The sequence below is a fragment of the Peromyscus maniculatus genome, chromosome 2 (assembly GCF_049852395.1).
Source record: "Peromyscus maniculatus bairdii isolate BWxNUB_F1_BW_parent chromosome 2, HU_Pman_BW_mat_3.1, whole genome shotgun sequence".
Classification (NCBI taxonomy): domain Eukaryota; kingdom Metazoa; phylum Chordata; class Mammalia; order Rodentia; family Cricetidae; genus Peromyscus; species Peromyscus maniculatus.
The window spans coordinates 138757466-138901644 of NC_134853.1; the positions used below are offsets into that span (position 1 = coordinate 138757466).

Genomic DNA, 144179 nt, shown 5'->3' on the forward strand with positions numbered 1-144179 from the left:
AAAATTGGATGTTGGTATGGAGAAGAATGAAACTAGACCCTTATCACTCACCCTGCATATAACTCCACTCCAAATGGATCAAAAACTGCAATATAGGATGTGAAACTCTGATACTATTAGAGGAAAAAGCAGGAAATACAGCTCAAGATACAGGTATAAGCAGGGACTTCCCGAACAGGAATCACCCAGAAAATAATGCCGACAATTGACAAGTGGGATTATGTGAAACGAAGGCTTGTGTACATCAAAGGAAAGAGCTAATGGAGGCAGGGGCAGCCTACAGAGGGAGAAAAGTCTTTGCTAGCTGTACATCTGACAGAAGACTGCTATCTAGACTATAAAGGACAAAAAAAAAAAAACCTAACTAAAGAAATCGAATGACAGGGTTGATGAGCCAGCTAGTTGGGTGTGGTGGAATATGCCAGTAATCTGAGCAGTCAGGGGGTGGGGGCGGGAGGATCGGGAGTTCAAAGTCCTCTTCAGGGACATAGCTTGTACTAGGTTAGCCAGAGGTATTTGAGGCCTTGTCTTACAATAAATACATGAATGAATAAGTAAATAAATGTGCTTAAGAAATGAACAGACACTCTATAAAGATGAAGTACAAATGATAAATGTATGAAAAATGTTCAGATTCACTGGTGACCAGAGAAACACAAAACTACATTGAGATTCCATCTCTGTCCAATGAGAATGGCTGTTACTAAGAAACCAACAAATGCAGCAAGGACGTGATCAAAGGGAAGCTTCGTGAACTGCTATTGGGGATGCACACTAGCTAGGGCGCTAAGGAATTCAGAAGGAGGGGCCTCCAAAAACTGAAAATACATCTAGCCTGTGACCTGATTATGTCATTTCCGGGTATTTATCCAGAGAATTCCAGGTCAACATACCACACTTACAACAGTACTCACAGTAGCTAGTTGTGGGGACAATTGTAGATATCCATCAACAGAGGAAGGGTAAAGAAAATGTCGTGTACACGTACAGAATGGATTTTTTTTCAGCCATAAGGAAGAATGAAGTCATATTGTTTGTATGAAAATGGATGTGTCTAGAGGCAATCTCAGAATGTGCTTTCTCTCGTTGCAGTTTCTAGATTTTATGTGGACAAATAAAATCATGTGTGTGTTTATTGACATGGAGTGAAATTGTCGGGGGACAAAGGCAGTTAACAAAACAGAGGAGAGTTAAGCAGAGTAGAGAAATATGGGGGATACACTCAAAATACATTGTGTGTAAATGTCCTTATGTAACCAATACCATATAAATCCATATACACTGACAAAAATAAAAATATATTAAAAACGTTTAATAACAATAGCTTCATAAATGCATGTTAAGATTGTAGACATGATAATATTTTGTTGTAAAGAGAATTCATATCTTTTGTAGGTGTATTTGAAAAAAATGGGTGTATTAATTTGTTTGATATCTGGAGTTTGCTTCAACATAACTCAGAAGGTACAAAGTGAGGGGTGAGGGCAAGCTGTAGATGAATCTGGCTTGCCTGCCACTTAATAGCTGTTACAGTTGGGTGTTGAATATGAGGAGTTCCTGGCATTTCTTGTCATTTGCATATGTATTTGAAGTTTTCCAAGATGAATAGCTTGAAAAAGACAAGGAACTCTATATTTAGAATATGACAACATACCTGATGTGACTGACCTAAGGAGGAAAGACTTGTGTTGGCTTACAATTCCCATATTTTCTTGGCCTTTTGTACTTGGGCAGAATCTCATGGTGATGGGAGGTATGGAGGAGGAGGCTACTCATCTCATGGCAGACAGAAAGGAGAGAGAGAAGGAGTAGGGACAAAGTATATAACCTTTCAACATACAACCCCCAGTGACCTGCATCCTCCAACAAGGCCCCACATCTTAAAGTTTCCAGAGCCTCCCCGAAAGATGCCAACACATGGGGACCAAGCGTGTATTCACAGGAGCCTGTGAAGGATGTTTCACTTCCAAACCACAACAAACATTAAGCTTCTCCTTTCAAAACTATGCACACAGAGACCTAGATGTAAGAAAATAAAGACTATTGCCTAGTGTGGTGTTGGACACACTGTGAGGTTTTAGCGCCTATGTTAATGTTTCCTCCAGTAGTTTTTCACAGGGAGGTTTCTACCTTGTGAACAAAAAAGATACCTCATTGTCAGATGCCTTTATAAACAGACTCGGAGAGGAATTTTACAGGCAAGAGGTATGGTGGGGGAGGGGGGCTTCTGTGATCAACCTTGGTGGAGGAATAAAACAAGTAGAAATGGTCAGAGGAAGTTCAGCTGTGATGTAGCTAGCATACAAGCCTCACTCACTTCCTCACCGAAGCCTGGGGAATGTGAGAGAGGGAAGTGAGCCTCTTATGTTTCACCTTGAAGACTGGAACTGAGCCTTTTTTCTGGGAACCGCTCCCCTGTGTGTCTTGCTTCAAGCCCCAGTACACTTTTCAAGGCTAAGCTCAACTGTTCATGTATATGCAAACACTGTCTTAAGACCCTCATCTCCAGTCAGATTAAATTCTCTCCTCCGCTGTCCTTTCTCCATGAACCAAACAGGGAACTAGGAACAGTAACTACTCATAGCTCTTCTGGGTACTCTGAGTGTTTGTGCTTTCTGTTCTTCGACAGCATACCCATGAAGAGCTACTATCATTATTCCAACTTGCGGATGAGAAAACTGAGCTTCGAGACATTAAGAAATTTGCCCAACTAATGTTATTGAGCCCAGGGTGGATTTTAACAGCAGATGGGGAGCCCATGTTCTTGATCACAATTATGCTATACTGCCCCCTAGCTACTGCTTTTATCTTTGGAGTATCTTAACTTTTTAAGGGAATGGTAATAAGCAGGTTGAATCTCTCTCTGCTTTTGGAGGATTCATCCACAGGTTTGGACAGGCTTACTCTGCGGTGTTCTCCTCAATGTTGCATCAAGAATATCCCATGGAAGGTTTTTTTTTTTCTTCCTCTACCCACTGCCTCAGTACTGGGGATTGAACTAGGGGCCCCGTCCATGCTAGGCTACAGGTTAGTCTACCACGAAGGTCTTTAAATCACCATTCTTTACTCTTTGAAGAGGCTTAGAAAATGTTAAGCCTTGGGACTCTCTGGCCTGATGTTCATCTGAGGTTAGCGTTTACCTACATGTTTTCTTTGTCCAGTCCCATTATCAACTCAATCAAGCTAAATTTCCAATTGCTAAGCCCTCTGGAATCTTTAGCGCTTTTCATAGCTCTATAATGCCCCAGGAGAGTGTGTGTGTCTTTAATGAACTCCTACTCTGCTCTAAAACCCCCAGAGCCCATGTCCCATTCTTCATTTGTGTGGCTTTTAAATAAAATTAGAAGTATGACATAAAAATAAAAATAATCTCCTCACCCAAGTTGGTAACAAACTGTAGCACAGCAAGAGCCTTTGCGGTGAGTTAGGAGATCCAAGTGACAATTCTGGATCATTTCGCAACATTAGTTTGACAAAAATATGGACAGTACCTAGCAGGTGTCGGGTATGATGATGGTACCATGTTTAGAAACAAACGCGCATGGTCTGTTTGGAAAACAGGGACTGAATTCTAAGCACCTTCATAACTTCCCTAGGCCCTGCGGCACAACAAGGCTTAGAGAGGCCTGTTTATATCCACAGATCAAAATGGAATTTGATTTTTCTATGTCCCATTTCCTTTTTCTTTCATACTCCCCATGCAATCTCTTTACCTGGAAAAGATACCAGAGCTTTGAGAAACTCCAGAAAAAGTTTCGGAAAATGTCTGTATCAGTCAATATAAGCTCTGTTATGCTACAGGAATGATCCTCAAGTCTCAATGGCCCAATGGGTTGATGTTGTTTTTCTCATTTGTTGAGTCCTTCCCAGGTCAGCTGTGACTTTGCCATAGGTGGTTTCCATTCTGGGTCTGAGGCAGATGGAATAGCTTTCGCTTTGAGCAGTGATGGTCATCAGGACAGCAGGAATAAAGGACAGCATGATGCCGCACACTGCCTGAAGGCTTGGCTCATACTGCCACTCCCATTCTCCTAGGCAATATAAGTCATGTGGTCAATTCTGCTCTCAATGGGAAGGTCTAACCCAACCTTGGGAGGCATCATAAGCATTTGGGAATGGTAATATAGTCAACCATACTGTCTCTTTAATTTGGGAATGGTAATCTAGTCAACCATACTGTCTCTTTACGCCTTTACTCATGGTGCTTGGATGCTAAGACATCGTCTTGAAATGGCTAGGCCCAGGTAGTTGCTATTTTCATAATGTCAACATAAACAATGATTGGGGGTTTGGAGAATCTTTGAAAGTGAGCAAATCAAATAATAAGAATCAGATGGTTCTGGGTTCAAATCTTGACTCTGTTTGCTCTTCTTCAAAATTGAAAAAAAAAAGTCCCAGTTTTGTTGTAAAGATTAAATAAAAATACACAAAGGCTACATAAAGGATATCCAATAGGTGGTAACTACTCCTTATTACTATCTCCCAGCACGGGAGCTTCTCGAAGGTTCCTATCTAGTACATAAGGCACAAGATCAGACAATAATGTCATACCTTGAAGCTAACCATTTAATTTCCAAATTGGCACCCAGAGGGTCAAGTTATCTTGAGCTACAAACCTTGTTGACATGCTCTTGCTAACCAGGTTCCATTCATTGTAACATTCCCTAACTGTTACCACTAACTGGTGAAAAAGAGGCCTTCCTTTTGGTCACTCTATTTGAACACTGTTTGACTCACTCTTCCAAGTGCCATTTCATCTATACTATTGCTTACAACTAATGTAACTACTTCATTCAGTCATTCATGTCATGTACGCATTTGCTCATGTGTGCTCGGCTGTCTTGGTGTCTTTGTGCTTCTCATTATGTTTTTAACTAGCCTGGTTGATTCTGAGAGTGTAGGTAAGATAAGGTTTGAGGAAGATTATAAGGAACCGAGGACGTGTGTGTGTGTGTGTGTGTGTGTGTGTGTGTGTGTGGTATACTAGTACAAATTTGTTGTCAGATTAGCAAATAAATTATCTTGGCTTTTTACTGGTGCTGATGGACTTGAGTGTAAGCTGGACCTTTCTACAGAAAATGTGTGGCTCATACAGTTTGGGAAACTACCTTTTGTTTTACCTATACAGTCAGAAGCTAAAGCCAAGCTACTGGAGGGGAGAAATCAGTTTAAAAGTGGTTTACATAGAGAATGTGATCTAGCTCCGGGAGTTAGTTATTGCTATCAGCCATGAGTATTTAATGACATAATAAGACTCATTTTTGTGGCTTGGCTCTTGTATCCACCCAACCTTTCCCCGTTTATACAAGCTGTTCTGTTTTTTCTCCACACTTCAGCTTTTCTCTATTCCTAAGGCTGCCACCGTCTCAGGACAGCAAATTTCTTCTCATTTATTGACTTAACCCTATCCCTACCTGCTAAGGGGGAGGCTTTCTTTGCCCCTCCAGGTCTACAGCTTCCTACACCAAACTGAACAGTTCGCCTTGCCTCTTCTCCGTTTCCATGGCACAAACACAAATATCTGCTGAATTGCATTGAAATGAATTGTTTATCTATTCATGTTTAACTGCTTGATATTTAGCACAATGCCTGGAATGAGTAGGCACTTGATAAATGATTGTTGACCGCTCTTTAAGTATGTATAGTGACTCAAGTGTTGTGATTAAGTAGCTGTAAGCAGTGCTAAGAGCTTCCCAATGGCCTATGTGTACCTTTTAATAATTTTTTTTACATATAATACATGAAATTATGTATTATATAAAGATACCCAAGAAATCTGGAAGGCCCTACCTCATGCTTCTCTCTTCTTCCTCTTGCAAATCTTGGCTCATTTTAAATTCATTTCTCATTTTCCTTTTTTTCCATTGCAAAAAATACAGACAAAAGGATAAGAAGGAATCTCGTTTGTCTAAGTGGCTGTGGGGTCACACACTTGTCAAACATCCTGCCATTGAAGTACCTAATCTTTGGTTCGTAGGGTTCTTACAGCTCGGCACTGGACTATATCCTTTTCAGGGAATTTACAATCCACACAAAGCTGGGGAAAGACTGCAAACAATAAAGAACAATAACACCTTCATCTCTCTGCTTTGCACAATCTGTCTCTTAAGGTCCCCAGACTTACCATCTCCTTTTTGAGGGCTGGCCTGCTCCACCTTCCCTCCCAACCTATCAGCATCAGCATCCTGCTCCAACTTCCCTCCCAACCTATCAGCATCCTGCTCTAACCTTCCCTCCCAACCTATCTGTACCTCCTAAGACAGCACACTACATTTTCCTATGCTGACTCTCACCTGTGTATACAGTGAACAGTTGTCTTTGGGGGCTCTGACTTGGTGATAGCCTGTTCACAATCTCTTTGGCTAGGTCTCTGTGATTAGTTTCTACTTTGTAGATACAGGAATAGAGATGGAAAGAAACTGCATTTAATATAGGCAACACAGGAAGTTAAGGAAAATTAGATTTGTACCCAGGTCTGCCCTTCCAACCTCTGTTTTAGATGGTTCTTCCTTGCAAGGTCCCAGAACCTTTCTTGTTGCTATGGCCATTGCAATCTTTGTGTGTGTTTATGTGTGTGTACATACTTCTCTACATGTTAAATTTTTTAAAAATTAATTTTATTGTGTATGTTTAAGGTATGTGTGGGGGACCATCCCCCACCTTTTATCCCAGGGTACTCTTGAGGAGAGAGGGATAAGAGATTTAGACAGAAGGATAGAGAGGAGAGAAAAAGACAGAAACAGGACAGCCTCAGGAGGGCCTGGATCCTTATCCACCCGCCCAGAACTTTATTCGAAAGGCTTTTTAAAAAAAAAAAAAAAAAGATTTATTTATTTATTATGTACACAGAAGAGGGCACTAGATCTCATTACAGATGGTTGTGAGCCACCATGTGGGTGCTGGGAATTGAACTCAGGACCTCTGGAAGAACAGTCAGTGCTCTTAACCTCTGAGCCATCTCTCCAGCCCTCAAAAGGCTTTTTTAAAAAAAATTTATTTATTTATTTATTTATTTTTGGTTTTTCGAGACAGGGTTTCTCTGTGTAGCTTTGCGCCTTTCCTGGAACTCGCTTTGGAGACCAGGCTGGCCTCGAACTCATGGAGATCTGCCTGCCTCTGCCTCCCGAGTGCTGGGATTAAAGGCGTGCGCCACCACCGCCCTGCTAAAAGGCTTTTTATAATAATGCCAAGGGGCAAGGCAAAAGACCTCCCCCTTGCTAGATACGGCCAAATGTAGACCCTTCCAAACACCTGGTACCCAGGCCGGTGGTCCAACCATCCTCTTATGCAGCCCAGTTGATAAAGCAAGCTCAGATCTCACTAGGAAACCTCTGTGGGATACTACAGTGTAGTGATATATTGTGCACCCTATTAAATTTGCCTGGGGACCAGAGGACAGGGCCAGCCACTAGATTGGACATAGAGGTCAGGCAGGTTTGGCACATATCCTTAATCCTATCACTTGGGAGGCAGAGATCCATCTGGATCTCTGTGAATTCAAGGCCACACTGGAAACAGAGCCAGGCAGTGGTAGCACACACCTTTAATCCCAGTACTGGGAAGAAGACACGCCTTTAATCCCAGGAAGTGATGACAGAGTGGAGAAGGTATATAAGGCATGAGGAGAGGATTTCAGACAGAGGATTTGTGGAGTTGGTGAGGTGAAGTTGGCTGTGGCTTGCTTTGCTTCTCTGATCTTTCAGCTTTCACCCCAATATTTGGCTCTGGGTTTTTTATTATAAGAGCATTTAACATTTGAACAACACACAGGTGTACAGCACAATGTTATGGGATGAAAATCCATGGTTAACAGGTTACTATAACAAAGCAAATTGACACATCTATCCTCTTACCACTATTTATTTTTCCTTTAGTTTCTGTGGCCAGACCAGCTATATTCTACTCATGTAGTAGGAATCCCACATAAAGAACAATTTTATCAGTCTTCCACCTTATGAATCTCAGTGGCTTCTGGTTCTGTTCCTCAAAAGTAGTGGCTTCTCACCCCACCATAGCAGGTATGTAAATCTGTTCTTCCCCAAGTTCTGTGCCCCCTGTAAACCAGAATGCACATTCCTAGGCAGTGTCTCAGAAAGCCAAACCAGTGAGACATGTCCTGCCCATGGCTTGTGAGAGGAGGTAGTGAATGGGTTTGGAGCTAAGTCCATGTGTGTCTTGTACTTTTGACTCCGTCTTCTGGCTGACTCTCCTCAAGTGTCTCAGGGAGATTTCTGACTATGGTCTTTCATCATCCTGATCCCAGGTTAAACCCTGGTGACTCCTGGCTTCAGTTCACCCTGACAAATGGGAACAGTTGTATCCATCTCTTTAAATACGTGACCTAGGCTGTTCTTTAGTACATTTCTGTCTGTAGCTCAGGTCAAGGAAGATCGGTTTTGAGACCTGAAAGGCTGGGAAGGCTAGTTAGTGTTAATTATGTTCTATTGAGGATCCACCCAATAGACCAGCAAACAAGGAAATTTCAATTCCCTTGATGAACTGAAGTTCTCAGGAAGGCTGGAAAGGAAGGTGGGGGGCATCCTCTTTGGGACTATGTTTTTCTTATCACTGTGGTGTTATGTGATTGATTAATCTATTTATTTCCCACTAGACTGAATTCTTTGTTGGTGAGACAGGATCCATGTGAACTAGGATGACCTCAAACTCATGATCCTCCTCCATATCCTCTCCAGAGCTGAAGTTATATATAAACATGCATCTAGATATTTTTTTAAATTATTTATTGTGGGGTGTGTGTGTATGGGCACATGCCATAGCATGTGTGAGGAGGTCAGAGGGCAATTCTGTGGAGTTGGTTCTCTTCTACTTTTATGTGGGTTCCAGGGATTGAACTCTGGTCACCAGGCATGTGCAGCAAGCAATCTCTTTTATTGCAGCAGCAATCTTGCTGGCCCCTAGTCTGAATTCTTAAAAGTAGACAGCCTATATCTTATTTTCCTGCACAGTACAGCCCTAGTCTAGGCCATCTGTTGCAGAACATTTAACTATGTAAAGGTATGTTACATTTGTTTAACTCTGTAAAGATGTGTTGCTGTTTCACCTTGCCTGCCTAAGGCACCTGATTGGACTAACAAAAAGCTGAAGGGCCAATAGCTAGCCAGTAGTGGGATAGGCAGGGCCGAGGGGCAGAGAGAATAAGTAGGAGGAGGAATCCAGGCTAGAGAGAGAGAAGAGAACTGGGGAGAAAAAGAGAGGGAGACCCTTGGGGCCAGCCAGGCAGTTGCCAGCCAGTCAGAAGCAAGATGAGGACATAGAGAAGGAAAGGCAGACAAGAAGCCCTAAGGCAAAATGTAGACAAAGAGAAACAGGTTAAATCAAGTTATAAGGCTACTGGGACCAGCATAAAATACTGCCGAGCATCCATAACTGATTATGTCTCTGAGTCATAATTTGGGAGCTGGTTGGTGGCCCAAAAGAAAGCCTACCCCAGTTGTCACCTTGTCCCTGGATAATGTCAACTCTGACGTCCTACCCTGTACTCTAAGCAGAGCACTCAACTTCTGTTTAAAGCTCTGTAGAGACTGTTACAGCCCACAAGACCCCGCCCCCTCCTTGTTTTTCCCCTCTCCTGGCCTCACTACTTACTACCAACACCACAGGGATGCTTCACTTCTTTCAAGTCCCCGATCCAAGTTGCCTTATGAATGTGGCTCACCCAGGCAGCTCTCTTTAAAAGGACTATCCTTCTTCTTGTGTTCCACACTGCTCTGCCCTGACCTGGTTTTCCCCCTATATCATTCAACGTTTTCTAACACATTACATAATTCCTTTTTATTTTTATCCCCTTTCTCTCTGTCCAAGAGAGAATGATAGTCCCCCCTCCCTTTTGTTCACCCATTCATCTTAAGCACCTGGGGGGTATCATGGAGAAAAACGGATACTTTGAATTCCCATTGCTTCAGATAAAAGTGTTGAGTGTTTGATGATGGCATGGAGGGGAGGCTTCACGCTGTCTTAGCTCAGCAAAGTTGTCAGGGACAGTTCTCTCAGACCTCAGCTTTCTCATTCAACCAAACTCACTGACATCCATCTAACAAAATCGAATGTAGGAATACTGAGCACCTGCTGTGAGCTCACAGTTGTTCTCGGTGCTGCTGGGAGCGTACGACGTGACTTAACCCAACATCTGCAACAGCAAAGTACTACCTCCCAAGGTCATTAAGTGTAAAATGATAGGGCAGGTTGTCAATGCTAAGAGTTCAGAGGTAAGATCAGTGAAGACTGAAGGAAGTCCAAAGTTTACCACAAGTCTGAACAACCCTGCTAAACGCTCCACCTGTTGATAGCAAAGCCACAACCCGGCCAGCGAACTTGAGATGGAGAGGATGACGCGGCAGGGGCAATGACAAGATGACATGCCTTGGTAGGGAGGGGCCTCGAACCCCGCTCTTGACATCCCGAACGCAAGCAAGGTCCAAAGTGCCCCGGGGGCGGCCGGGAAAATCCAAGCTGTGTGCTAGTCGGGGCGGCGCAGTGGCAGAGGTGGGAAGGCGGAGGTCACGAGGTACATTTCTAAGGAGCTGGAATTCCGGGAGAGGGCCCGGGGCCGCCTCGGCCGCCCTTAAGCGTGAGGCGCAAACACGGCCAGGCGTTCCGCACCGGCCACTGTTGGCTCCCGCCGTCCGCCAGCGGGCGGAGCCGCGGGAGCCCAGGGGCACTACTTGTCCCCGCGGAGGAATCCCTCGCACATCGTGGTGGCCGCGACGGGGCGGACCGCCGCGCGGAGGACGCCGGGCCGGCAGCGCTGCGACGTCGCGGGAGGCGGGGGTGGGAGGGAGCGGGCCGGGAAGTAGTTCCGGGTGCGCGGCCCCGGATGTTGGCTGCTCCCGCCGCTGCCGCCGCCGCCGCCGCCGCCGCTCCGGGCCTGGGCCGCTCTCTAAGGGCGCCGTTGGGACCTTTCGCGGGGAACGGAGACGCACGCAGCGGCCGGAGGGCTCGGCCGGGCCGTTCCGGCCTGCGCAGCCTGAGGTGAGCAAGCGTCGCCAGGGTCTCGTCCGGGCTGGGGCGGCTGGCGGGGAGGCGGGGCTGGGGCATCTCCTGGGACGCGGGCGGGGGCTGCCCTGGGCGAGCGGCGCTCGCTCCCCTCCGCGCACGCTCCCCGTGGCCCGCGGTGGGCGCCGGGCCGGGCCGAGCCGAGCCGGGTCGGGTCGGGCCGGGCCGGGCGGGAGGTGCCTTCCGTCCCCCGCGGCGCAGCTCCTCAGCTGCCGCTGCCCCTCAGCCCAACGCCGCTGGCGCCTGCCCCTCCCCCAGGTGGGCCCGCGCCGCGGATGCCGGGGAGGCGGAGGACCGCGACAGTCGTGCTCTCGGTGACCGGCGCCTGGCCCGGGCTCGTCCGGTTCCCGGAGCGATGCGGCGCCCTCTCTTCGCGCTCCGGGCGTTTTTCTGCCCGGACGGCGGCCAGTGCTCTGCGGGGTCGGGGGTGCCCTGCGGGGGTGAGGAGGCTCGGGCGAGGGTCCCGCCTTCTCGCCCATCCTGTCGTCGCGTCCTTCTCTGGCATTGGGGCAAAGGCAGCCTTCGCATGCGGACGTGTTGCTGCTGTCCTGCGTGTGTTGCATCCTGCCCACGTGGTAGTGTCCCGTCCCTCCCACTCCCTCCATTTTTGCAGTTGGTCAAGAGGGAGTTAGCGGGATGGCTCCCCCCACCCCCCCATGCTTTACAGCCCCCACCATCCCGTGATTTCTTCCGGGCAGCGTGGAAGGTGTTAAGGTCAGTTTGTTTTGCTGAGAATGACTGTTTTATGGGAGAATCAAGAGTTGTACTCTTACGAAATTGAGACCAGTAGGGGACATACCAGACCTTAGTTCATTGACATCTTTTCCACCCCAGGAGCTCTTGTTCTTTTCTCTACCGCTTAATCCCCCGGAGAGCAAGCACTTGCTACTGATGTGTTGATGTGCACAGTTTCCCTTTCTCTATTCTACTTTACGTGTCTCTGTGGCCTAATGCTTTCCATTCTGTGTTGGTGCCGTGCTCTGGTGGTTGCCAGATTCCCTGAATGAGGAAGCTCGAGATTGGTGGGCTTCTTTTCGCTTTTCACTGTTTGTCTTTATTTTTTCCTTGTGTTTTATTCCCCAGTGAGAACGCGTGCATGCATGTTCTTTGGGCGTTAGTTGTATACATAGGTTTTCTTTGGCAGGTGGATTAGGTTCCACTTGGCTGTACTGAAAGTTCTTTTATTCCACTTTTCTAAAATGCACTAGGTACTATTGGGCTCTGTTTAACACTGGTTTTGAAACACGTGGGTATTGTTCGTTTTGTTTTATTTTCCCTTTAATAGCTGTCTCTTCCAGGTTAAGGTTTCCATCTTGGCTATGTTTTGCTCTTTGGAGACCACAGATTGCTCTCTTTCCAATAGCACTGACAGGCTGTTTATTCCTTTTAAACCATAGCATGTATTTATAGAGAAAACGATAACTGCTCCCCCCCCTTTTTTTTTCAGGCCAAGTGATCCCCATCTTTATGTTAGGAAGGGGTGTAGATGCGGTTGAATTTTTGAGTTTTTAGATGAGCTTGGAGGTTGCTGATTCCTGTTTGGTTTTGTTTGGAATTGAGATGAATCTTGTCCTGTGCTGCTGCCGAGCAGTTTCTCATGCCTTTATTAGATGTTTTGTGGACGAGGTCAAGATGTTTATTTTGGCTTTCAGTTTATTAGTTGGGGTAAAATGAAACTTAACTGTTTTGAAGTCATTCTTGTGAAAATTTCTAGTTTTTTTTTGTTTTTCACACTAAAGCTTTTCCTTTATTATTTAAATTTATTTTTCAATTTTAGACAGTTTTATATAGACCAAGCTGACTTCTAAGTCAGTGTGGTGAGGACTGGCTTTGAACTCTTGATCATGCCTTCACCTCCCAAGTACTGGGATCACATACCCTGTCACTATTATAACTGGCTACATTTAGTCTCAAAATGCATTTTTTTTTTTTTTTCTTTCGAGACAGGGTTTCTCTGTGTAGTTTTCGTGCCTGTCCTGGATCTTGCTGTGTAGACCAGGCTGGCCTCGAACTCACAGAGATCTTCCTGGCTCTGCCTCTCAATTGCTGGGATTAAAGGCATGCACCACCACCAACCACCACCCGGCTTTAAAATGTATTTTTAATAGTGCCTTTTTCCTTTTTTATCTGATACAAGTGTGAGCATATTCTTCCTTTTCCTTTTATGTAGAATAAAAGTATTTAAATACAGATTCTGCTTTCATTATGCTAACCTTGGGTGGGGCTGTGAAAATAGAATGTTGTTCTGATACATTCTGAGGCACATTTTTATAGTAAGGCTGTCAGCATTTGTATACTTGTGTCAAGTACCATGCTGTGAAGTAAGATACATAAGACACACAAGGACTAAAATAATGGGTGTCTGAAAAAGGAGTGGAAGTTGTCTCTACCTTTGGAGGAGCAGCCTTATACATCATGTGTACTAAACAGTCTTTCCATTTGAAATAACGCAACCAAGTAAGTAGTGTGAAAAAGGAATTTCCAATGGTGAAGAGGCTTATTCAGGAGATTAAAGGGACTTGTAAAGGCAGAAAAGTGGCATGATACCAAGTAGCTTGATGGTCACAGAGCATTTATTGGTGGATAAATATATGTACTTATATGTTTGGCTAGGGTACATTGGTTGAGGATCATCAAGGATAGAGGATTTGGTTTGGTAGGGTGCCATAGTACTTTCTCAAGACAGTGAAATGATGTATATTGTATCCAAGAAAGGTTTCTGTGTCAGCTGAGTGTGCAGGAAATGGGAAAACTGACTAGAATGTTCTTGGAAAGTTTTAGGAGTAAGATGGTGTTCTGATATAAGAAACTGGTTGTGAAAGTAAGTAACATTTATTGAATGCTTATAGCATTCCTGGAATTATTGTAAGTTTTTTTTTTTTTACATATTTTTAAGTTATTTTATTAAGTCTCTGTCTTATGTTTTGGAATCATCAAATGACTTAGCAGGCAGGGTCCTAACTGTGTGCATTGAATCATCATTTATGGTGGGTAGTCCTAAGAGACACACATTTGCAGTGATGGCCTGGAAGTGGTAGGAAAGCACGCGACACTTGTCAGGAGGGTTGTAGGACAGTGGGGACTCTGCAGAATTTGGGGTTTTACAGTAGGCTAAGGGGAAAACGAAGCATTCTGAGAGGAACCAGCAAGTAGTTTCTGCCTTAGAGGCCAAGAATAGGAAGATTTTCTAAAGGGTAGGATTGTTGACAATATTTAATTTAGTTTTAAAATTCATGGACAGCGACCTTAATGCAAAGACATTGAACCAGACCAGAAGGAACTTTGAAAGGAAAGTAACAGATTGGTAATATTTTAATATTTTCTCCTAAAGTTTCCTCTGGTATTATTATTGATCATATCAGAGTTACTCAATTGTCAAAAAATGAGTTTGTCTTCAAAAAAAGAAACTAGTGTTCCAAGCCGGGTGGTGTTATTGCATACCTTTAATCCCAGCACTTAGGAGGCAGAGGCAGGAGGATTTCTGAGTTGGAGACCAGCGTGGTCTACAGAGCAAGTTTCAGGACACCAGAGTTACACAGAGAAAACCTATCTGGAGAAACAAAAAACAAAACAAAAAAAGAAAAAGAAACTAGTGTTCTCAAGATAGTTACTTTTTACTTTTAACTATTCTTATAGGTTTCTTTATGCAGTCCTGATTGTTCTGAAACCCTCTGTGTAGATCAGGCTGGCTTCAAACTCCAAGACTCCCTTGCTTCCACCTCCTTCATCACCACCATGCACCGAAGGATCACACTGTTTCACACCGACAGTCTCTTGTGTCTGACTTCTTTCTTGTTTAAGGGTTGTTGATGTAGTAGGTCAGTGTTTCATTGCCAGATATTCTACAGTATGGATATATTTTTATCTAGTCTTCATCAATGTCATCTAGTCTTCATTCTACCAACTCTTTTTTTTTTTTCCCCCCGAGACAGGGTTTCTCTTGTGTAGCTTTGCGCCTTTCCTGGAACTCACTTGGTAGCCCAGGCTGGCCTCGAACTCACAGAGATCCGCCTGGCTCTGCCTCCCGAGTGCTGGGATTAAAGGTGTGCGCCACCACCACCGCCCGGCTAATTTTTAAGTTTATGTGCTCTACTAGGCATTAGGGATCCCAAGCTGAGTAAGCCATGGTTGGTCCTTGAACATGTGTAGAGCTTTTATGGTGTATGTATATTTTCTCATTCATTATCTCATTTGATCACACAGCAAACTTCAGTGTAGGGAAAACATCTTTGGGACGAACTGTCTTGTTAGATGACCTGCCCAGGATTGCACTTGAAGTGCTGGAGCAGATGTCATCTTTGTTAATTTTTTTCTTTTTTCTTTCCTTTTTTTTTTCTTCTTTCCATCTCTACTATTCTTTATCTCCTACATCAACAACCCTTAAACAAGAAAGAAGTCAGACACAAGAGACTGTCGGTGTGAAACAGTGTGATCCTTTGGTGCACGGTGGTGATGAAGGAGGCGGAAGCAAGGGAGTCTTGGAGTTTGAAGCCAGCCTGATCTACACAGAGGGTTTCAGAACAATCAGGACTGCATAAAGAAACCTATTTCCAAAAAAAAAAAAAAAAAGAGAGGAGAGAAAGAAAGAAAAACAAACAAAAGAATAGTTAAAAGATCCCTGTGTAAATTTCTGAAGAGTCAAGGGAACTTGGAAATCCATACCACTTGGAGAAATAATTTCATTTTTTTTGGTTACAAATGCTGTGTTGCTTTGAACTTGAAGCTATTTTCTGCCTCTCCCTCATTAGTATGGGATATAGTATAGGTATGAGCCACCACATCCAACCTGGGAATTACTGAATTTTCGTGAGGACTCTTGGGGACTCAAAGTGAAGACTTAGCAGAATTTTGTTGCTTGTTTGTGCTGTTTAGACAAGTCATTTTATATTTCTGCCCTTCCTCCTAGAACTTGAATGGTATTGAATATGATGACAGTAGGTAATGTTAGTAATAACTACACTAACATTTTGAGATCTTATTTTAGCAAAGAAGTATTCAGAATACATTCAATATACGATCCTTACTACAGTCCCTAAGTAATAGATTTTATTATCAGATTTTCACAGATGAGGAAATAGACACTTTAAGGTGAAATAACTTTCTTAAGGGTACATAGATAGGAATGGAAAGAACCAAGTTTTGAAGTTTTCATAGTTTAATTTCAGAACTCGGAATTAATCACTGTACTGTTTTGCTTACTGATTATGAATTAATAAAAGGTAACATTTCAAAGAAGAGCATGATTGGAATATAAAGATTGGATTTTGAATATAGTTGGAGAAGCAGTGAAAAGGACTTGACATTGCATGAACCTTTCTTTTAATGTGGACCTAAAATAAGGTAGATGCTTAGACATCAGTGTGTGTTGTTTTGTCTGTTCTAACAGCTTCTTACTAGAAACTACATACTGAGTACTCTTCACTGTTGGTGTTTTCTGCCCGGTAGCTTCCCTCTTTGTTGCTATGCAAAAACTTTGTCCCTCTGTCTGCAGTTTTCTCTGAACTCAGATTTTGCTTCCACTTTGAAGAGTCCAACAGGGAGGCACTCTACCTCTTTCTCCTCAAAACTCAGGAAAACATCACAGTGGCATTTCATAATAATTTTGAAAATTTTCGACTATCTTAATTGGCATAACTGTATTTCAGTGTACAAAAAGGAACCAAAGTACAATGTTTTGGCTATAGAGATTGACTTATACTGAAATTGGGAAAGGCATCCGTTGTACAGGATTTTTGATTTAATAGAATTTGTTATAACTAGATCAGCAAAACATTATTACTGTGGGCCATCTGTTGGGAAATGGAAATAGCTTTGTTGCGAGGAACCAGATGTTGTACTTATATTTATAACAATGGCACTCACTCTACTTATTTTAAGTAACCTTTTGCTGGTAGGTACCTTTGGTTGCTATTCTATTTGACATATGAGAACTCGATGTTTTTCAAACTGATGAATACTCGTGTACAATCAGGTCAAAACAAATGACTTATGGTGCCAAACTTTAATACTACAATAAGATAAAAATTTTTACTCTGACACCCTTCGTAGACCCAGTTTCTAATACTTTCTAGGCTACTTGGGTTGCTTTAAGAATTTTACCATAAATCTAACATGATTCTGTTTTGGTGTGATTGGATCTATACTAATACCACATTGTCTTTATTTTCCATCTTTACTGAATGAAATACTTTATGACAGATTCAGACTTATGAAGTACAATTAGAGGAACTATTAGAATATAGTCTTAGCTAGCAAATAGCTCAGAGATTAGGAATGCTTGCTGTGTAGTTATGAGGACTGGAGTTTGGATTCCAGCACCTATATAACAAGCCAGATATTCTGCAAATGCTTTTACTCCCAACTCCAAGGAATTCAACACTCTCTTCTGGCAAGTCACAAACCTGTGTACACATGTTTCCATACACTCACACAGATGCATACATGAATAAAATCTTGAAAAAAAAAAAAAAAGACTGGTGAGGTAGCTTGGTTGGTAAAGGTGCTTGTTGCCAAGCTTGATGACCTGAATTTGGTTCTCGGAACCCACATGGTAGAAGGAGAGAACTGACTTCCACAACTTTCAGTCAAAATTTTCACCCGGAGTGCAAAGCAAAGAGCTGTCAACTGAATTTCTAGTCAGTAAAAGTACTGTTAGTGGGATAGGATTAAATTCAGATGGGTATTCTGATTGATTAGAAGAGTTTAGTGCTAATGTATGTATTAAAAACCCCAGAAATTGGAATCAGCTCTTGCCTAAGGTTGAGACCTGACCTGACCTTTTAAACCATCAATAGACCTTAGTTTCTAATCGTTACTGTGAGATTTCTGAGAGGAATGTAGTAGTAGGTAAAACTTCTGGCTTTCAGTAGTGGTTTCACATTTTGTTTGCTTACAGAGAACAAGTTTGGGAAGAGGTTATAGTATGATAGAACTAGGTTATTGTTTACATTCTAGATTTTGGGGTATTATTGAATTATTAAAAATAATTCTTGTCGGTAGACTTCATGGGTTACCCTATTGTTACCTATGGTGAGTCCAGAATGTACCTAATTCACTTTCTGTCCTATCTTGTATTACAAACAGAAAACTATCTTATGATGGGCTTCAAATTTATATACTTTGCACCTTTTAGTGACTTACTTTTCTTTCTTTCTTCCTTTCTTCCTTCCTTTCTTCCTTCCTTCCTTCCTTCCTTCCTTCCTTCCTTCCTTCCTTCCTTCCTTCCTCTTTTCTTCCTTCCTCCCTTCCTCCCTTCCTCTCTCCCTCTCTCCCTTTCTTCCTTTCTTCCTTTTTAAGGAATACAAAGCACACATGCACACAGGCCTAAGGATTCAAACACTAAGGAAATTATCATCGAGAAGATAACTTTTTTTTAAAGATTTATTTATTTATTATGTATACAGCATGTATGACTGCAGGCCAAAAGAGGGCATCAGATCTCATTTCAGGTTGTGAGTCACCATGTGGTTGCTGGGAATTGAACTCAGGACCTCCGGAAGAGCAGTCAGTGCTCTTAACCTCTGAGACATCTCTCCAGCCCTTTTCTGAATTTCTTAACAAAGAAAACTATCTAATCTTCAACTCCCTCAGAGACCTGAGAAGGAAATAATACCTTAAAAATAATTACCTAGTAAAACAGGAAGTGCAAACAAGCGACTTCCAAAAAATGTGAATTATGACAGAAACAGCCAGCTGCCTGGACAGTCATCCGAGGTTACTCTGCAATGTTGGGGCATCATTTTTGGCCTACAGGCTTAGCATATCCACTGACAGACTCATTTGTGAAGCAGGATATATGCAAGGCCTACAGTTCGGCCCCACATTTGGTGCGAGTATTCCATTTATCAGGTAAACTTGAATTCCGCCAGTGTCATGTCATGATTCAGGATTTTAAATTCTGGAAATTGCTGGTGTTTTTGGAATTTGGCTTTCCATTCTTCTTGGCTTGCAGGTGACTTTATCTCCTTTATTAAATGCCAGTCTACTATTGAGAGACCAGACTGTCAGGCTAGTTACTCTTCCAAGAATAACTGTTTCAGCTACTGTTCCACTGCACACCAGGAGCCATCAGTTCACTGCCTGTTCAGCTGCTTTCGAAGGAAGAGGCACTGTACCATTTCTGGATTGCAAAGACACTTTGGCGATGGTGCCATATTGCCCTGGCCTCAGAGGGTGCTTGTTGCCAAAGCTGCAACCACACTTGTCTTGGCAAGGATCGGCAGTCTGTGTGTGTGTGTGTGTGTGTGTGTGTGTGTGTGTGTGTCCGTGTGTGTCCGTCCGCCCGCCCGTCCGCCCGTCCGTCCGTCTGTTCTGCTTGTCCATTTTGGACAGCATACTGTCAGCAGTTGATGTGAGGGCACTTTCTTGCCCAGTGGCTAACTTTTGCCACAGTGAAAGTAAACTCCATGTGGAGGTTCTTCAATGCTTATATCTTCTGTACTTACTGTGCAGAACATGTAGGCATTCTTACATATTCAGTCAAATAGTACTTAAGAAGGCATTTTGTGTTTCATCTTAATTTTAAGAATTTTAGTATTGTTTTAAATAGTGTGTATCAAGTTACCCTTTTAGCTGGTATGATGAATAAATAAATTGTAGTTCCTAGAATATTGAATTTATCATTCAGGCCAGTGAAGTTTCCTATTAAAAGACTTAGGATATGGCCATAAATTTAGCTTCTCTTCCCAAGCCTGCATTCAGTGGTAGTCTAATAAATAAGGCATGGTACACTCCTGTATTCCCAGCACTCAGGAAGGGAGGCAGAGGCAAAAGGTTTGCTATAGATTTGAGGTCAGCCTGTTGTACATAGTGATTGAATGCTAGCAGGAAAAAAAGGTAGCTTGTTTGTTTTATGTAGGCTTTAACTGAAGCAAAATGTACTTCTAACTAATTTCTTTTTCCTCTGTGGAACAGTGGAGCCTGTAGTCTGCCTTCTTTCACAAGAGAACCCTTCAAGTATTTAAAAATTATTATTTCAACAGATATTTTGATACAGTGTATGTAAGGCATGGTCAAATGGCAGCTCAGAGGCATTGTTCTCAATGACAGGTGTGGATAAAGATCTATGGGTTTACCAGAAAGTAGTGGTTTTGTTTCTACTGATGAAGAAAGTTTCTTAGAATAGGTAGTATTTGAAATGAGATGAGATACGGGCATTTTAGGCTGAGAGAATAACCAGAAACGTAAAAGATGAGGCACAGTGGAAATTAGAGGAAAAGAAGCTTCCCAAACTGTGTATCAGGATATTAAAAATGTTCACTGTTGTTTCCTCAGTACTTGAAGCGTGGCAAATAATTGTTAGAAATCAATAAATTGTCACATTTGGAAAAATACTAAATACCTTTTCATGCACATTCCAAAGTAGTTAAGGTTACTGAAATTTTTGATGTCTTTTGGAGTAGAAAAAATGTAATGTTTTTCTCACTTTTTTGAATACTCACTAACAGTTGCAAAGCCTCAGGAAAATAATATGCTCAGTCTGTATATTAGAAGTGAGTTGCAAACCTGGAAAATATTTTCTTCTCCAAGCTTAATAGACCTAGCTTCTTAGCTTCTTCGGTGATTTACCACTTGGCATGGTTTCCTTTTTTTGTTTTAAATGAAGACAGTCTTACTACACAGCCTTGACTGCCCTAAAACTTGGATTGTAGGCTAGGCTGACCTCAAATCATAAAGATCCACTTCCCTCTTCCCTCTAGTTCTGGAATCAAAGGTGTGTGCCACCACAGACCATGGATTTTTGGTTTCTAATCTTCTCACTTGTATTATGAATCTTTCCCTGTGAACACTCAGCTCAAAACAACCTGCTCAAAACAACATAGTATTCGATGTGAACTAAGTGAAGAGTTTATGAAGCTGTTAACTTTCTTGGTCTGGATTCTAGCTTTCTAATGAAGCCTGAGACTATTTACTTCTTTCTAGTAGCTGAGGCACTACCCTGGCTCATATTTAGTTCCCATATTGATTTACAAGAACTTCTTTGAGTAAATTCATAGAGAATTCTTTTTAGTAGAGCTATCAAATGAGTACCTATTTTCTTTTGAATGAATATATATATATATACTATTTTCTTAGGAATAATAGTCATTCATTTTTGCTTCCTGAAATTTAGGAAAAGAAAAATAATTAATTGTGCAAATGCTGGAGTTGAATAAATAATACCCAAAGAGTCTACCTGCTTTATTGATTCTATTTAGAAGTATATAAAATATAAGTTGGGTCTGTAATTACAGCTGCTTGAGAGGCTAAGGCAATAGGATCATACATTTAAGGGCTACAGAATGAGTTCAAGGCCAGCTTGGGCAATTTAATGAGCTCCTGTCTCAACATAAAAGGTAATAAGAGGTCTTAGGGTATAGCTTAGTGAAAGAATGCCCATCAAACATGTGGGGTCTTGAGTTTAATCTTCCATTCTCTCGCCCAACCTCAGTATATAAAATAAAATGATTCCTCATCTATTGAGGTTCAAAAATTGAGGGTTTTTTTTTTTGTTATATACCTCAAGTGTCTTGTTTTCTTTTGTACTGATGTTATTTTTTATTTTTATTTTCTTATTACTAATATTTTTTTTGAGTCAGGGTCTCACTATATAGCCCTGGCTGTCCTGGAACTTGATATATAGACCAGGCTGGCCTCAAATTAAGGAGATCCATCTGCCTCTGCTGGGATTAAAGGCATGTGTAGTCATGCTAGACTCATATATTATTATATGAGCCATTATTGTCTTTAACAAAATTGATGGTATTTTCTTTTTTCTCCTTGTGTATGTATGTGGGGTGCCTGTGTGTGTATATGAATTTGTGTGTGTGTGTTGTATGCACATATGTATATGTGTATGAATAGACGACCAAGGTTGACATTGAGTATTCCTTAATCATTCTCCTTATTCATTAAGGCAGAGTCTTTCATTGGAATCCAGCGCTGTCCCATAGTTTTGCCTGAGGGAAATCCTGTTGTCTCGTATGAACTGGAATTATAGATGGGGTGCCTGTTAGGCCTGCCTGAGTTTTATGTGGGTTCTGTGGATTCAAACTCTGGTCTTCATGGTTGCACAGAATTGCTTTAATTAACTACTTAGTCATTTCTCTGGGTGGGAGAGAGTTCCCCTCTAACTTAAATTGACAGCATGTTGTGGATATCTTTTGATTTCCAGTGCATAACCAAATTCCTGATTACTTTAAAATGCCCTTTATGACTGGCTTTTTTTTTTTTTTTTTTGGTTTTTCGAGACAGGGTTTCTCTGTGTAGCTTTGCGCCTTTCCTGGAACTCGCTTTGGAGACCAGGCTGGCCTCGAACTCACAGAGATCCACCTGCCTCTGCCTCCTGAGTGCTGGGATTAAAGGCGTGCGCCACCACCGCCCGGCTATGACTGGCTTTTAGTTGAATTAACATCTAGGCAAAGTCCATACATTGCATTTAGTTGTGTGTGTGTGTGTGTGTGTGTGTGTGTGTGTGTGTGTGTGTGTTTCCTTTTTAAAAAAATTTATCTCAACCATAGCTCACTTCCTTTTTGATTTTTGAGACAGGGTTCTCACTCTATGTAGCCCAGGCAGTCTGTGGTGGTTATAGCATTAATTGTCAACCTAACCATCTAGAATTTGCTGATGAGGAAATGGGCCTCTGTGCATGCCTTTGTGTGTGAGTTTATCTTGATGCTGTTATTTGGGTGACACTGGAACCCTGGGACTGAGTAAGAAGTAGTTAGTACTCATTCATGCTCTCTGCTTTCTGATTGTGAATGCCATGTAACCAGCTGCTTTAGGCTCTGTCACCCTGACTTTCCCACTATGCGGGACTGTGTCTTGAACCATAAGACTTCTCTCTTAAGTTGCTTTTGTCTGGGTGTTATCACACCTTCAGGGAAAGAAACACATATACTGAGCTAGTACTTGCTGTGTAGCCCAGGCTAGCCTTGAAGTATCCTTTTGCTTCAGCCTCCAAATGACATCATTTTAGGTATGAGTCAATATGCCTGAGCTTCCTCCGTTTTACTTTTTGTCAGACTTTGACTCCTTTGGTTCTTTTATCTGTCTTTTATACAAAAATTCTTTTATATTGCTTTTGGAACATACAACTTTTTTTTTCATCAGTTCAAGTGTTTTGGGACATTAAGTATAAAACATATGCCAGGCATTGGAGGTAGATGGACGTTATTTGACATGGATTAACCCACTAGGAACTAGCATTCTGGTAGCAGAGACACATGCATAGTGAAACAAGGAGTACAGGGTAGATTTTTTTGCCCTCAGTTTCATGTAGTCCAGGATAACTTTGAACTCAGTATAGAGCCCGGGACCACCATGAACTTCTGATCCTCCTACCTCTACCTCCCAAGTGATAGGATAACAGGCCTGTGCCATCATCATGCCCTGTTTTAGAATCATCTGAAAACATCCCTTTAATCATGTCCTGAATCAGAAACCCATGATTGATTGTCTCTTGAATGAATCCAAATTATACCCTTTTTGGTCTGGTCTGTCACTTATGGGTCTACTGGCTGTTTTTAAAACCACTTTAATTTAGTTTTATTGTTACTGTAGTGCTGAGGGATTGGACCCTTAGCCTCATACATAGCTAAGCATATACTCTTCCACTGCACTGTCATCCAGTTCTCAGTGAATTGTACTACCTTTTTTTGAATGGAACTAAAACCAAGTGTATACTATGCATTTTATTAACTTTCTTCAACGAGTTCACAAACATCTTTGAGAAGAAAAAAATATATTTGTGTGTGATTCTAGAACTAATTATGAGTACTCAGAGAATCACTGTTGATGCACCCAGCCTGTTTCTACCCAGACTGTTTCTACCTTCCCTGAATCCAGAGTTTCTGCCACTTCAAAGAGAATGTCCTGATCTGGATCTCTTGTTCATTCAGTGGTTCAGATCAGGGATGACAGGTATATAGTTTTTATGTCAACTGCTTTTCCATCACTTTAGCTGTGGGTATCTATTACCTTTTGGTTCTGTTCAGAATTGACCTCAGGCAGCCACTGTTGGTTGAGCAGAATTTCTTGAAAATGATGTGAAACCTTTCTGATAACTTTGCCCTATGCCTGAATTAACTTATATATCACCTGATAGAACTTTTAATTGACAGACACCCTGGGTTCACCCAGCATTAATGAATTAGGATTTCTAGGAATGGGATAGAAATGATAGCCGGGCAGTGGTGGCACATGCCTTTTATTCCAGTGCTAGGGAGACAGAAGTAGGTGATCTTTGAGAGTTCCAGGGCAGCCAGGGATACACAGAGAAACACTGTCTTGAAAAACTTTAAAAAAAAAAAAAAAAAAAAAGTCAGCAATGGTTTTTAGACTTATTTTAGGTAGCAGGGAGGTAATTTTTATTTTCATTAATTCTAGTATTGAAGACCATAGCTTCCTGTCATTTGGGGTATATTGCAGCATTTATTCCTCTTGACATTCAGAAAGTTCTGATAGGTTCATTTTATTTTTCAAGGGTATGATAGACTCTTGCTTTGAATTACACTAGGCAAAGCACATGAATCCAATGCCCAAGATAAAGATACAGGATCCAGAGAAATGACATGTTAGTTTTCTAAATATAACTGAGCTCATATTTAAAGCTCGGAACCCTTGAGCTTTCTGAAAGCCAATTCTATCTTTGTTTAATGAATACCTTTAATAGTAATTAAAATGGAAGGGCTTAATATAATGGGAGTGGATAGTTTTTTAGATTCTGAATATTTCATGTATATCAATAAAGGTGATTCGAACAAATAACATGATTTAATTTACTGTTGTAACATTTTCCATGAAAATAAATATATAAATTAGAGGGGAAAAAAAGGTCTTTTTATTGGATCACATGATTTGATTTTTGGGTCCGGATGTTGTGGTTAAGTTACTGAGCAGAGGAGAAAGACTGGAGCTTCAGGATTATCAGTGAGTTAACGACAGACCCAAAAATAGAATCCTTCTCTTTGCGTGGTAATGATTTGGTTTGAAGAGGGGGTCTGTGATCTGGTTAGATAATTGCAGGAAGTAAGGTTTGGGGTTTGGAAGAAGTTAGAACAACTCTGTTGTGTTTGGCCAAGAAGTCCTCTCTCTCCCTCGTGTTTACCACCTGATTTAAGACCATGGTTTGAAGCAAGAGGGAAGAGGCCAGTTTTAAACTTCGTGCGCTTAATCTTAAAAAGCTGAAGCCAGTGGTTGCTCCCTTCCCCCAACTCATCTTTGTCTTGTTTTGTTTCAGGAGAGGGATATATACTATGTAGTTGATCCATAGGAAATAGTGGTGGCTTTCTTCTGTTTTTTTTTTTTTTTTAAAGATTTATGAACCTTAAAAAATTATTTTAATTCTTTGACCAATTTCATATATGTATACATTGATCATATCCACCAACTCTCCCCTCCTACTTGTATGAACTTTTGTAATGGGCTGTATGTGTATCATTGTTTAGTGAATAGATATAGGTTTGGAAATAGTGGAGACCTCAGAACACACTGTTGAATGGATCAAGGGGTTATCAATTTGAAAGTAATTGTTAGGAGGAGAGTTGCTTTCTAATGACGTCATTGCCTTACTACTTTGTTCTGTTCTAGCTTTGGATCTTGGGGCAAGTACTATATAGGAAAGAGCAGGAACTTGACAGAATAAAAACGTGTGTGGCTGCTGAATCTCCCCTCTAAACAGATAGGATGGGATACAATTCACTCATGAGATAGTTCATCCATTTAAAGTGTAAAATCCAGTGTGTTTTAGTGTACTCACAGGTGCAAACAGCACTGCAATCTAATTTTAGAACTTGTTCCTCCCCCTCTAAGACACTCCATATTCAATAACAGCCAGTCCCTAGCCTCCATTTAACTAGCCCTTAGAAACTAAGAGTCTCATTACTGATTCAAATTTGCCCAATTTTGGATACTTTGTATAAATGGAATGGTGTCATATAATTATAGGGTTTTTGGGTTTTTTTTGGTCTTTTTTTTTCTCCTTTAGCATAATGTTTTCAAAGTTGTAAGCATTGTAGCCTATCAGTACTGGATGGACATAGTACTTTCATATTTAATACACTATTCAATTACTCATTGGTTGGTGGATATCTGGATTGTTTTACTCTTTGTTGTTAGGATTTAATCTTCTGTTTAGTTTTTTTCTGTGGATTTATATATTTAGGGAGGTTTTCTTTTTCTTTTTTTTTTTAATCCTTAGGAGTGGAATTGCTGGATTATATGGTAAGTCAGTGTTTAGCTTTTTGGTGAGCTGATGGGCTTTTCAGAGGAGCTACACAAGCACTAGAGGATTTTAAGAACTTTAAGAAGTTTAAAATTTATAAACTATTTAACTGTTGTTATATCTGGGTGCAGGTGTTCCTACTTTTTCCACCATGGCTTTTGGGGTCAAACTCAGGTAGTTAGGTTTTCATGACTCGTCCCTCCCCCAAGCCAGCTTGTCTGCTGTGATTATGGTTTTGATTTGTATTTCTTTTGTGGTAAATAATGCCAAATACCTATGTATTTGTGAGACATCTGCCTATCTTCTTTGTAGCTAAGGCTGTTGAAATCCTTGCCTGTTTTTAAATTAGATTGCTTTTTTAATTATTGAGTTTTGAAGGATATATGTATGTATGTATGTATGTATATTCTGGATAGAACTTGCTCTTCTAATTTTTCCTAAATTATGTTGATTTAGAAATAATAGACATAAAGATTGGATTAGAGATACAGTCAGTTTCAAACAGATCTTATTTTAACTTGCTTTTTAAAAAATTATCTGTGTTCAGATGTACATGTGTGACGATCAGAGGCTGATTTTTGTGGAGTTAGTAGTTCATGTGAGGTCTGGGGATTGAACAAGGGTGCCAGGTTTGCAGGACCATTTTACTAGTTCATTTTTTAAAATTTTCTTTTCTTTCTTTCTTTCTTTCTTTTTTTTTTTTTTTAAAAAAAAAAAAAACTCTGGAAGAAATGGATTGATTGATTCATTGAACAGGTAAAAGTAACAGTAGTCAAAGAAACCTCTTAGCAACCACTCCTTACCTGCTGTCCTCCACACCTGGTCTCCTGGCAACAACATTGTCATCTACTGTTATGTCCTAGATAAGAGTTTGGTTATTCTGTACTGTTTGTGTAAATGGAATCATATAGTATGTGGCATTTTGTGTATGAATTTTCACTTAGCACAGGCTTTCAAAAGCTCATCTATATTGTAATACATAAAAAGATGTCATTCTATGGTGCAATAATATGTTACATATGTTGTCATTGCTATACTGATACATATTTTGTTTCCTGTTCATTAGCTGATTGTAATTTGTTCTTTAATTATGAATAGTCAAATGCTATGGAATGTTTAAGCACAAATTTTTATAGGAATATATAAATTGCCTTGGAGATATATATGTCTATAAGTAGAATTGCTCAGCCTATGGTAACTTTGAACTTTGAAAGAGGAGTGTGTGTATTTCTAGGAATTGAATTTAGGGTCTTGTGCAATGCTAGGTAAGCAGTCTGCCACTGAGCTGTTATCTTCAATCTCCTTTGCCTTTTTAAAAAGTAGTTGATAGAGGAGAATATGATTTCTTTTTTTTCTTTTTCTTTTTCCCGAGACAGGGTTTCTCTGTGTAGCTTTGCGCCTTTCCTGGAGCTCACTTGGTAGCCCAGGCTGGCCTCGAATTCACCGAGATCCGCCTGGCTCTGCCTCCCGAGTGCTGGGATTAAAGGCGTGCGCCACCAACGCCGGGCATGAGAATATGATTTCTAAAGAGTTAAAGAGTCAAAATGATTTTGGCTAACTCCACAGCTCTTCATTGCCACCTACCTATGGAACAGACTACCAAGGGTGATTTTTTTGGGTCAGCAGAGCAAATGCACCTAGATTACTGCCTCACAGTCCCGGGTGAAGAGGGAAGAGACCAAATCCTAGATGGTCACATCTTTTATTAAGTTCTGCCCACCTACAAAGTTACTTCATTGGAGAGGAGTAGATTAAGAGGCCAAGAGTGTTAAGAGAAGGTGTACTTCATAGAAACCAAGAGTTAGAAAGAAGCATTGGCTCTAACAGCATTGAGGTAGAGCCCTGAGAGCCATCTTATATGAAAAGACTGCTGTTTTATCAAGATGATGAAGTCACTTTTAGAAATGATAAGTTTAGGATTTTTAGGAGGCAGTGTTTTGTACATGGTTGGAGAACTGAGGGTACCCTGCTGGAGAAAGAAGGGTTTAATCTGCATTTGGGCATTTAAAATACAGCCCTAGATAAAACTACCTGTGACGTAAACAACAGAGAAAGGTAACCTTGCACCTGAGCTCTATAGTTTGACTGTGCTGATATTTCTCCTCTATCTTACTGTGGGTGGCCTGTTTCTAATTTTTGTGTTTTAGTTGTGAATTCATTTATTCACATTCATTGTTTTGAACCCCTGCTTGGAGGATTTTTTTTTCCAGACCTAGATCAAGGGGGCATTTCTCCTATATCTTATAGGCACTTTAAGCAAAATTCTAGCTCTGAGTTTGTGTGCACTGCTGTACTAGCCCCCCATCCCCTTGCCTCCACTTAGTGCCAAGGATTAAAAAACACACTTTTCCTTATTTCTCTTGGGTAAGACCTATATTTTGCTGCTTTTACTTTGAGAGGTCTTAAGTTTTGTCTAAGAAAGGCTGGTTTTAGTACTCCTTCTTGTCTAGTATTACTTCCATCTCTTATTTCATACCAAGTTTTTGGTTCTTTTATAAGGGTTTTAACGTATGTAGCCAGCATTATAGTTATTTTCAGTGGTTATGGTCATCCCAACAAAAACATAAGTTTCTGTCTTTAGTTGGTTGCTGAGAACCCATTTAAGTTTCTTAAAGGTTATAAATTTAGATCAAAATCTAGTGATTTATTTGGCCCTTTTAGTGTTTAGAAAAAAAAAAAAAAGGAGTCAGAGTTCAAGCAAGGTTTTGAATTTCTTCTTTTGAAAACTTGGAAGTTCTTACAACCCTAAGTGCTACCTAGCAGCACTGGGCTGGGACTGGAAGTGAACAAGTTTTAGAGTAAGTGCCCTTCAGTCGTTCACACCTCACCAGGTTCACCTACACGTGGTGCCTGGCCTTTTCAGTCTTCCTGTAGTACCTGTTAATCCTAGACATTTGTGGATTATACTTGTACCTAGTAAAAATATTGACATTCTACCGTTAAGTTATACAGTGTGCTAGTAGGTACACTTACATTTATTCATTTATTCTAAACAAGTCTGTAATGGTTAATACATAAAACTAGATGGGTGGTATTATCCTCAAGTTTTAATGAAGAAAATAGTGTATCAGAATCTGAACTACTCAAGTCCCCTTTTACTCAGGTGCTAATCTGCTCTTTCTGATTTTGCAGTTCTTCAGATCAAGTATTAGTGGCATTTAATACGCAAAACCAATAAAGATAGCAGTTTCCCTCGAAGACTAGTTGCTTGGAGGAGATGATGTGGGTGTAGGTACTGCCTTGTTCAGTGCTAATGGTAGCTTTCAGGCACCTTGCTGGAATGCTTAGAATTCTACTGAACACTTTGGACACAATTTATTCTGTGACTCATCTGTTAACTATGAGGTCTCATAATATGAGGTCTCAGCACTTTTCAGTGTCAATTACATTGTTTGTGTCTCTTTTATGTGATTGATATGTGTGTCATTGATACTATCAGTAATACTTTTCATTCATACATGTTTTATTATTGGTGATTCTTTTAGCTTTTGATTTTTATGTGGGAGACCAGCTTCCACATTTATTTACCCCAGGGACTCTTGAGGAGAGAGGAATAAGAGATTTAGATAGAAAGATAGAGGGAGAGAGAAACAAACACAGGATAGCTTGGGTGGGCCGATATCCAGCGGCCCCTTCTGTCTCTTCTAAAGGGCTATTTATAGGAATGCAAGGGGTGGAGCAGGACCTCCCCCTAGCTCAGACAAGTGTAGACCCTTCCAATCACCTAGAAACCATACACATAGTCAAGCAATCCTCTAATGCAGCTCTGCTGGGTAAAGCAAGCTCAGATCTCACTAGGAACCTTTGTGGGCCTCCACATTTTTGTTCAATGTTTTAATTAGAATTGTAGTTGAGTTATAATTTAATTTACTTTGAGGTATCTAATAATGAATTCTTTTTTACTTTCAGATTTTCTTTGTGGCCAGATGGGTTTGTATGGACAAGCTTGTCCATCTGTAACTTCATTAAGGTGAGTACTTTCTTTTTTTCTTTATTGGAACATCTCACATTTGGAAAGTTACATTGGTCATGTCATATTGTAGTGAAATTCAAGGTGAAGGCTCAGTATAGTTTTTTTTTTTTTTTTTTTTTTTAAAATAGAATAGCATCACTCTTCATCTCTCCAGTGAAGTACAATAAATCACCTTTGATGTAGAAAAAAATACTGCATTTTGGAGTGGGAGGTATTTATGCTTATAGAGATTTTTGAGAAAATGGTATTTAGCTCTGTTAATCTCCAGGGATAATCTTGACCATGAAACAACATAACTATACTTTTGTTGTTTCTTAAAAATTTAATCTGCTTTCTACTTGCTTTAATTAAAAAATACATTTCTGTTGCTTTGTAGCAGATTATTAAGAAAGACTAAATTACTGATTTTAACTTATTTCTGAAGAGTGGTATAAAAACATGTAATTTAGATTATCCTCTTCTACATTAAATTAAGCAAATGAAATTAAAAAAGTAGGAATTAAGTTGTTTTATACAAGCTAGTGGTTTCAGATTTTTTTTTAAGTTACCAAATTCTTTGAATCCAGTCTCATGTTAGATCCAGTGGGTAAAACAGACAAGTGTGAAGCTTTCCTAGGCTGCCATGTTCTATTCTTTTAGTGGCCTCTGAGGGGTTGTTGCTGGTCTAGGAGCAGGTTTGAAAAGTAAGCTTGCTGGGTGTGCTGGCTTATGCCTTTAAACCCAGCACTCGAGAATTTGAGGCCAGTGTGGTCTCTAGAGCTAGTTCCACTGTGTTATTTTGAACCGGGTTAAAATAGCCCAGGGAAAGTTTCACTGAAAAGGAGACATTTGAGTGACGAGCTGGAAGAGTGATGGAATGAGCCAGATATATATTTGGTATGCAGAGAATGAGCATTCTAAGTAGAGGGAACCGAGAAATTGCCACAGTAGGAGGCTGTTCTATGTTGGAGGAACATTATGCTGGTCAGTGTTAACTGGAGCAGAGGAAATGATGACTCGAGGGCACGAGGAGAGAGAGAATACAGTGCTAGAGTCATGAAAGTGAAGTTAAGGAGTGTGTAGGTTTGGGACAGAGTCTCATTTTCTGTAGTGACACGGAAGGAAGATGAACAGTGAGTTTGCCCTTTTGTGTTTTCAGTGCTAGCATCTATCGGAGCAAAGTTCCTTGCTAGTCTGTGGAAAACTTCATGCCATTTAACCATGAGAACACATTTTCCACCTATGTAGCTTGGGTGTTTTTCTTCCCTTTGAAGGCAAGGGATACCTATATTGTTCTAGAAGTCATTTTGGAAAAAAAAAAAAAAAAAGCCTGCCACTATTTCTTATATCTCAGAACTGCTCTAGAACTAATTTGACTTAATGGTGATTTCTTTTCATGTCATGGGAGGAATCATTTTTTAAAATATATTTCAAATTTTGGGAATGGTTATATCAAGCTGTTTTGTAGATTTTGCTCTTCCACTGAATAGATTTCATTAAAAATAACTTATAATGATATGCTGGAACAATCATGAATAAAAGCTATTGACTGATACTTTAAAGTTGTTTTGAGTATTTATGTTTAAGTTAAGGCCTTATATAACAATTGGTTAAGTTGCATGCTTGCCTAAATTTTGCTTGATAAGGTTACAGAACTGGGATAAATAAAATTTACGCACAGTGTGCTGTAATTCTTGTATATAATATTCTAGAAACAGAATCTTTTACATACAGTTATAACTCTGTCAACTCGGACATTGAAGCCCAATAGCATCAGAGTTACAGTAGAGACTTTGATTTCTGCAATGTTCTGTGTGGGTCCTCTTAAGAAAACAGGGGTTCCCATTCTCAGAGAGATGTGTGCGAAGAAGACTGTTGTCTGTCATTGGTTTTTGTAAGTGGAAGCTGTTTTCAGATAAGAAAGGAAAGATATATCCTCCTTTTCCCCAGGAGGATGTTAAAAACTTGATTACTTACAACAGCTATCTATGTCCTTCTCCAAACCAGAAATACTTGTCTTGTTGTTGTGACAAAGTATCAGACCAAAACAAAAACAAAAAACCACACACAGAAACCAAACAAAACCGAAAAATACTTAAAGAAGAAAGGGTATTTATTTTTGGCTTTAAGCTGCTGGTCACATTGAGTCTGCAGCCAGGAAGCAGAGTGAAGAAAGCTGTTGTCTTTCTCCTTTTTATTCAGTCAAGGATTCCAGCCCATTAAATGGTGCCTCCCACACTTAGGTGTGCCTTCCAACCTCAACCTAATCTAGAAAGTTCCCTAAGAAGTGGGCAGAGGGGGCTGGAGAGATGGCTCAGCAGTTAAGAGCACTGGCTGCTTTTCCAGAGGACCTGGGTTCAATTCCCAGCACCCACATGGCAGCTCACAACACTGTCTGTAATTGCGGTTCTAGGGGATCCAACACCCTTACACAGATGCACCAATGCAAATAAATAACTCATTAAAAAAAAAAAAAGTGGGTAGAAGCTTGTTACCATAGTGATTTTAAGTCTCATTAAATTGGCAATCATTGACCATCACCTCCCAGATAAGAGCCAGAGTTCTTGGAGTAGCTTGGACCCACAGAGACAACTGCTTGTTTTCCTTTCCTCCCTTTATTTCTATCTCCATGTGCTTATATGCTGTCTATGTCTAAAGTGGCTAACCTAAAGTTAGGAAGTACATGAGCTGGTGGAGAAGAACCATGTCATATGTATGGCTGGTGGAGGTTTGTAATTGCAGTTATGAGTGGAAATGGACCATACATGTGTAAGTTAAGTCAGAGAGTGGAATGAAAGTGTATGAACTTTTAAAATGCTTTGGGTGAACCAGGATTGTTGGCACATATGTGTGATTCCAGCACCTACAAGGCAGAAGCTGGAAGATTTCGAGTTCAAGGCCAACATGGGATGTATGGGAAGACTCTGTCTCCAAAATAAAACTTTTTGGGTTTTAGTAGGGGACAATAAGGTAAATGGATTAAAACTGCACCCAGCTTCCTTAAATATTTACAATTTTATTTGGGAGGCCCATATCAGATATTTGGACAGAAGATATCTTAGTAGAAACTATCTAACTAGGTATAAAGTTGTTAACTAGGCAACAGAATGATGAAAGTAAAACTCTTAAGGTATTGTGAAGAGAGACAAAAGGAGACACCAGCTACACATAAGGAGATACCAGCTACTCATAGGACTCAGGGGCCAGAGAAACATTCAGCAGCGTAGAAGATGAGCCTTTAAAGTGGGAGTGGAGGAGGGGAGTTGCCCCGTGACTGCTTTTGGTGTCTTAGCTTGCAAGCGAGACTGTGTGAGACTGAGACCGAGACTTCTGAGGAAGATGCTGGTGTTTCTGAATTGGGTGTGACAACACTAAATCTCAAGTGCTAGATACACTGAGAACTGGATTTACTTGGTCCTGTGGGAAGGTGCTGGGGGAGTGTGTGCATGCCTGCCTGTCTGCCTGCTTTGTTTGTTATTTTATTTCAACAGGGTTTAACTATGTAGCCCTGGCTGACCAGGAATCTATTAGGTAGACCAGGCTGGTCTGGAACTCACAGAGATCTGCCTGCCTCTGCCTCCTTAAATACTGGGATTAAAGGCGTGCGCCAATCCAGTTATGAGAATGCTTTCTTGAATCCCAAAGACTAGACCGGAAGCTATAATTCACTTCTTCCTTTTCTAGCCTTGCAGTCTGTTGTTTTGGTTATTTTCTTGGTAGAACTTTTAAAAAAGCCAGCTGGCAAAGCAGAAGTGTGGATTGCAGAGAATTCTAGCTCCAGTTTGGCAAAGCAGAACATAGTGGGGTAGTGTTGAAGTTTGCAGCTGAGAGGCAGTGACTTAATAACCGTCATGCTTGTTCCAGAAGACTGCTGCTCAGAAATGCGGCATAAAAAGATGTTTTCTACGATCTGTTTTAGCCCATCTTAATGTGATTTTGGTAGAATGCCTGCACATTGCTGAAAAAACTTTAGTAGGTCTTGTAAATCATGTAAAAAACGTTAAAAAGAAAACCCCCAGGATTAACAAGTACTCCTGTAGTCTGAATCTGTTGCATTTATATGCTGAGTTTGGGTGAGAGTCTGAATAGTGAGGGATACCAGGTCATCAGCATCCATTCAGTTGCTGAGTTTGACATGGCAATGGTGGAGTTCAGATCCTGGTGGACAGTTTCTGTCTGAGTTGATTCTTAAAAAATTTCAGATTCTGTTTGGTTCTTGAGTTTGGATAAGATGGATTTGAATTTTGTGATGTACATAAATTTTTATGTCTGAGTACAGACTCGTCAAGAGTGAAAACCTCGAAACAAAGCAGGTTTTCCTTGAGCATTTGCTCTATAGACAAGTGTGCATATAACATGACTTCTTCCCCTAATATAGCAATACACTTGGAATTTGGTTTCCTCAAAGCAAAAATAGAGAAATTCTTTTATTCAGCATAATTTTGAGATTATATCTGTGTTGCTGGGTATATTAGGAGTTACTCAGTTTTAGATATGTATACTCAACAATTTATTTATCCATCTACCCATTGATGAGTGTTTGGGCTGTTTCTAGTTTTATCTATTATAAATAAAGATGCTATGAAAATCTGTGTGCACATATATGTCTAAATATATGGTTTATTTTTGGGTAAATACATAAAGGTGAAATGATTGAATCATGTGATGGATTTGTGCTTAACTTTTTAAGAAACTGCCAAATGTTTCTAAAGTAGTTGCATCGATTTACATTTCTACCAGCAACACTTAATTTTAGCTATTCCAGTAGGTGAGTAGTTTTTGCATGTTCTCAGTATCTGTTGTGCCTGAGCATCTTTTCAGGTAGTTACTTGACATTGTGCAGCATCTTCTTAGTTCAAGCATCTGTCCAAATATTTTGTCATAAAAATTGTTTTGTTTTCCTACTGATTTGTGAGAGTTCTTTATATTTCTAGATACAAGTGCTTTTAAAGATGTTTGTTTGTTTTTACAGATACCCTCTGTTCCCTTGTCTTAGGGTTTCTATTGCTGTGACGAAACATCATGACCATAAAGCTATTTGGGGAGGATAGGGGTTATTCAGCTTACACTTCCACATTACTGTTCACCACTGAAGGAAATCAGGACAGGAACTCAAACAGGGCAGGATCCTGTTGGCAGGACCTGATGCAGAGGCCATGGAAGGGAGCTGCTTATTGGCTTGTTCCATGTGGCTTACTCAGCCTGCTTTCTTAGAGAACCCAGGACCACCAGCCCAGGGATGGCACCACTCACCATGGCCTGGGTTCACCTCCATTGATTACTAATTGAGAATCTTCTTACAGCTGGATCTCGTGGAGGCATTTTTCTCAACTGAGGCTCCTTCCTCTCTGATGACTCTAGCTTGTGTCAAGTTGACACAGAAAATCTGTCAGTATACTTGTTCATGTTGTGTTTTCATTCTTTTGAAGAATAGAAAATGTCAAATTTGATAAAATTTATCAGTTTCATATTATAAACTTGGTGTGTGTGTCTGTGTTTGTGTGTATGTTTACAATTTCTTCTATTACTTTTAGATTTTACATTTAGGTCTATCTCCCTCCCTGTGCCCCCCCCCCCCCCCCCGACATTTTTGTAAGAGATGTGATGTCAGACCATCCCCCATACAGATATGAACCTATTGTTTGAATATCATTTTTTTAAACTCAATTTTTTTTTTTTAATTCAGTGATTTGTTTGGGAACTTTCATTGAAAGGCAACTGAAATTATATGTTTGAATGTGTTTGGGGCTATATTCTGTTGAGGTAGTTGTATTACTGTAGTTTTAGAGTAAGCTTTAAAAACTGCTCGTCATACTTTTTAAATTAGGGGGAAGGACCTAATATAGCTTACATTTGTTAAGTGATAACTTGAAAATTAGATAATAACTGTAGTGTCCTTGAGCACATGCAGATAAATTTCAGCAAGAGTTTTAGCTAGGCTTGGTGACTTATGCCTATAACCTCAGCACTAGGAGACTGAGACAAGAGAATTGTTTGAGTTTGAATCCAGTCTGGGCTACCTATTGGGGTCTGGAAGGTTTTTATGGGTGCTGGGGATAGGCTGGTCAGTGGATAGGATGTTGCCGTGAGAATAGGAGTAATGTGTTGTAGTGTGGTACCATGCTGCATGGTTATGGTAAGCACTTGGAATTGGATATTTCAAGGGGGCCAAAGGGTAACAGACTGGGGAAGTGGAGAGTCTTGAGGGTTCCCACTACAAAGAAATGTTAACCATATGGGTATGCTAATGCCCTGATTTGATCATTGTATATACCATAAATGTGCATGCTCTGGCTGACTTGGAATAAAAGACAAATTTAAAAACCTACTCAGAAAATTTAAGAGAAACTTCATTGTATTTTATTTACCATTTTGTAGCCCCAACATTTAAATACAATTTTTTCTTTTCTTTTTTTTTTTCTTTTTAGATTTATCTACTATATATACAATGTTCTGCCTGAGTGTACACCTGCAGGCCAGAAGAGGGCACCAGATCTCATTATTGATGGTTGTGAGCCACTATGTGGTTGCTGGGAATTGAACTCAGGACCTCAGGAAGAATAGCCAGTGCTCTTAACCTCTGAGCCATTTCTCCAGCCCATAAATACTGTTTAAAAGCTATCCATTGTACAGTTTTCTTACAGCGATGTTAATATATCATAACATTTTCACTACTTGGTAACATTATTAAATAATACCTCCTTAGGCTTCATTCCTTTTTGCCATCTTTCAACTGGTGTGTGTGTGTGTGTGTGTGTGTGTGTGTGTGTGTGTGTACTCTAGTGAACATGTTTTCTTTTCTTGGGACGGCAGTGGGTTTGAGAAATTATCATTATGTAATTTTGGCTAGCAAGAAACTCACTATGTAGACCAGGCTGGCCTCTATCTCACAGAGATCTGCTCACACAGAAAACATAAAGTCAGTCAGAAAACACAAGGATAAAGTCAGAATGGCAAAGCTGAGAAGCCCTCAAATGGTGTCAAGAAACAAAACACAAACAGCAGAGTCTTGAAAAGCTGTCTCCAGGCAGAGACTCAGGGTCAAAGACATTTTAGCAATAGCATCTCTATCCATGATTTGTTGGTAGCCATTTCACCTCAGATAGCTCTGCAATTCCCTTCCATACCTTTTCACTCAAAATAATGATAATGGTAATGAGTTGGTGTTTTATGTAAATTGGTAACTATTGATATGCTCTTAAAGCAAAAGGTCTATTTATTTAGTTTTTAGATTAATGATTACATTTACAAAATTTAAAACTCATTAGTTAAATTATAGCCTTTTAGGGGTCCAGATCAACTCATTCTATTTTTAAGTCAGAGTGAACTCAAAGTCTTGCCTATGCTGTGAAAACACTCTACCATTGACTTACATCCTCAGCTCTTGAGGTTTGAAAATGTCTTCGTGTGTAGTCAAGGCTGGACTGGAATTGGAGACCTGCCTCAGCCTTCTGAGTGCTGGGATTCTCTGTAGTGTGCCTCTGTGCCTGGCTCTATTTTCCATTTTATCTAATATTATGGTTTCTTCCTTAAACATCACAGTCTTGAAGGAGCTACTCATCTCTGTCTTCAAGGAAGCTGTAGTTAACATTTTCTAAAATTCTCGTGTTCTCTACATTGATTCTTCCCTCTCTCTACCCCTTTTAATATTTTTGGTCCATGTCTTATAAAAAATTAGAGTGATTATATGTAGTAGACTACATTTTATCTTATCTTTCTTTTAAACCAGACTTGAAATTGTAACAAGGAACCTAAAAGTAGATACTATATAGTGCATTTATAATCCTCTGGGAATACCTTTTTAAGTAAACACAGATATTTATCATGACTGTTCTATGCATTGATACTATAATATAAATGATAGTTAATAATTAAAGCTCTTTATTGTCACACTCTAGTGTGTCATATTGCTGATTTAAGACTTACTGGTAAATTGTAGATTAAAAACAACCTTCCAGGTTTTATGTAGTGTATGAAAAGTGCCATTGTAATGACTTCTTGTGGCTAGGAAGACTTTCATGATAGATAGGAAGGGTTATTTTGCTTTGGTTTTAAAATCCATAGTGTAGCATTGAAATCCATTTAGATGTGCTACAGTCTGTACATTGAGAACAATGAGCAAGCATATTCTAATCAGTATTCAGCTTATCAGTAATAATGGCTGACATGAATGAATGCCTGCTAATGTGCTCATATTCACTGTGTACTGTGTTCCTACATATTTTGTGATGATCATAATGAAAATGACAGTACTAGCTTCTGAGCTAGTTCTGACCATTTACACCATTGTGAGATGCTCTCTGGACTGTGGTGATACTTTGTTTGTGCTCTAACAAATAAAGCTTGCCTGGAGATCAGAGAGCAGAGCTAGCCATTAGTTAACTATAGTGGCCAGGCAGTGGTGACACACACCTTTAATCCCAGCACTGAGGAGGAGGAAACAGGAAGTGATATGGCTGGGTGGAGAGAGGAAGTGATAAGGCAGGGGAGAGACAGGAGCTTGGCACCTTTCAAGGCTGAGGAGTTGGCGAGGAAAAAGGAGGCTGGCTTTTCCTTTACTTCTCTGATCTTTCAGCATTTATCTCGATATCTGGCTCCGGGTTTTTTATTATTAAGACCAATTAGAATTTGAGCAACATCAGACTATATTCCGAGAACTGCTAAACTATGGAAATTACAAGCAGCAGTATAACCTGTTTCTTTACCATTGTCAGTGCATCATCTTCTCACCCCCATTGCTAGCATTGGTGCTACCTCACTGGTATAATGTCATAGAGGCAGAATATCTCAAGAGATACTAGATGATGAGCAGAGACAGAGTGGTTTCAAACAGAGGCAAGGATAAAATTTAATGGAACAAAATGACTATGTGGACACAAATAACCTAGCATAAGAAGGGTTAATAGCAGATTCTGTTTTGGTTTTTAAATATCAGCTGCAGGGATGGTTTGGATGATATGTGGAAAGGGATCGATGGTCATTAGCCTATTATCTACTCGTATAATTCCATAGGTAGAGTTTTGAATGTAGTGTATTGCATGCATGATAGATTAGTTTATGTGCCTAAATGTTATTTTTCCTCTTTATAAAGTAAAATAGTTTTTGTTTTTGTTTTTGGCAGGGTGTTGCTTTGTATTCCTGATCCCCTACCTCTGTCTGGAATTAAAGGCGTGTACTACACCCTGCTTAAAGTAAAATAGTTTTAAGACAAGAATTTCATATAGAGTAAAGATTACTTTTGGCCTGGGAAGATGGCTCAGTGGATAAAGTGTTTTTTCACAAGGATGTGAGGTTAGATTTTCAGTACCCACTTAAAAAGCTGGTAAGGCTGGAGAGGTTGACTCAGCAGTTCAGAGCACCAGCTGCTCTTGCAGAGGGCCTTGGTTTGGTTCCAACACCCACATGGTGACTCACAACTGTAATTGGAGTTCCAGGGGATACAGCACCCTCTTCTGGCATCCTTGGACTCCTGCATACATGTGGTGCACATATCCTCACACAGCCCCCCCCACACACACACATAAGTAAAAGCTGGTGGGTGCAGTGGCAAGTACCTGTGTAATCTTGGCACTGGTGAGTCAGAGACAGGTCCCTGAGCTTTCTTACGAGTCGGTCTATCTTAATTAATGAGCTCCAGGTTCATGAGAGACCTTGTCTTAGTGGGGAAAAGTTAGAGGTCAGTGGAGGAAGAAGGCACCTGACATCTGTCCTCCACACATAAGTATACTCAGGTGTATACTTACCTGTTCACACACCAGCAAATACACATACTATATACATAACGAATTAAAACATTTTGGCTCTTTGACCTGTAGCTTTGTACTCTAAACAGGGTTCTAAATTGAGAGTATGGTTTGCGTGACTTAAGAATTTTATGAATTAATATAAAAGTTGAAGGGTAATTTGGAGAGCATCTAGAGAAGAGCAATGAATATGTTGTGCTCATTAAATTGTGTAGAAAGAGTTGGAGTAGTTACAGACTTCTAACTTAGAGAAGGAACCTAAATGACATTAACTTGTAAAATGTGGTGTCATTATGAAGAGAACTCTAGCAAAAGACTTTTTTTTTCCCCTGTATTCTTCATGGTAGTAGAGATTTAGATTATTCTGAAAAGTATTTTAAAAAGCACAGTGGATTGCCTAATCCAGGAAAGATTGTGCTGTAATTTACTACTTTTGGAAATACTTTATGAGTGGGGTTGGGCTGGTGGCAGGGTCTCATGAACTTGGTGTGGAGTTGAGGCTGGCGCTGAACTGCCACGCCTGCTCCTACCTCCTGTGCTGACATGACAGATGTGCACTGCCATGCCTGTCTTCCTGTGGTGAGCTTAAGGAATATTGTTTTCTTTTTTTGTTGATGTTATTTTTTGAGACTGGGTTTTTCTGTGTAGCCCTGGCTGTCCTGGAACTCCCTCTGTAGACCAGGCTGGCCTCAAACTCAGAGATCCATCTGCCCCTGCTATCTGAGTGCTGGAATTAAAGGCGTGTGCCATCACCACCCAGCCGAATATTGTTTTCTAAAGCAATTAATATCAGGACTTTACAGAATAACCTCATGGGATTCTTTTCTATCTGTTTTTGTGATAGGTGTCTTTGCAGTCACATTTTGTTTTTTGTTTCTGTTTTTGCTTTTCTGATGGTGATTCTCACCAAATTTCACTAAAGAAGTTTTAATATGCTTTGCATTGTAAAAATTCTTAGAACTTCAGAGGTGAAAGAAAAGTTATGAAAGTTGAGTTTTAGTACGTGACCTTTTGTTATTTATTTGCTGAATTCTCTATCTTTAAATATAATTCTTGTTTTTATTTTCATTTCAGACCGAAAAGGATTTTCTCTCTTTTGGTTTGTCTTTTGAAAAGGTTGTTTCTTAAAGGAAAGTTTTTTTGTTTGTTCATTTGTTTTGTTTTGATTGTTTGTTTGTTTGTTTTTCCAAAAACAGGGTTTCTCTGTGTAGTCCTAACTGTCTTGGAACTCACTTTGTAGACCAGACTGGCCTAGAATGTATAGAGATCCACTTGCCTCTGCCTCTGAGTGCTGGGATTAAAAGTGTGTACCACCATCCCGCTCTTAAAGGAAATTTTAACAGATCATTATTCATGCCCTAGTGCAAAGTAGTTTAGTGCTGTTCCTTCTCCTCAATGGAACAGGGAACAACTCCTTTGAAAAGGTGTTGAAGAAAGAACAGTGTACAAGGCAGTTAGAAACAAACTATACTGTCAGAATTAAGTATGTTATGCACTAAGCAAATAACATTTTCTTGGTTACATGTTTGTCTCTTTGCTGACGATAACCAGCTATGGCTTTTATATCTCCTGAGAACTATGGATTCAGAATTCCTTTGTGGAGAAAGGAAGTCTTGTGGACTGTTTCAGGAATCATTATTGTAAGATCTTATTTGTGGAATAAGTATATTTTAGTTTTCATGTGCTGTCTACAAAATTTAAAATCGCCTCTTGGGTGACTTTGAGTAAGTAGTTGTGAAGGGTTCATTTTCACCGAAATTGCTAGGTGGTTGTGTGATGTAGGGTGTGTATGTTTAAAATCACTGAGTAGCAATAATTCATACTTAGTATAATTGGTTTACTTTGTAATCTTAAATATAAATCATAAATTGTGAAGAATATTCTAAGAAGGGTCCATAGACTGCTGAAGATGTTCCATTGCATCAAAATAAACCCCCAAGGGAAGCGGAGCCCTAAGCTGGCTTGAACTCAAGAGATCTGCCTCCCTCTGTCTCCTGAGTGTTAGAATTAAAGGTATAAGCCACCATGCTTGGCAACATTTCTTAAAGATTTATTTATTTATTATGTATACAGTGTTCTGTTTGCATGTATCCCTGCAGGCCAGAAGAGGGAGCCAGATCTCATTACAGATGGTTGTGAGCCACCATGTGGGTGCTGGGAATTGAACTCAGGTCTTCTGGAAGAACAGCCAGTGTTCGTAACCTCTGAGCCATTTCTCCAGCCCTTGGCAACATTTCTTTAGCTAAGGCTTTAGATTGCATTTCAGAAGTAAGAGTGTGTTTTTCCATCTAAAACAGGGCTTTAACTTATAGGACGCATAAGGCCATAGGCAGGTCTGATGTCTAAGCTGAGGATTTGTATCTTATTTCCTCTTATAATTCTTTAATCAGTTTATTTCTCTTCTAGGGCATTTAGTTTATGTGACAAGAAGGAGCCAGTTTATTATGCACAAAGATTTCATTTGAGTTCTCTGTTGTGCCATTTTTTATCTGCTGCCAAATCTCTAGGTAAAAATACCAGGTTCTAGGAATGAAGAGGAAGGGCTCAGTACCATTTGGGTCACAAAATCATCACCCTCATTAGGTTTATTCTTTTTACTTTCCTTTGTGTCCTCTTTTTACCCTATTGGTGATAAAATATCTCCACCATTCTGTTTCCTCGTTTGAACTGTAAAGCTTTCTGAATAATCGTTGCTACTCCATGTGAATGAGGAAAATTGCAGGCAGAAGCCCAAGAAGTGTAATATGGTAGTAAAAGCACATATGAAGTCATATCAGTGGTGTTTTGTAAAGTGAAATTAGTTCCCCATCTCCCTACTCACATGTCCTGACTTAGTTTTGAGAAGTGTTTTGTTTGTTTTTGTTTTGAGATGGGATTTTATTCAGTAGACCTAGCTAGCTTTGAACTTAGCACTCCTGCCCCAGCCTCTTTAAAGTGCTGAGATTACAGGCATAAGCTGCCACACCTGTTGTGTTGTCATACTTGGATGTTCTTTATGCCTTAGAAGTTGTGAAAAAATTTCTTTTGGAAGCTCTTTTAAGTAAAACAGTTGCAACATCAATTTCAGAACTTTAGACCTTAGTTCTTCATTCCTTTTTCTCTGTTTTCATTTCTCCTACAAGCAGTGTGTTCTTTTTTCTTCCATCTTAACTATTTTTTTTCTCTGGCATTCTAGTTGAATTGTTTGTGTCAATCTGTGTTGGGCTGTAACTTTCTCAAGTTATAAAGGACCTTGCTGCTGGCAGTATCCCTCCATATGCTGTCCGGTCTACTTTTTGCTACTTTCTTTTAGCCTCTAACAAGTATTTTGTTTCTTGACAAGTACTCTGGTTTGGTTAAGCACTTGTGTGAGTGCACACGCAGACACACATACACATCTGAATTGGGTAGTCACACTTGTTTTAACCATTGGAGTTCTTTCTTCCAAGGAGCTGAGGGACTCCATGATACAGGGCATTAAACTTGGATATAAATTCTGTGCTATTTATTTAATCCATGCCTTATAAGAACAGGATCTTACTCAGCTTAGGAGATACAGAGTGGAAAGAAATAATGGACTAGGCTTTGTATAGGGAGAGATGTTTGATTTGAGTGGAGAGACCATTTCAGATGAGAAATTTTTTATTCCTTATTGAATTAGTTATTTTTTCAGATCATTTGTATCTGCATTTTATTAGGTGGCATCAGAGATACTAGTTTATATGGTCACTGTTCTCAGTGGGGATGTATGAGAGAGGGGTGAAGGTAGAAAGCTTAGGTATATGAAGTGTGTTAAATGCCAAATTTAGGTTAGAACAGCTCTAGGAAATTGAGAGAAGAATTAGTAAAGCAATAATTAAAGCTAAAACTTTTGAAAATATGTCTAGCTGTAGTGTCAGGAAAGAGACATCAAAAGTGCATGGCTGTAATGACATGAGAAGAGTGTTGCTAATTTCTCTTTGAGTGTGTACAGTGGACTTGAGGGGATTAGCAGGGAGGGATGGGGAGAAGTCAGTCTAGGAGGCCAGCTAGGAAGGAGGCTTTGGGAATGGGCTGAGGTAAAGTGGCCTGGCATCTCCTAATCAGCTCTCCAGAACCAGATTCCTCAGCGCTTTTGGTGCTGTTTTAAAACATCCCACCACCTGTCTCTGACACTAGTGGACTTCTGCCATCACTGTTCCACCAAGAAGTTCCTTTCTAAACCTCCTGGTGAGCCGGCCAAATGTAATGGTCAGATTTGATGTTTTTGCTTGATGGAGACTCACTGCAGCTTCTAGCTTAAGTATCACAATGGAGGCCCTTCCTGCCTTACTGCCAAGAGTATATAAACTTGAATACATTAGAAATAACCCTGGAACTTAATGGAGTAGTTAACGTTTGCCCTAGCACAGAGAGAATTAGAAGTACAACGTGCCATAATTTTGACACAGTATGGCCTTCTTTCCAGGCTGTTTAGAGCTTCATTTTCTTTAAGATGCAGATGAAGTTCTTCCTCCTGCCTCCAGGACTGCAGTCTGTGTTTCCTTTATAGTACCTATACTTAATGTTGCTCCTTCATTCAATTTTTTTTTCATGCCTGATCTTGATTAAACTGTCAGTTCCCCAAGGGCCAGAAATCGATAATGGTTCTCTGTGTTTATTACTCAAGCAGTCTCATATACATGTGTAATTATGAATTCTTGTTAAATGTATTGCCACACATTTAAATACCTCCTTCATGCTGACATACCCCAAGTGTGTTAAGTTCTTACACTGGTGCCAGTTACATTTCAGTTTAAACATGCCTTTATATTAACGTGGGAGTTGTGTGTAACAACTGCTGCCGTCTTAAAATTTGAACAAGGTAAAGCTGTGTGCAGAGAGAGACCGAGACAGCTAGAGCAACAGCATGTAGGGGAATAATAGCCGATACTTCTTTGGTGCTGAACAGTAATAATAGCTCTCATTTTTATGATCATCATCCGTTGACCTTTAAAAAAAAACTTTTTTGTCTGACGTTGTTCTAAGTGCTTTAGATCAGTCACATAGGTACAGCTGTAAATTTCCTCCTCATTTCACAGTGAAGATGCTACAGAAAAACTGTTGACTTGGGCATTAAGAGACCTGGGCTCCTGTTTTAGTTCTGCTTGTGCCTGTGTGAAAATAACTCTAATGTCAGTGGACCCTTACTTAGTTTACCATCTTTAAAGTGAAGGTCAGAGGCTGTGAGCTTCGGGTGCTTCCCCCTCGTTTGCTGTAGTGTAATCTTGAAATGAGAACACCTCGTATGTCACAGTCTTCCTAAGGGACTCATGCTGGGCCTGAGCATTGCTGGCTGCTACAGTGTGGTGGGATGAAGTGAGTTTATTTCTTTGTTTGAGGAGCCTTGAAGGTGCCATTGAGGGGAATTTAAGTTTGGTTTTCAGAAAAGGAGGAGAGAATTTGAGAAGCAAGGTAAAACAGTGGCACAGAGCATTAGGAAAATAGGATGAGACTAGGACTCTAGGTCTCTCTGTGTCTCTGTCTCCTTCCTCCCTGCCTTTCTCTTCCTCCCCCCTCCCCTTCTTTACCTCCTCTTCTCTTCTGTCTTCTCTTCTTCTTCTGTCTTTTCCCTCTCTCCCTCTTCCTCCCCCCAACTCAAAAGTGTATTATTAATACCTTACCTTCCCAAGACACTCCTAGACTAATATTATTAACACCTCCTGAGTAATTGCTCTGTGTATGCACGTATGCCTTATCAGATAGTATTTTAAGTGTAGATACTTTGATTGTTTCTTTGTATACATGAGGAACTGGAGTTTCAGACAGTGAACATTTTCACAGGCTTCCCGCTGGAAACTGTTGGAGCCAGTCCTTGAATTCTGATTCCAAACCTCTTTTGTCTCTCAGAAATTGGCTCTGCCCAGGACCCTAGGTTGCTTTTTGCTAGGAGCTACTTGGGATGAAGGACCTATGTGGGGTGTTCCCTGCCACAAGATCCTCCTTCTGCTTGGCCTTTTTTCTGTTTCTGTAGTGTTGGGGAGCAAATCTAGGACCTTCCGTATGCTAGTGTTCTGCCACTGGACTGCGCTTCCAGCTCTACAGTCTTGACTCTAGTGCTGTTTTGTACTTTGGTGTCACTTAGAAGTCACTTTCATCTTCCGCTTTGTCAGTGGGTCACTGGTCTTGCTTTTGTGACCCTGGGACAGAATGTTTGTGTGCTCTGCTTGAACACCAGCAATTGCAGTCTGAAGTGTCAGCATCCTTTCTATGTTCTCATTTCCCATCTCTTCAGTAGCTTTTTTCTTTTTTTCTAGAAGGTGTGTTAACCTGGTGGAACTTATTTTCTTTCTTGGGGTGGTAATAATGGTATGAGTTTTTTTAGCCTCGGAGAAAAATACATTAGAAGTTCCAACTTTGCAGGGCGTGTATTGAAGCCTGGGCTTGTGGTGTGCTTTTAGACCAATTGTGGCTTACTTTCTTATCTTACACTCTTCGGTCTTCAATTTTTGTAAGCTGGTTTCTTGCCTTTGGTTTTTACTAACTGCCTGGTACTGCCTGTCCTCCTTCCTTCCACAGTGTCCTTGACTGTCCCTCCTGAGGCGGCTCCTCAGCTAGCTTGTCTTCTACTATTCCGTTCTGCCCTGCTTTTATCTTCCTACCCTCCCCTGCTCAACTTTACCTTCTTGCCCTAATGCCGATTCCTGTATCTGTTTCTCAGTTCTCTGACATCTTGCCTTCATCTTAGTGTTGGCACACCTTTGTATAACTTCTAAAATTTGTGTCCAAGAAATGGAGATAGAAGTGTACAGTTTGAATTTTAAGAGTTTGTGGTGTGTTGGTGAGTAAGGACTTGGGCTGCTGATGGAGTTTTCATACCAAGATCCTGCTGCCCACTCCTCCCCTCCTTTCCCCTCCCCTCCTTTCCCCTCCTCTCCCCTCCCCTTCCTCTCCCCCTCCCCCCTCCCCCCTCTTTTTTTTCTGAGAAAGATTGGCATTAGCAGTCAGTTTATGTATTTTGTATTTTGTATTTTAAACCCTTTATGATTGGAGAGAAAAAAGATAGGAAGTGTTGATCCCTTAAATATTTAGTTTGGTCATTAATGTAACTCAGTCTTTTCCCTCCAGATTTAACTCAGGCTTTCCCTCACTTTGGAACTCCTAGATTTGTGAATATTGGATTATTTTGAGAAGCAGGGGTTGTTTCCTTGATATTCACTAAGGAGTCTATTTACCTTCAGGATGACATCTGAACTGGAGAGCAGCCTAACATCTATGGACTGGTTACCACAGCTCACCATGAGAGCAGCCATCCAAAAATCTGATGCTACACAAAATGCACATGGAACGGGAATTTCTAAGAAGAATGCACTCCTTGACCCAAACACAACACTGGACCAGGAAGAAGTCCAACAGCACAAAGATGGAAAACCTCCGTACAGTTATGCCAGCCTCATCACATTCGCAATTAATAGTTCTCCCAAAAAGAAAATGACTTTAAGTGAGATTTACCAGTGGATTTGTGATAACTTCCCGTATTATAGAGAGGCTGGCAGTGGTTGGAAGGTAAGAATTTTGTTTAAATTATAGCTTTTGTGCAATAAGCAATGGTAATAGTGTTAACTGCTATTGAAAGTAAAACTTTGTTGAAAGCCATAAAATTATCTCACTTAATCATTTTTAGGATGCCAGAAATGGGAAAAAAATTTAATTCTATTGATTGATTGATGATGTGAGTGTCTGTATGCCACTGTGCACACATGGAGACCAAGCAACAGCTTGTGGGAGTTGGTTTTCTCTTTCTGCTGTATGGTCCCAGAGATCAAACTCAGGTCATCAGGCTTTGTCAGCAAGTGTCATTACCCACTGAACCATCTTGCTGGCCCTGGGAATTTGTAAAGTTAGTGATGGACTTATTTTTGGAAGTAGCATGGGAGAACTTTATTATGTCCTGGGACTGATGTAGCGTGGACTGAGAGAGTGCACTGAGGACACAGCCGTCAGTGGGAAGTGATACCTCATGTGACACTGGGTAGACAACAGAACTATAGAAGGATGATCAAAACCAAAAATTTGTATGGTTAGAATACTGTTGACCAGGTGATAGGCTTTTTTCAGATTTCGTCATGTTTTCTTCAGTGTCCTTTATGTTGCAATTCAGTTGTCATTCTCTCCATTCTCTCCGTTCTCCTCTAATTTGTGAATGTCCCATACTCTTGTCTTTTGTGACTTAGACATTTTTAAAGAGTTTGTCAGAAATGTGGAATTTTCCTTGGCTTGGTGTTATTTTCTCATGATAGAAGTAGTGCATTTGGGGCCGAGTAACAAAGAGGTGACATACCCCTCTGCTTATCACAGGGTGTAAAATGTCAGCACAGCCATAGTTCTTGGTTAATGTGATTATCTCTGGCTCTCCACTAGAAGGCTACTGTTAATTGTTGTATAAATACAAAGTTTTGGAGAGATATTTTGAGGGCATGTGAACATACTTTCTTTTTAAACTTTGCCCAATAATTTTATCATTCATTGCTGTTTTCTAATGGTGATTTTTCTTTTTCCTGTAAAATGAAGAATATTATTAATTTTCTCCAGCAAAAATGAATTTTCTGCCAACCATGGTTGTTGTTCATGGCACCTTTAAACCCTGCACTAGGAAGGTGAAGGCAGGTATGTCTCTTTGAGTGTGAGGCCAGCATGGTCTACATAGTGAGTTCCAGGATAGTCAGGGCTATGTAGAGAGATCCTGTCTTTAAAAAAAAAAAAAATTCAAACAAACAACAACAGCCTTGCTGGCTTTCCCTGGTCTTGTTAAGAGTGTACTCGTGGCTCTTGTAGATGGTTGTAGTTTTTATCTCAGCAACAACCTGTAACTGCAGCTCCAAGAAATCCAATGCCCTCTTCTGGTCTCCATAGACACGTACTCATGTGCACATACATACAGGTGTACACATGTAGCTGAAAGTTTTCCTGTGTCCCACCTGGCCTATGGTCAGGACAAATCTCTCTCACCCGTAGGTCACACAGCCACTCAGACCCAAATAAACACACACAGGCTAATGTTATTTTTAAACTGTGGCCATGGCAGGCTTCTTGTTATCTAGTTCTTATATATTAAATTAATCCATTTCTATAAATCTATACTTTGACACATGGCTTGTGGCTTACCAGTATTTTTACTTACAACTTGCTTCTCATGGCAGCAGCTAGCAACGTCTCCTCCGCTCTGTCCTTCTCCTTCTTCTCTCTCTGTTTGAATTTTCCACCTGCCTCTAAGCTCCCTTGCCATAGGCCAAATGGCTTTATTTATCAACCAGAGCAACATATTTTCACAGCATACAGAAAGACATTCCCCCATCAGACACATAGAATACACATTGGAGAAAGAGGTTTTTCTTACGTGTTTAGTCATGATAGTAAGTGTTTATGGGTATTCTTTGTACTAGCATTATCATCCTTTTTTTTTATTTCTTGCTTGTGCTGAACTATCTTAGTTCTTTTTTCAGGACAGGGTCTCACTATGTACTCTGGGCTGGCTTCCAGCTCACTTTGATTATATGTAGTCAAGGCTGGCTTTGAACTTGAGATCCTTCTGTCTCAGCCTCCACATACTGTGATTATAGATGTGTTTCATCATGCCCAGCAAAAGCTTTCTATGGGATTTTCACTTGTTTGTTATTGGTGACTGAGCCTAGGGTCTCAAAAGTTCTAACTAGGCAAATGTTCAACTACTGAGCTATATCCCCAATCCTCATTGTCCTCCAAATCATTGAAGCTTTGACCGTTAGGAATGATTATAGGATAATTTCATACTTTTGTTTCCAGAGTAATTTTACGTCTTCCTTGTGTCAGTTCTGGAGTTCACCACTTATTTAAAGAGCTTTTGGAGACTCCACCACTTTAGTTGCCTAGTGAACAAGCAACCCAACTTGATTTCTTTTACTTTTGCACACATTTATTTATATTTATGTTTTACATAGGAATTAATCCAGCTGTGTGCTACATGGGGTGTGTGCATGCTTGTGTGTATTTATGTGTGTGTGTGTGCACAATAAAAGATTTATAGGGTTTTAGGTTTATATTAAGTGGTAGTTACTCTTCAGTTTCTTATAAATGTTTCTGCTTTACTACCTTTTTACATTCTTATAAAATTTTAAAGGTCTGTGCTTATATACCATGCACCAATGAGGTACCATGTGCTGTGGAAGATAGGTACATGTCTTGAGGGGAAGGATTATGCCACACTAGTTTTTCTGTCTCTCTCAGGACACAGCAGTGTTTGTATTAGCTTCAGCTAATGCAGTTTGAATTGAAGTACAATTCCTGCTATCAGTCTTCCTTTCTACCTTCCTTTCATATTCCTTTTCATCTTGCTATTTGTAAATATTGTTATTTTATTTCTTTCTTGTTCTTTATCTAATTGGTGTTACCTTATTGCTTCAGCTTTCTTTTCCTTATAAACTGAATCTTGTGTGTGTGTGTGTGTGTGTGTGTGTGTGTGTGTGTGTGTTTTCTACATTCTTTATTGATAGCAATATTATAGAAATTATTTTTGTTTAGATAGCCTGTGTTTTATTATTTTTCTGTACTTAAATACTCAAATTATAGCTGCATTTTCAATTTTCTATGTGCCAGACATTATTCTAAGTTCTTTTATACCATTGTTTCTTTAAGTCACACAGCAGCCTTATTAAGTAGATATTCTTGCCCAAAGGTAAAAGTAAGAAAACAGAGGCTTAAAGATATTAATTTTCCAGAATTTCTCAGGTAGAGAACGGTAGAATCAAAACTCAGTACCATATTTGGTAATTTGAGAGTTTTAGCACTTGTTCTTAACCAGTAGTATATAGCTCATAATTTTGCAAAAACTACATAAGTAGTTGAATTTAATTTGCAGATTTAAAATCCCTCTTAACTGGCTTACTAGTATGAAAAATGATTTTTAACAGCATACTTTTTTAGTAAATCTGCTTTACTAAAGCAGAAGTACATTATTTAAGGTTTATAAAAACTATTTTTATGTGTATTAGTGTTTTGCCTGCATGTGTGTCTGTACACTACATGCCTTCCTGGTGCTCATGGAGGCCAAAAGAGAGTATCAGATCCCCTGGAACTAGAGTTACAGATGGTTGTGGGCCACCTTGTGGGTGCTGGGAACTAGATCTACTAGAAGAACAACCAAACTCTATTTTCTGTTTTTACTACCAGACACTGTAGGTGCTTTTTGTCAGGGTTTGGATTAGTGAGATATAAATCTGTTTAGTAGCAGAAAAACATGGTGTCTGTAGAGAAAAAAAAAAAAGGCCAAAATTTGAGTAAGAAAGCTTGTCAGAGACTTATGTCAGAGACTTTATTAATGGCTGTAAACATGAATTCCTGAAGGTACCAGATAGGTAACATAGTAAGTCTAGAGGATATCAAATCAGTGGCTGCTTCTCTAATGGGTTCTGATTATGTCTTTCCTCTTAGGCTACATAGTGGGCATCTCAATTTTTCTTCCCTAAGGGAAGCGAGAAATCTGGGTTTCTGTGTAGAATTTCCCAATTTCCAGATGTTTCTAATTCCAGGGTTCTTAATTTGCAATATAATAAATGTGTGTTTTGATTTTGTTTGGCCTGTGGGCTATCAATCTTTCAGTTAATTTCATTGTCCTTTCATTAATTTGAAAAGGACTTTCTCCTCTTCACTGTGCTTGGGTTTAGTAACACTGAGAAACTTAGAACAGGATCCCTAAGGGAGTTCATCCTCTTTATTAGATGAAGATACATATAATATGCAACCAGGAAGCTTGAGAATTATTGTTGACACAGTTGGTCACAGCTACGGTGTATAAGTCATGATCATACCCATTTTGTCTGTGACCTAGTAAAAAGTGTTAACTCTAAAGGGTATAGTTACTGAGAACCAGTGGGGGGTATAAGATTCTAAAGTGATTGGTACAAAGAATAAAGTGTAACCAGAGTGAAAGGAAGAGGACTTACTAGAAAGCTATTAAAAAAAAGAGAAATAGCAATTTATTTTGAATATTTAGAGGGATGTTTTATTTATTTATTCATCCATCCATCTATTTTTGGTTTTTCTTTTTTTTTCTTTTTTGGTTTTTTCGAGACAGGGTTTCTCTGTGTAGCTTTGCGCCTTTCCTGGAGCTCACTTGGTAGCCCAGGCTGGCCTCGAACTCACAGAGATCCGCCTGCCTCTGCCTCCCGAGTGCTGGGATTAAAGGCGTGCGCCACCAACGCCCGGCCTATTTTTGGTTTTTCAAAACAGGGTTTCTCTGTGTATCTTTGGAGCCTGTCCTGGAACTCACTCTGTAGCCCAGGCTGGCCTTGAACTCACAAAGATCTGCCTGCCTCTGCCTCCCGAGTGCTGGGATCCAACGCCACCACCACCTGGCATTTTAATGTATTTTTAAACACTTGATTATAAGGGCTCCTGGTAGAGAGTTGGAATGAACCAGATTATAGAGACCTTAAAATATATGAAAGCCCAGCTGAAGAACTTGTTTCAATTTTTAGGAACAGTACATAAATTTTGATTATGTTCCTCATCAATCTGCTTGTCCTCGCTGTCTTATAAATTGTAAATCTGTTTATTTCTTGGTGATTATTATCTCAAAATCATGGTGGGAAACACCTTCAGAAATAGTGATACATTTTCACTTGGAAGTATGTAGTTTATATATTAAGATATGGTTGGTGGAGCAGGGAGTGGGAGTGAGTGGGAAAGTATGTTTTGTCCCTAAAACTGAGAGTCCCCAAAAGATTATCTGGTACCATCTGCTTCAGGCAGACCTTCAGTATCTCTTGGGATTACTATTTCATACTCATTAAGTTCTTTCTCTCACTGAGTTTTAAAACACTGGATGCCTAGAATTTACTGTGCTGACTTTAATTTTCCTTTTTGTAGAGATAGGTAGATATTGAGCATTTCTATGGAGACCAAAAGCTGGGTGTGGTGGCACACGCCTTTGATCCCAACACTGGGGAGGTTAGCTGCAAGTGGATGAATCTCTGTAAGTTCAAGACCAGTGTGGTCTACATAGTGAATTCCAGGACAGCCAGAGCTACAGAGTAAGACCCTGTCTCAAAAACAAAAATAAAAACAAAACAACAACAAAAGGAGACCAAAGAGAACTGATTTTTCTTTTTTGTTAGAGGTCTTTGTTTTCATAAATTCCCATTCATTCTCCTAGATTTGTTATGCAGTTCTATGTCCTGCTGCTTCCCTTTTTTCAACATAAGGAGGAGGTAAATTGGGGCAATTGGAAGGGCATTTTCAGCTTGTGATGTATGTGTTGATTGAATAGAAGGTAGGAAAAAGATTTTAAAGCAGCCACAAACTGTTTTAGAAATGTAGTCACCCAGAATAGAAAACCTTACTATGTTCATTATAAAAGGTCAGATAAAACCTTAACATTCAGTTAAAACTTCCTTTCATGTAAGGGTGTTGAAGGAGATTACATTATTAAAGGTAACTCTTGAGTATTCCATAATTGACTTATTTATAATCTGAAATAGAGGAAAAAGAATTAAAATTTTTGTGTTAATCCTTTTACTGAGGAAGATTAACCCTATAAATCATTAGGAATTAGGGTAACAAAAGATTGGGGGCAGAAAAGGAAACCTTAAAACTAAGTATAAGCAGTAGTAATTATGTCTGATCACATTGAAGAAACTAGTATATAGATGTGCATGGATGTGCAGATGTGCTTGGGTGGATGGGTGCAGTGAAGGCTAGATATCTTCCACAGTCACTTCTCCAGGGTCTTTTTCTTGAAACTGGAGCTTGCTGTTTTGGCTAGACTGGCTGGCCAGTAAGCCCCTGGAATCCTCCGGTCCCTGGCCCCAGTGCTGGGGCTCCAACTGTGCACTGCTGCACCTGGCTGTTGTATTTGCATGCTGGGGATCCAAACTCAGATCCTTACACTTGTATAGCAGGCACTATCCCAGCCCCTTAGCTTTTGACCAGAGCAGTCCAACAATGACATACTTTCTCAGACTACAACGTAAGGTTGGAGATATACAGAGGAATCATGACTTACTGTATTTGTTTGATGGTGTTACTTGAGTAAAGGCATTCTGCACTTATTAACTCCCAACAAAGAAGGTTGGATGATAGAAGTTGGGAACTATTCTGAAACTTTTATGTGCCTGATAGGTTACAACAGATGAGCACAGACTGATATATTCTCCTTCTGCACTGCCCCTCTCCCATCCCTCTCTGTCCTCCTTCCCACAGGGAAGGATGTGGTGATATATTGTATACCCTAATAAACTTTGCCTGAAGATCAGAGGACAGAACAAGCCACTAGATTAAACATAGAGGCCAGGTAATGGTGTCATACACCTTTAATCCCAGTACTGGGAAGCACACTCGCCTTTAATCCCAGGAAGTGATGGCTGGGTGGAGCAAGGTATATAAGGTATATAAGGCATGAGGAGACAGGAACTAAAGGTTTTTTTTTTTGACAGAAGCGTCCCTTTCAGCTAGAGGCTTTTTCAGGCTGAGGAGTTGGTGAGTTAAGAGGTGGTGGCTGTGGCTTGTCTCTCTGATATTTCAGCATTTACCCCAATATCTGATATTTTAGCATTTACCCCAATATCTGGTACCAGGGTTTTTATTATAAGACTGATTTAAGTTTCGAGCAACAGAAGAACACTCACAGTGGGAAAAGATACAGATAGATAAATCTAATGTTGATTGGATTAGAGGTGCCAGTTTAAAATAAAAGGCAGTAGAGTGCTTTTAAAATTTAGATTCTTGAACTGCAACTCAAGAGATTTTGAATTAATTACTTTGGATGGAACCCAGGAATCTATACTAATACATAATGAGGTTTAAAAAAAATACTTTGTTTTTTATTTTATGTATATGGGTGTTTTGTCTTTATGTTTATCTGTGCTATTCACCACACGTGTGTTTTGTGCCCATGGAGTCCAGAAGAGGGTCAGATCCTCTGGGATGGAGTTATAGACAGCTATGGATGCTTAGAATTGAACCTGTGTTCTCTGTTAAAGTAGACAGTACTCTTAACTGCTGAGCCACCTCTCTAGCCCCATATCTTGAGTTTTTTTGATAACTGTTTTGTGGGATGGGATTTTCAATGCCAAGCAGTATATCTTAAATACATATTTACCCTGAGCCGTTTTTCTCTAGGCCAGCTTTTAGGTCATTCTAACCGCTACATTCCTAACTTTTCTGGGGTTATTGGAGATAGACACCACCCAGGTTGGGAAGCCTCAAGCAGCAAAGACTGAAGCAGTGACATGTGTGGTGTATTACGTATGGGTGTTTTTATTACACCTCTGATACATGTTTGAACAGAGTTTTTTCATGACTAAAAAAGCATTGTGATCTAAGTTCGCGTTTGATGAGCAGGTCTCAATTCTTAATGAGGCCTTTTACATTTTGTTTAAGAATACAGTGTGGTAGCCGGGCAGTGGTGGCGCACACCTTTAATCCCAGCACTCAGGGAGGCAGAGCCAGGCGGATCGCTGTGAGTTCAAGGCCAGCCTGGGCTACCAAGTGAGCTCCAGGAAAGGTGCAAAACTACGCAGAGAAACCCTGTCTCGAAAAACAAACAAACAAAAAAAACAAAAAACAAAAAAAGAATACAGTGTGGATTAGGAAACCTATTAAAGGTAAGAAGTTAGGAAATCTGACATAACCATTGAAAGTCAGTCAGGGCTTCTAGGAAGAACTGATTCTGAGGGATTGGAGAGATGGCTCAGTAGTAAAGAACACATGTTGATTTTCTAGAGGACATAAGTTCGAGTCCCAGTAACCCATGTTGGGCAACTCCTAACCTTCTGTAACTCCATTTTAAGGTGCTGCAACACTCTTCTGGCTTCCATGGACACCTGTACATGTGCTGCATATATCCACAGACAGACAGACAGACAGACAGACACACACACACACAAAATGTTTAGGAAAGAACTGATATTTAAAGTAAAAGCAGACATAAAGTTGGGTAGATTAATGTAGTTGAAAATTCTGGGGGCAATAATTTTGCCAACTTAGCAACTTAAGGAAAGCCTCGGAAGTGAGAAAGAACATTAGAGTGGGTGAATGTAGGCAGTGAGGTAGTTCAGAGCATGTCTTTGGATGCTTAAGAATATTTGATTTTTATAAAATCTGTTTGCAATGGGAAAGTTTTGGAAGGTTATAAGTGACTGGAATCAGATTTGTAATGCTAAGACAGAACTGCCTACAGTGTGGAGAATGGCAGAGAGGGGAAGGGAGCAACATATAGGAAGCTGTTGTACTAGTATTCGTGAAGCTAGCGTCCTGGACTGACACAGTAACAGAAAATCTGGTGACTATAGTCTTGGTTGAGGGCCCACTTCTGGGCTCAGTGAGGCTATCTGTGAAGTCTCGTGTGGTGGAAGGTGCACGCACCTTCTCCTCTAGGCACTGTCCTTTGCATGAAAGCCACCCTCATAATCTCATCACTCTCCCATGGCCTTGCTTCCAGACATTACCACATTGGAATTAGATTTCAACACAATGATTTTAAGAGGACTCAAATATGGATTGTCTTTAACTTACTACATACAACCTGCCGTCATGTAGTATCACGCCATGTCTTGTATAATGTAAGAATTTCACAAGCTGAATTCTTCTAGTTCCTTTATACTTTTAACTTCAAAATACCTAAAATTTTATATATTGTGTGTTTGTGTGCACCATGGTCAGAAGATAACTCTGTGAAGTTGGCTCTCTTTCCACTTACATGGGCTTCAGTGGTCAGGTATAGGGAATCAGGCTTGGTGCTGGGCCATCTCACTTGGCCCTTTTTTCAATTAAAAATTACATTTATTATTTGAGAGAGAGGAGAGAGGAGAGAGAGAGAGAGTGATTGATTGCAGGCATGGGTGTTGAGCTTAGAGGATACATCTCAGGAGTCAGTACTCTGCTCCACCCTGTATTCTGAGGATGAACTCATGCCATCGGTCTTGTACAATGCAGTACCCCATCTAGTACTCAGGTGCTTTTACCTGCTGAGCTGTCTTGCTGGTCTACCTTTACTTTTATTTGTATATTGAATTTTTTTAATCAACTACTGTGTCTTCTTTAGCTAGTTTTAAAGACTTCATAAGAAATTTAAAAAAATGTTTTAAAATGTACCCTCCCCCCCCCTTTTTTTTTTTTAAAGACCGTGTTTCTCTGTATATTCCTGGCTGTCCTGGAACTCCCTTTGTAGATCAGGCTGGCCTTGAACTCACAGAGATCAGCCTGCCTCTACTGAATGCTGAAATTAGAGGCATGTGCTGCCACCACCACCTGGCTAAATACTACATAAAGTATTTTTTTCTTTCTACGTTGCCTTCAAGATATCTTCATTTTGGTTTTCAGCCTTTTTTTTTAGAGACAGGGTTTCTTTGTGTAGTTTTGGTGCCTGTCCTGGATCTCGCTCTGTAGACCAGGCTGGCCTCGAACTCACAGAGATCTGCCTGGTTCTGCCTCCAGAGTGCTGGAATTAAAGGCGTGTGCCACCGCTGTTGGTGGTTTTCAGCATTTTTACTATAATACATGTAATAGTGTAATGTCCCCTGTTATTCTCTGAGATAGCGTATAACCTAGGTCGGCCTTGTACTCCTGATCCTTCTGCCTTTGCTTCACAAGTGCTGAGGTTACAGGTGTGTGCCACCAGGCCGAACTGGAATGTAGGAGTGTGTGTGTGCTTGAGCTTGGCTTGTGTGGTGTGGTGTGTGTGTGTGTGTGTGTGTGTGTGTGTGTGTGTGTGTGTGTGTGTTGAGAATCTATCCTACGGTCTCATGCATGACACACAAGTACTACTATTGAGCTATACCTTTAGCCCTTGGGTATGGTTTTTGTTGTTTGTTTTTTAAATTTTGTGTGATGTTCTTTGAAAGTCTTATGTCTTGTGTTGAAACCTTGTTTTGTAACTTGTTTGAATTTTCCTTCTGCCCATTTTTTCTATCTCAGGAGTCTTTTAAGAATCGTTTTTGTTTTAAGTCGGCGGGCACATGCTGGTTATGTTGGGAAAACATCTACTGATCTGTCCTCAAGTTTTCCAATCTTTTTCTAGTGTGTTCAGTTTATTTATAAGCCTATCTGAGAGACTTTTCTCTCTTTGGTGGGGGCGCATTGTTGGAGATCAAACCCAACCATGCCTAGTGTATGCTAGAAAGCTTCTTCTATTGAGCTATACGCCCCCTGGTATTTCTGTTTTTGTTTATTATTTATATGTTTATTATGGTTTCTACATCTCTATTATAAAGTTCTTTATCTCTCAATGCAAATTGTTTACTTCTTTTCCCACTGGATCCCTTAATAAATTAATCATAATTAGAATTTGTTTCTGACCCTTATAAAGTTTCTCTCTCAGTTGGGTTGTGTGTATTACTTTGTTTCTGTCAGTGATGTTTTTCTTGCTTTTCTCTCTCATACACTCTTTGCCTAAATACCAGGTAGATCTGTAGAAGAACCGTAGAGATTGAAGTAGTGTTTTTATTTGTTAATGGCAAGGCACCTTTCCTTTCCCCCAGGCTATTCATATGGGAGACTCAGTCTCAGTAGATGAGCTGAATTTAGGTGGTGATGATGACTTTGTCTTACACATACTAGACTTCTCATTCTTCCAGCAGTGTGCTCCTGTTGTACTTCAACAGAGCTTGTATGCTATAGAACCCCCCCCCCCACACACACACACACATTTTCTCAATTCTTTTAGATTTTAGGTGTTTAGATGTGCCTTGACTATTTACAGGCAGGAGTATAATTCAATGCTTTTGTCCCCCTGTCACCAAACTGCTGTTTGTTAGTCAGTGTTCTGCTAGTTCAAGCCAGGCTAGCCTTGGAGCTGTAGTTGTTCCTTCCTGAGATGTAGCAGACCCCTCTTTATGCTATCATGTCAGTTCTTAGGGAGCAGGGCAGCAGCTTATGCCTCTCCCAGAGGAAAAGGATTTTGCTTGTGCTTTTTCCCTATATTATCAGTAGATTTTTGCCTGTATCCTGGTAAAGGGTTTCCTGTCTCTCTGTAGAAGCAAAAATGTTTTATTTCCATTCTTCCCCCAGAAGTAATGAAGCCTTACCTGAGTCTTATGGAGGAGAGATTTTGTTTGCCATCACCTCAGACTTACATATTTGTGCTTTGTTAAAAATCTATGAAGGGAAAACAAAACAAAACAAAACAAAAACCCATATATGGAAGGGTGGCAGTGGCGCACACCTTTAATCCCAACACTCGGGAAGCAGAAGCAGGAGGATCTCTGTGTGTTCGAGGCCAGCCTGGTCTACATTGTAGGTTCCAAGACAGCCAGGGCTACACAGAGAGAGACTGTCTCAAAAAATGAGAGGAAAAAAAAAAAAACAATGTGAAGGTTGGTAGGCTTAGTAGGTGGTCTATTCCTCACCATTCTGCTCCTGACGTTCACTTCTTTCTTCTGTATTACTATGGAGACCTACTCTTCTGGATGAATTACCCTACTCCAGTCTTTCTAATGAGCACATGATAAATGCTTATGGAGAAAAGGTTGAGAGTGAGTATAACTCTGGGGCTATTGTTACTATAAACTGACTCACTAGCCCCAAACCTTGGTTTTTTAAAAGTTTAGTAAGTTTCAGCTGGGTGTGGTGGCTCACATCTTTAATCCCAGTAGTCTCATTAGGTGCCTTATGATGTGAGATCTGATACAGTTCCAAAATAATTGACTTTAAAAAAAAAAAGTGTTTTGCCATTGTTAGAGATGTATTCTTTATAGTTGCTTGCATTCTAAGCAGAGGTAGAAGTATCATTTTTAGATTGTAAATTTAGTTTGGTAATGAGATGGGCTTCAAAATAAAGTCTGTATACATCTCTTGATAAAAATGTATACAGTACATTTTTGAGAGAATATTTTGAGATATTCTCTATACATAAACTTTGGAGAGGAAAGTTCTACTGTATTCATTCTTAGACTAAAGGCTCTTTAAAATTTTTTTTCTTTTCTTTGAGAACTTGATAATGTATTTTGGTCATATTCATCCCAATCCTCTTCTGTTTCCCCAATCACCCAGCCTTACCCTCTCCCCTTAATTAAAAAGCCCTTAATTAAAAAGCCAGTTGATTCCAGTTTGAGTTGTCTGACTATTCTTGGACATGGAATCTGTCTTACAGTGTGGTCCATATACCAGGTGTCCCTCCATTTAAGAGTACTGACTTTCCCTTCTCCTCACAGCAATGAAATGCCAACAGCTCCTTAGTTCAGAGTGGGACTTCGTGCTGAGCTCTTCTCCTTGTGGGTCTTTGTCCAGTTTGAGCTTGTGTAGGTCCTGTGTGTGCTGTCAGAATCTCCTCCTCTGTGCTGCGTCTCTCCTGTCGGGTCTGGAGAACACCATCTCCCTAAGTCATTCACCACCTCTGGACAGTCTTTTTGTCCCTTTTCTGCATAGAGTCCTCAAGTCTTGAGGGAAGGAATATGACATGAATACTCCAGTTAGGGCTAAGCACTCTGAATAGACTTCAGAACTTTAAATTAAAAATAGACATTATGCCAAAAATACAACCTCCAAAGATACCATTTTAAGTAGTGGCTAAATGCAGGTGGAGCCCCTCTCTATCAAAAATTTGGCCATTTGAGGATAAACAGGTAACAAAAGTTATTTGGGAATGGATTTTGGAGCATTTAATTGGAAAAAGGGAGGCTTTGTGATATTTTCTGTTAAGAATCATTGTCTAGTCCATTTATTCATGAATAGATGATTTCACAAACACTCCACTTCTTCAAAGGTATTTTTTGTCACCTAAGTTGGTGGTTCTTTTCTGCTATATTGAGGAATTTAGATCTTTTCTTTGCCTTCTGTACCCAGCATAGTGTGCTCTCGCTCTCGCTCTCGCTCTCGCTCTCTGATTTTTCGAGACAGGGTTTCTCTGTGTATCTTTGCGCCTTTCCTGGAACTCACTCTGTAGCCCAGGCTGGCCTCCAACTCACAGAGATCCGCCTGCCTCTGCCTCCCAAATGCTGGGATTAAAGGCATGCACCACCACCGCCCGGCTGCATAATTTTATCTTATTAATTTTATTCTTTGACACTTTAATGTATCCTGATCTGTCCATCCTAAACTCCCTCCTCCTCCAAGACCTCTTTCTTCCTTCATGTCCTTGTTCTCCTGTTTTAATAACCCACTGACCCAGTATCTTTTCATGTAGTTTTCCTATTACAAATAGAACCTTGTTTCTATATGCCTTTGTAATGGAGCAGTGGAATTGGTTTATGTTTCAGAGAATCGATTGTTCTGTTTTTTCCAATTTTATCACTGTGTATTACAGAGCAAGGGATTTCATTATGATACTTCTGTCCATACATATGTATTCTCTTCATATTCACCACCTCTGTTACTGTTTCTCATTTTTATCCTCTTTCAAAAAAATGTCTCTGAAGGGCTTTGTGTGTCTGTGAGATGGCTCAGTGGGTAAAGGCACTTAACCACCAAGCTTGTTGACCTGACTTCCATCTCTGGGATGATGGCAAAAGAGAGCTGATTTCTACAAGTTGTCCTCTGACCTCCACATATGCATACTCATGTGTGCATACATAAGTTAAATAAATAAAACATAAATGTGATTTACACAGGAATGTCTTGTGTACTTTTCCCAATAAGAAAGGAACAATAAGTCACCAGATACAATCTTTTTTTTTTCTCAGGGTTTCTCTGTGTAGTTTTGGTGCCTGTCCTAGATCTTGCTCTGTAGCCCAGGCTGGCTTCAAACTCGCAGAGATCCGCCTGGCTCTGCCTGGCTCTGCCTTGAGTGCTGGGATTAAAGGCATGTGCCACCAACACCCAGGTTCAGATACATTCTTTTTTTTTTTTTTTTTGGTTTTTCGAGACAGGGTTTCTCTGTGTAGCTTTGTGCCTTTCCTGGGACTCACTTGGTAGCCCAGGCTGGCCTCGAACTCACAGAGATTGGCCTGGCTCTGCCTCCCGAGTGCTGGGATTAAAGGCGTACACCACCACCGCCCGGTTTAGATACATTCTTTTACCTATATTTAAACCGAATCTCTTTTACACGTATTTTTAAAAAATTAGCTATTTAGTTTAAAAACAGCTTTTCAAGGTGAAAGAAAGGGCCTCAGTTCATATAGGTATAGGTAAACTGGTGTGATTATATCTTTTTCAGAAAACATTATTTCAAAGATGGCTATAGCTACTTGTGAAAGCCCCAATAGTATCATTTAAACAATATCTGTATTTGCCTAATTTATTTAATTTAAGGTTCTGAACTATGTGTTTACCATATGATCGTTTTTCTCCTAAACGTTCCTATTCCAAGCTTACCTCTAGTGCAGTGGAATTTTACACTTTGTTTTGTTGGAATGCTGGAGAGTGACTCTGACTTGTGCATGCTGAGCAAGTGCTTTCTCTCCTGGTGTGCTGTATCCCTGGGCTTCAGCACTTTCCTACAAGGTCCACGTATTACCACTAATACGTGGACCTTGTAGGAAAGTAAAAAGAATATAGCGACCACCTAAAAGCCTATGTAGAGTAGCTTCTGACATTTGGCATCCTTATTTATTTCCAAGAATAAACAAACATGTAAGTAACCACAGTTAAGAGGTTGAAATTATGACTCAGAGGTTAAGAGCACTTGGTGCTCTTCCAGAAGACCTGGGTTCAGTTCTCAGTACCTACTTGGTGGCTCAAAACCGTCTCCTGTAACTCCAGTTCCATGGGATCTGATGCCCTCTTCTGGCTTCTGTATGCACCAGGCATGCATGCATATGGTGTGCAGACACGTGCAGATAAAAACACTCACACATATAAAATAAATCTTAACACACACACACAGTTAAAGCATATGTGTACAATTTTGTGTTTGATATTTAATGTTTAGTATTGCATCATAGGCATCTTTCTGCACCAGTAAAGTTTGTAAGCAATTAAATGCTTCTCCCCCCCCCCTCTCTCACACACACACACACACACACACACACACACACACACACACACACACACACACCGTTATTAAATCTGCTAGGAATTGATGATTCTAATAACCTGTTTTCATTTACAATATGCTATACTTAATTTGAAAACCAGAAAGGTTTAACTTGGAAGCTCATTTGTTTGTATATTTTTAAAAAATTTATGTGTATGTATGCGAGTCTGTATAGGTATGTGCATGTTGGGGTGGGTGCTCTTGGAGCCCAGAACAGGGCATAGGATTTTCTGAAGCAGGAATTTTACTTGGTTGTGAGTTGCCTGATTTGGGTGCTGAGATCAAACTCTGCTCTTCTGCAAGTGCAGCAAGCACTCTTACCCACTGAGTCAACTTTCCAGCCCCTGAAGCACATATTAAAAGTTAGCTCTATTTGTAACTGTATTTCAATTCATAGAAATATATAGGTTTCTTATTTTGTATTTAAAGATGGGGTAGAATTTTTCATAGTTCATTGACCCAGCAATGGTTTTCTTCTTTAATTTCAGAATTCCATACGACATAATCTGTCACTGAACAAATGTTTCCTTAAAGTGCCTCGATCCAAGGATGATCCTGGAAAGGTAGGACATTTTCTTAAATTGAAGTGCTTTGTCTCTTGGCACATATGAATCAAGACCTTCTCTAGTTCACTGATCAGAGTGAAACAGCAAGTACTCCTTCCCACTCTTGCTTAGATGATATGTTAAAGACCAGCTCTTTTTAAAAATTTATTTATTGTTTTTTTGAGACAGGTTCTCACTATATCCTGGCTATCCTGGAATTCATACATATCTACCTGCCTCTGCCTCCTGACAATTGCAATTAAATGCTTTGCCACCCCTCACCCCCAACTTGAGAGCTCTTTTAAAGTAACAAAGAAGCCAGTGAGAGCTTGTCATTGATAGCTTGCCTTGCTTTACCTAGCTTTGTTGGTTGTTTTCTTAGTGTTGTATGTGGAATTGTGGAATGTAACCAGTTGTTGAGCTGCTTGTCAGGAGCTGTAGTAGCTTAGCTGTTACTGCCTGGGTTGGAACTAACTGTGTACTTGGCAAGTAGAAAAGTGCTTTAATGAAATAAGTTTGTTTCTACTCCATTCTCGTAGTTGCTTTATTATCTCCTGATAGAATTACAGTTTCAGTGTTTCAGCCAGAGGGGAGAGGACACCCCCCACCCCCGTTTTGTTTTAGTGCAACAGTAGTGCAGCTACAGCTTTGTAGAATCAGTTCTTTTCTAAAGCTTAGATTGCTGGGTTGGATCATACTTGGTTGTCAACATGAGTTGCTAGATTTGGACTGTGAGACAGTTATGCCTGTTGGCAAGATAATGTTCTTATTTGAGTGATTAGGTGTCTGTTCTTTGTTAGAGAATATCCTTTTCAGCTTTACTGTTATTTTAGTTGTAGTTTAGCTCATTCATGGCTTCTGTGGAGACCATTTCATAAGCATGTCTTTTACATGGTTATGTTCAGTTCTTTCCCTCACCTCCTTTTGGCTAATTGTTTATCCCTTAAGATTGTGCTCTAGTACTACTCCCCTGAAGTGGGGTTTCTCTCAGTGTAGCCACTGTTACGCTACACCAGCTCCTAAACTGGTCTCTGTTTTAGGGCTTGCTGTCTCTGTTTATAGGATCTTTCACAAAGCAGCCAGCAGTCTTTCAGAAATGCTGACCCCACCCCCTAGTTGTTACTCTTCATTTATCTACAGAGTCTGAATTTCTGAATCATGTTTATCTTGTCCACTGTTGAACCCTAGTTGCTTGCACAGCAGTCATTGCCATTGAAGAGGCGACACCCCTGTTGATGAGCATACTGTACCTTCCTTTCTTTTCTTGACGCCCACACTCCTGAGCAGTGATGAAACATAGCACTTTTGAGGATTTGCTCTCCCTATAATAGTCTTACTTTTTTACTTTTTATTTATGCTCATAACTCTAGCATTGTGAGTAGGAATTGATAATGAAAAATTTCTTTCAGGCTTGTTTTAAAAAGACCTAGTTAATTTTTAACGTCCCTCACAATTTTTTTTTTCTTTTAAAGACAGAATCTTACTCTATAGGCTGGCCTAGAACTTGATAAGTAGATTAATCTGGCCTCAAATTCACAGAGATCTGTCTGCATCTGCCTCCCTTCCCGAGTACTAGGGTTTAAAATTGTATGTGACCACACCTGGTCATTTTCATTGTTAGTATACAAAGCACGTTGAAAACTAATTTTAAAAAACAAGATATAATTTAAAGTCTATGAAGGCACTAATTGGATTTTACAAACACTTGATTCTGATTTAACTTTTTAAAAATTTGCTTGTTTCTGTGTTTTGAGACATGTCATTACTATGTAGCCCTGCTGTCTTGGTGTTTGCTATGGAGACTAGGCTGGCCTTGAACTTGGAGCAGGCCTCTGTCTCCCTAGGGCTGGAATTGCAAGCATGTGCCATCATGCCTAGTTCTAACCTTTTTTTTTTTTTTTTTTTTTTTTTTGAGCTGAGGATTGAACCCAGGGCCTTGCTCTTGCTAGGCAAGCACTTTACCACTGAGCTAAATCCCCAACCCTAGTTCTAACTTTTAAAGGGCGTAAATAATTGCTATAATTAATACCTGATTTCTAACTTATTTAATGTAACTAAATTGTAACCAATTGGAAGGCCATTAAACACTTGACTGCCAGTTTTATTTTCTTATGCACAGAAGGTAAAACCCTTTCCTTCTTTAATTAAATAGTATCATGGAGTAAGGCTGATTTGAAAAATGTAGAGTTCATTTTGTAGTTACCGTTTGGGACTAGGTTTATTTCAGAATGTAGTTAAAATACAGAGGGACTGGAAAAATTCAGGGGACCTGAGTTAGGTTCACAGCACCTGTATTAGGCAGCTCACACCCACCCATAACTCTAGCTTCAGGAAATCCAACACCCTCTTCTGGCCCCCATGGGCACTTATATTCATGTGCACAAACCCATACACATACATAACAGAAAATTAAAAAGAGAATATTTTAAAAAATAGAGATGAATACTGAGAGGTATGAGCTTTCAGCTTTTACCATTTGTCTCTAGCGTTAATGTTTTATATTCATCAAACCTGCCACTGTTCTCATTAATTTATTTAATCTCACAAGCTAGATTTATGGTAGTATAATTGCTTTCACTTGGGATCCCAAAGCTAGGTTTGAGTAATAGCCATTGTTCTTACTGATTTTGGTTAGAAGGTAATGTTATGAAGTTGTTCTTAAAAGTAACACATTTCTGTGAATAAAGTCATTTTTATTTGCTACTTAAAGTTTATTTATTTTATGTGCATGGGTGTTTTATCTGCATATAAGTCTGTTTATCACATCTCTGTCCCCAGAGACCAGAAGAGGTTGTTGAATACCTTGAGATTGAGTTAAAGGTAGTTGTGAGCTTCCATGTTGGTGCTGGGAATTGAACCTGGGTCCTCTTTAAGAGCAACCAGTGCTCCTAACCTCTGAACTATCTCTATAGCCCCTTTATGAGATTGAATGAAATTGTGCTTTAGAAGAAGACAAAATTACATTGCTTTTAAGATGTTTTTGAAACCTCAGTGTTACCCCACTTTATAGAAGAGATAGTTAAGGGCAAGGCCAGGATTCTATTTGTTCATATGCAGTTTGGAGTTAGCGACAGCTATTCTGGTCATAATTATTTACATAACAGTTGCAGAAGGCAGATTAATTTGAAGAGGAATTCTTCAGAAAGAGCTGCAACCGGCTTTTCAGCTTATCATTAGGAGTGTCTCTTTCCAGCCCCCAGTTCCACTAATTTTTTTTACTTTATTTATTTTCTTTTTTTTGAGACAGGGTTTTTCTGTGTAGTCCTGGCTGTTCTGGAACTTGCCCTGTAGACAAAGCTGGTCTCAGAGATCTGCTTGTCTCTGCTTCCTGAGTGCTGGGATTAAAGGCATGCGCCACCTCCACCTGCTTTGATGACTTGATTTTTTTAGGTCAGTTAATGGTAGAGATTATGTTTTTTTAGTGACATCAGGACTTTCCTCTGTGTTGCTCCACCTCCTTCCAAGTAATCTGTAATCAGCACAGCAGCTTAGGATGAATGCTGAACGTGTGAGGTTCACTTGCTTTGTAGCTGAGTGCTTTTCACATACCTGTCTTCTTGAGAGGAGGCCAACATGTTGGTTATGTTTGGGTATTTATAAAAAGTTGTTGCTGTTTTGTTTATTATATTACTGTTTTCTGGCATTTGAGAAGCTTTTCCAAAACCACCTTCACCACAGTAGGAGAAAACCATTGAGCCAAGGTGGGGTGGGAATAGTTTTTGGTTTGGGGTATAGAATGGATTTTGTCATCTCTTAGAATCTTGCTAGCTCTAGCCTTGGCCCATTAGGCCAAAGAGGTAGAAATAACTGACATAACATCTTTCCCCTTGTTTCATGCTGTGGCTTCCTGTTCGCTGTGTTACCAGAGAGGTATTAAGAGTGGCCTAGACCCAAAGTGCTTGTTGAATTACTTATTTCATCATGTAAGAAGTCTGTCTTTCCTCTATTCTTTGAAATAATTTCAAAGAGCCATATTGTTTTTTTTTCCCTAAAGAAATACAAAATGAAATTATTTTGTCCCATAACTATTCTTTTTAGGAGAACTTTTTTTTTTTTTTTTTTTTGGTCATTTCTGAGTTGGAGTCCTTTCTCCATGTCTATGTATCCTATATTTTTTGCTTAAGGCATTTTTTTTTTCCTTTGTATGAGTATTTTGCTTGTGTGTAGCTCAGTGTACCATGTTTGTGCCTGTTGCCCAGGGAACCCAAAAGAGGGCTTTGGGTTTCCTGGGACTTGAGTTACAGACAGTTGTGAGCTGCTTCTGGAAGAGCAGCCTGTGCTCTGAGTCAGTGAACCATCTCTTGAGCTCCTTTCTCTGATTTTTAACGACCATATTTTTTATCCTTGCTCATTAGGTCTGTTTTCCTTATTTTTGTTTAATTTATTGATCTAAAACTTTTTTGTAAATGTTTTATTCTTTAGTTTGTATATGCTTAATAGTGATCTTAAAGGTAAGTGTTGCTTGCATTATGAAAACACAGTTGATTTTCCGTTTAAAAATGGTAGCTGTGTTTTGTTTCCTGACTTAGTCTTCTTTCAGCCTGGTTCTTTTTCCAGTTCAGAAGAATACTTCATTTGAAAGGATACAAAGAACTCTCAGAAGTAGCTTCGATAAGTAGCACGAATAGCCGTAGACTACTAATAGCTAAGATGGTGGAGTCTACCTGCCTGTTCTGGGTCGTTAATTACATACAGTTACTTCAGAAGAGGAGCTTTATGTAGAATGATGGTGGGGAAAACTGCCTGAGAGTAGAAGGTCACCATGGCTATGTAGATTTTGCTCTCATCTTATTTGTAAAGAAACAAACTTAGCTGCTTATAGAAGCAGTTTCGGGAACTTCTGAGAGTGTGATTTTTTTTTTTTTAATTCCACCCTCTGACTTAGTATAAAGGAACATAACACAGTTTAACTCTTCGCATTATCTTCAAAGGAAATTTTTTTGGGTGTCAGGTGGGTGATGTAATTGTAGATTATTCCATTTGGAACATCTTATTTTTAAAAGATGTAGAAAAACTTTAAAGACAATGCGAACATAAAATAGAACATTAAGAGTTTGACAGTTTTGTGGGAATTAGTTATTTGTCCCAAAGAAGGAAGACCAAAACAACAACAACAACAAAACAAAAACAAAAAACAAAACCACCAGACTTAAAGTACATGCATATGGTTTGTGAGGAAGTTGACTACTTATCTGTCTCTTTGTATAAAGCCAGAGAGAACATAGGACATAGGGATAACCGGGAGTGTAGTTGGATAAAAATGAAGACATCCTATTGGAGTAAGATTAAAAAACAAAAACAAAAAACCCATAGGAGTTTATAAACCATGTTTTAGCGTTTTTGATGTCTTTGAGTAGACTTAGTGGTTTTAAATAACTGGAGCCAAGAGCCCCAGCTGCCGTCTGGTCATAGGACATAATCGAGTTTAGTTGAAGGAGCAGTTTGAACAAAGTTCAAGTGAATCGTGATTAAAGGATTTAATAACAAGGTCCAAAAGTAAAGAAGTGGATTGATGCCAGTGAGCGAACGTCAAGGCAAAGGTCAATTGTGAATGTCATATCAGTCGATAGACACACTGAGGTATGAAAGCCAGGGGTAGCTGGGCCTGGTGGCATATGTACTATTCCAGCACTTAGGAGGCAGAGGCCAGTCTAAGCTGCAGATGAGGTACTTCCGTTAAACAACAAAAGGCTGGAGAGATCGCTCAGCTGCGCGCTTGCTGCTCTTGCAGGGGACCTGAGTTCAGTTTTTAGTATTCACATCTGATGGCTCACAACTGTCCATTAAGAAGCTCTAAGTCCAGGGGATCTAGCATACTCTTCTGGCCTCCATTGGCACCCCTGGCACCTACACATACATATATAAAAATAAAATAAAATCTTTGAAAATCAAAAGCCAACGTTGATAATGGGTATTTCAAGAATTTGAAAGACTCATAAGATAGAGCTCCCAACCCCCGCATTACAGCATGCTGTGAGCAGTTTCCCCTCAGCACATGCAGTGTCACACTTGGTTGTTGTGTCCCCTTTCCAGATCTAACCATCTTATAAAATATTTAACCTGAAAGTTAATTTTGATGGCTATAAATGGTAATCACTCGCTTTACAATTCTAGAAAATTTGAGAAGCATATAGTGTAACCACTGTGATCAAGATTATGTTATTCTGTCATTTGGGAGTCAGTCTCCCCTTTCTGAGGCCCTAGCAATTCCTAATGTGTTTTCTGTTTCTAAGAATTTTGCCTTTGTTAGATTGGCATGTAATCAGTACATGGTCTTTTTAATTGCCTTTTTAAAATTTAGCATGATGCTAAATTGTTCCATCTTACTACATGTATTCCATCCTGTGGGTTTCCCACACAACATGAGACTATGAGAGTTGTTGCTATTAGATCATCAGATTCCTTTCTTTTAGGCTTAGACCAGATAATGATAAATTTGAGATTTAACAAACTAGTAGTCATATTAAAACAGCTAGTAGTCATATTAAGCTGCCTTTTTAGTGGGTTACGTATTAAGGATAGGTGAATTGTGTGTCTCTTAGACATTCAGAATGATATAGAAAAACTTTATATTCAACTATAAAAAATTCTGAAAGAATTAAATTAGGGTACTGATTAAATAAAAACACGTAAGATACTTTTACATATCTTTAACATTTAGAGAAGTCATTTATTAAATCAATATGGTAATTGCATATTTTAAATCTATTAGTCTAAGAGTAAATTACTTAGATGTCCCTCTAGACTTCATTTACTTAATTTGATAATTAATGCATTTAAAAGCGATGAAATCTGCATTTGTTCCAAAAGGAATGTTCCAGGAACCTAAGTTGGCATTGGGATAATCGTTTATACATTCATTCATTCCGCCAGCCAAGCAGCCTGCCTTTGAGAGCCTACTGTGTTTGATCATTAATAGTCTCCTTTGTGGTTGGAGAGAGTAGCGCTGGTGCTTAAAGTAACACTTCTGAGGGAAAGATGAGGTTGTTTATTACACTGATGCGATGAGAATAAACCAGACTCAAGCCGGCAAGTATGGTTGCTTTTTATGTGGGACATGCAGGTTGCAGTAGCATCTTAAGATGCTGTGGGCAAGATGAATGGCCACATAGAAACTGGGAATGAGAAAGAAAAGATTACTATGTGATACAAAACTATGGATGTCAGGGATGGAGAGGGTCTGGTTTCGTTTTCAAAGTTCTTAAAATAGGTATGCGTTGAGAGCTAAGGAAGAGTGGAAACAGCATATGCTTCTCAGTGGGCTTATTTAAAACATAAAATTCACAGAATTAGCCATTTACGTTTGCTAGCCACTTAGGATAGGAATTGCTCTCTGGGGAAAAAAAAACTATTACTTTTTTTCTACCTAATCAGATAATAACCTTTTCTTTCTTCTTCTCCCCCCCCCACCCCCCATTATCAAAATAGGGTTCCTTTGTGTAGCCTTTGGCTGACCTGGAACTAGCTCAGTAGACCAGACTGGCCTCTAATTCACAGAGATCTACCTGCCTGTATAGTTGTTGATATGACTTGATGCCTATATTTGTATATTACTTAATAGAACCAGAGCTCTTTTACATGTCTAATCTTGATTACAGATGAAATCTGGTCAAACCTGGCTTTAGATGGTGATCTTTGAGTTTTTCATAGGTTTTTTTCATGTAAGGGAACTTGTAGAGTTGTCAAACATATGAGTGTGCATGCTTTTTCACAGGGTTGGCTGCTTTCTAATGTTTTTAATTTTGAGTGCAAAGCAGTATCTCACCATGATTTTGATTTGCCCAGTTCTAATCACCACTGATTTTTAAAAAGCATCTTTTTATGGCCATTTGTGTATATTTTCTGAAGGTTCTTTTCAAGCCTTTAAAAATTATTGATGTCATTACTGAGAAGTATGTGTGTGTGTGTGTGTACACGTGCGTGCGTACACGTGTGCTTCATGGAAGTCTTTTGATAGATTTATATTGTGAAAATACTTTCTCAGACTGAGGTTTGCCTTTTTATTATAATTATGCTGTAAAAAGAGTCATGTTAAATGTTAGTGAAATAAATGTATTTTTTAATTATTTGGTGATTTTTGTGTGCTGTACAGGCAGACAACTAGTACATAAAGATTTTTTCCTGTTTCCTTTGTAAGTTTGATGTTTTACATTTATGTTCATGATTCATTTCAAATTAATATTTATGTGTGGTGCTTTTAATTGTCCTTTTGAATTGTTCTTTTATCTTTATGCAATGTTCTTTTTTTAAAATTGATTTTTGTGTGTTTGTGTGTGATGCTGGCATACAGAGTGTTTGTGTGGCAAACACTTTGTCATTTAATTTATGTCTCAGTACCCACATTGGACAGCTCACTATCACCTGTAATTCTAGTCCTAGGGTATCTGACACCTTCTTCTGGTCTCTGAGCCTGCATGCACACGGCGCACATACATCTGCACATGCACATAAACTAGAATAAAACTCGTAGGAAGAAGAACCCCAGTGACTACCGTATCCTAAAAGAAAGCTGGGACTCAACTAGAAATCAGGAGACAGGAACTCTTTCCAGGCACTACTTTGTTTTTTGACAGTGACTCAGCTATGCCATGCATAACCAGTATTAGATTAGAAGTCTCTGACCCTTTTTTCCCTGTCATAGTTATTATTCTGTGAAGACCATGATCAAGGCAACTTTTTTTTTTTTTTTTTTTGGTTTTTAGAGACAGGGTTTCTCTGTGTAGTTTTGGTGCCTGTCCTGGATCTCGCTCTGTAGACCAGGCTGGTTTCGAACTCACAGAGATCCTCTTGGCTCTGCCTCCCAAGTGCTGGGATTAAAGGCATGTGCTGCCACCACCCAGCCTTCAAGGCAACTCTTGTAAAAGAAAGCATTTAATTGGGGGCTTGCTTACAGTTTCAGAGCGTTAGTTCATGTCAAGGTGGGAAGCAGAAAGGCATGGCACTGGAGCAGTGGCTGAGAGTTTTACGTCCTGATTGATCTGCTATGAAACCTCAAAGCCCACCCCCAGTGACACACTCCAGCAAGGCCATACTCTACCCACAAAGGTACACCTTCTAATCCTTCCCAAACATGAGCCTGTGGGGGCTGTTCTCATTCAAATTACCACACCCCCTTGCAAATACACGTTTTTATCTAGATACGATTTGTATACCATCACCTTTTGTTGTGGATCAAATAACCGAGTAGTTTCAGCATATTTGTAAAGCTATTCTTTAACCCCCACTGCTGAACTCGAGGCATTTCCATTTCATCACCTTAAAAAGGAACAATTTCCATTAATGTTTTCTTCTTGTTCCTCCCATTTCAAGCTCCTGGCAACCGTTTATTTTCTGTATTTATGAATTTTCTTAATCTGAATAGGTCATATAAAATATTTCAAGGTTGTTTTCTATTGGCCTCTAATATTTTGCAAAATGTTTATGAAATAACATTTATTTAAAAATTTATAACTATGAATAAAAGTATATGGGAAACTGTAGTACTAGTTTTCTGGATACATTTGGAAGTAGAGTTGTGGTAATTGTTCATAATCTGACCATATCAGGGATTTGAATAAACATTATGGGTTAATACATGATCTTATTATAACTTATGATCATCCAAATGTTAAACTATGTTTGTTAGAAGTTAACTCAGTGTATTACTCAGAAAAATCTCCTGGCCACCTTGCCTAAAAAGATGAGAAACAATGTTGTTATGACTGAAGTAAAATTTGAAATGATCTCAGCTACTACTAAATGAAGTAGAAGGAACAATGACCTAATTTAGGAGAAATACATTTCAGAACAGCTGTATACATCTGTATGTACTTTCCCTGTTGGTACAGCATATGTATGAGACCTTGGTTTCAGTCCCAGAAAAGCAGTGTCCCCATTCAGTAGTTAAGATACAGTACATTCAAGTGATTATGAGCATATAAAAATTTTCAACAAACTGGAAAATAGGTGAAGAAAACAAATAGAAAGTGTAGAGCTGAAACGTAAATTATCTAAATGAAAAAATGCATTGACTGGCACATTGTTATATCAGGAATGTCTGAAAATTAGAAATATGTCCAAAACCAGTGCTTCCAAAGGAAAAACTAAAATCACCTTTCAGGACTAAAAGGAAAAGTACATGAACCCACAGTTACTTCCTGAGCAAGTAATTGAATAATGAGACAGAAAAACACCTAAGGATCTGAACAGCACACCTGCCAATGTCAGGAATAATTTCTTTACCAATGGATATGAGAATGCTCATGAAGGTTGGTCATAAAAGAAATCAAATGAGTAGATTTCTAAAGGGAACACTTTCAGAGGAACAAGTAAGAAAATGAAATTAGAAATTAAACATTTCTAAAATGTCTCTGGTCACCAGAGCAGAAATGACAAGATATTGGAAAAATACTTTGGACTGATTGATAATACAACTGACCATTTGGGGTTTGCCAAGGCAGTTATTTTGAAAGAAGCTATAGCTTTAAATGCTTTATGCGGAAAGATAAGGGTTTCAAACTTTTTTTTTAAGATTTATTTATTTATTATGTGTACAGTGTTCTGCCTGCATGCCAGAAGAGGGTGCCAGTTCTCATTACAGATGGTTGTGAGCCACCATATGGTAGCTGGGAATTGAACTCAGGACCTCTGGGAGAACAGCCAGTGCTCTTAACCGCTGAGCCATGTCTCCAGCCCGGTTTCAAACTTTTTAATCTACTCATATACCATAAAAACAACAGGATGAATTGAGTCCATACCATAGTAAGAAGAAAGGAACAGAACGGGGTTGGCAAGATAGCTTAGCAGGCCTAGCTACTTGCCACCAAGCCTTGCAACCTGAGTTCTATCCTGCATGATGGAAGGAGACAACTGACTCCCACAAATTAGCCCTCTGACCCCTTCAGAAATGCTGTGCATGCATCTCCCCCAGTAAAAGTAAACATAAAAATAAATTTTAAAACAGGAAAATAACAAAGAGTGGTAATTTGAGTCAGTCCTAGTGGTGCAGGCCTATGATCCCAGATGCTCAGGAGGCTGAGGCAGGAGGATTGCAAACTCAAGGCCACCCTGGACAAAGGTGAACCTGGAGCTGTCATAATAGTAAGGAAGAAGAAATGAACAAAGAAAAAGCAGTAATACCGGCCCTACACATTTTTTTACATATATGTGTGTAAACACACACACACACACACACACACACACACACACACACACACACACACACACACACACGAAGAAGCAGTTTCCAGATTACTTCATGAGGTCAGCATAACTGTGAAAGTAAGGTTGGGTAAAGAAGAGATGAGGAGAAACTGTAGACCAATATTCAGGAACACATGTAATTTCTAAACAGTCTTATTAAATAAGAAACACAGAGCCAAATACAGGAGTGAAAGCCATAGAGATCAGAGAAATAGTGATAGCCACCAGCTAACCTTAGCTCACCACACCTCTGTAGCTTCCCAAGAGAACCAACTTCTTCCTGTCTAACCTGCTCTTTTATTGCCTTGCTGTTCTGCCTTCTCATTGGCTCTTAGCCCAGCCACTTCACTTCCTCATCACTCCCGGTCTGTACAGACCTCCAGGTCTCTATGGTTGGTCCTGGGATTAAAGAGACTGCCTGCCATGTGATTGGATTAAGGGTATGTGCTACCACTGCCTGACTTTTGTTTATGGCTGGCTATGTCCTCTGATCTCCAGTCAAACTTTATTTATTAACACACAAATAAAACATTACAATTTCCCCTTTTTTCTAATAAAAATAAAAAAGAATAAAAAAAGTTTAAATCCTTAACCAAAAGTTTGCCAGTTGAAATTTTTGCTGTATAGAAAGGAGAAAATTGTGATCAGTGGGATTTGTCCCACTGATATAATAAAGATTAAAATTAGACCCAGTTGATGTGATTCACTGTATAAGAAAGAGAAAGCTGAAAAATCATACTGTTTCAGCTGTGGAAAAATAATTTGATAAGATTTATTATTCCACAAACTAAGAATTTTTTAAATTAAAAGTGTATATGAAAACTTTAGAACATCATGTTTAAACAAAATGTTAAATAATTTCATTCAGATTAAAAATAGGGGAAGGATGCTTGAATATACCTACTTTCATCAATACCTGATAGTATTAGGAAAGAAAAAATGAAAACATCTAAATTTAAAAGAGTAAGTTAAACCCTCCACAAGTTATTGTTATAGAAAATCTCAAAGACTTTGTGAAAGCAACTAGAACAAGGATTTGGCATGGTCTTGAGATGCAGGGCACATAATCTCTATGGACTAGCAAGGCACTGGAAGATTTAACACACCCCATTTAACAGTAGCATCCACAGTTCTGAACTGTGTTAACAAATAGATGCAGATCTGCTTACTGAAAACATTACCAGGAGAAATAGAGGAAACCTACACAAATGGAGAGGTAGCAGCATGCTTGCAGAGAAGAGGACTCCCTGCTATTGGTTATGTGTGGTTATGTAATACTTTTTTTTTTTTTTTTTTTTGATTTTTCGAGACAGGGTTTCTCTGTGTAGCTTTGCGCCTTTCCTGGGACTCACTTGGTAGCCCAGGCTGGCCTCGAACTCACAGAGATCCGCCTGGCTCTGCCTCCCGAGTGCTGGGATTAAAGGCGTGCGCCACCACCGCCCGGCGTCATGTCAGGGTTGTAGAAATTGACAAGTGGGCTCACGTGTTATTATGGGCAAAAGACCTGAAAAACTCCCAAGTTTTAGAGTATATATTACTTGATTTCAAAATTTCATGCAGCTACAAAAATCAAGATAATGTGTCATTGGAACACAGTCTAGATGAATTCAGCAGATAGATTGCAGAAGTAGATTCATGTATACAGTAAGCTCACTTTTGACAAAGGTATTAATGTATTCAGTTGATATAACAGTCTTCTCAAGACTGCCTAGTATATCATGGTGGAAAAAATAATCCTTATTTACGTTGAAAATCAAATGAAACAGAGACATAAGTATAGAAGTTGAGAGCACAAAACTTTTAGAAGAAAGCATTGCAGAAAATAATTTTCGTCTTGGAAAAGGCTTTTTTCTTTGAAAGAAATTTGATAAACTAGACTCTATTGAAGTAAGCCCCTTTTGATCCTTATAAAGTACCATTATGCAAACATTGACTGGAAAATATTCACAGTACATACATCTGACAAAGGATTCATTATTTAGCATATATGAAAAATTTATAACACAAATCAATGAGAAACTGACAAAAGAGAGCTGTATTACCATTCATCAGGAGACTAGAACCGCAGAGACATAACTACACTTGAACAGAGAAGCACATGTTGCAGGAATGGAGAGTAGGACTCTCTCACATTATTGAGAAGAGTGGGAAGTAACTTAACAGTTTGAGTCCATTTATACAAAATTCTAGAAAGGGCAAAAAGCTAGTGTATAATGACAGGAAGCAGACTTCTGGATGTTCGTGAGGGAGGTGGTGGGCAAAGGAAGGTAACTCTGCTGCACCACACAGAGGCTTTTGCGGGTGATGGAATGTTCTTTGGCTTTGATTTTGATTAATTACAGGGTGTGTACATTATTAAGACTTTTTGAATTACTTACTTAAAATGGGTGCATTTTGTTTTTTGTTAAAACATACTTCAGGGAAGTTGATTTTAAAAGTAAAACGGGTTGGTGAGATGTCTTAGCACAAAAAAAGTGCTCATAATAGATTTTGCCCCATCCTTGATCTCTATGTGGTATTTTATGTACAAGAACTGTTAAAACATTTGTCTTTGTGTTTTAAGGTAATTTGTTTATTTTTATTTTTGTGTGTATGGTTTTACCTGCATGTATGTATGTGCACCATGTGTGTACAGTGCTCACGGAGGCCAGAAGAGGGTGTCAGATCCTCTGGAACTGGAGTTACAGATGGTTGTTAGCTACCATGCGGATGCTGAGCTTGGGTTCTCTTCAAGAGCAACAAATGCTCTTAAGCACTGGGCTATTTCATCATCTCCTGCTTTTGTATTTGTATTCAAATGTTTATAGTGATGTGTAAATCTACAGTTTGGACATTGAGTGATTTCCCTAGGTTAATACATATACACACAGTAATCTAAAAACCAAACACAGGTGTTTATTATTTCCACGAGCACTGTTTTTGTTTTTGTTTTTCCCAGTATATACAACTCAGTAATTTTTTCCTACTTAGATTGCGAAATACTGGCTGAACACTACTCATAAACTCATGTAAATTGTGCTTAAAACTTGATTTGTGAAATTCTAGGATATAGAAACTACTATGCTAATACATTACTTTTTTTTTTAAGACTAGGATGTCATGATTTTAATCATTGTAAGCTTCCAGTTAGGCACTAGTTTATGCTTTTGAGAACATCCATGTTTTACATGCTTCTTGTCACATTTATATCAGATCTAGTAGATTCATTCATTGAAAAGCAGTGACCACTTGAGAGGGTAGCCTAGAGGCATACGGCCAGTGGAAAGCTCCGGTGTCTGAATAAATTAGCATCGTAACTGAATAAACTTGCCATCGTAACCCTCTACACTGCCATTCTTGGTCTAGTTTGTTGAACAATCGTTTTTCGTTTTGTTTTGGTTTGGTTTGGTTTTTGGTTTGTTTGTTTCAGTATAGATTTATTTTGAGTACTTGGCTTGGTGTCTTACAGTTGCACCTGGCACTGGTCATTACAGTAATGAGTAAAGTAACTTGTCCTTAAGGAGCTCAGAGCCTAGACAAAACTATAATAACTAATTAATGTGAAGTGCAATCAGTGGTCTAAACAGGTAAAAATACAGGACTGTTAAAAAAGAGAGAGAATGAGTATGGCAGGAAGAACAGAGGATTTCCTTGGTTAATGTTTAGAGTAAGTTTGAAGGTGGAATATGGGTTGGTTAGTGGTAGGATGGATATTGTAGATAGTGCAACCACTGTCGAGGTTCCAATGCAGATTCATGAAACATGTTGTGTCTACAGGACTGATTGAGGCTACAGATGTAGTTCATTTGGTAGATTGCTCGCCCAGTGCGCACAAAGTTCAGGGTTTCCTCCCAGTTCCTTGTAAACCAGACATGGTGGCACACGCACACGGGGCGGGGGGAGGCATCAGGATGGTGCAGCAAGTAAAGTGCTTACCATTCAAACCTGAGTTCATACCTGGTACACACATAAAGGTGGAAAGGGAGAACTAATTTCATAGACTTGTCCTCTGGTCTGCACACATGTGCCATGGCACACATACCAACATGCCATGTGTACAGTAATCATGTCTGGTTAAAGTGTGAGCTTGAGAGGAGAGCTGTTTATTGTTAAGTGCTGCAGAACAAGCAGATGAAGAAGATAAATGAAATACTGAAAGCAAGACTAAGTCTGAGTAATATTACTTCAGCTAATTGTGTAAATCTGGTGTATTAGTTAAGGTTTCTGTTGCTGTGATGAAACACTGTGACCAAAAGCAACTTGGTGGGGAAAGGGTTTATTTCACCCTCACTTTGATATAGCAGTTCATTATTGAAAGCAGTTAGGGCAGGAACCTGGAGGCAGGAGCTGACATAGAGATCATGGAGGAATGGTACTTACTGGTTTGCTACTCACAGCTTGCTTAGCTTGCTTTTTTATGGAACCCAGGACCACCAGCCCAGGATGATACCACTCACAGTGGTCTGGGCTCCTACAGGCCTACCTTATGGAGGCATTTTCTTTTTCTTTTCTCTTCTTTCTTCTTCTTTCTTCTTCTTTCTTCTTCTTTTCTTCTTTCTTCTTCTTTCTTCTTCTTTCTTCTTCTTTCTTCTTCTTTCTTCTTCTTTCTTCTTCTTTCTTCTTCTTTCTTCTTCTTTCTTCTTCTTTCTTCTTCTTTCTTCTTCTTTCTTCTTTCTTCTTCTTCTTTCTTCTTCTTCTTTCTTCTTCTTCTTTCTTCTTTCTTCTTCTTCTTTTCATTTCTTAAAGATTTATTTATTTATTATGTGTACAGTGTTCTGCCTGCAGGCCAGAAGAGGGCACCAGATCTCATTACAGATGGTTGTGAGCCACCATGTGGTTGCTGGGAGTTGAACTCAGGACCTCTGGCAGAGCAGCCAGTGCTTTTAACCGCTGAGCCATCTCTCCAGCCCTCTGGAGGCATTTTCTGAATCAAGGTTCCCTCTGTTCAGATGACACTACTTTGTGTCATGTCGACTAGCCGGCACTTTGGGGGGTTACACATTGTGTTCCCATTTTTGAAATGCGTCTGTCTCACCTTTTTCCTTTCTTATTCCCTCTCTTCTCCCAGATGGATGTGTATGCACACGGATGTGTATGCACACGTGAGGAACTAAGGATCAAGGCTCAGCAGTGTTTTTCTGAGCTTTGGTCTCCTCACCTGTATAATGTGCAGATGACATGATTTGTGTAGTTTTCTCAAGTATCTGAAACATAGCAGGTGCTCAATACATAATTGTAAATGAATAATGGGAAAACTATCAAAGGATATAGTGAAAACAAATTATGACAGAATAAGCAATAAAAGATTTATGCGCAGACCTCAGAGTGCCCTTATGTAAATAGAATGTGTTCAACTAGTTGTCTTTATAAATTTTTCTTCTTACATTTAGATTTGTGGGGTCCCAGGCTATAGAGACTAGAGTATCTTTAACTGTAAACTACTTTTAGGTGTAAATCTCTATATAATATAATCACTGCAAAGAATCCGTTACAGGGTCTGGGGAGATAGCTGGGAGGTGATAGTGCTTGATCTGTAAGTATGAGGGCCTGAGTTCAAATTCCAGCCATTACCTAAAAAGCTGGGTGGGTATGGTTGCATGTTCTTGTAACCCCACCATTGAGGGATGGAGACAGACAGCTCTGGAGTGCTCACAGTCAGCCAGCCTATCCACCCCTGTGAAACACTGAGCTTCTAGGTCAGTGAGAGGCCTTCCTCGAGGCAGAGGAGACACCTGATATGGTGCTCTGGTCACAATATATGTGCTTAGGAATGCACAACCACACACTGAAAGCACACACACACACACACACACCCCACAGTTTTTAAATTAAAAATAATAAAGAATGAGTCACATACAAAAAACACATTTGGTAGTTAGTTTCTTCTTGACTCAGTGTGGCAAGAACCTTTGGACTGAGATATGCAGCTGTGGTCTCTTCGCTTTTCTCATTTTAGAATTAAAGTTTTGCTAGGCGGGGTTGTGCGTACCTGTGATCACAATGGTTCATGAAGCTGAAGCAGGACCACAAGGATGAGGTCCTCTTGAGTAACTTAGTGAGATCCTATTTCAGAATCAAAACTTCCGAAATGGGCTGGAGGTGAAGCTAGCAGTAGGGAACCTTTCCTGGCAGGTGGGAGGCCTGGAGCTCCGCTACTGGCACCACCTACACAAATGAGCAGCTGCATTTCTTCTGTTTTTGTTGGTTGTTACATTTGCAAAATGTTTTGTTTTAGAGAAGATTATAAATATTTCTTTGAATGTTTTAAGGTTTACTGTAATATATAATTAATATCATTTCTTTCTTTATCTTTAGGGTTCTTACTGGGCAATAGACACCAATCCGAAGGAAGATACGCTGCCTACTCGGTCAAAGAAGAGGGCCCGATCTGTAGAACGGGTAAATTAACTCATTATCATGATTCATATCAGATATGATATCAGCCTATCAGAAGTATAGACTCACAGCTCTTTTCCAGTAGAAAATAATCGCAAGCAAAGGAAGATTTTGTTTGATACTGTTTAGTATTTTCAGAGCATTTTTCAGACCCATTTTGTTTGGTCTTCACCCGTTGAGCAAGGGAGGCAGTTTAGGAATTGCTTGAAGGTTTTGCTCTATTAGGACACAACTGATGTGTGAGACTCACACCCCAGGCATCTGAGCTTTAGTCTGGTAGCTTTGCTCTGCTCCTCCGACACTGAGGATTGATTGAAATAACAGCCATTGCACGGATGCTCTTCCTGGTTACATCACATTTTCTTCATTGTCTTCACAGTGCTTTTCCCTACTTTCATCCATATAAGGATCACTTGAAATACAATCTGTGTGCCTGTGTTGCTATAAATCCATGGTTAAAGCTCATTTCCAAGAAAAGACCTTTGGTTGATACTTCAGTTATGTGTTTTAATATGTATAGTCAACACTTCAACTGCCACCATATGTTGACTGCATCTCAGTTTTTCTCACTCTTTCTACAGTTGCAGCATTTCAGCTAAACATCCATACTCATCCTCTTTGCTGTTGTGTTTACTTGCTTCAGGTGTTACTACTTAGTAAAGCCTTTCCTCTTGTTTGCATTTGTAGTGGTGTAGAATTTTTATAAAGTTCTTTTTTAAAACCACGCATAGTTTATAGTAATTTTTTCCTATATTTTTCTCCTTCACTGGACTAATCTCCCCTTAAAGACAAAGAAGTATCCATGTCTCTAACATTAGTGTGTGGAACAGCCTAAGTATTCATGTCACACAGCTTAAGTATTCACGTCTCTAATGTTAGTGTGTTACACAGCCTGTAGTGGATAGATGTTTGCAGAGTAGATCAGGAAGAAAACATGTAATGTGTGGTGAAATAAATTGACATGTGACTGCCTATTACTAGTAAAGGAATATAATTTTTAAGCCTTGATAATAAGGACCAAGGCTATATATAGTATGACTCTGTCTTAAAAAAAGAATCAGGACCTCAGATTACGTTTGAATCAGGGCCACATGAGGCATGGCCACAGAAGAGTTTAGATAGGCAGACTTTTTGGAACCAGGCATCAATTTAATAAAATTAAATGTGAATTAAATACAAAACATTTAATATCTGTTGGCAGAAATTTGAAGGAAGGGAAAACGTGTTTGAAGTGTTTAGCCCATGACATTCTCAAGCAGTTTGGATGGATAAGATGAAGGGGCTGAGAAATCATGTTTTTTTTTTTTTTCTTTTTTTCTGTTATTTCTTTGGAAGTTAACTGAAGTTTGACTTTATTTTTGGAAATTGGAATTGATAATAGGGTTGACAACTTTGCACACTTTTTAGATGTCAATCCTCTTTTACTCTGTTGTTAGAGAAACCTTGTTTACTTTTGAGAATCCTAGACTTCCCCTCAGACTGCTGACAGTTGTAAGAATCTAAAGAAACAGAAGATTCAAGGTGGAGAAGTAGGTGCTTTTGAATGTGAAATTTAGACATGGCACTTGGTAAATTCTATTTTCTACTATGTGCTTCTTAATTTTCACTTTTAAGATTAAAGTGGAAAAATTTCAAAACAAGACATCCACATGGACTACATTCTCTCAGTATTGCTGATGCTTTATTTTGGTCAAGTTGTCTGTTATTTGGCAGTGTGGGAAAGGAACTTATGTGAGGAGATAAGCTGAGAGCAGGATTCATGTAATCAGGTGGACACGTGTTTTAATAAATATTCTGAAAGAGAGTGTCTTTAAAGTCATGATAACTTCCTGCCCTGGTAAATCAATGTGACTGTTTTTAATATGGAAAGAATCTTAGGGGCTGGTTGTATATATGTACTGTTTTTCTTTTCTTTTTTTTAATTTTACAATACCATTCAGTTCTACATATCAGCCACGTGTTCCCCTATTCTCCCCCCTCCCACTCCCTCCCCTTACCCCCAGCCCACCCCCCATTCCCACCTCCTCCAGGGCAAATCCTTCCCCGAGGACTGCGATCAACCTGGTAGACTCAGTCCAGGCAGGTCCAGTCCCTTCCTCCCAGACTGAGCCAAGTGTCCCTGCATAAGCTCCAGGTTTCAAACAGCCAACTCATGCAATGAGCACAGGACTTGGTCCCACTGCCTAGTTGCCTCCCAAACTGATCAAGCCAATCAACTGTCTCACCTATTCAGAGGGCCTGATCCAGCTGGGGGCCCCTCAGCCTTTGGTTCATAGTTCATGTGTTTCCATTCATTTGGCTACTTTTTTTTCAATAATTGAGTAAAACCGAAATTTATTATAAGCCACAGTCAGTCGTCCTAGAGACCTCCATGCTATATATATAGTCTCCATGGTTCTATGGGTTGTGGTCTGATTGTTCTTTATTTTATATATCTAGAGTCCACTTATGAGTGAGTACATACCATGACTGTCTTTCTGGGTTTGGGTTACCTCACTCGGGATGATTATTTCTAGTTCCATCCATTTGCCTGCAAATTTCATGCTTTCATTGTTTTTCTCTGCTGAGTAGTACTCCATTGTGTATATGTACCACATTTTTTTCACCCATTCTTCCGTTGATGGGCATCTAGGTTGTTTCCAGGTTCTGGCTATTACAAATAGTGCTGCTATGAACATAGCTGAGCATGTATCTTTATGGTATGGATCAGCATTCCTTGGGTATATGCCCAAGAGTGGGATGGCTGGGTCTTGAGGTAGTTCGATTCCTAATTTTCTGAGAAACTGCCATACTGATTTCCACAGTGGTTGTACAAGTTTACATTCCCACCAACAGTGGAGGAGTGTTCCCTTTGCTCCACATCCTCTCCAACATTGACTGTCATTGGTGTTTTTGATCGTAGCCATTCTGACAGGTGTAAGGTGGTATCTCAGAGTCGTTTTGATTTGCATTTCTCTGATGATTAAGGATATTGAGCATTTCTTTAAATGTCTTTCAGCCATTTGTGATTCTTGTTTTGTGAATTCTCTGTTTAGCTCTTTAGCCCATTTTATATGTACTGTTTTTCATCAGAGAGTTTTGTAGTATATATTGCTTTTGTTATAATACTTTACATGTTAAGTAGCCATTGGATTTTATTTTATTTTTATTTTATTTATTTATTTATTTGTTTGTTTGTTTATTTATTTATTTGGTTTTTTGAGACAGGGTTTCTCTGTGTAGCTTTGCGCCTTCCCTGGGACTCACTTGGTAGCCCAGGCTGGCCTCGAACTCACAGAGATCTGCCTGGCTCTGCCTCCCGAGTGCTGGAATTAAAGGCGTGCACCACCACCACCCGGCTGGATTTTATTTAAGGAAACATCTTAGATCATGTATATCTTAGTAACATTTGTGAATCTAAAGCCCCTTAATTTAGTTTATCACGGAACAGTAAAATTAGGAACAAGGCAGGTTACATTATAAAGTTGTGATCTGTCATTCTTTTAAGTTGGAAAAACTAATTTTAAATTGTTACGTTATAGTTTAAGATATTTAGCCCTTGGGAGTATCTTTTCTTGTTTTTGTTTAAGTTTTAAGTCAGTTGTCATCTGTGATTAGGTTTAGGAAAGACTCCCTTCTGTGGTTCCACAGGTCAGTGCGGTGCTTCTGAAGCAGAGATCTGCTTGGCATGGTTGGTGCAGGAAGGAAGGTCTAGGAGGACTGACTGCAGAAGTTGAAGGTGGAAGCTGGAGACAGGTTGCTGAGTCTTCATAACCCATTGTAAAGATAGATTGTATGGGGTTACCATCACAGGGAAGTGACAGTATGTTAGTAATGTCACTCTAGTGCCTGTGTGTGCAGTATAAGCTTTCAAGGAACAAAGTTGTTGGACCATTTGGGGAAATGGCTGTGGGTAGTTTTTTTTTTAAGTTCTCTAAAATACTATGCAAATTATTTGAAGGAAAAAGGCCAAGTAGTACTATATAAACTATTTAAAATACCTTGGCTTAAAAAAAATAGAGGGGCTGGAGAGATGGCTCAGCTGTTAAGAACACTGGCTGCTCTTTCAGAAAACCCTCGTTCAATTCCCAGCTCACAGCTGTCTGTAACTCCAGGGGATCTGATGCCTTTATACAGACATACCTGCAGGCAGAACACCAATGTACATAAAGTAAAAATGAATAAATTATTTTAAAAAGCATCTTTAGTTATCTTTTTTGGGGGGCAACACAATGAAGTTGAAATATTTCATACTTTTTGGTGAAGAAAAACTAAATTGTGTGCAGTTCAGAATCCACCTACATTGAATTAAGACAAGAACCGGAAGGTGGACAGATAATTAGGAAAAGGATAACCTTTTAAAAATGTTTTAATTTTATTCATTATTTTGCTGGAACTAGCTCTGTAGACCAGGCTGGTCTTGAACTCACAGCTATCCGACTGCCTCTGCCTCTGAGTGCTGGGATTAAAGGCATGCACCACTACTGCTTGGCTCCTAGGGGTTTTAGAAAAGAAATCCTGTACATAGTGGAAGGTTTCATATGCATGAAGCTCATTCTAATGCCTGGGTAGAATTTTGTTGTGTTTTGCTTTGTTTTTACACTATTAAGGGATAGTTTGTGTACAGTTAAATGCATGAAGTTTTGTTACTCGAATGTTTCGATACCTTACTGTTTGTGAAATTTCACAAATGTTAAATGTCCTAGTTTGCATTCTGTTGCTTTGATAAAGACCATGACCAGAAGCAACTTGTAGAGGAAAGGATTTATTAGGTTTACAGATCCCCATCAGTCCATTATTGAGGGAAGCCAAAGCAGGAACTCAAGCAAAAACGGAAGAGGAGGAATGCTGCTTGCTGGCAACCCGGGACCATTTACCCAGTGGTGTCACTGCGCACAGTGGGCTGAATCCTCTCATCAATCACTAATAATAACAATGATGATGATGATGATGATGATAATGATGATGATGATGATGATGATGATAATGCCCGCAAGCATACCTGCAGGCCAGTCTGATAAGGGGGCATTTTATCAACAGAGGTTTCTTCCCAGATGATCCTAGTGTGTATCAAGCTGATGATAAAAAGAACCAGTACATTGAGAATGGGTGAATTTATTTCTGGGTTGTCTGTTCTGGGCCATTGGCCCAAGTGTCTGTTTTTATATTGGTATTGTGCTTTTTTTGTTCCTGTGGCTCTGTTGTATGTATGGACATCAGCTGCTGTGATACCTATAGCCCTGTTCATTTTGTTCAAAATGGCTTTGTTTTGTTTTCTTCTGTTTAAGTTTATGTTGGTTGGTTTTCCTGGTTCTGTGAAGAATGCTCTTTTATATTTTGAGTATTGCATTGAACTTATAACTTAGCTTAGGTAATGTGAACATTTTAACAGTGTTTTTCTCACACACGTGACAGGCCTTTCTACCTTTTTAGTATCTCCTTCAGTTTCTTTCTAAAGAACTTTGTAATTTTCATTGTAAAAGTGTTTCACTTTGGTTAACTTGATTAACAGATTTTGGTGGGGAGCTCTCATGAGTTTATGCAAATTCATTGTTGGAGTGTAGAAGAACTAATGGTTCTTAATACATTTTTGTATCCTCTTTATAAAAAAGCACTTAATTGGTTCTGATATTTTAGTGAAGCCCCTGATTTCTGGGACTCACAGAACTTTCTGAAGCTCTCTGTTTCCTCTAGTTGTTGTTCAGGTTAGATTGTTGCTGTTGATAAACCTTTTCATTTACTCATTCTTCCCTCTCTCTCTCCCATTCTTATATAAAGCCCATCCTTCTGATTATTTGTCTTTCACAAATAGTATTTACCTAGTTTTTATTTTACTCATTTTTGTGTTTTTAATTCTTTACTGAGCTTTTTTCTTGTTTTTGTTCAAATGTTCTTTATTTCATGAGCATATTAATAGCCACTTTAAGATCTGTTTCATTCTAACATTTTAATCTTAGGCATCTGTAGATTGTTTTTTCCTTAGGGCTTCCTGTTGCTTTGTGGGGTAGGATGAATCCAGAGCCTTGGGCCTCATGCAGGCCCACAGTTACTGTTACTAAATGATGCCACTAGTCCCAAGTGTGACCTTTTAAGAGTCTGTGTTCAGTTGTGGCATGTGAGGGTGAGAGTTCTTGCCAGAGAAACTGGCACCATGGTCACAAGTTACTCATATTTGCTTTTCTTATACTTTTAACATAGATGTTGAATTTTTGAGATACACACACTCTTTAAATGTAGACAGCATTGTGTTCTGTTTGGGAAACTCAAGTTTAACAGTGCATAGGGTGTATTGTTTAGGATATTGTTTTGTCGATTTTATGTGCAAGCAATAACTAATACATCAGAGAGGCTTAAACTATAGATATGTATTTCTTAGGTGAAGGCAGAGGTGTAGATTGGATCAGAGAGATACACAGTCCAATTGCATGCTGTCGTTCGGATGTCCAGATTCTTTCTAATCTTCTTTTTCCAGTGTTTCTCAGTTATTGCCTAACTCAGCTTTCAGGATAAACAAAAATATTCCCATCATATATATATTCCAGTGCATAATGTGAGGGAGAGAGATTGCAGACAAGCAAGTCCCTTTCAAAGAAAAGCTGCAGGTGTTCCACGTATTACTCACATTCCATTGACCGTTGACATAGTCACATGGCCACAGCTAGCTGCAGATAAGTCTGGGAAAGGTAGTCCCAAACCTCTGGCTATGAGTAGGTAACTAACTAGCTGAAAAGGAGAAATGGGGGAGGTTGTTGGAGACCAGCTCCACCCTGCACTGCCCTATCATGAGACTCACTGAAGTTGTAAGTGGGTAGTTGTACCAGTAGAATTGATGGGATTAGGGTCAGTAGCATGCCATAATACAGTAAGAATATAGACGAGATTTTAATAGCTACTTATTTTCATATCTAAAAGGCACAAAACTAGATGTTGGAGAATTTGATAAAATCCCTTCAAACGGTGTCAAATTGTTGGATATGTGAGCTAATTGTTTGTTTTGTTCTTGTATTTTAGGCCTCAACTCCATATAGCATAGATTCAGATTCTTTGGGAATGGAGTGTATTATTTCGGGAAGTGCCTCTCCAACTCTGGCAATCAACACTGTGACTAACAAAGTAATTTCATTTCTTCAACATTTTAAAATATATTTAGTTTACTTTTATATTGGCAATGGAGTTGTGTATGGTGAAGTTTATATATTTGTTGGGGAAAATTGGAAGGTGCTTACTGAGATCTTATGTTCTAATTTAAATTTCTGACTCTGCTGGTTCCAATTGATAAAAATTTCTGAGCTAATATTTTCTTTTATCAACTTGTTTTGAAAGTTTGATTGGCTTTCCAAATAATGTAATTGAAGGAAAAATTGTCAAATTTTATGGAATTTTTCTGTTGTAGTTTCTTTTCTTGTTGATTTTATAAAATACTCTGACAAATAATTTGAGTGAGAAAGGGCTTATCCTGACTCACAACTTAAGAGTACAGTCCATCATGGCAGGGAACCAGAGTTACAGAGTGATGAATGTCAGTAGTTAGCTTGATTTCTCCATTTTTACATAGTCCAGAATCTCCACCCAAGGAATGGTCCTACCCACAGTTAAGAGGCCCCATTTCCAGGTGATTCTAGATCTTGTCAAGTTGACAAAAATAGTCATCACAGGAGTCAACAGAATCCAGTAAATCAAGCAATTTGCTTAAGTCTAACAGCCGTATAAAGATATTGTAATGGTAGTCAGCCTGTTTTTGTGATACTCAAGTCTGTAAATGTACCCAGAAATTGCATTTGGTAGTCTTGTATTTTTGGTGTTGTTGGCGATTATATACATAGTGGAGTGCAAATGACTCTTCCTTGTCAGAAGTCTTAACATGCATTGGCTCTTCCTCCGTACCACGGAGTCTTGAGGCCATGCATCTTTGTTCTTTATGCTCACACTCTTCACTCTTGCTTTCACCTTGTCCCTGTAGCTTTTGCCTTCTCTTTCTAGCCTGTGTCTGCACTGTTTCTTTTTTTCATTCCCTCCATCTTCTCATGCACATATATAAGTACACATGTATATATCATGCACCTATGGGATTTGTTTGTAGAAAGGTAAAGATTGTCAAGGTCCTATTGGTGACATAATCAGATTTCAATTCTGAAAGGACACTGGGAGTGGAGATATAATATTTTTTCTTTCCACATGGCAGTTTGTGGAATCATCACAGTCACTTAAGGGGAAGGGGGTGTTTATGTGTGTTTCCTGGTGGTGATAGAGTTCTGACACAGTTTGGTTACTCTATCTTTGTGAATAAGCCCTACATAGACATCTGTACATCTAAATAGCATCTCTAATGATGGCCAGCTAAACTGAAAAATTTCTGATGAAGTGTATGGATTGAAACCAGAAATCTCTAATACAGCTTAGTCTTAAGAGATGCTGAGGGCCTAAACATGGACAGCTAAAGTTATTAGGACCAAGAAAGAAATAATGTTAAGACTTTCTGACCCAGTCATATGATGTCCAAGAAGCTGCAGTTTTGTTGTTGTTGTTGTTGTTGTTGTTGTTGTTGTGTTTTGTTTTGTTTTGTTTTCTCGAGACAGGGTTTCTCTGTGTAGCTTTGCACCTTTCCTGGAACTCACTCTGTAGCCCAAGCTGGCCTCGAACTCACAGAGATCTGCCTGGCTCTGCCTCCCAAGTGCTGGGATTAAAGGTATGCACCACCACCGCCCGGCAGAAGCTGCAGTTTTTAGATTTCTTTTTCCAGATGCCCAATACCAGAAAAACCATTCTGCCTGTCTGTCCCCGCCCAACATGTACACTTGCACATGTGCGTAAGAGGCCAAAGAGGAAGGCGGCGATGGAGACAGAGACAGTTAGTGATTCAGGGACTGGGCAAATACAGCAACCAGAGGGAGGGAACTATGAAATGAATGGATATTTAGGAGACAAGATCCTGGGGACTCTCAGGAGTTGAGGTTTCTGTAAGTAATATCAACTTTTAAGTATTTATTAAATCCAAATTCTGCAAGCTTGGGCTCATATTTATAAACAAAGTAGACTCACTACTAGCCAGAATCTAGCAGTCTTTCCAGACAGGGGACAAAAATTGCAATCTTCAGTGAGAGCTGTGGTGAATACTGCAGGCTGCCAAGTTATATTGGGTAGACTTGGTTCTGTGAATAAGGAGAGATCGTGATAGACTAACCTCAACTGTTCGTAGAGTGGTGGTGGAGGAGTATTCTTATTAGAAGACAGCTAAATTACATTTGGTGATCATCCAGAGCTGTAATTTTCCATAAATTACTCATCAAAGTCCCATGCCTTTATAAACTACTACTACAAGTTATTTAAAAAAAACAATAAAAAGATCAAAGAAATATGATATAAATTAGAAAATACTTGTAAGTCAATGAAAAATACAAGTGACTTAAGCCTATGATATATAAAGTAATGGCCTCAATTATGTATAATAGGCCTCAGAAATATTAAATATTAATGACTTGAGTGTCTGAAAACAAGCAAAACAAATGCAGTGAAGGACAATGGTAATAAAATGAGAAGTCAGGAAATAGAAAGTATTTTAGATAACAATAATCAACAAATGAGAAGCCAGAGAACATTTATAAGAACACAGAAACATGTCTGGAAAAGGTGAAAGTCATAATGCCTGGTATGAGGTAAGAAAGTACCAGGCAGCTGGGTGTGGTGATGCACACCTACAGCTCTAGCAGTGGTCTCAAAACAACAGAAAGGTCCAGGAGGCAGAGAAATAGGAAGGAAGAAAAGAGCCATGTGGAGAATTTCAACAGGCAGGCCAGAAATAACATGTATGGTTGGACTAGTCTAGGAAAGATCACTAAGACTGTTAAGAATGCTGTTCACAGAGAAGCTAAAAGACATGTTGAAGATTTTATGTAGATACATGGGGAAATAAAAGAAGCTCTTAAGTTGTCGGTCACAGATATAACTTGATTGTTTACATAGAAAATTCAAAAGAATACTATAATAAAATAATAGTGTTTTGCCAGGCGTTGGTGGCGCATGCCTTTAATCCCAGCACTCGGGAGGCAGAGGCAGGAGGATCTTTGTGAGTTCGAGGCCAGCCTGGGCTACCAAGTGAGTTCCAGGAAAGGTGCAAAGCTACACAGAGAAACCCTGTCTCGAAACCCCCCCCCTCCAAAAAAAATAGTGTTTTAAGATGTAAATTTAGTAAAATCTCTTGATAGTAGACCGGCATTTGATCTTAGAAATCAGTTGTATTTCTATAACTATCCACGGGAGATTTTTTTTTTAATTTATATTAATTAACTGTGGGGAGGAGAATGGGCACACAGACCACTGCACATGTGTGGAGGTTAGAGGACAACTTTCCAGAGTTTTTTCCTCCTTCCACCATGGAGGGTCTAGAGATTAAACTCAGGTCATCATACTTGGCAGCAAATGCCTTTTTCCCACTGAGATATCTCACTGGCTTAGGATATTTTAAGAGAAACATTTAAGTTAGCATTAAAATATACCAAGTATCTAGAATTAAATAAAAGATGAATTCTACATGAAACTTTAAATTATTATTGACAGAAAATAAAGCCATAACTAAGTAAATACACAGTCTTTATGTAGAAGACTATTATAAAAAAAGTCAGTTTTTCTCCGTTGATGCTGATGTGATGTCAGTCAAAATCCTGATATGCTTATGGGGAGATGGATGGATGGATGGATGGATGGATGGATGGATGGATGGATGGATGGATGGATGGATGGATGGATGGATGACAGACTGAGAATGTGGGGAGCTAAATGGCCAGAAAGAAAATATGGGGCTCAGTTGGTACGGCAGTTGCCAGTTGCAGTAGTTCCTTGCTCATTCATGTGACAGAGTCCCTGACTAGACAGAATTTAAGGGAAGAAGGTTTTCCACTCACTGTGGTGGGGATGCCATGGCAGCAGGTGCCAGCTGGTCACATTGCACCAGCATTCAGAAAGCAGAAAGTGAACAGTAAGTGGTGCAGGACTCTTGAACCTCAAGGTTCACACCCCCGGGAGACCTCACAACCTTCCCAAATGGCACCACCAACTGGGGGCCAAGTGCTAAATATGTGAGTGTTGGGGGGGGATATTTCCTATTCAAATCACAGAACCTTACAAACACAAGTGCCTGGGTGAATCCTAGAACCCTTGTAAAGATACTGGACATGGTGATGTGCATTGTAACCCTCACACTGAGTGGGTGGAGAAAGAAGGATCCCTGGCTCAGTGGCCATCCAGCCTAGCTTAATTGCTAAACTAAGTCAATGAGAATCACTGTCACAAAGAAGTAGATAACATTGCTGATTGATCTTGGCACCCGAAGAACTCTGGTCTGCACATACAAACTTAAAGGAGAATTATTCTTCCAAATATTAAGCAAGAGAAAGCCTACTGTAAATGAAACTATGGTGCTAACATAATTATAGACAGACTCTTTGAATAAATCCAGCAAGGTCTTCATTAAGTATACAAGGAAAAGTCATCTTCTGTTTAGAAAAGCCAATTTCAGATAGATCTGAAGTCTAAATTATAAAAGATAATGATAAAGTTCTCAGTCAGATAAAATATTTTTAATAGGCAGTAATATTTAGAGCAGATAATGCAGTAGGAAACAATGCTTTGTGAAAGAGTAACCATAAATAATTCTAAACCAGGAAAACCTGTCAGTAGTTGTAGATGTCCATATAGTGAAACAGGAGATGAGGGTGACCGCTGACATGGATGGTTAGGAGAAGCATCAGCAGGGCTTGGAGAAAACTGTGAGGTAGTGTCAGCAGTTCCGAAAATGTAGTCAGCTATAGATGTCCAAGTAACTCAGTCCTTTGTAGTGAGTCCATTGAGGTCAGAACTTCATAGTAACATATTTGTTGTTGGGTTTTTTTGTTTGTTTGTTTTGATTTTTTTGAGACAGGGTTTCTTTCTCTGTGCAGTTTTGTTGCCTGTCCTGGATCTCATTCTGTAGACCAGGCTGGTCTTGAACTCACAGAGATCTACCTGGCTCTGTCTCCGAGTGCTGGGATTGAAGGTGTGCACCATTGCCGCCCGGCATATTTGTTGTTTTTGTATTTGTGTTTTCACTGGAGTACCAAAACAGCGGTAGGTAAATTAGCCTACTGGCATGTTAGCCTAATTGAGGCAATAGCACCTTCTGTACTAGAAGGGCTCTGTATTTTTCACTGCCACAGAGCTCAAGCTAAACAAAACTTAAAACTAGGTTTACTTTGGTAAAGCAGGAAAAGTAGTTTTATTAAATTGTTACCACAGAGCACGAGTCTGTTTAGTATTCATGTGTGTGGTTAAGTTGGAAGCTACTGTGTTCACGGATTACTGTTTTTACTTGAAAGAACAACTGTGACAGATTATTTAGTTTGAGTGTTGGCAAATAATTTTTTTGAAAATGAACACAGTGATTCTGCTGCTCCAAGGAAAACATTCAGCATTATCTGGTTCTTGTGGTGAAATCTTAGCTTTCAAATGAAAAACCTAGAATTTTAGGCGACTCCACTACAGTGAGTCTGCTACCTCTTCACTGCGAAGATGTTTCTAGTGGAATTGGGGTGATGTTAACAAGTATGATAGTGAAATATGTCAACACTTAGAAGATCACTTACAAAATTATATTCCAGATGATGTTATAACATTATGTGTATATAATAATATGCAGTTAATTCAAAGTACAAGGAGAACAGATTTTAACTGAGTATAAAGTTTATTGCCATGGTTTCTAATTCCATATTTCAACTTCAGTTTTTAAAAACTCGATACTTGGTATGTTTTGATGTATCAAAGACTATCCACAGTTATGTGAGAAGTTCATTAATGTTTTTTGTACTTGCACTTAAAGCGACACATCGACAGACTGCATGTGGCAGCAGCTAATAAGGAGCTTGCTGTCTCCTATCAAGTCAGACATCACTCTTTCATTTTACTTCTTCACTAGGATGAAAAACTTAATATTAACATGTAGTTGGATTAATGGCTAATTTTAAGTGAATTAATCAATTAAAATTATATCACATATCCATGGTTTTTAATATCAGAAGTACTATGATGCCTTTTTGTTTGTTTTTATTTCTAAGGAAGCACATTTGTATGCATGAATGCATGGACACATCCATCTATATGTGATAGATTTACCTTCTGATATTAAATGTTTACTCCTACATTTTGTTTATGTTCTAGACAAGTATGTACTTTAGATTGAGAGCAGTAAGAAAATGGTTTCGTGGTGATAGGGAACTGACATTTGAACGTGGAATCGGCACAAATGCTGAAGGAAAGACCACTGGCTTTCTGTTTCTTCCTGTAGGCTCCGTTGTGGTTTTGTGGTGCTACTTTCCAGCTGTCTTCACTCTAGGAACTGTGTATTCAGGCGTTGCTTTTCTTTTCATTCCAGGTGACATTGTACAACACTGATCAGGACGGGAGTGATAGCCCACGAAGCAGCCTTAACAACAGTCTCTCAGACCAGAGTTTGGCGTCTGTTAATTTGAACAGTGTTGGAAGTGTGCATAGTTATACACCGGTAAGTCCTGATGAAGTTTCTTTGTTGGATATTCATTTAGTACAAAAATTCAACCAAGCATACTTGGAATGCCAACTAAAAAAATGAAAATGTGGCCTAATGAGGTAGCTCCATAGATTCCATCCCCAGAATCCACATGGTGCAGGGGAAGAACTGACTCCTGCAAGTTATCCTCTGGCCTCCACATGTGTGTCATGGCACATGCATGCCAACACATACATATAAATAAAATGAGTGAAAGAAAGACGAAATGTAGATTTTTCTCTAATCAATTAATTCAGCCAGTAGAGCAGATTTATTTTTTATTTTAGTCTAGAAAACAAAGTCTTGCTGTGAAGGGATTTGTTTATATAAACATCTTACTCTTGTATTCATTTACTACCTCTTAGAAGAAGATGACCCTTGGGTCATCAGATGTTCTTTTTGGAGGATCTGGTTACAGTCCTTCCTGTTAAACATGAGACAGACTACATGAATAGTGGGTTGCTCTAGAGGAGGAGTCAATTTTATATGGCAGCTGAGCAGTTATATGACATGCAGTAATAGCCATTTGGAGAATAAGACAGAAAGATCTATTCCTCACTGAACCAGGGAGACCATTGAGAAGCTGCCCTATGGTTGCCTCACAAGATAGGAAGGCAGATGAAAGCTTACCCTTCACAAAACCACTTCTCATCACAAAGTATGACATTAACAATCTGCCATTGAGCTTTTCCTTTATAATTTGTGTAAGGTCACCAGGATGCAGCTGGTGGAGCCATTCTCCTTCATAAAAGATTTTTAAAATATAAAAAGGTTTATAATAAATAAATTTATTTTATGGGTGTTTTGTATTCATATGTGTCTGTGGATGTGTATGTGAGGGCCTTTAGATTCCTTGGAACTGGAATTAGAGAAACTAAAGAAAAAAGAAAGAAAATTAATATTTTCCTAGTTATTACAAATGGCTTATTTTGGGCATCATTTTGAATAACTAAATTTTCAGTGAGTGTACAGACCTTAAATTGCAGAACACTAAACAAATGGTAATTTACCACTTTTTGATAGAACCCTTCAAAAATACAGATGATAAAAGGCTGTAGGTATAACTCAGTGGCAGAGCACTTGCCTAGCATATGCAGGGCCTTGGGTTCCATCCCTAGCACCACAAAAAATAAATAACTAAAGATAGTCATTTAAAAAAAAGTCATTTCAGGTTGTGCTGTTTTCAGAGATAATTCTTGTTCATAGCTGCATGATGCAGACTCTAGATGACCTTTGAGCTTCCCAGCATTCTCCATCTTGTCCTAGGCCTACTGGGATTCCAGGTGGATGCTCCTGCATCCAGTTCTGCTTGGATTCCAGGGACCCAAATTTCAGTCCTCATGATTACATACATGTCATGGTATGCAGGCAGCTAACTCATGAGAGCATAAATGCACAAATATGCCTTTTAAACTTAACATAAACCCAGCGCTTCTTACTTTTGAGGTGTTGGTGGTCTTTCACTGCTACCTGTATAACTCAAGGCTCCTGTCTATTCCCTTTTGTTCAGGATCTCCTTTGGGTTTACAGATTTGGGAGTTGTTTTGGGTTTCTTTAGAGGGCAGGAGTTGGTATTAGGAGTGTTCTCAGGGTCTTGTACATGCTGTGCAGGCCCTCCAGCAAGGGCCTTACAGCCCCAGTCTTCTGTAGTGTTTCCCTCTTCCATTCTTGTCCCTTCAGTTCCTTCTAGGAGAAGAACATTATTTTAAGGTTGTTACTTTTGTTTATGTTACATTTGTGTAACTCTGTGAAGCTGTATTACTGTGCCTGTGTAAAATACCTGATGGTCTAATAAAGAGCTGGCCAATAGCAAGGCAGGAGAAAGGATAGAGGGGGCTGGCAGGTAAAGAGAATATATAGAGGGAGAAATCTGGGAGAAGAGGTCTTGCAGCCAGAGAAGGAGGAGGACTCCAGGGGCCAGCCACCCAGTTACACAGCAAGCCATGGAGAAAGAGTAAGATTCACAGAAGTAAGAGAAAAGGAAAAGCTCAGAGCCAAAAGATAGACGGGATAATTTAAGTTAAGGAAAGCTAGCATGAAACAAGCCAAGCTAAGGCCAGGCATTCTTAACTAAGAATGAGCCTCTGTGTGTGATTTATTTGGGAGCTGGGTGGCGGGCCCCCCAAAAGAGCCAAAACAAACAAAACCTTCTAGAAACGAAGAGTGCTGTTTTGGGCAGTGTCATATGTCTGCTGATAGTATTTGAACTTATATAAAGATGATACAAAGAAATAGAAACAGTATTGGTAGCTTTATAGTATAGTACAGTCCATAGAAATCACGATGAAGAGATAGGGAGAATTCCTGTCCCAGTAAGTCTCTCATGTGCATTGTCTTCACAAGTCATTGAATTTCTTTGAACTTGTTGTCTTTCTTATGCATGTGGGGGCTGGATAGGATTTCTGTGGTTCCTCAAGATCCATGTCAGTGATTTTTCTCTGCAACACTTAAAAGGTGTGCCTGGCTAAAGGATGGGAAAGCCATAGGCTGAGGTTATTGACTTGGATTCCAGAGCTGGCACTAATATCAAGCCATTATATTCATTGTTGTTTTTTATTAGGTGACTAACCATCCAGAACCAGTCTCTCAATCATTAACGCCTCAGCAGCAGCCACAATACAATCTTCCAGAACGAGATAAACAACTGCTTTTCACAGAATACAACTTTGAAGATCTCAGTGCCTCATTTCGGAGTCTTTATAAGTCAGTTTTTGAGCAGTCACTCAGTCAACAAGGTGAGCTGCTTTTTAAATGTCATTGGGTTTTTGTAATATAAATGTTTTAATTTCACTTGCTTTATTTTAGAGTCATGATGATGAGGTTTGGCTGAAGTTGTAATTGTGCCTCTTGTTGCTTACTGACCTCTGTATAGTTATGTTTTGGCATGTAGAGCTTACTTGATTATAGGGCATCTTAGAGCACTGTGCTGAAGAATTCTCACACCACAAGGATACATGGGTTATGTTTTTGTTCTGATGAGCATTAACAATGAGGTAGCCACTGGAGTTTAATAGCACCATGTTTGTGGGTTTGTTTATGGCACTTTTAAAAAAGTGTGCCTGTGTGTTGTGTGTGTGTGTGTGTGTGTGTGTGTTCACATGTTGCTTTCTTACATGTGTATGCTTTGCTCTGTAAAAAATGCTACTGCAAGTGTCATACAATAGAAGGAAATCTGACTGTGAATGATCTTCTGTTGTAGGTTTGATGAGCATCCCTTCTGAATCTTCCCAGCAGTCCCACACTTCCTGCTCCTATCAGCACTCTCCTAGCAGTACAGTGAGCTCTCACCCACACAGTAACCAAAGCAGCCTGCCCAACAGTCACAGTGGCCTCAGTGCCACAGGTAGTAATTCGGTTGCCCAGGTCTCACTGTCCCACCCCCAAATGCACACACAGCCCTCTCCACACACACCCCATCGACCGCATGGTTTACCACAGCACCCACAGCGTCCTCAGCACCCAGCATCACACCCACAGCAACACAGCCAGCTCCAGCCACCTCACTCCCAGCACCCCTCTCCACATCAGCACATGCAGCATCATCCAAACCATCAGCATCAGACGTTAGCACATCAGCCACCCCCACCCCCACAGCAGGTATCCTGTAATTCTGGTAAGTTTCTTGTGCTGTGTTTGAATTACTGAATTAGACCTGTCCTTTGTTTTCTGGGACTCGTGTAGTGCTTACTACTAAAGCCCTTTCTACTTGTTTCCGTTCTTCTTTCTTTACTGTAGTCCTGTAATTACATCTCATTCAACCTATGGGTGACCTGAAGATTTCCTTAATTAAAATACATTGGCAGCATAGGCAAACTCAGCCTCACAGGGTTGTGTTTTTTTTTCCCCCCTAAGATTTTTGTATTGCCCTGGCACTGCTTCTAGTGAGATTGGAAAGAGTGGAATGTGTGATCTGTTTGCAATCTTGTGATTCCATGTAAGTGTAAAAGAAACAGCACAGGTTAGGCCATAAAGACTTGTACTTGAAGCCGGGCGGTGGTGGCGCACGCCTTTAATCCCAGCACTCGGGAGGCAGAGGCAGGTGGATCTCTGTGAGTTTGAGGCCAGCCTGGTCTCCAAAGAGAGTTCCAGGAAAGGCGCAAAGCTATGCAGAGAAACCCTGTCTCGAAAAAACCAAAAAAAAAAAAAAAAAAAAAAAAAGACTGTACTTGAGTCCTTATTATGGTCCTTATGACTTAGAGTAAATTGCTTATTGTTTTTATTTGTTTTTTAAGAGTTTCTCAGCAGGTAGTCTGATCGAGTCTCAAACCTGTGGTCTACTTTTTATTTTACTAAAATAAAAAATCAAAATGAGTATTTTAAAAATCTATCAGGCAAAAGCTTTTTAAATTTTTTGTTTGACTTTAATGGTTGGTTTTGTTTTCCTAGTTAATAATTCTAAGTAGATTCCATAATATAATTGAAAATTTTCTACCTTAATGAAATATTTCCTAGACATTTTGCAGTTATTTTAGATACATGCCTTGAGAAAGTTGTATTGTAGAATTAAAACACTTTTTAAGGACAAGGCAGATGGTGTTGTATGCCATATAAATATCAATATATTCTTCAAAAACTTAAGCCTGTTGTTCATATGTTCTGAGGGAATGGTTAATGAACAGATTGGGTGGTTTTAAGAAATAGAAGTCTGTGGTACTGCCAGGTGGTGGTGGCACACGCCTTTAATCCCAGCACTCAGGAGGCAGAGGCAGGTGGATCTCTGTGAGTTCGAGGTCAGCCTGGTCTACAGAGATCCAGGAAAGGCACAAAGCTACACAGAGAAACCCTGTCTCGAAAAACCAAAAAAAGAAGAAGTCTGTGGTGCTAGGGAGAAAAGTCCAATTGGAATTAATGATTGGTACTCTCATCTTTGCCAGTGGTACCTTACTGAGAAGACAGCCCTAGGGAGTCAGAAGTAATCATAGTATCCTGATAATAATTCAGTCCAGTGAATTACACCAGGTGAGGTGAGACTAGACAAATTTTCCTTAATAGAGGGGAATGGAAGGATGAGAGCAGGAACAGAAGCTGCTTGAGTACCCATTGTGTACTAGACAACCAGATACATTATCTTCCTTCCAAATCGAGTATAACTTAGCAAATTTTATAGTAGGAAAAGCACAGCTCTAAAGAGCTGAAGCTGTTTGCATAAGATGACATTGCCAGTGGGTGGTGGAACTTAGATTCATAATGCTGACCTGATTTTGACACCCATAACACCAGGTATTCAAAAAGGACTAAAGCCAACAACATTTATGCAGTGGGTAGCATTTACTCACTTCTGGAAGACTGTGTTAAGGCATTTCTCATTCCTAAGGTTGCCTGAGCTTGTTAGCATCCCCTCTCACTGTGTGATCCTATCCAGTCCCATAAGTTGGAGCATTTCCTTAACTGTGTTGCTTCTAAATAGAAACTGTCCTTTATAACTTAGGAAGAGAATAGCTTTTTGGTGATGTAGGAGATTGAACCTATGGCCTCACCACACTCTAGGCAAGTGCTCTACCACTGAGCTTTATCCCCCAACAATAGTATATCTTCTAAGGTCAGTTACAAAGTAGGAAAATAAAATTGAAAGAGGCAAGAACACTCATTTGCATGAGTTTCTCTGCCTGGTTATTATTTATACTGTACAGATGAAAAGGGTCAGTACCAAGTTTTGCTTATAAGGTGATTTGGCAATTTGCAGACTGCCATAATAGAGATTAGAAGACCAGCATTAAAGCTTTAAGTTCGTTGCCAGGATCCTGCATTACATGTCTGTGTTCTGTTTCTTTTACTTGTAAAATGAGAGAAATGGAAAGTTTATCTGTCTTTTGAAGGAGATTGACCCAAGGCCTAATACAGTTGGTAAATGTCCCTTTCTAAGACTGGACAGGGGTCAGCCACTGTCATAAATAAGGCCATTTCCTGCATGTATTCTTCCAGCAGTCACTATCCCAGAGTTAACAGTATTGTCGACATTACTTTTTAGGGGTTTCAAGCGATTGGTATGCAACACTTGATATGCTGAAGGAAAGCTGTCGAATTGCCAGCAGTGTTAACTGGTCAGATGTAGACCTTTCCCAGTTCCAAGGTAAGGGTTGATTCCTTTCACATAGAACCTCTTTTCTCTGAAACATTGTTTCTTTGTTGTTGAAATCAACATCTCCTCCCAGGTATGTTGGTATGTGCCTGCTCTCCCAGCACTTGGTAAGCTGAGGTAGGAGGATCGCTGAAAGTGAGTCCATCTATGGACTACATAGCAAGTAGTCCTCTAGCAGGGACACCTAACAAGATTCTGTCTCAAAGAAAGAAGAAGCACCATCTTATATAAAGGCATGGCTTGTGCAGTGGCAGTGTTGTTAAAGGACATTTGTAAAAACTTATAATAAATTGACATTACATACACGAGTTCTGCAGGAATATTAGCCATGTTAAAAAAATCAGGTTTTGCCTCATCCCTCTCCTTTTGCTTGTGTGTTTGCATGTTTGTGTGTGCAGTTACTTTTTGAGGCCGTAGGACAGTCATGAGTGTTGCTCCCCAGTTACTATCACCTTTTACTTTTTCCCCCATTTATTATCGTATGTGTCTGGTATGTGTATAAGGTGGGCCAGCACATACATGCATACATGTGCACAAGGTGCATGTGTATAGATCAGAGGATGATTCTTGTGAATCAATTCTGTCCTTCTACCATTGGCTCTTAAGATTGAATCCAGGTCAGCAGGCTTGCACAACAAGCCTTTTTACCCCCTGAGCCTTTGTAGCAAGCTTTCTCATTGGACTTTGTTTGGACCGCCAGCCCCCAAATAATAACATGGAGAGTTACTGTTAGTTATGAATCCTTGGCCTTAGCTTAGGTTTGTTCCCAACTAGCTCTTATAACTTAAATGAACCCATTTATATTAATCTATGTGGCTCGTTACCTGTCCTCCATCCTGTTTTCATACTCCTCAGATTCTTAAGTTCCTCTTTCTCCCTGGAAATCCTGCCTATTCTCTACTGCCTAGGCTGTTTGCCATTCAGCTTTTTATTAAACAATCAGAAGGCACCCTAGGCAGGGGCACATCTTCACAGTATACAAAAAGATTATCCTATAACAAACTATCTCTTTGGCCTAATTTATGTATGTGTGGTATATGTGGGTGTGCTTGCACATGTGCAGAGCAGGGGTTGGTAGCTTTCCTCTGTTGCTTCTCCACCTTATTTTTGAGGCCAAGTGTCTCTCTGAACCTGAAGCTCACTGTTTTAACTGGAGTGGCTGGCCTCTCATGATCTGGCTCTTGTGTTGTGACCGTCATGTTTTTTTTCTCGCCCCTATTCGTGTTCTCTCTGCTGCTCCCACCCTCAGCTTCTTTCTCTGTGCTTGGATTGTAGGCATGTGCTTTTAGTCAGGTTCTGGGGATCCAAACCCAGGCCCTCATACAGCTCTGCCCCCTTTTTTAGACAAGGTCTCTCATTGGCCTGAGCTTACCAGGTAGGCTAGGCTGGCCGGCCAGTGAGTTCCAGGGACCTGTTTTCACTTCCCCAAACACCAAGATTACAAGGATGCCACCAGATCTGGCCCTTTTTTTAAAAAATGCAGGTTTTGAGGCTTGAATCCAGGTCTGAGTGCTTCAAGCCTAGTACTTTGAGTCCCTTGGGTATTCTTAAATATCATAAACTGCCACATCAGAGGAACTGAGTGTGTGGAGACTGGGGGTTGAGAAGACTTACATTGCTGCTCCCTTGAAGTATTAGAGTTGTGCTCACTGTATCCCGCATCTTTCCTTGTAGGTCTGATGGAGAGTATGAGGCAGGCGGATCTCAAGAACTGGTCATTAGATCAGGTTCAGTTTGCTGATCTCTGTTCCTCTCTTAATCAGTTCTTCACACAGACTGGCCTTATCCACTCACAGAGCAATGTTCAGCAGAACGTGTGCCATGGTGCCATGCACCCAGCGAAGCCTTCCCAACACATTGGGGCAGGTATGGGCTTATATACACTTGCATAAATGCACTGTCCTAGGGAACAGTCATGTGACGTGTCACTCAGGGTGATGTTGATCCATCTACATTGTGTTGTTTGTAAGAAATGAGTGATGGCAAATGATTTAAGTGTGTCTTTGAAAATATGAGGTAAAAGACTATTCTGTTGTGATTTGTGTGAATTATTTACTATTATCCTTTAACATTTTTAACTTTTTATTGTTATTAAACAAGTCTCTAAAAGATACTTGTTTTAAAAAACATAGTTATGAAATTATTTCACTTTAAGTTTGTGTAGACTTGCTGCAAAAATCAAGATGTCCAATCTTCCAAGGATATTAAAATGAAAAGTTCAAGGTTCTTTTGAAGAGTGCAAATAATGTCAAGTTGTCATTGTGAGGCTCTGTAATGAGGGCATGGAAAAATGAGAAATTATGGCATGTTTTTGCTTGTTTGTGTGTTGGTTTTGTTTTTCCCTGTGAAAATACAAGTGTTAGGAAAGTGACAGAATTTCAGCAAATTATCTTGGGTAACAAGCTGGGGCTTAGACTTAGAATCTGCTCCTGTTTCCCCATGTATGAGTAGAGGGGGTGTTGAACTAGGTCATCTCTGAGGCCATCTCAAGCCTGAGCACAGGTCTGGCTTTCCTACTATTGAAAACTTGGGAGCAGCCAAATCTGGTGTGCCTTACTTTATTAATAGTAGAGATAGGCTTTTCTTTCCTTCCTAGGAAACATAGTGGTTGCTTTTTAGCTTTATTGCATTGGTTGAATCCAAGTGTAATTTATGTGAGACACTAGCATCCCTATGACGTGGCCTTCTCAAAATTCTAGGTGGTAGGATGAGGGCTAGCTTTATGACTTTCCTTCCCTAGAATTACTAGGGAGGGTAATGATGCTGTTTCTCTCAGTATTTTCCATCGTGATTCGATGTACTTGACCCTTTTGAGCTGTTAACCTTGATGGGTCTTGTAGAGAAAATGCCTTAAGAATCCCCCGAAATTCCATTTAAATAAGGTCTATGCTTCTCATCTGCAAACTTGTGATACATTTTAAAGTTACCTTTGCTTGGTTTAGCGATGCCTTTGTGTATGTTTTTGCTGTTGCTTTGTGTCTTGGCCACTTAGTGAATCAACCTGTGCTCACTGATATGGACAGACAGTCAAGGGTTCAATTCAGGGCAGTAGAGAAATGGGCAACAGCAAAAAGAGCTTTTGAGCCAGAATACCTGGATTCTAATTCCTGGTTCTGTGAGACCTGTGCCCTTGGGGAGCCTACTTAAATTTTTGAGCTTCCTTTGACTTCTGTAGAAAGAAGTGGGTGATTCCTGTCTGACCTTCTGTGTGGGTAGTGGAAGGGTCAAGTGAAGTCATGAACATGGGTATAATTTTGAACTTTAGTGAAGTGACAACTGCAGATGTCCTTGCCTCTATGAGTATGTGCTGGTGTGCTTAACACCTAGCATAGCAGCCTGTTTCATAGACCAAGTCCATTTCAGAAGGATCCATTTCCTTCCTCACTCTGACTGCCTTACCTGCTTGGCTTCATGGAGGTCACCATTCCATCAAGATTTGAATGCTTGCTTTGTTTTGCTGATAGTGGTAACATGTTTTCTCTTCTTCTGTTTTTTAATTTGATTAGGAAATTTGTACATAGATTCCAGGCAAAATCTCCCTCCTTCGGTGATGCCGCCCCCTGGTTATCCTCATATCCCACAGGCGCTCAGCACTCCAGGAACTACGATGGCAGGTAGAGTGTGTGTACTACTACATTTGGGACCTAGAGTTAACACTGAAAAGCTTGAGCTGCATTGCAGTAAATGAAGCTACTTTGAGAAGGCATGAGCTCTCTTTTTACAGCCTGGGGTGCAGAGTATCTGAGGCTTTTTTGCTTTGACAGGACCTAATGCAGCTTTCAGAGGCCTGCTTTGACTAGCTTCTGTGGATTCTGTTCTATTGATTCCAGAGAAATAATCCAACTATAGTTTCCAGGCTAAAGGTATAAGTTACAAGTAGCTAGGAGACTAGGGCATGCTATTAGAACTGGAAGGAACCTTAAAAATCTCCTAGATGAGGAATTGAGGTCGGGAGAGAAACTGCCCAGAACTCCAAGTCTAATGATGTCTGTCTGTCTCTGTCTCTGTCTCTGTCTCTGTCTCTGTCTCTGTCTCTCTCTCTCTCTCTCTCTCTCTCTCTCTCTCTCTCACACACACACACACACACACACACACACACACACACACACACAAATGATTTGTAGGCACCTCCATACTGTGGCTGGAGCTCAAGCCAGAAGCCAGATTGCCATTCTGCTTTGGCTTCAAATTAGCACCTGACATTCAGTGAGGGATTTATCCTTTTGTTAACTAAAGACATGTTGGCACTTGTGCTGCTACAGTGTGATACACTGAAAACCTTAGCATTTTGTAAAATCGTATGTTAAAGGATTCATGAGAAAAATAACGGATAGTTTTAAATTTTGTTTTTAAGAGTACAAACAACAGTAATATTCCAGTAAGAATTTTACAGCATTTCAAAGGATTATCTTAAGTTCTACCAATGGAAGGACTGCTGTTAGTAAATTCTGTTACATCCTAGTCTAACTGCAGTGGTGCACCAGTTACTTCTTTTTTTATTAAGAAAAATGTAGGTGTATGAATGTTTTGCCTGTGTACCACTTGAGTGTCTGTTGCCCAAGGAGGTCACAAGAGGGTGTCAGATCCAGTGGACTTGGAGTTGTAAGCCACCATGTAGTTGCTGGGAATAGAATGTGGGCCCTCTGAAAGAAGAGCCAGTGCTCTTAACAGCTGAGCATCTCTCCAGTCCTCTGCTGTCATTCTTGATTGATGTAGTTGAAACACATTAGAGCAGAGCAGACTAGTGAACTGACTGTCAGCGTTTCTCTCGTGCCTTCCTCACTGCAGGCTAATAAAACAGAAGACCTGGTTTTTGAAGTCAGGTAGACTGATTTGAAACCTTGTGTGTTTGGAGTCAGTCTGTATAGCCCAGCCTGGCCTTGAGTCTATGATCCTTCTCCCTGTCTCCTGAGTGTTGAGATTGCACGTGTGCATCATTATACCTGGAGTTTTGTTCATTTCTTTAAACCTGTTCTTACTAGAAAACGAGGACTGGAAAAACAACTTTGTTGAAGGCTTTTGATGGATTCCAGGCAGTGTCCCTATTCAGACCTGCTCTTTGGGGCTAGTTGGTCTCTTCCTGACTTCCCTCCCCAGGTCACTGCTGACCCTGCCTTCTTCTTTCCAGGCCATCACGGAGCCATGAACCAGCAGCACATGATGCCTTCCCAAGCCTTCCAGATGCGGCGCTCTTTGCCTCCAGACGATATCCAGGATGACTTTGATTGGGATTCAATAGTGTAGGCTTGTTTCTGCAAGACAGCGGACTCCAGCATCCTTTCTGTTGAGTGGACGGAAGGACTAGAGTCCAGTTGAGAAAACAAAGCGATGTTACCAGTGCTATCTAAATTCCTTTTGAAGACAATCAGAGATTCTAGCTGGGTAACTTACTGCTTTTATCTGACCCAAGCAAGAACACATGTTTGTCTCCCGCCAGTGCCCTCTGTAGCTCCTAACTGTTGTGATTTGGACAGCTTTTTGCATATTTGTGTCAGTTTGATGTTAACCACAAGTGCCAGACTGATTTTTCAGACAGAGCCTATTTTGCTGCAAGCAGTTTATAGATACATATGTGTAAATACGTGTACAAATATTACTGAAAGGCTTCAAGGTTTTTTTCTAATTGGATTATTGTGTCTTGACAAGAAAGTTACTGTCAGTTTTTATTCCTCTTTAGGCCGTTTACTGCAGGATGCTTTCAGATGATGTAGGGAGCTGAAAGGAAATTGGTCTTTCCAAAGCCCAGTTTCCTTTATTTGATATTCAGAAATAGGAGTAATCATGAATTCCAGCAAGTAAGTCAAGGAACCTGGAGCTGGTACTCCCCACAGTGCAGAGGGTCTGTTGTTCTTGAGCAGGCTTGTAACGCAGGGAGTTGTGGAGTGTGTGTTGTGTCTGTCAGTGTGTTTCCTCAACCGCATTTGGACAGCTCTGAAATGTGTGGACAGATTGAAGCTGGATATTGCTTGGCTCTTCAGACAAATCAATGTCTCCACATTCATTTAAGTATTTATTATTCAGAAGTGTTATTTTAATATTTATTGCTACTTTCTGTGAATGCACAGCTCTTTTGGGTTTACTAGGGAGAAACTTGTCTGAAAGCATGGATATTTTTTTTCCAGATAAAAGTTTACAGACAGAGACAATCAGAAACATTTGTCATTCTCTTTATCACCACTCCTTTTACCAAGTGAGTATGCTTCCTATCTTACTTAGCTGTCCTGCTGTTGGAGACTTAATAGCTACCTAGGAATTTCCTGGAATCTGAATCAGAGTCTGTTTAGGCAGCAGGATATGGAGGCAGGTTTATACAGCAGTGTCCTCGGTGTTTTAGGTAACGCTGTAGCTCCAGAGTCTGTCTGCTACGTGCTGGTGGGTCTGTGTGCCCGACAAGAAACACTTGGAGCTTTTATCAGTTGCTTGTTCGTGTTACATCACAGTTTGCATGGGTTGATTGTGTTGATTTTATAATGCAAGTAGAAAAAAGGAGATTCTCCTCCCCACAGTGAATAGATTTTTAATTGTTCTTTACAAAGAATCTGTTTTAATGAGGAAATAGTCTGTCAAATCAAGGAAAAATAACTGCTCACCAGTTGCTTGTTAGTGTCTCTGGGCTCAGCAAAGGTAAATCATGTAACTAAGCCTCAGCAAGTCTGTGGTTGAGTAATCTCTACTTGAAGAAAGGTTGTGTGTGTGTGTGTGTGTGTGTGTGTGTAAGAGAGAGAGATTGATCGATTTCTATCTGTGTACTCATGGAATGTTGCCTGGAATGAATCACTGAGAAGAAAGCAGAGCTTTGTGCATCTCTGTTGTTTGGGTCCCACTTGGCATGAAAAGGAAGCTCAGGTACAGCCCCTCAGATAAGTGAAAATCAGAGGATTCTGAAACAGCCGCCAACAGCCTCCCTTAGAAGGACCAGGCAAGGTGAGACAGATGGTTGCCTGCAGAAGACAGCATCGGAAGATGGGGTTCCCAGTAGTTTACCAAGTCTGTTTCCTCCAAACACCAAAACAGCTGCTCCGTGACTAGGACTGCTACTAGCAGTGTGCACTTTAAATAATTGGGTGTTGGAGTACTGCAGTCTCTGAAACAGACTGGCTTGGGTAGGACCGCTGATGATGATTTTACAAATTATGTGAAGCTAATATCCCATTTGGCAATTATTTACTGATTTGCAGTGATTGACATATTTATTAATATTTGAACTGACCAAGAATGGCACTTGAGACCAGACTCATCACTCTTCTGTGACCCCTGTTCCCCAGGGGCTCAGAGCAGGCCCCAGTGGGCTGTGGCCAGACAGGGCTACCTGGTGGGTGCAGAGTCCCTCTAGTGGCCATTTCTGTTGGTAATTGATGATACAGAGCAAGTTCTCTTAGGCTTAAATTGACTGGAGACTTCGGGGTAAAGACTAATAACTGTACGTAAACAGATGAGGTGCTCTGTCCAGGAGAAGAGTCCGACTGGCATTTGTGGTAGTGTTTGAAATGTAAATGTATTCTTGTGTGTTCCTGTAAATATTTAATACACGTCTCTCAAATGTCCTTTGAAGTGGGAGGGGATCGACCTTGGGATAATTTCAAATGGAATAGAGTATTTTGATATGTTCATCGAGAGGGTGATGTGTACATACCTATATTGTATAGATGTGGTGACATGCATTGGCTTTTGTGCAGAAACAACCTGCTCTCTGTGCTGCTGTTGGACAGTCAGTGTTTTAATGTTTCTACAGTTTTCCTATTGCACGATTTCATATTCTGCCGACGGTGAGTGGCACCCATTCTTTGTAACCGTTTAGTGCTGTAAAGAAATATTCCAAGTGTCATTAGGATCGTCGCTGCCAGAACTGATATGCATGGATGGCACTTAAAATAAATATATTATGATAACTGTATTTGCAGCCTGATGGTCTATGTCATTTGCTGCAATTGAAGGGCCAGATTAGAACCTGTGGCCAGGCCAGGAGCCCTTGCTGCCTTACACAGGGCTGAAAGTTGGTTAGTCTCTGTACTGCACTTTTCTGAGCAGACACTTGGGGGAAGCTCTCCAGAGAGAAACCCAGAGCTGAGGGGATCCCAGCCCTGCCTTTAATGAGTAGAACCAGGAGCAAAGCAGCAGCTGGCCCGGGAGGCCACTTGGAAGTTCCTCTGGCGAGGAGGAGAAGAGTGGCATAGGGATGACCCTCCGAGAAGGCATGGCAGCTCAGCCTCCAGCAGGCCCCGGCCAGAGGTTAGCCTCCCTGACACTGGTGTTCGCATCCTGCCTCAGGGCTGGATTAGAGTGCAGATCGTGGGTTGAGGCGGGAGCAGGTTCAGAAAAGGCTCAGCAGTAGACTGGCAAGAGGAAGCCTGGAGAGCGGCACTTGGACGCGGATCTCTGCTCATCTGAGAGAGCAGAGCTTCCTACCACTCTGTAGTCTGTCCAAAGCTTCTAAGTTACCCTGCACACACTGCAGGAGCATCAGTGTCTTGTGTTTAGAGGTGGAAACAGGCTCAGAAAGGAGAGCCCGCCTCAGCTTTTACCTCTAGTTGTGGGTTCAGGATGGTTCTGTCTGGGGCAGACTCCAAGCTCTCTTCAACTCCAGTTTGCCAAAGCCAAGGACAGTGACTACTCAACCATTTTGTGCGTGCGTGCGTGCGTGCGTGCGTGCGTGTGTGTACGTGTGTACACAGATCTCGTAAGAGGACAAGCCTGGGCCATGTTTCCATTGCAGGCAGGTTTTGGTCACCTAGTGTTGATTGGTGTGCAGCGAGGGTATACCTCATCTGCTCAGAGGAAGTGGAAATAGTCATTGTGCTGCATGTGTATTTCTCCCAGCTTTAACATGTAACTCTGAGGGTTGGTCTTTACATGTGACCCTTGCCAGCTGGGTAAAGCATCCTGGACAAACTATGGGAACTCAGTCAGTCTTCGTAGACTGGGTATTCAAAACTTCACACTGGTGAAGGCCTTAGAAAAGTGATTAATGATACCATCGTGTTTTGTTTTGTTTATTATTTCCTATGCATTGGTGTTTTGCCTGCATGTATATCTGTGTGAGGTCATATAGGTTCAGATCCCCTGGAATTGGAGTTCCAACAGTTGTGAGCTGTCATGTGCCTGCTGGGAATTGAGCCCAGCTGCTCTGGAAGAGAAGTAAGTACTCTCAACCGCTGAGCCATCTCTTCAGCCCCTGTTGTATTTTGTTGAGAGCATTTAGACCCAGTAAAGGAAGCAGCATGTTCCAAGTCACACAGCTACTTAGGGGAACTGAGGGAAAGAAGGATGGAGAGCCATTGACCTAGCAGCAGGTCAGATTTCCTATAAACGGGGGAGTGGATGGCTCGGGGGGCAAAGCCCCTTGCCCCCAGGATTGCTGATGAGTTCAGGAAGGAGAGAACCAACTTCTGCAAGTTGGCTTCTGACTGACTCCCCATGTACACCTCGTCTCTCTTGATCAACCGTAACCTGTTGGTGTGGTGTTGTGGCCCTGTTGTGTGAAGAGGAGACAGCTTTGGAGACGCGAGGGACGCTGCAGCTGCAGCGTGCTCTGGGGGAGCATGGAGACTTAAAGGTTAGCACTGTGTGAGATGGAATGTACGTGTGAGCAGAAATCCCACCATGAGTGTGCCTGTGGCTGGCGTGCTGTGCCGCGTGCACTGCCCTTGGGGGCAAGTCAGCAGCCTCTTCAGGAGTTGGGGATAGTCTGCAGCCAGGTAGAACAGGCAGCGTGTTGGCTTGCTGAGACAGGCCCTGTGTGGAGTAAATCAAGAGAGTTTTGAACTTCCTCCTGTGTTTCTCTCCCCCCATGCCCCCCCCATCTGATTAATTGACAAATCAACATGGGAAAAGCAGTTGGCTGCATGCAAACCAGATTCCAGCCCCCATAAGGGCAATTGCCAGATCCCAGCTCTTGAGCAATGTCCCAAACAGCATGGACCCCAGGAGTGCAGGATGGACAGCTGCTGTTTTTCCCAAATACCTGGAGTAGATCCCTGGGCCTGATTGTGGTATATCCACTATGAGGTTCTGGTGCTGACCTTTAATCCCAGCACTCAAGAGACAGAGGCAAGAGGGTCTCTGAGTTCGAGGCCAGCCAGGTCTACACAGCTAGTTCCAGAACAGCAGGGCCATGTAGAGAGACCTTGTCTCAAATTAATAAAGCATCGGAGACACAGAGATAATAACTAAACTCACCTGCCCAGGGTAACCCTGCTCTAAGTGGTAGAGCTGGTAATCATAGCAGCAGTAGAGCTGTTTTCAAAGCTACTCCAAGTAGCCTTGGACCTCTGTTCTCATCAGGTTGCTGTCTGTCCCGGGGCTTCCTAACTGCCTCTGAGTATTGAAGAACTTCAGAAAGGCAGGGCCGGAGAGGGAACTTAGTGGCTAAAAATGTAGTCTCTTGTGGGGGACCCTAGTTCCTTTCCCTGCACCTGTGTTGTTGGGAGGGTTCAGTGGCTCACAACTACCTGTAATGCCAGCTTCAGGGGATCCAGTGTACTCATGCACAACAGACACATACACATAATTTTAAAATAATAAAAGTAGGTCCTTAAAATCATGGCGAGTGCCTGTAATCCCAGCACTCGTGAGGCAGGGGCATGGATCTCTGGTTTCGAGACCAGCCAGGATTGTTGCACAGAGAAACCCTGTCTAGAAAAACAAAAACAACAAAAATCATATAAAGCAAAGGCTGCACAGAATGCCTGTGACCACCAGGGGGCGGGACTGCCAGCCACTTGCCTGGTTTCCAGAAGGGTTCCTTCAACTCTGAGCTGTGGCAGCCCTCCCTGGCTGGGCCCCCTCCTCTTGCAGGGTAACTCCGCTGGCTGGAGAAGCCCGAGCCCTTGCAGTTCTCAGCCTAAGCTCCAAGTAGGGTTACTTCACAGCTGCCTTGGCTAGACTACAATGTCACCCCAAATCTCCTGCCCCCCCCAGGACCTGCTGATGGAAGGGCTGACATTCTTCCCACAGGCGCCACTCAGGCAGGTCCTTCCCCAGCCCTGCCTTTGAGCCTGCGTGGGCCTGGATGGTGCCCCGTGCACTGCTCTGTCAAGTGCGTAATGATTATTGCCGCCATTTGCCAGCTCCCTGCCCGGTACTTGACAGCCATTATCTGCCCCAGCACTCCCAGCCACCTCGTAAGGTCAGTGCCATTATCTGCCTTTTACTGCTGGGTATTGCCGCTCTGAGAGGTGAAGTGGTGGCCCAAAGGTCACTGCCAGTGTGAGGGGGAGGACAGAGCCCAGATCTGCCTCATTCTGGTCTGTGCTTTCCAGAGAGGCCAATTTCCTCTTCCACAACAGTCCCAGGTGCCCTTGACCTCCCTCTTCCCAGCCCACCCTACCCTAGAGCCTGCCCAGTTCCCTACTGAATGTCACCTCTTTGCCCTCAGGCCCCCCAAAAGGTCAGAGGGCAGCTTCCCATCCCAGACAAATAATAAAGCTGTCCAAGGACGTTTTTCACCTTCCTGTCCCATCCCTGAGTGATGCTCAAAACGGCAGGAATGGCCCTGGTTCACTCAAGCATAGGTGTGTGAGGGTGTGTGTGTGTGTGTGTGTGTGTGTGTGTGTGTGTGTGTGTGTGTGTGTGTGTGTGAGAGAGAGAGAGAGAGAGAGAGAGAGAGAGAGAGAGAGAGAGAGAGAGAGAGACTGACTGACAGACCGACAGATAAACAGACACCATGATGGTTGGATGTCACTTGTGTAACCCGAGTGGCTGTAACTGATTTTATTTTCCATTGTGTGTGTGTGTTTTCAATTTGTATGTGTGGGCACACGTGTGGATACATGTTCATGTAGATGTGCATACTTGTGGAGGCCCCTGACTTGAGGTCAGGTCAGTGAAACAGGTTCTCAGTCAAACCCAGAGTTCACTGATAATGGCTAGTCTTGCTAGCCAGTTTGTCTGGGGGATTCCATCTCCACCTTCCAAGGCTTGCCAACCCACCCACCCAGCATTTAGGTGGGTTCTGGGGATCCAAACACCAGTTCTTAAGGTTGCTCAGCAGCTCGGAGGTAGAGGGACAGGCCAGGGGGGTGGGGAGCATCTTCTTAGGAGCATCTCTCTCCCAAGCTCCTGTATCCTAGGCAACGCTCACCTGGGATCAGGCTTCTTACCAGGTGCTGTTGGAGCTGGGCCCTGTGAGTCTCCTGTAGATACTTTTTCTCATCGCATGCCTGGCTTGTCCCTGCTGCCTCTCCCCTTTAGTGTTGCTTTGAGCTAGACAGCAGATGTAGACCTGCGCCTGCCCAGGCCACCTCATCCTAGCAGAAGCCGGTCCCTCACTTTTGGCCTGTAGTCCAGGGCCAAAAGTGCTGCAGACCTCAGGGCCCAGCACAACTGATGCTTAAGGCAACGGGGAGAATGTGAACTTTGGAGTCAGGCTCTAGGATTCTTTGTGAGCAAGACACCACCTTCCCTGAGCCTCGGTTTCCTCTTTTAACATGGGAACAAAACTCCTTACCTCAGAGTGGTGTTGAGAAGCTGGCTGGAAGACACATGGCCGCTGGGCATGACACATAGATCCAGAGGAACTTCCCTTCTTCCCTACTTCCCTCTGCTCTGACCAAGTTGCCAAAAATAGCTGGTCCCCTGCCCCCCACACCCTTGCCCGTACCTGCTGAGGTGGGATATTCCTTCCTTCCTGGATGCTTGCTCAGCAGTGGGCGCTCGCCATCTACCCCCAGCCCTCGACCGAAGCGTCTTTGTACACAGTGGCCCTGCCAAGGTCTTAAACTCTTCCTCACTGTCACCGGGCCAGTGCCCAAGCTCGGTGCTGTTTGAGCCTGGCTGTGCTCCAGCTCAGGCAGCTCTCCTCTCCTGGACGCCTCAGGGAACTGAGCCCAGAGCTTGCTTTCCTCTCACGGTTCCTAGCACGTTGCACAAGGAGTCCAGTGGAGTCTGTCCACGTCCTCTCTCAGCTTGGGTTTCTCCGTGTGTGTGTGTGTGTGTGTGTGTGTGTGTGTGTGTGTGTGTGTGTGTGTGTGTGTGTGTGTGTGGTGTGTGTGTGTGTGTGTGTGTGTGTGTAAGACACTCCTGAGGGTGCGCACTCTAGCTGAGTGAGTCTCTCCTTCCTGCCCTCCGAGGTATGAGGTTGTCTCAGCGAGATGCCTCCAGAAGGGGGAGGAGGAGGCAGCTGCTGTGTGTGAATGGGAGAATGGGAGCAGATGGTGAATGGGTGCCCATCCTCTCATCCGGGCCATCCACAGGGGGATGACTGGACTGGGCAAACAAGCAGACACACCCTCTCCACTCCCCAGCTGCCCCCTGAAGCATCAAGAGAAAGCGCCCACCAGCCTGGGGGAGGGGAGCTGGGCTTGGGCTCTGGCCAGGGCCTCCAGGCCCCACCAGCTGCCGCTTCCTGTGTGACCCGGAACCCTCTGATGATCCATGTGGGCGTCGCCGACTCGCGGGCCACTTGTCTTGCTTCCTTGGAAGGGGAAGTGTGTGTGCGGTGCCAGCAACCGTACAGGAGGCCCTGCATTGCGCCCAGGAGAAGAGCAGCAGCTTCTTTGGCATTTGAGAAAATTGGATTCAGTTCTGGAATTTATGGCTATATGACCACAGTAGTCGCCAGGTCCACCCAGCAGTAAACCTGAAAAGTGGTGCCTTCCCCTGGCCTTCAGGGTGCCCAGAGTGTTTACACGTGTGCTCTTGGCCCTGTGCCTTCCTGCCGTGCGGTCCATACAGCTGTACCCAGCGGCCATGGATGCGTGTACCCTTGGCAAGTCGTGGTTTCTTAATCTCGCTGAGTTCTAGCTCACCACGCCACCCCTTAAAGTGGGATTATACAGTTGTTTCTTCCTCATCTCCACTTACTGCTAAAGCTGTTAGGAGGCTCACAGCCACTGGAATTCTCAGGCAGTTATGGCTTCCTATGGGTTCCCCATGGCAACCAGAGATTGCTACACCCTCGAAAGCACATTTACAAGCTTTGCAGGTTGGACCAAAATGTAGGCCACACCTCTCTCAAGGTCACACAGAGCAGGCTGTTTCTGGGCCGTGTTTGGTTTAGGCCTGTGGGCTTACAGGCAGGAGTCCTGTGAGTGGTAAGTCTCTAGTGGACCTGACCTTAATGGTAATCACAATGAGGTCATCTAGACACAGCCTTTAAACCAAATGCGCTAGCCAAAAGGAATAGTGTCAGTCTACTTGGGAAGCCCAGGGTGCCCCCACATCTGGCAGAACCCCTCTCAACCTCTGGCAGTCGGGGTGAGGGCCAGTTGTGTTGGGAGTAGTGTCAGACTGATACCCAGAGTGCTCTGTCTGGATTCCCTCTAGACAGGGTGGCATCCACCGATTTCCAGGCCTTGCCGAGCGTTGGGCATACAGCGTATGCTGCTGGCCTTACGGAGTATGATGGGAAGGCCTCCAAGAGTGCAGACAAGTGGTCTTTCCTCCGGGGTTCAGGGGCCTCTGAAAAGTTGCTAGAAAACAAATCTGCAGTGGAACTGTCCTTATCACCATTCTGCAGCGCAGAAGCCGAGACTCTGGTCACGTGACTTTTAAAAGCTGAAGCTGGTATCGGATCTAGGGGCAGCCTAGCTCTAGGGCCCAAGCTCTGGCCTCCCCTCCCACTCCAGTGCAGTGCTTTGAGATCCTGGTTGGACGGCATACTCAGCGAGAGCTACATCACGACCTTGAGTGCCAGCCAGGCAGTCTGGCTTTCCTCTGAAGTTTGGGAGAGCAGCTGCTTGTCCCTAGATGGTGATGCAGCAGGTCCAGGAGGTGCTGTGGCTTGGAAGGCCATGGAAGTGTGCTGGCTTGCCAGAAGAGGTGGTCTGGGAGTATGGGAAGCCCAAACAAGAGTCGCGAAGTGACCGAAGAGAGGCATGCAGGGTGCTGAAGACAAGCTCCAGATTCAGGGTGCAAGCTTGGGACTCCAGGAGTACAACAGCGCTCCAACTTGAAGCAGCTTCAGTGCAGGCTGATGAGGTCATATGTTCCCTATAAAGGAGGCAGGGGACTGAACTCAGCCGGCCCCGGGTTGGGCAGGGGCAATAGTGGGAAAGGGAGAAGAGGAGGTTCCTGCTTCTTAGAAAAGTTCCTGGTGTTGAATAGGGCCAGACCCAAAGGGATAGGACCTAATAGCTACTTCCTCTTTCCCACAGTGTGGAACTGCGTCATCCCGACTGGCAGATAGAGCAGCTCCTGGGCAGAAGAGGCAGCAGGGGTGGAAGCCCCGTCCCCTCCCCCAATCGCAGCCACACCTTAGGAGGGAAGACAAGAGCTACCTTGAGGCAGAAAAGGGTTCCTCTAGCCCAGTCCCGCCCTAAAGCCAAATCAAATCCCAGTAGAGTCTACGTTCCCACGTCATCCCGGACCTAACCCAAATCGTAAACTCAGCCCCACCCTACCTCCATCCTCTCTGCAAACTCTACTCAATTGCAATGGTACAATTAATCCGAACCCAGTCCAGTGGTCTTAATGCTCATTAGTATCCACCACAAGCTCCGTCCTACCCGAGGAATCCACTTCCAAACCCAACCCTAACATCTCCACCCCCAAAGGCCAGCTCCAGCTCCGTCCTACCGAGGAATCCACTTCCAAACCCAACCCTAACATCTCCATCCCCAAAGGCCAGCTCCAGCTCCATCCTACCCAGGAATCCACTTCCAAACCCAACCCTAACATCTCCATCCCCAAAGGCCAGCTCCAGCTCTAACAGGAGCTCCCAAACGCTGACCTGACTGCCTAGTCTGAAGTTGGCCAGCTTACCACTGCCACCCCATGCACCTCTCAACAGTCCCCTGTCCTTTCTGCGCCACCACATCGTTCCTCCCGTTCACAGCATCAGTGACCTCACCTCTAACCTGCAGCTGCATATCCCTGTTCCGCTGAACCCTTGCTAGACAGACCCTTGAGTACACCTAACACTCAGCAGAGGCCAGTGTGGACTGCACATGGACTGCACATGGACTTGTCTGCAAGCACACAGACACTGTTCCCCGAAGTACACACCCACACCCTCACATACATGTATAAACGTGGACGAATACACATACACACACTTTAGTGTGTATGCACACTCCTAGCATATACACACCTCCATGTTCACACACAGGCACCTCATTGCGCGCGCACACACACACACACACACACACACACACACACCACACACACATTCATCCTTAACATAGATAATACTCTTTAGTGTACTCATGCATATAATCAAGCATGTACAAACACCTCAGTGTGTGTAATACTTAGGCATATGTAGGTACACATACCAGCACACTCAGTGCCCCTACACACAAATGTACACACACTCTTCAGTGCACACAGCACACCTTTGCATAAATCCCTTTCAGAATACCTACATACGTCCTTCAAAACACACCTCAACATAACTTATACACATCTCAGTATATGTACACATACTCCTTCAGTGTACACACACACACACACACACACACACACACACACCTCTACATACAGACAAGATACATCTCAGTGCATGCAGGCATTTGCACATGACCCCACAGTGTGTGTGTGTGTGTGTGTGTGTGTGTGTGTGTGTGTGTGTGTGTGTGTGTGTGTGGTGCTGGAATGAGACATAAGTCCAGTCTAGCGTAGGACAGCATTGCAGGACTAAAAGTTCCCTGCCCCTGCCCCTCCCCTGCACCTACCCTTGCCCCTGGGTTAGGCACTTTCTAGTTCCTTCTTCCCAGGCTCCTCTCCCCGAGGTCCTTCTTCAGTACTGACTCTCCCATTCAGGGATGCTGTCCCTCACCCTGGCTATGTGGGTATGCAGCCAGTGCAGTGGAGCAGCAGGAAGAAAAGGCCCTGGGACAGAGTTCTCTAGGGCCCTGGGGCTCATACACCCTAAGTCCTGCAGTGAACACACACACTGCATTAGGCATCTCCATCCCAACGGGCCTGATTGGAGGGGCCCAGATCGACACAGATCCTCTCAGCCACTGAGAGCAGGGTGGGGCAGGGAAGAGGGGCCATACCACCTGAGGACCTGCTGTAGCTAGACTAGGCAGCTGGCCATCAGAGGAGACAGTGGGGACCAGGAGCTGCCGCCGCCGCCGCTGCTGTTCAGCGAACAGCACCTTCATCCAGGGCTTCCTGTGTGCCAGGAACTAACTGCACAGAACACTTGAGTCCTCATAGACCCCCACCTAGCACTAGGGCATCTGCCAGCCAGGGAGGTATTCGCATTAGTCTGCCTAGAGAACCTGGTGGGACCATGAGACTTGGAGGGGAGACATCCGCCAGTGACTTGCTAACATCAAAACCAGGCAGGTGGTGGGATTTGAACGCACGTCTGAGAATGGCAGAGTTGAACCACAGAGACCAACCTCCCCTTTCTCCTTTCTCTGGGCTCACTCACTCTTCACATCCCCCTGAACATTCCAGGCCCGGCTCACCTCTCGCTCCTAACACAGCCTCTGTGGACAGAAGTACCCCATCCTCAGGCCTCTGCATTGGCTGGAGCTCCTTGGGGAGACCTCCTGTCCCTGATGGGAGATGCCGCTTCCAGACTCCCCACCCCCACGCTAATGGCCCTCTCTCTGTCGTCATTGTCGTCACAGTCACCTTGCTGGGCCTCTTTCTTCAAGGGCAGGGTGGGGTCTGCAGGGCCTGGCCCAGAGTAAATGCAAGAGCCCAGCCCAGCTGTGGGTCAAAGTAGTGCCCAGGGAAGGGCTGGGGCTCTGTTGATCTCTTATCTCCCAGGCTCCCTCGGCCTTATCTGATGAGGCTCAGCAGGCAGCTGATGAGGCTGACCAGGCCCCAGGGTTACTGAGTAACCCCGGCCTCTTTAAAAGTCCCACTGTTTACCTGGACACCCGGCACTGGCCAGTTCTCCACACTGCACGCTGCTGCCATGAATGCCTGCTGGCTCTCTCTGCTGTGCCTCCTGGGTGCCTTGGCTCTCCTGGTAGAGGGGGTCACTGTGCAGGTATGGCCCCATCCCTACTTGGTCTGGCCCTTCCTTGGAATCCTGAAACGAGGGATGGGTTTCCTCTGGGACCCTCGAGTCCTATTAGCCATGCAATTTTCTCCCTTCAAACGTGGAGGAGAAAACACTCACAGAGACAGCAAGAAATAACCGCTGGGATAGACAGTGGCAGAGTGCCTGGAGTCTGGCTGCTCCCACGTCCCACTGCAACCCGGCAGCACCAGGAAGGAGGGTTTGTTGGTGGCATTTAACAGAACAGAAATGTGAGCTTCACAAAGGTTCCAAAACAGCCAAAGCCGGTGGCTAGGAAGGGAGGTGGCTGGACTCCTATCTAGGCCTGGTTCCTCTGTCTTGCACTTGCCTGGAGTACCAGGCTTGGTCCCAGGCTTCGACTGCACATCATGAAGACCTAGATGATTGGGCAGACCTACTGGTGACACCAGACGCAAGCTGGGTTGTCAGCAAATGGGTCCTCCTCGCTCAGGGAGACCTCTGGAAGCCTTTCATTGCTTCTTGAGGTAGAGGCCCTCTGGCAAGAGAAGACAGCCTGGGCTAGCTTGCTCACAGTGAGGTCAGCCACAGCATCCCTGGCTCTCCACAGCTGCTTCCCTATTCCTCACACGGTCGTGTGTGCAGAAGTTCAGGCCTCTTGCAAGCCCAGGGACACAGAGGTCTGACCTCATGCTGCCCCACAGATCGTCCCAAGTAAGCCACCCAGGCTGGCGTCTCCTGCAGCCTGGCCTCATGCTCTGGCTGTCTCTTTCAGGATGGAGACCTGTCCTTTCCTCTAGAGTCAGTGAAACAGCTGAAGGACCTCCAGGAGGCACCGGAGCCCCTGCTGGTGAATCACAAGAAGTTTGCTCCCAGGCTTGCTGCGCCTTTGGCACCACGAATGTGTAGCCATCCTGCATTTCCAGAAGCACTGAAGCCCCTCTGCAAGAAACCCAACGCGGAGGAGATCCTGAAGAAGCTGCGTGAGTGGCCTCTTCCCTAATGTGGCTGGGGTGTGCTCTGATTGGCGGTGCTTGAGGAGGAGATGTGCTCTGATTGGTTGGTCCTAATTGGTACCGGCTGAAGCCTCTTAGAAAGGCCTTCATTCCGAAGCACGGGATAAAAGGAACCCGTATCCCATCTGATCATAACTCCATCTTCTTTCTGGGTAGAAGCTGCACTTATTGGCAGGTCTCAGTAATTCATATGCCCCGTGTGAGGCAGAAAGCCCCGAGGGTCAGAGGAGACAGGCCTGCTGGGATTATCTTGGTGGCTGGTGACAGATGTCCAAAATCTAGTTGAGAGGTAGGGGCAAGGTGGGAAGGGTGGCTGCCTCTCACCAGGCTCCTTCTCTCTTGACCAGAGGCCATTGCTCACGACCCAAACACATGTGAGATCTGTGCCTACGCCGCTTGCACTGGATGCTAGGACGACACCGTCGGTCTTCTCAGCCTGCACGGAAGCCCCTTCTACCTCTGGAAGCAGGCGTGCTGACCAGCTCCCGCCCCCAGCATCTCACCCTACCTTGCCCAGGGCAGGGAGGAGGCTGGGGAGACAGTCACCTGGAGAAGTCCTCCCTGGGGGCTGTGCTAACCCTCAGCCAATAAACGAGACTCCGGTACTCCGTGCATTTCGCCTCCATTTCCTCCCTCCACGTCAGTCTAGCAGTCCTGCAGCGCTGTGGACACTCACCTGCCCTCAGAAAGTTGGGGTTCAGTATGCAAAGTAGAAGGCTCCACTTCCTTGCTGAGTTCTTCCACCACACAATGATACAGGGGGACCACCCAAGAGGGTGAAATCTTGACTTTTCTTACATATCCCCTGCGGTCGCCAAGCCGCTAAGTCACGTGTGAGGACAGGAATCTGAGCTGGTTTGGGTGTCCCACAGTCATGGGCGTTTGACCCACCACTCAGGATCTGGCTCCCTCTGACCAACGCTGCTGCCTTCTGCCCCTCCTATGATCCCGTTCGCGGCGGCACCTCCAGCCCTCTTCCTGCCCGCCTGGTTGGGTTACCAGTCCAGGTTCCGTGGCTGCTTCCCCCATGGCCTTTCCTGGTCCTCCCCAAGAAGAATGCTTATGCCCTGTGGTCATCTGTACCTCTTGTACAGCTCGGACCGCCCTGCTGATGACTTCTGTGCATGAGGAAGTTCTTCTGCCCTCACTTGGGGTTCACTCTACCCCCAGTGATGATTGTTGAAAGAATAACAGTGTGGGAGGAAAATCCAGGACTCCGCGGGTCCCAGCCTCTGGTCTTCTACATCCTGTGTGATGTTAGGGAGACCACTTCCCTTCTCTGTGCTTTGGTTTCCTTCTCTGTAACAATATCTAGCTTTAGACTCTGCAGTGATGCATTTCAAGCTCCCACTTCAGGCCTGATAGAAACCTAAGAGGCATTCTTTAAATAGTTTTTAAAGAAAGCAAACAAATAAACAAGAAAGCAAAGTCAAGGGTCAGGCTGAGAACGTTTAAGCAGGAGACGACACAGCACAGGAGCCATACAGTTAGCAAGGATATGGGGGACAGAGAAAGGAGGCCATTGGGATCTGTTCTAGGGGAGTGTGAGGGGGGAATTACTATGGGGGTGGGGGTTGGGGGGGTGCTGTGGTGCTTCAGACAGGCTTCCTTCCCGTGGTCTGGAATTCAGAGGGTACCCAGGAGGCTTTGCGAGGAGGAGGGTCTTTTCATTGTCCTGGGATCTGCAGTGGATTTCAAAACCAATACGAAGTAGGGAAGAAGAGAAACTTCCAGAAGGTAGGGATGGTGGGAAGACATAAAGGCACTGGGATGGTTCAGTCTACACAGTGTGGAGCTGGGGAGGCAAGCAGGACAGTGCTTCTGCCTGACTCTGAGGCTGGCCTGCCTTGTGTACAAACAGGGGTGGTAACAGATTCCTCTCAGGGCTACTGAGGGATTTGACAGACTGTATGGTGGATAGAGTCATTTAATGCTTCATCATCGGAGCCAGATTCAATGAGCGTGACTTTGGGCAGTAAGACTTGTTATGCCCAGGTCGTGAGGACCCCCAAAAGACCACCACAGAGACCGAATCCCATATGTAAAAGCAAAGAGCCTTGATTTTCAAGCTCTGGGCCTTGGTCTCTGTCTATCTGACACAGCGGTAAGAGCAGAGAACCCTGAGCCCAGGCGGGGTAGAGCTTTTATCATAGCAGAGGTTGGGGTGAGGGGATTTCCAGGGTTCAGGACTGATTGGCTGACATTTGTCTAGGGATGTCTGTAAAACAAAAATAGGTGTGTGCTAGACTCAGGGACATCTGGCCACCTTATCTAATGGTTGGAATGTTTGGGATGTCAGGTACTTTCCCTTAGACGTAGGCCCTCCCTGGGTGGGGTCAGCGTATGGCTTTTCCTGGGTCTGGGTGTTGCCTGCCAGTAAGCCTGTCACAGAAGCTGTGTCTGGGCCTCTAAGCCTATCATGGCAGCTGTGTGGTCAAGCTGTTTTGGGGCCCCTCCACAAGACTCAGTTTCCCTGGCTGCAAAATGGAGATCTCGGGAGGTGGAGGCAAAGGATTAGGAATTTAGTCGTCCTCAGCTCCTAGCCTGAAACCCTGTCTCCCAAACAAAGAAACGTGAGATGAAAGTTCTACTTTGTAGAGATGAGTGACGATTAAATACTGAAAGAGTTCCTTTAAAAAATTCAGATTTATTTAAATTTTAATGTGTACTAGTGTTTTGCCTCTGTATATGTATGTGAATTACATACATGCCTGGTGCCCTTGGAGGCCAGAGGAGGGTGTTGATGCCCTAAATGTGACTGAATCAGGGGTCCACTGTAGGAGCAACAAGTGCTCTTAACACTGAACCATTTCTCCAGCACCCTGAAAAAGTTCTTAAAGCTCCACGACCCCCATATCAATCAACGGGTTAAGGCAAAAATTAGAAGCAAAGCTGACGTCCAGCTTTCCACATAAAAAAATGAAAGTACAGCATGCCAATGCTGGTGGACATGGGCAGCTCAGGAGCACATTTGCAGCACTAAGGGCATGTGTGGACAAGAGCGTTTCAAGTTAAAAGCCTGATGTCACACTCAGGGAGTGGAAAAAAGAACAAACTATGCCCAAACTTTGTAGAAGGAAATAATAAAGATCAGTGCAGAAATAAAAGAAATAACAACAATAAAACCAAAAGGTGGGCTGATGCCCTTTTCTGGCTTCCACAAGGTACTTTGACACATGTGATAAATAGACATATACATACAGACAATACTCCCACCCACACACACAAAAATAATCAAAATAAATAAGTAAATAACAAAATAAGGTAAAAGCCAGAGGGGCATCCTTGTCTTTTCCCTGATCTTAGAAGGGAAATTTTTATGTTATTTATTCCAGTCACTATTTTTCTTTTTGTTCATGCCTATGTGAGTATCTGCATGAGTTTATGTGCATCACATGAGTGTGGGTGTGCCACCGCGTGGGTGTGCCACTGCGTGGGTGCTGGGAGTCCAACCCAGGTCCTCTAGAAGGGCAGCCATGTCCCATCTCTGCTCCCCATGCTGCTGTTCTTTGACATAGTACTGGAGGTTCTAATAAGAACAATTCGACAAGAAAACAGAAGCACTGAACTCAGCAAGTAAGAAATACAATTATCTGTTTGCTGATGACACAATCATATACAAAGTTCCAAGGAGCTCACCTAAAAAACCTCATTGTAAGCCGGGCGGTGGTGGCGTATGCTTTTAATCCCAGCACTCGGGAGGCAGAGGCAGGCGGATCTCTGTGAGTTCGAGGCCAGCCTGGGCTACCAAGTGAGCTCCAGGAAAAAGTGCAAAGCTACACAGAGAAACCCTGTCTCAAAAAGCCAAACAACAAAACAACAATAAAAACTCATTGTAACTAACCGACAATCCAGGAAAGCTTCAGGCTACAGAATTTACATTACAAAAGTCAGTATCCTGTCTCTACACTAACAAGAAGCTCCCCAGAACACATAGTCAAGGAAATTCCTTTCACAATAGGAACGACAATTAACAATGGTAACTCTGAAACAATTTAAGGTAGGAAGTGAAGGAACTATATACTAAAAAATTTAAAAAAACTTAATGAAAGGAATTGAAAGGCATCTCCTTTATTCATGGATTAGAAAAATAATCTAGAATGTCCACAGTACCCAATGTTCAATTCAATACAACTCTAATCAAAGCTTCAAAGATGTTTTTTACAGAAATAGAAAAAAAAATCTTAAAATTCATATGAATATGAATTCACACAAGACTTGAATATCCAAAGAAATCTTTTGTTTTTGTTTTTGTTTTTAATTTTTGAGACAAGTTTCACATAGCTCAGGCTGGCCTAGAACTAATTACTGGGTGATGATGACCTTGACCTTAGGATCCTCCTGTTGGGTGTGAGCCACTAAGCCCAGTTTATGTGATGGTGGGTGGGGAACCTAGGGCCCTGTGTGTGCATTCTACCAACAGGCCGTACCCCAGTCCTAACCAAAGCAAGCTTAAGCAAAATGAACAAAGCCCAGGCTCATCATACTGTAAGAGTTTAAATGAGAAATGTCCCCCATAGTCTTGGGCATTTGGAAAGACTTAGGTGATGTGGCTTTGCTGGAGGAAGTCACTGGGGGAGGACGCTGAGGACTTATGCCTACTGTAGTTTGCATTCTCTGGTTATGGTAGAGGATGTGAGCTCTCGGCATCCTGCTCCAGTGCCATGCCGCCCACCTTCTGCTGCTCCTCCCCATCAAGAAAGACTCTGACCCCTCAGGAATTTTAAACTGGAAAACTTTCTTCTGTTTTGGTCATGGTGTTTCGTCACCGTAAGGGAAATGTCACTAGTATGCATACTGTCTTAACTCAGAGTCTACCCCAAAGTTATGGGAGTCAAAACAACATGGCACTCACAAGAAACAAAGGGGGAAAAAAAGCAGACAGAAGCCAAAGGAACACATACTACCAGGAAAGAAAAGCCACCATGAGTTTACCCAGCCAGGAGCCCTGTGAGCTGCTGGTGCAACAGTGGTGTGCATGTTAGGGGAACACCCAACCTCTTTCTGCTCAGATTTAAAGCCCGCTCCATAAGATGGAACCCATGCCTGGTATGGACCCCAAACTTCATAGCTGACTAGGTCATAGGCCACAGGGGCATAACCTGATACTATTTCCCTGCTAGATGGAAATAGTAATAAACTGCCCTTGAAGTTCTTATCTTTTTTTTTAAGATTTATTTATTTATTATTTATACAGTATTCTGCCTGCATATCAGATCTCGTTACAGATGGTTGTGGGCCACCATGTGGGTGCTGGGAATTGAACTCAGGACCTCTAGAAGAGCAGCCAGTGCTCTTAACCGCTGCGCCATCTCTCCAGCCCAAAGTTCTTATCTTTATACCCATAGATAAGTGCGTCTCTCAGCCCTCATAAGAGAAACTTCTTTTTCAGTAGATGGTGGTTAATACAGAGACCAATAACCAGTCATTGTGCAGAGAATTAGAGACTATAAAGTGCACAGCAGCTGGGACCGTATGCACATGCCTGCCCAAGAGCAAGTCAGCCCAGATCTCAGCATGGACTGGGGAGGGGCGCATGAAGTCCCACCCCTAGCTGAGGATCTGTTGGCAGCTGGTGGCTACTGGGGAAGGGAGAATAGGTTTTCTTCAGGGATGCTGCCCCTGAGAGCTTATCTATGGTCCAGTAGACTACCTACACTTAGTACATATAAGCAGCACTAAATAGACCAGTGGGTACTGCTGTGAGATGTTCTGTATGTTAAATGTGTTGCTCTGATTGGTTAATAAATAAAACACTGATTGGTCAGTAGCCAGGCAGGAAGTATATATATCTATGCCCCTAACGCATAGGCACCCATATTTGTAAAAGAAACATTACTAAAGTTTAAATCACACATCGAACCTCACACATTAATCATGGGAGACTTCAATATCCTACTCTCACCAAGACAGGTCATCTGGATAAAAAAACTAAACGGGGAAATAATGGAGCTAACAGACATTATGACTCAATGAACCTAACAGATATCTACAGAATATTTCACCCAAATACAAAAGAACATACCTTCTTTGCTGGGGCCATATTAGAGGAGCAGCAGATGGCAATTGAAGTTCAGGTGTCAGCCCACCAGGAGGAAAATCCCTGATGGGTGAATCTCGGATAGGCAAGGCCCTGAGACCACAGACTCCAGAATGTCTTTTGCTTCTGCTGTGCCTTTACAGATTTGCTGCTGCTATCTTTCTCTGGGATCTGGCATGGTGTGAAAGGGTGGGGGGAGATTACCACTGCCTGTAATGTAGTGTGTTTATCTTATGGAAACATCCCATTCTACCGGGCATTTTTACCTATGGATTATTATGGAGATGATTTCTTCTTAAGATGTACTGTCTAATTAATAATAATAACAATGTTAGCTTTAATAGAGTTTTGATGATTAAAAATATAAATAAGGAAGTGTCACACAGCTAGAATACATCAGTTTCTATTGAGGAGCAGTATAGACTGTGGCTTAGGTTAATGATTAAAAAAAAAATTGAGTCCCCATAGCCCAGCTAGCTTAAATTCTTTAAATTTAAATTTAAGAATTTAAGGATTCTTTTGGGAGTTGGGAGATATGTTCACAGGTTTCGGAGTGCATCACAGCTGAAAGAAAGCTTTGAAAATAACTTAAAGTTAGACTAAAATGTTTTTGTTAAATAGCTTTGAGGTGAAAATCCAAGAAGATGATCTAAAGTTTTAGAAAGGCTCATAGTTGAGTGAGAAACTCTTTAAGGTCAGGCAGGGAACAAGAACAAAGCAGCTTAATTATTCCTAGCTGACTGTACCTCCCTTGCTAGGATTGGTCAATGATCAAAGGTGATGATTAATCCCTTGTACACATTTTGCCCCCAATCTTCCGATATAAGACACTATTGATGAGTGCGTATGCACTCTAAAGGTTTAAAGTAGAGCCGACTGTTTTTCATGTATAAAAGTCTAGGTTTATGATTACTTATAAGATTACCTTTCAAGATAAGTAATAAAGTGATTGGTCTTTTCTTTTTAACTGCCAAATGTGGGCTGCCCATAAAAGAATTCCTTGCTTGCCTACACTGTTAATCTATAACAAGTTGCTTGTGTATGAACGTATGTGGGTTCTCGGGACAATTTTTTTTTTCACCTGTAATACGTAAAATGTTTAATCATGTTAAGGGATATGGAATACAAGTTTCTTACTTGTATTCATTGTAATCATTCACTTGAAAAATAGAATGTAACCACATTTTAATTTTTATACTGCCTGAAGGATTTTGCTGGGATATAATGAGCTGTAAGGGAAAAAATAAAGATAGAGTTAGAAGAAAAACATCAAGAATAGGGTTAGAAGGAAAACATCAAGAATAAGAGATGGAAATCACCAGGAAAAATAAGAAGAGAATTCAAAAGAAGAATAAAGAAAAGGTCTGGAGGAAACCATCAAGAGAGTGTGTGGGTGTCTTTTCCTTTACCCTCTCAGATAAAAAAAGACACAGTAAGTCAACTCTGTGGATTCCCTTTGAGCCCTGCACTGTTAGAGGCTGGTCCCCCAGGCAGCAAAACTTCTTCTCATTACCTTGAGGAACATTCTCTAAAATTGACCACATACTCAGTCACAAAGCAAATCTCAACAGACACAAGAAAATTGAAATAACCTCCTGTATACTATCAGACCACTGGATTTCAACAACAAAAACAACAGAAAGCTTACAAACTTGTGGAAACCGAACAACTGTCTACTGAATGACTACTGTGTCAAGGCAGAAATAAAGAAATTAAAGACTACCTAGAATTCAATGACAATGAATGCACAACCTACCCAAACTTATGGGACATAATGAAAGTGATACTAAGAGGAAAGTTCATAGCACTGAGTGTCTTCATAAAGAAATTGCAGAGATCTCACACCAGTGTCTTAACTGCACACCTGAAAGCTTCTAAAAGAAGAAAACACACCCAAGAGAAGTAGCTGGCATGAAATCATCAAACTTGGGGCTGAAATCAGTAAAATAGAAACAAAGAGAACAGTACAAAGAATCAGTCAAACAAAAGAGTCCGGTCTTTGAGAGAATCAACAGCATAGACAAACCCTTCCCAAACTAACTAAAAGACAGAGAAAGAATATCCATATTAACAAAATTAGAAATGAAAAGAGACATAGCAACTGACACCAAGGAAATATGAAGAATCACTAGGTCATACTTCAAACACTTGTACTCCACTAAGCTGGAAAATCTAAAAGAAATGGATAACTTCTTGCTAGATACCACTGAACAAAGTTAAATCAAGATTGGATGAATAATTTAAATAGGCCTATAACTCCTAAGGAAATAGAAGCACTCATTAAAAGTCTCCCAACCAAAACAAACAAACAAACAAACAAACAAACAAACAACAGGGCCAGACGGTTTTAGTGCAGAATTCTACCAGACTTTCAAAAAAGAGCTAATAGCAATACTCCTCAAATTATTTCATAAAATATAAACAGGAGGTACATTACCTAATTCATTTTATGAGGTCACAGTCATCCTGATACCCAAACCACACAAATATTCAACAAAGAAAGAGAATTACAGACCAACTTCCCTCATGAATATTGATCCAAAAATACTCAATAAAATACTTGCAAACTGAATCCAAGAACACATAAAAAAGATCAGTATTTTGATGTCTAGTTTCTTGAGTTCTTTATATACTGTGGAGATCAATCCTCTGTCAGATGTGGGGTTGGTGAAGATCTTTTCCCATTCTGTTGGCTGTCTTTTTGTCTTAATGACTGTGTCTTTTGCCCTGCAAAAGCTTCTCAATTTTGAGAGGTCCCATTTATTAATGGTTGTGCTCAGGGTCTGTGCTGTTGGTGTTTTATGTAGGAAATGGTCTCCGGTGCCAATGCGTTCAAGAGTGCTTCCTACTTTCTTTTCTATTAAGTTTAGTGTAACTGGATTTATGTTCAGGTCTTTGATCCACTTGGACTTGAGTTTTGTGCATGGTGACAGATATGGATCTATTTGTAGTCTTTTACATATTGACATCCAGTTATGCCAGCACCATTTGTTGAAGATACTTTCTTTTTTCCATTGTATAGTTTTGGCTCCTTTGTCAAAAACCAGGTGTTCATATGTGCATGGATTAATGTCAGGGTCTTCAATTCGATTCCATTGGTCCGTATGTCGGTTTTTATACCAGTACGGTATTACTATAGCTCTATAGTAGAGTTTGAGGTCAGGGATGGTGATGCCTCCAAAGGTTGCTTTATCGTATAGGATTCTTTTAGCTATCCTGGGTCTTTTGTTTTTCCATATGAAGTTGAGTATTTTTCTTTCCAAGTCTGTGAAGAAATGTGTTGGGATTTTGATGGGGATTGCATTGAATCTGTAGATTGCTTTTGGTAAGATTGCCATTTTTACTATGTTAATCCTACCTATCCATGAGCATGGGAGATCCTTCCATTTTCTGATATCTTCTTCAATATCTTTCTTTAGAGATTTAAAGTTCTTATCAAAAAGGTCCTTAACTTGTTTAGTTAGTGTTATCCTAAGGTATTTTATATTATTTGTGGCTATTGTAAAGGGTGATGTTTCTCTGACTTCTTTCTCAGCCCCTTTATCATTTGTGTATAGGAGGGCTACTGATTTTTTTGAGTTGATCTTGTATCCTGCCACTTTACTGGAGTCTATCAGCTGTAGGAGTTCCCTGGTAGAGTTTTTGGGGTCACTTTTGTATACTGTCATATCATCTGCAAATAGTGAAAGTTTGACTTCTTCCTTGCCAATTTGTATCCCTTTGATCTCCTTTTTGTTGTCTTATTGCTCTAGCTAGAACTTCTAGTACTATATTGAATAAATATGGGGAGAGTGGACAGCTTTGTCTTGTTCCTGAATTTAGTGGTATCACTTTGAGTTTCTCTCCATTTAATTTGATGTTTGCTGTTGGCTTGCTATAAATTGCTTTTATTATGTTTGGAAATGTTCCTTGTATTCCTGATCTTTCTAAGACCTTTATCATGAAGGGGTGTTGGATTTTGTCAAAGGCTTTTTCAGCATCAAAGGAGATGATCATGTGTTTTTTTTTCTTTCAGTTTGTTTATATGGTGTATTACATTGACTGATTTTCGTATGTTGAACCATCCTTGCATCCCTGGGATGAATCCTATTTGGTCGTGACGTATAATTGTTTTGATGTATTCTTGGATTCAGTTTGCCAATATTTTGTTGAGTATTTTTGCATCAATGTTCATGAGGGAGATTGGTCTGTAGTCCTCTTTCTTTGTTGCATCTTTGTGTGGTTTGGGTATCAGGGTAATTGTAGCCTCATAAAAAGAGTTTGGTAGTGTTCCTTCTGTTTCTATTGTGTGGAACACTTTGAAGAGTATTGGTATTAGTTCTTCTTTGAAAGTCTGGTAGAATTCTGCACTGAAACCATCTGGTCCTGGGCTTTTTTTGGTTGGGAGACTTTTGATGACTGTTTCTATTTCTTTAGGGGTTATTGGTCTATTTAAATGGTTTATCTGGTCTTTATTTAACTTTGGTAGGTGGTATTTATCCAGAAAATTGTCCATTTCTTCCTGGTTTTCCATTTTTGTGGAGTACAGGTTTTTGAAGTATGATCTGATGATTCTCTGGATTTCCTGGTTGTCTGTTGTTATGTCTCCCTTTTCATTTCTGATTTTGTTAATTTGGGTGCTCTCTCTTTGCCTTTTGGTTAATTTGGCTAGGGGTTTGTCTATCTTGTTGATTTTTTCAAAGAACCAACTCGTTGTTTCATTGATTTTTTGTATTGTTCTCTTGTTTTCTATTTCATTGATTTCAGCCCTCAATTTGATTATTTCCTGGCGTCTATTTCTCCTGGGTGAGTTTGTTTCTTTTTGTTCTAGAGCTTTCAGTTTGTGCTGTTAATTCATTGATATGGGATCTTCTTTATGTGTGCATTTAGAGCTATGAATTTTCCTCTTAGCACTGCTTTCATAGTGTCCCATAAGTTTGGGTATGTTGTACTTTCATTTTCATTGAATTCTAGGAAATCTTTAATTTCTTTCTTTATTTCTTCCTTGACCCATTGATGTTTCAGATGGGCATTATTCAGTTTCCATGAGTTTGTGGGTTTTCTATAATTTTTGTTGTTGTTTAGGTCTAATTTTAAGGTATGGTGGTCTGATAAAATACAGGAGGTTGTTCCAATTTTTTTGTATCTGTTGAGATTGTTTTTGTGTCCAAGCATGTGGTCAGTTTTTGAGAAGGTTCCATGGGGTGCTGAGAAGAAGGTATATTCTTTTGTGTTAGGATGGAATGTTCTGTAGATATCTATTTGAGTCATAACATCTGTTAGGTCCTTTATTTCTTTGTTAAGTTTCAGTCTGGTAGATCTGTCTTTTGGTGAGAGTGGTGTGTTAAAATCTCCCACTACTAATGTGTGGGGTTTGATGTGCGTTTTAAAGTTTAGTAGTGTTTCTTTTTATGAATGTGGGTGCTTTTGTATTTGGAGCATAAATGTTTAGAATCAAGACTTCATCTTTGTGGAATTTTCCCGTGATGAATATGTAATGTCCATCCTGATCTCTTTTGATTGATTTTAGTTTGAAGTCTATTTTATTAGATATTAGGATAGCTACACCAGCTTGTTTCTTAGGTCCATTTGCTTGGAAAGCATTTTCCCAGCCCTTTACTCGGAGGTAGTGTCTGTCTGTCTTTGAAGTTAAGGTGTGTTTCTTGTATGCAGCAGAAGGATGGATCCTGTTTTCTTATCCATTCTGTTAGCCTGTGTCTTTTTTTTTTTTTCCTTCTTCGAGACAGGGTTTCTCTGTGTAGCTTTGCGCCTTTTCCTGGAACTCACTTGGTAGTCCAGGCTGGCCTTGAACTCACAGAGATCCACCCGGCTCTGCCTCCCGAGTGCTGGGATTAAAGGCGTGCGCCACCACTGCCCAGCTTAGCCTGTGTCTTTTTATAGGTGAGTTGAGACCATTGATATTGATGGATATTAATGACCAGTGATTGTTAATTCCTGTTTTTTTTTTTTTTTTGTGGTTGTGTTGTGTTGTCCTTCTTTGGTGTATGTTGGTGTGGGATTATCTATTGCTTGATTTTTCATGGATGTGTTTAGCTTCTTTGGGTTGGATTTTCCCTTCTAGTGCTTTCTGTAGGGCTGAGTTTGTGGACAGGTATTGATTAAATCTGGTTTTATCCTGAATATTTTGTTTACTCCGCCTATGGTGATTGAGAGTTTTGCTGGGTATAATAGTCTGGGTTGGCATCCGTGGTCTCTTAGTGTCTGCATAAGATTTGTCCATGATCTTCTAGCTTTCATAGTCTCTATTGAGAAGTCTGTCTTGGTATGTTCAGGTCTTGCAGGTATAGAATCACTACATTCTGATGTTGCCATATAGGTCTTTATGTTGTTGCCTGTATTTTTGCACTGGCATCTACTCATCTCTTCCTCTGCTCTGTGCAGGTGGTGTCTGTGTCTGAGAGTGCCTCTCTTGTTCTAATTTTTAGTCTTGTTTCAGTAGGAGTTCTCGGTTAAATTGGTGCTATTAGGCTGTTTCTTCAGGGGCAGCTGATCTCAGTCGGTGAAGTATATACTTATGATTCTGGTGATCTGGTTTGGTGGCTGGGCAGCGCCTTCTTCTGTGTTCTCAGGTCACGTTTTGTTCATTCGTCTACTCCTCAGCTGATCTTGTTTCTTCAGACTTCAGACTGTAGGGATCTGAATTCTCTCCCGGATGGATTTCAGCTAAGCGGGGTAGTCTCACCAACACCTCCAAGTTGCTGGGTTTTGCAGGATCAGCAGCTGGGCCCTGGGTTGTCCTCAGATGGAGTGTTCAGATTTGTCCTGGTTCTGTCCCACGGAGATAGCAAATGGTGATGGTCAACAAATTGAATGTCAGTGTGTAGAAGAATGCAAATAGATGCATATCTATCACTCTGAACAAAACTCAAGTCCGGATATTCAGGCCCGGCGGCAGCTGGCAGAGACATTCAGTCCCAGCGGCGGCCCACAGAGGTAGACAGGCCCGGCGGCAGAGACAAGCAGACGCAGGTAGGCCTGCGGCAGGGGCCGGTGGAGGTAGACGGGCCCAGCGGCGGCAGCTGACAGGGATATTCAGACCCAGTGGCAGCCGGCAGAGACATTCAGGCCCAGCGGCGGCCCACAGAAGTAGACGGGCCCAGCGGCGGCCCGCTGAGGTAAACGGGCCCAGCGGCAGCGGCCGACAGGGACATTCAGGCCCGGCAGCAGCCGGCAGAGACATTCAGGCCCAGCGGCGGCCCACAGAGGTAGACAGGCCCGGCGGCAGAGACAAGCAGACGCAGGTAGGCCTGCGGCGGGGGCCGGTGGAGGTAGACGGGCCCAGCGGCGGCAGCTGACAGGGATATTCAGACCCAGCGGCAGCCGGCAGAGATATTCAGTCCCAGCGGCGGCCCACAGAGGTAGACAGGCCCGGCGGCAGAGACAAGCAGACGCAGGTAGGCCTGCGGCGGCGGCCCGCGGAGGTAGACGGGCCCAGCAGCAGCCCGCTGAGGTAGACGGGCCCAGCGGCGGCAGCCGACAGAGATATTCAGGCCCGGCGGCAGCTGGCAGAGACATTCAGTCCCAGCGGTGGCCCACAGAGGTAGACAGGCCCGGCGGCAGAGACAAGCAGACGCAGGTAGGCCTGTGGCGGCGGCCTGTGGAGGAAGACGGGCCCAGCGGCAGCCCGCTGAGGTAGACGTGCAGCGGCCGACAGGGACATTCAGGCCCAGTGGCGGCCCCCAGAGGCAGACAGACCCAGCGGCAGCTGACAGGGACATACAGGCCCGGCGGCGGACCGCAGAGGTAAACAGGCCCAGGGACGGAGACAAGCAGACACAGCTTGGAACAGGGACGCCCCTAACCCCAACATCTGGGGAAGAAGCTATCTCCGTGGGGCAGAACCAGAACGAATCTGAACACTCCGTCTGAGGACAACCCAGGGCCCAGCTGCTGATCCTGTGAAACCCAACAACTTGGAGGTGTTGGTGAGACTACCCTGCTCAGCTGAAACCCATCTGGGAGAGGATTCAGATGCCTACAGTTTAAAGTCTGAAGAAACAAGATCAGCTGAGGAGTTGACAAATGAACAAAAAGTGACCTGAGAACACAGAAGAAGGCGCTACCCAGACACCAAACCAGATCACCAGAATCATAAGTATATAATTCACCGATCGAAATCAGCTGCCCCTGAAGAAATAGCCCAAAAGCACCAATTTAACCAAGAACCCCTACTAAACCAAGACTAAAAATTAGAACAAGAGAGGCACTCTCAGACACAGACACCACCTGCACCTCACAGAGGAAGAGATGAGTAGGCGCCAGTGCAAAAATACAGGCAACAACATAAAGACCTATATGGCAACATCAGAACCTAGTGATTCTACACCTGCAAGACCTAAACATACCATGACAGAAGAAACAGAAAAAATCAACCCTAAAAATGACATTAAGAAGATGATAGAGGCCCTTAAAGAAGAAATAAAACATTCCCTCAATGAGGAAATAAAAACTTTCCTTAAAGAGGAATTGAAAAACTACCTTAAAGAGGAAATAAAAACTTTCCTTAAAGAGGAAATAAAAAACTCCCTTAAAGAGGAAATAAAAACTTCCCTTAAAGAGGAAATGAAAAACTCCATTAAAGAGGAAATAAAAAACTCCCTTAAAGAAATGGAAGAAAAAACGAACAAAAAATGGGAAGAAATCAAAGAAAGCCAAGAAAAAGCAATTAAACAGATGAAAGAAACATTCCAAGATCTGAAAAATGAATTTGAGACAATAAAGAAAACACATGCTGAGGGAATGCTGGAAATAGAAATCCTGACAAAACGAACAGGAACTACAGAAACAAGCATAACCAACCGATTGCAAGAGATGGAACAGAGAATCTCTGACACTGAAGACACGATAGAGAAAATAGATTCGTCAGTCAAAGAAAACAATAAAGACAAAAAAGTCCTAACACAAAACGTCCAGGAAATTTGGGACACCATGAAAAGACCAAACCTAAGAATAATAGGGATAGAAGAAGGAGAAGAATACCAACTCAAAGGCACAGAAAATATATTCAACAAAATCATAGAAGAAAACTTTCCTAACCTAAAGAAAGAAATACCTATGAAGATACAAGAAGCTTACAGAACACCGAATAGGCTGGATCCAAAAAAAAAGTCCCCTCGCCACATAATAATCAAAACACTAAACACACAGAATAAAGAAAAAATATTAAGAGCTGCAAAGGAAAAGGATCAAGTAACATATAAAGGCAAACCCATCAGAATAACACCAGACTACTCAATAGAGACTATGAAAGATAGAAGATCATGGACAAACCTCATGCAGACACTAAGAGACCACGGATGCCAACCCAGACTATTATACCCAGCAAAACTCTTAATCACCATAGGCGGAGTAAACAAAATATTCCAGGATAAAACCAGATTTAATCAATACCTGTCCACAAACCCAGCCCTACAGAAAGCACTAGAAGGGAAAATTCAACCCAAAGAAGCTAAACACATCCATGAAAAATCAAGCAATAGATAATCCTACACCAACATACACCACAGAAGGACAACACAACACAACCAAAAAAATAACAGGAATTAACAATCACTGGTCATTAATATCCATCAATATCAATGGTCTCAACTCACCTATAAAAAGACACAGACTAACAGAATGGATTAGAAAACAGGACCCATCCATATGCTGCATACAAGAAACACACCTTAACTCCAAAGACAGACACTACCTCCGAGTAAAGGGCTGGGAAAAGGTTTTCCAAGCAAATGGACCTAAGAAACAAGCTGGTGTAGCTATCCTAATATCTAATAAAATAGACTTCAAACTAAAATCAATCAAAAGAGACCAGGATGGACATTACATATTCATCACAGGAAAAATCCACCAAGATGAAGTCTCGATTCTAAACATTTATGCTCCAAATACAAAAGCACCCACATTCATAAAAGAAACACTACTAAAGTTTAAAACGCACATCAAACCCCACACATTAGTAGTGGGAGATTTTAACACACCACTCTCACCAAAAGATAGATCTACCAGACTGAAACTTAACAAAGAAATAAAGGACCTAACAGATGTTATGACTCAAATGGACCTAATAGATATATACAGAATATTCCATCCTAACACAAAAGAATATACCTTCTTCTCAGCACCCCATGGGACCTTCTCAAAAATTGACCACATGCTTGGACACAAAACAAATCTCAACAGATACAAAAAAATTGGAATAACCTCCTGTATTTTATCAGACCACCAAGCCTTAAAGTTAGAACTCAATAACAACAAAAATTATAGAAAACCCACAAACTCATGGAAACTGAATAATACCCACCTGAAACATCAATGGGTCAAGGAAGAAATAAAGACAGAAATTAAAGAGTTCCTAGAATTCAATGAAAATGAAAGTACAACATACCCAAACTTATGGGACACTATGAAAGCAGTGCTAAGAGGAAAATTCATAGCTCTAAATGCACACATAAAGAAGATGGAGCAATCCCATACCAATGAATTAACAGCACAACTGAAAGCTCTAGAACAAAAAGAAACAAACTCACCCAGGAGAAATAGACGCCAGGAAATAATCAAATTGAGGGCTGAAATCAACGAAATAGAAAACAAGAGAACAATACAAAAAATCAATGAAACAAAGAGTTGGTTCTTTGAAAAAATCAACAAGATAGACAAACCACTAGCCAAATTAACCAAAAGGCAAAGAGAGAACACCCAAATTCACAAAATCAGAAATGAAAAGGGAGACATAACAACAGACAATGAGGAAATCCAGAGAATCATCAGATCATACTTCAAAAACCTGTACTCCACAAAAATGGAAAACCAGGAAGAAATGGACAATTTTCTGGATAAATACCAAATACCAAAATTAAATCAAGACCAGATAAACCATTTAAATAGACCAATAACCCCTAAAGAAATAGAAACAGTCATCAAAAGTCTCCCAACTAAAAAAAGCCCAGGACCAGATGGTTTCAGTGCAGAATTCTACCTGACTTTCAAAGAAGAACTAATACCAATCCTCTTCAAAGTGTTCCACACAATAGAAACAGAAGGAACACTACCAAACTCTTTTTATGAGGCTACAATTACCCTGATACCCAAACCACACAAAGATGCAACAAAGAAAGAGAACTACAGACCAATCTCCCTCATGAACATTGATGCAAAAATACTCAACAAAATATTGGCAAACCGAATCCTGGAATATATCAAAACAATCATCCATCACGACCAAGTAGGATTCATCCCAGGGATGCAAGGATGGTTCAACATACGGAAATCAGTCAATGTAATACACCATATAAACAAACTGAAAGAAAAAAACCACATGATCATCTCCCTAGATGCTGAAAAAGCCTTTGACAAAATCCAACACCCCTTCATGATAAAGGTCTTAGAAAGAATAGGAATACAAGGAACATTTCTAAACATAATAAAAGCAATTTATAGCAAGCCAACAGCAAACATCAAATTAAATGGAGAGAAACTCAAAGCAATACCACTAAATTCAGGAACAAGACAAGGCTGTCCACTCTCCCCATATTTATTCAATATAGTACTAGAAGTTCTAGCTAGAGCAATAAGACAACAAAAGGAGATCAAAGGGATACAAATTGGCAAGGAAGAAGTCAAACTTTCACTATTTGCAGATGATATGATAGTATACATAAGTGACCCCAAAAACTCTACCAGGGAACTTCTACAGCTGATAAACTCCTTCAGTAAAGTGGCAGGATACAAGATCAACTCAAAAAAATCAGTAGCCCTCCTATACACAAATGATAAAAGGGCTGAGAAAGAAGTCAGAGAAACATCACCCTTTACAATAGCCACAAATAATATAAAATACCTTGGGATAACACTAACTAAACAAGTGAAAGACCTGTTTGATAAGAACTTTAAATCTCTAAAGAAAGAAATTGAAGAAGATATCAGAAAATGGAAGGATCTCCCATGCTCATGGATAGGTAGGATTAACATAGTAAAAATGGCAATCTTACCAAAAGCAATCTACAGATTCAATGCAATCCCCATCAAAATCCCAACACAATTCTTCACAGACTTGGAAAGAAAAATACTCAACTTTATATGGAAAAACAAAAGACCCAGGATAGCTAAAAGAATCCTATACGATAAAGCAACCCTTGGAGGCATCACCATCCCGGACCTCAAACTCTACTATAGAGCTATAGTAATAAAAACAGCTTGGTACTGGTATAAAAACCGACATACGGACCAATGGAATCGAATTGAAGACCCTGACATTAATCCATGCACATATGAACACCTGGTTTTTGACAAAGGAGCCAAAACTATACAATGGAACAAAGAAAGTATCTTCAACAAATGGTGCTGGCATAACTGGATGTCAATATGTAAAAGATTACAAATAGATCCATATCTGTCACCATGCACAAAACTCAAGTCCAAGTGGATCAAAGACCTAAACATAAATCCAGTTACACTAAACTTAATAGAAAAGAAGATAGGAAGCACTCTTGAACGCATTGGCACTGGAGACCATTTCCTACATAAAACACCAACAGCACAGACCCTGAGCACAACCATTAATAAATGGGACCTCTCAAAACTGAGAAGCTTTTGCAGGGCAAAAGACACAGTCAATAAGACAAAAAGACAGCCAACAGATTGGGAAAAGATCTTCACCAACCCCACATCTGACAGAGGATTGATCTCCACAATATATAAAGAACTCAAGAAACTAGACATCAAAGCACTGAACAGTCCAATTAAAAAATGGGCTAAAGAGCTAAACAGAGAATTCACAAAACAAGAACTACAAATGGCTGAAAGACATTTAAAGAAATGCTCAACATCCTTAATCATCAGAGAAATGCAAATCAAAACGACTCTGAGATACCACCTTACACCTGTTAGAATGGCTAAGATCAAAAACACCAATGACAACCAATGTTGGAGAGGATGTGGAGCAAAGGGAACACTCCTCCACTGTTGGTGGGAATGTAAACTTGTACAACCACTATGGAAATCAGTATGGCGGTTTCTCAGAAAATTAGGAATCAAACTACCTCAAGACCCAGCCATCCCACTCTTGGGCATATACCCAAAGAATGCTGATACATACCATAAAGATACATGCTCAGCTATGTTCATAGCAGCACTATTTGTAATAGCTAGAACCTGGAAACAACCTAGATGCCCATCAACGGAAGAATGGATGAAAAAAATGTGGTACATATACACAATGGAGTACTACTCAGCAGAGAAAAACAATGAAAGCATGAAATTTGCAGGCAAATGGATGGAACTAGAAAATATCATCCTGAGTGAGGTAACCCAAACCCAGAAAGACAGTTATGGTATGTACTCACTCATTGGTGGATTCTAGATATAAAATGAACAATCAGACCACAACCCATAGAACCATAGAGGCTATATATATATAGCATGGAGGTCCGTAGGACGACTGTGGCATATAATAAATTTCAGTTTTACTCAATTATTGAAAAAAAATAGCCAAATGAATGGAAACACATGAACTATGAACCAAAGACTGAGGGGCTCCCAGCTGGATCAGGCCCTCTGAATAGGTGAGACAGTTGATTGGCTTGATCAGTTTGGGAGGCATTTAGGCAGTGGGACCAAGTCCTGTGCTCATTCCATGAGTTGGCTGTTTGAAACCAGGAACTTATGCAGGGACACTTGGCTCAGTCTGGGAGGAAGGGACTGGACCTCCCTGGACTGAGTCTACCAAGTCGATCACAGTCCTCGGGGGAGGACTTGTCCTGGAGGAGATGGGAATGGAGGGTGGGCTGGGGGTAAGGGGAGGGCGTGGGAGGGGGGAGAATAGGGGAACCCATGGCTGATATGTAGAACTGAATGGTATTGTAAAATAAAAAATATATATATATCACAAAAAAAAAAAAAATAAAAAATAAATTAAAAAAAAAAAAAAAAAAAAAACAAAACTCAAACTCAAGTCCAACTGGATCAATGACCTCAACATAAAGCCAGATATACTGAACCTGATAGAAGAGAAAGTGGAGATTAACCTTGATTACATTGGCACAGGAGACAACTTCCTGAACAGAACACCTATAGTACAGGCACTGAGATCAACAATTATTTAATGGGACCTCATGAAACTGAAAAACTTCTGTCAGGCAAAGGACACCATCAATAGGACAAAATGGCAGCCTACAGAATGGGAAAAGTTTTTCCCCAACTCATCTGACAGAGGGCTGATATCCAAAATATATAAAGAACTCAAGAAACTAGACACCAACAAACCAAATAATCCAATAAAAAATTGGATACAGATCTAAACAGAGAATTCTTAACAGAGGAAACTCAAACGGCTGAGAAGCACTTAAAGAATGTTCAACATCCGTAGCCATCAGGGAAATGCAAATCAAAATGACTCTGAGATTTCATCTTATGCCTCTCAGAATGGCTAAGATTAAAAACATAAGTGACAGTTCATGCTGGAGAGGATGTAGAGCAATGGGAACACTCCTCTATTGCTGGTGGGAGTGCAAGCTTGTACAGTCACTTTGGAAATCAATATGGCAGTTTCTCAGAAAATTGGGAATCTATCTACCTCAAGACCCAGCTATACCACTCCTGGGTATATACCCAAAGAATACTTAAACCTGCCACAAGGACACTTGCTCAATTATGTTCATAGCAGCATTATTTATAATAGCCAGAAACTTGAAACAACCTAGATGTCTCTCAACAGAAGAATAGATTAAAAAATGTGTACATTTACACAATACAGTATTACTTAGCTGTTAAAAATAATGACAACATGAAATTTGCAGACAAATGAATGGAACTAGAAAAAAAGTCATCCTGAGTGAGGTAACTTGACCCAGAAAGACAAACATGGTATGTATTCACTTGTAAGTGGATATTAACTGTAAAGTAAAAGATATTCATGCTACAGTCCACAGACCCACAGAGGCTAAGTAACAAGGAAGGATTAAGGTGGGAATGCAAAGATCTCTCAGGAAAGGAGCAATAGAATAGCTTTTGAGGAGGGACTGGCAGCAGGTGGGTTTGGGAATGGGAGGGATCAAGTGGGTGTGGAGGAAAAAAATACTGGGATAAACAACTGGAATTGGGGGGCATTTCAGGGGTGAGGTAGAAACCTAGTGCAATGGAATCTCCTCTAGAGAGTAACCCTAGCAAAGACTCCCAGTAATGGGGGAAACACAGCCTGAACCTTCCATCTTCTGTAACCAGGCAACACCTCAAAAGGAGGGATTAGGACACCAACTCAGCCACAACACCTTCGACTCACAGTTAGTTCCACTTGCAGAGTGTATTAGGACCAGAGCCTGGCAGAATCGTCATCAAAGAGACCAGAGAGACTTCATCCGTCAACTGATGGGAGCAGGTGCAGAGTCCCACAGCCAAACATTAGACAGAGTTTGGGGAGTCCTGCAGGGGAGGGGGAGGAAGGATCAGAGGAACCCAAGGGGGTCAGGGACACCACAAGAACATGGCCCACAGAATCAGCTGACTGATTGGGGGCTCACAGAGATCAGGGAGCCTGTAGGGGTCTGACCTAGATCCTCTCTATCTATGTTACGGCTGAGTAGCTTGGTGTTTTTGTGGGACTTCTAATAGTGGAAACAGGGATTGCCTCTGAATCTTTGGCCTGTTTGTGGGACCCCTTTCCTCTTACTGGATCACCTCACCCAGACATGATATGATGATATGTGCCTGATCTTATTGTAGCATATTATGTCAGGTTTGGTTGATGTCCCTGGGAGGTCTGTTCTTTTCTGAGGGGAGACAGGGGTGGTGTAGGGGGTGGATCTGGGGTAGAGGGGAGGCAAACTGTAGTCAGGATGTAATATATGTGAGAAGAACAAAAGCAAAAAACAAAAAATGGCTATGGAGAAAGCAGTACAGAGGTCCTCCCTCCAATGAAAATGAGAACTGCCATTGGCTAAGTAGTTCCACTTCCGGTGTATAGCTGTAGAATATGAAAGCCGCGCACTGTGAGGCTGTCTGCATCGCCATACTTAGCACTGTTCTCAACAGCCAAGGCCTGAGATGTAGAAAGTATGTTACATACACATCGGAAGAGTGCTTATCCCCAGACTGAAGGGAATCCTGTCACCTGTGATGAAGGCACGACTGGAGCATGGTGTACTGATGAAGTAAGCCAGGGACGGAAAGATAAATTCTGCACAGCCTTTCTTAGAACAGGAATCTAAGAAAGATTCAACTTAGTCATGTAGAAAGAAAAGTGGCTGTCAGGGACTGGGGAGGAGGGAGAGGGGAGAAGGGAGAGGGGAGGAGGGAGAGGGGAGGAGGGAGAGGGGAGGAGAGAGAGGGGAGGAGGAAGAGGGGAGGAGAGAGAGGAAAGAGGAGTGGGAAGAAGGGATGGAGGAGAGAGTGGCATGAATGTTGTGGGGGTAACTAACCACTTCCTGAGGGGGAAAGAGAAAAGCCCCAGGAACACAGGGTGCATGTTACATTTCCTACTGTACAGTGGTGTGTGTGTGTGTGTGTGTGTGTGTGCGCGCGCGCGCGCGCGCAGCAGTGCAGATTTTAGGTGATTCTCCAGGGGCAGTTCCCTAGTTCCCTGGATATCTCCCCTGAGTGGGTGGGGACACAGCCCCTGGAAAGGGCAAATGGTAAACGCCTACAGATGATATTTGGGCTCAAGTTAGCTTTGAGAGGTGGCATGGCGGCACACAGCAGGGTAAGAGGCATGGTCAGAGCAGGGCTGTACTGGTTGGCTGGCAGAAACCAAAGGCACAGGCCAGGGAGTGAGGAGGAGGAGGAGGAGGAGGAGGAGCAGAATGGGGCACTAGGGTCAGGTGGCTGTCTGTGGACTCAGCTGTCTTTGTCTTGGTATCAGCTTTCCTCCCTCCCAGATGCTCAGGACAAAGGCCAAGTTGTAAACATGCCCTGCGGGAAACCCCACTCCCAGGAATTCCCAGCACAAAGCCTCAGCTCCCTGGGCCTCAAATTCTTACTTACTCTCTACCATTGTTCAGACCACAGCAGAGCACCGGTCACAGCCTGGTACTCCACCAGGGGAGGAGACACCATCCGGGTGTATTTCCCTTTGGCTTTACATGGGGCCATGTTCCCACCACTCAGGGGAGATGAAGGATGACCTCACTGGGTCTTACCTTTGCCATCATCATCCATAGCCAAAGGATGTAGAGGCAATGACAGGGTGGCCAGAGCATCGACTGGAGCATCCTGGGAAGAAGCTGCTTGGCCACTCTGCCAAGTCTGTGACCCTGTAGGAATGTTCTTTCTGAACAAAGGAGCTGGCCGTGGCAGGGTTACTCACTTCTTCAGACTGATGAAGACTCACTGAGTTATCTCTGCCAAGCATTTAAAAAGGTGCATGGGCGGCAGTGGCACACGCCTTTAATCCCAGCACGCAGCAGGGAGGCAGAGGCAGGCAGAGCTCTGTGAGTTTGAGGCCAGCCTGGTCTACAGAGTGAGTTCCAGGACCACCAGGGCTACACAGCAAAGTCCTGTCTCAAAAAAAAAAAAAAAAAAAAAAAAAAAAAAAGAAAAAGGAAAAAAGAAAAAGAAAAGACAGGTGCATGGATCTCGAACACATTGGACACCTAGTAAAGGGTGAGTCCGAGCAGGCTGTGGAGAGCAGTCTCTTGTCACTGGACTTGGGAAGGACACCAGTTGATGACATCCCATCCCAAACATACTCTTGTCTATTCCCAACTTCTCTCTGTCAAGAGCTCTGGCCCCGGAGCTGGAACACCTTGAGTTAGTCCAGGGCAGAAGGTTCCATGAGTCTGGGCTAGTCTGGACTCCCTCAACTGGGAAATGGGTGCCATGAGGCTTGGGAATGTGGGTGGGGAATTGCTACCTTCAGTCTGGTCTGTTTTTTTTTTTTTCTTCCCATCTAGCTTCTCAAAAGGCCACACCCACAGCCCAGAAATGAACACAGGGACACTCAGTTTTGTGGGTAGTATCTTTATTCAGATGCAGCTGCATGGAGGCCAAAGATGCCATTCCTGTGTCCCATTGCCTTGTCATGGATCCAGCTATCCTGGGAGGGTGGTGATTACTCCAATGATGCCTGAGTGTGGGTGGGGTAGGTTGGGGGACAGGTGGGTGTTTGGAGTGGGCTTAAGACACCCAAGGTCATTTCAGTAGCAGCCTGTACAGGCAACATTTATACACAGCTCGCATTCGTCAGTGGCGATGGTGCCTGTGTAGGAAGAAGACAGGTCAGTTAAAATTGGACCTTGGGGGTCAGTGGTCACAGAAGCTGTCTGGCCAGGAGCTGCTGAGGAAAGGGCCTGATGTCTTCCTTACAGAGCCAGCACCTAGATGCCTTTCTCAGGTGCCGTCCTTCCTAGCAGTAGCTGGGCAAGGTACCTCCACTCCTGGTCTGAGGTTTCTCACCTGCTACATGGGTTGAGCAACATGACCTGAATGCTATAGGAAGGGTCCCAGGCAAAATGATCAGGGCCTGCCCAGAGCAGGGGTACAAATGCTGTGGGTTACAACAGTGTGTGCCCAGCTCTTCTGTACCCTTCTGATTCAGCTCAGCTGTCCCCTCCCCAGGGAGCCATTCCAAGCCTTATCTCGTCAGATGGATCAGATGGATGCCTCTCACCGATCCATGTCTGCATCTTCCAAGAGTCCCTTGCCACATTTGTGAGGTCCTTGAAGAACTTCTCAGGGCTGTGGGAGTCTTTTCTACCTGACTCAATAGGCCCTAACTGGGGCAGTTCTGGGGAGGATGGGGCCGTGGCCCTCCAAA

General features: G+C 41.5%; 3 protein-coding genes across 12 annotated transcripts in view; 2 read left to right on the forward strand and 1 right to left on the reverse strand.

The window, feature by feature from the left end:
* Nucleotides 1-10102: 10102 nt before the first annotated feature.
* Foxj3 (forkhead box J3) lies at nt 10103-108394 on the forward strand. Of its 10 annotated transcripts, XM_076564945.1 has the most exons (14): nt 10860-10989; nt 15407-15778; nt 30125-30185; nt 47089-47413; nt 63278-63352; nt 80810-80893; nt 87881-87982; nt 94269-94397; nt 96982-97156; nt 97621-98034; nt 100390-100491; nt 102175-102366; nt 104007-104114; nt 105629-108394. In XM_076564945.1, the coding sequence occupies exons 2-14, from the start codon at nt 15712-15714 to the stop codon at nt 105742-105744; spliced, it is 1950 nt and encodes a 649-aa protein (XP_076421060.1). In that variant the 5' UTR covers nt 10860-10989; nt 15407-15711; the 3' UTR covers nt 105745-108394. The 10 variants fall into 10 exon arrangements, with proteins under 10 accessions (XP_042127734.1, XP_076421065.1, XP_042127732.1 ...); XM_042271800.2 differs by lacking the exons at nt 10860-10989; nt 15407-15778 and adding an exon at nt 10103-10226; XM_042271798.2 differs by lacking the exons at nt 10860-10989; nt 15407-15778 and adding an exon at nt 10246-10384.
* A 9729-nt stretch (nt 108395-118123) lies between these two features.
* Guca2a (guanylate cyclase activator 2A) lies at nt 118124-120002 on the forward strand. The gene is made up of 3 exons (XM_006994931.4): nt 118124-118390; nt 119157-119364; nt 119745-120002. Exons 1-3 carry the CDS (start codon nt 118316-118318, stop codon nt 119807-119809), a joined length of 348 nt encoding a protein of 115 aa, XP_006994993.3. The 5' UTR covers nt 118124-118315; the 3' UTR covers nt 119810-120002.
* Nucleotides 120003-143367: 23365 nt separating this feature from the next.
* The window catches only part of Guca2b (guanylate cyclase activator 2B), a 2227-nt gene continuing 1415 nt past the window's right edge, over nt 143368-144179 (reverse strand). Inside the window, exon 3 of the mRNA XM_042272676.2 lies at nt 143368-143621. Within this exon, the coding sequence (XP_042128610.1) occupies nt 143560-143621 (62 nt within the window). The 3' untranslated portion in view covers nt 143368-143559. The remainder of the gene's footprint in view (nt 143622-144179) is intronic.

Coding starts and splice junctions, on each gene's coding strand:
- Foxj3 (XM_076564945.1), top strand. CDS start 15,712: ATGCTGTGTTGCTTTGAACTTGAAGCTATTTTCTGCCTCTCCCTCATT. Junction 15,779..30,124: donor TAGTATGGGATATAGTATAG/GTATGAGCCACC, acceptor TTTTACTTTCAG/ATTTTCTTTGTGGCCAGATG. Junction 80,894..87,880: donor GGGCCCGATCTGTAGAACGG/GTAAATTAACTC, acceptor CTTGTATTTTAG/GCCTCAACTCCATATAGCAT.
- Guca2a (XM_006994931.4), top strand. CDS start 118,316: ATGAATGCCTGCTGGCTCTCTCTGCTGTGCCTCCTGGGTGCCTTGGCT. Junction 118,391..119,156: donor TAGAGGGGGTCACTGTGCAG/GTATGGCCCCAT, acceptor TGTCTCTTTCAG/GATGGAGACCTGTCCTTTCC. Junction 119,365..119,744: donor GGAGATCCTGAAGAAGCTGC/GTGAGTGGCCTC, acceptor TCTCTTGACCAG/AGGCCATTGCTCACGACCCA.